This window comes from Diabrotica virgifera, chromosome 9 (assembly GCF_917563875.1).
Source record: "Diabrotica virgifera virgifera chromosome 9, PGI_DIABVI_V3a".
Taxonomy (NCBI): Eukaryota; Metazoa; Arthropoda; class Insecta; order Coleoptera; family Chrysomelidae; genus Diabrotica; species Diabrotica virgifera.
The window spans coordinates 23,697,862-23,842,040 of record NC_065451.1 but is presented as its reverse complement, the minus strand read 5'-3'; the positions used below and the strand labels follow the sequence as shown (position 1 = coordinate 23,842,040).

General features: G+C 32.8%; 1 protein-coding gene across 3 annotated transcripts; it reads left to right on the top strand.

Annotated features, from left to right (window-relative positions):
- The first annotated feature begins 79,315 nt into the window (after positions 1-79,315).
- On the top strand, positions 79,316-131,574 carry LOC114324310 (luciferin sulfotransferase-like). Of its 3 annotated transcripts, none has more exons than XM_050661072.1 (6): positions 79,316-79,351; positions 98,751-98,969; positions 100,597-100,693; positions 108,114-108,300; positions 110,403-110,523; positions 130,991-131,574. In XM_050661072.1, the coding sequence occupies exons 2-6, from the start codon at positions 98,771-98,773 to the stop codon at positions 131,377-131,379; spliced, it is 993 nt and encodes a 330-aa protein (XP_050517029.1). In that variant the 5' UTR covers positions 79,316-79,351; positions 98,751-98,770; the 3' UTR covers positions 131,380-131,574. The 3 variants fall into 3 exon arrangements, with proteins under 3 accessions (XP_050517029.1, XP_050517028.1, XP_050517027.1); XM_050661071.1 differs by lacking the exon at positions 79,316-79,351 and adding an exon at positions 81,906-82,067; XM_050661070.1 differs by lacking the exon at positions 79,316-79,351 and adding an exon at positions 98,004-98,034.
- Positions 131,575-144,179: the final 12,605 nt, after the last annotated feature.

The following is a 144,179-nucleotide window of genomic DNA, read 5'->3' as shown; positions in this document are numbered from 1 at the left end:
GAGTTTATGAAAGAAGAAAATTTACAGTATTAATTTAATTTAAAAAAAATGACAAAAAATAATTATAGATATTGCAAAATAATTTTGCAAAAACATGTGAATTAAAAAAATGGGGTGGCTAACTTTGTCCCTAAATGTCCTAGAACAGTTGTTTTTCTTTCTAAATGTGTATAAAAATTCAGTCTTTCTAAATATGAAAAAATAATTTTTCTACGGGTAACGGTTAAAAAGTTATTCTAATTGTTTATAAGTAAGCAAAAAATGGACATGTTTTTGCAAAATAATTTTACACTGTTTAAAATTATTTTTTGTCATTTATTTTTAATAATGGTAATAGTATAAATGTTCTTCTTTCATAAACTGTCCGAAATATTATTGTAACTTCATAATTTTCTGACTTATAGTGTTGCAAAAAAAATGAATTTGGGAAAAATAAATTAAATAACTTTTAAACTATTTGACCAATTGTTTTGAAATTTAAAACATAATTTAAGTACAAGAAGTCTCGGCATTCCGCGTAATAAGAAGATTCTAAGTTAATTTTTACCTAAGTTACGAATATTTATAAAAACTCAATATTTATGATTTATTTTGCAATTTTCTAAGCAACCAATAAGGTTGGACATATTCAGCGAATGCCATATTGAAGTTTTTTATACGATTTATGAGTTTCTTACTCTCAAATTTGTTTAAAGTGCTTAACTTTTTGGTAATAGACGAAAAAAGCGATAATTTACCGTTTTTCGATCTTCATTTGTTTATAACTATGTATATCATCAAAATCGGCTTTAGAAAACATATAGGTTAATAATATAGATGTCCATACTACTCAAAAAATTTGGTTTCGGCCTGGAGGGTGATGTGTCACGAGAAAAACCTTATTTCTCTGGACTAATTGCTTTTTTGTCGCTTTTAGTGCAAAACAATTCTGTACGTTTTATTTAAAGGTATAAACAGACATAAAAAAATGTATGCAGTTTCCTTGACCTAAAAGACTCTCTTTTTGTTTAAAATAACGTCCAAAATCAATATTGCTTTTGCTTTTGAATAAAATGACACGTAAGAGTTAAAAACATTTGTTTTAAATTTTAAAAAGTAGAGAAGCGTTAAATAATCAATGGCTCTAACGTTCCATGCGAATAAATGCAAATTTTGATGTCAGCATGGCACCGATGCGGAAAATAACTTTTATTGAAAAAGGATGTTTGTCTATAAGTGACACCGTGACATTACCATTTAATCTGATATTACAGAGATGTGAAGCACGAGGACTATTATAATGATCTTCTTGCGTTTTAGTAAGAGAATTAATTCAATTCCTTTACTTTAAAAACTTGATTTTAATTTGACTTTTACTTTTTTTTTAATTTCTGAGTGTATGTATGTGTGTGTGGGGTGTATAAGAGGAAGTGCTTGTGCATATACTGCGTATGGTTATATAGACCTGGATCACGCGTACCAAAAAAGAGTTAATTATTAGCGAGCTGAAAATTTGTTAATATCTTAACGGTGTCTAGTCGGAAAAACTTTGATGTATGGGAACACTGGAACAAGGGAAGTTTTAATTTTGGAACAGGTTAAAAATTAGTCCAGAGAAATAAGATTTTTCTCGTGACACATCCCCCTCCAGGCCGAAATCAAATTTTTTGAGTAGTATGGACATGTATATTAATAGAATAGAAAAAGACTGTTTGACTTGTACACACTTCTATATAAATCTAAACGGTAACTGGTGTATGTTTTCAAAATACTGATAGTGTGTAAATAAATTTATTAAATCAGCTAAGTACTTTCAGCATATTATGCCATCATCAGAGCTATCCTATAAAAAGACTAAGTTGAAAAATCTTATTCATAAAAAATTATAAAGTGAAACTTACGTCTTATAGGTGTAAAAACCTCAAAAGAAGAGAAAACTTCGAACAAACACATTCTTTAGTTTAAAATAAACCCAGGGATATAACCACTGGTTAGGGTAAAAACCCTTAAATGTTTAAAAAATCACATTTAATGTGTTTTTTATAAAATGGCTACCATTCTTACAAACAGCTGTTACTGACAATATTCAAAAACGACAGGCTGCTGACGGAAACAATAGTTCCTAGCGACATCTGTGTTATTAAAATTATTTAAATTTTTTTGAAAATTACTAAGTTGTCATATGTAGGTTACTAATTAATGAAGTTAATATGAAAAACTGAAGTTAAATTTAAATGACAAATTCCCGTTTAGATTTATCTATATTAATAACTTATATGTTCCTGCAGCCGATTTTGATGATATAAGTACATAGTTATTGTTTGCGCCAATATGAATATATATTTCATTTATTTTAATTCGGGAACGTCTTGGCAACACAGTTCTAAGTAAGCATAATCTTCTGTCCTTTATGTTAAATCAGTCAGTCGTTAACATACATACGGTCGGAACGTATAGTACACCTTGACAATTTTAATTTGATTTTGTGTGTGTTTTCCGTGAGACAAATTGACGATACCAGACAACATATTTTCGGTAAGTTCCCTTCTTTTATCCCATCCTTCATTTTCCTTAATGCCACCGAAAATAGTGCTTCAACATTTAACAACACGAAGAAAATCTAAGAAAATCTCGGTAAGTTATTATTATTAAATATTTTCCATTTGGTTTTCCTAAAAGCCAAAACATAATTGGTCCTTCGAGCCGGATATTCAGCGTAGGTTTACAGTTTGCTTTGCTTAGTTTTGTATTATTAAATAATAATATTCTTATTTAGAAACAAATTGTTCGGTAAAATTTAATGTCGGCACGTATCGGAAAAAAAAACTCTGTGATAACTTTTTGCTGATTTTTGTATTTGTATCGTTTTTGTTTCTCGGAACAACTTGGGCTTCGGTCGTGAAAGAAGTTAGGTTTTTAAATATTTGCGGTGTTGTCAAACGTGAATATTTTTCGACTCAATCGGTTACGGAAAAATTCGGATGTATGAATAAAAATTATTTTGTAAACAAATACTAAATTTGATTCACGGTTCTAAACAAAATAAAGAGTTTGCATAATAACTGCCCGGAAGGCTTGTTTTTTAACAAATCTCTATAATTAATTAATTTTATTCAAAATTTGTACTCAGACCTGGTTTGTTATATGCTACAGTTTTCTTAAAGTAGACTTTGTTTTTTTTCTGATTTTGCGGATTGATTTCAGTAACAATGACTACTTACGAAAGGCAATTTAAAATATTAACGGCTAAAAAAGAAACGCTTTATACAATCATTCAGACTTTATATGACTTATCGAAAAACTTAACTACGGATAACACCATTAAAAAATTCACAAACTTGTATCAGTCGATGGATTCGACAAGGACAGAAATTCTCAAAATTTTGGATGAAATCAACGCAGTCGGGTTTGACGTTGATGAAAACTATAAACCAGATTTTCAGGTGATGTCTGTTATTAACGAAATGTGTTGTGAAGCAAGGGCGGCTTATACAAAATTAAAACCAAGCACCAATATTGTAAATCCAACTTTACAGCAAAGTACACAACAACAGTGTAATGTACACAGTCTTTTGCCAAAAATCACTATTCCAGATTTCCACGGGGAAACAAAGGAATGGGAAACTTTTTATTCGATTTACAAACCATTGGTACACGATAATTTCCAGCTGACGGATGCAGATAAGGCTCGGCTTTTGGTTTCACATTTAAAGGGATCGGCCCTTAGTATTTGTGCGGGAATAGCTACTTCTGGGGATAATTATGACACGTTATGGAAAGCACTTTTAGAAAAATATCATAATAAAAGGTTGTTAGCAAACACTTATTTACAACAAATTTTTAATTTTAAATCCTTGCAATCGGAATCTGAAAAAAATCTAAACAGTTTTTTAGAAATCTTTGACGCCTCGGTTAATGCCTTAAAAAAGTTGGATGTCCCGGATTTAACGGATTTTATTTTACTTTATCATGCACTCTCAAAACTGGACAGGGAAACGGTAAAATCTTTTGAAAATCACATGCGCGGAACGGTTATTCCTACTTACACGGATTTAATTAAATTTGTTAAGGATCAAACAAAAATTTTGCATAATAGTGACTCACAAGAGGCTAGCTCCGGTGGCTATCATAAAAATAAAAATTCGAAATCATTTTTTGTAAGCCAGCATGAGAATAAAAACAATAACAGAATGCCTTTTTGTGTTTTATGTAAAAAATCGTCACATTTTTTGGGTAGGTGTGATAAATTTAAGGCTATGAATCCTACACAAAGGTACGATTTGGTAAAAAATAATAATTTATGCTTTCTGTGTTTTTCCCAGTCACATGGTGTAAGACAGTGCTTAAAAAGACCGTGTGCCCAGTGTGCCAAGAATCATCATTTTCTTTTATGCGCAGGAAAACCGGAAATAAGGGGCGCGAAAGAAAATAATCAAAATAATCAACCAAATTCTGGTGTCGGTATTCCAGAAACGGGTTCCAATAACCACAATTCGGGTTCAGTTAATTGTGCGTTTCAAAATTCTAGTTTTTTGAGTAGAAATCAGGAAAAAACGGTTCTATTAGCAACGGTAACGGTATGTGTGTTAAATAGTCCTTTACAAAATGCAACGGCGCGGTTTATTTTGGACAACGGTAGTCAGTGTAATCTTTTGACCACGGAATGTTGTAAAAAACTAGGTCTTAGATATACAAAAATTAATTCTTCGGTACAAGGTTTGGGACAAAACTCTCAGTCGGTAAGGGGAGTAACGGACATTATTATCGCTTCGCGTTTTGATCAGACTAAAAAATACGATGTTCAAGCTTTAGTTATTGATCATATTACAGATAAATTGCCAAAAACGAAATTAAATTTGCAAACTTTATCGGAATTTAAAAATTTACAATTAGCGGACGATAAGTTTTTTGAACCTAAATCAATCGATGGCATAATCGGTGCGCAGTTTTTTCCTATTCTTTTCGACGGTAATCGGATTTTGAGTTCTTCAGGTTTAGGGGCGGCTTTAGAAACAACGTTCGGGTATGTTATTATGGGTCAGGTGGATACGGAATATTCCACTCCCATAAATTTGCTCACTTTAAGGGAAGAAACATCGATTGAACAAATTTTGACAAAATTTTGAGAATTAGAGCAGGTTCCAAAACGGGAAATTCCGGATTTAGACGCTATAGAATGTGAAAATATTTATAAAACCACGGTTTCCAGGGATATATCGGGCCGGTTTACTGTTGCATTACCTTTTAAAAGTTCACCAAAAAATTTGGGAAATTCAAGGGTTTCGGCGGAAAATCGGTTAAAAACCTTGGAAAAACGGTTAACAAAATCGGACAACTTGCGTGCGGATTACAATAAAATTATGCAGGATTTTTTGGATCAAGGATACTTAAATTTATTGGAAAAAGAAGATTGTGACTTATCCTATTATATTAGTCATCACCCTGTAATAAAATTAGAGAGTTTAAGTACACCTATACGTATCGTATTGGATGCATCTTGCCCTTCAGACAGTGATGTCTCTTTGAATGATTTATTGCATAGCGGGCCTAAACTGCAGGCGGACATATGCACTTTATTAATAAATTTTCGGCTTTTTCCAGTAGCATTGAGTTCGGATTTAAAAAAGATGTTTTTACAAATAAAATTAGTACAAGATCACTGGCGGTTTCAAAGAATATTATGGAGATTTGATCCAAACGAGGAAATAAAAACGTATGAATTTACGGTGGTTGCGTTCGGTTTAAGGTCGTCACCTTTTTTAGCGCTACGGACGGTTCAGCAATTGATAAATGAAGATGGTAAAGATTATCCTTTAGCTAAAAAATATATTTCTTCGGGGCTATATATGGATGATTTTTTAACGAGTGTTCCGGACGAAATTGAAGCTAAAGAATTATATAATCAATCGGTAAATCTCTTCAAAGGTGGTTGTTTTGACTTAGTTAAATGGTCGACTAATTTGGACAATTTGTTATCAGAAATTCCGCTGGAAAAACGTTTACAAAATTCGGTTACATTTAAATCGGAGACTAAAGTTTTAGGGATGCAATGGGATCCGCAGAGGGATGTTTTGAACTATAGGTTAACCACCCCCGATAAAAATTGTACAAAACGTAAGATTTTATCTCTTACTGCAAAATGTTATGATTCTATTGGTCTGATTGCTCCATTTATTTTGCATTTAAAGTTAATGATCAGGGAGTTATGGCAACTAAAATTGGGTTGGGATGACTCACCCCCGGATACGATTAAAAAATCATGGGAAAAGGTATGCAATGAATGGCAAGATTTTTCAAAATTTGAGGTCCCTAGACATGTAGGAGCCATGAGGGATGTTCCGATTATGATTTTGGGGTTTGCGGATGCAAGTCAAGACGGTTACGGTGGGGTAGTTTATTTAAGGGTTGTAAATTCTAGCGGTGAAGTGAGTGTGAGACTGGTTGCTGCAAAATCGAGATGTGCACCTTTAAAAAAGACCATGACCATTCCGAAGCTAGAATTATGCGCGGCTTTGTTGTTATCATCTTTGCTGAAATTAATATTTGAAAATTATAGCAAACTTACTCATATTTCACAACTAGTTGCGTATTCTGATTCGACCACGGTGGTGAGTTGGTTAACTTCGGCAAATACCAAAGATATTTTTGTAGCTAATCGAGTGCAGCAAATTAAAGAAAACCTTCCTAATATTTCATGGCAACATATTGAAGGTAAAAATAATCCCGCGGACTGCTTGTCAAGAGGGTTGACACCCTCACAATTAATAAATCATGAACTTTGGTTACAAGGTCCTAGTTGGATAAAATTACGGGAATCGGACTGGCCTTCTTCAATATTAGAATCGGATATTTCGGAGGTTAAGGTTTTGGTTATTGAGGAGGAGAAGCAGGGTGAAAAAATTCATCCCTTACTTGAATTGGTTGAACGTCATTCTAGCTGGCATAAAATTTTACGGATTACGGTTCGGGTTTTAATGTTGTTAAAATTAATTCCTGTGCAAAAATTAATTACGGCTACTGCGCTAAGAACAGCAGAATGTTATTTAATTCAGTTAATTCAGTTAAAACATTTTGAAACTGAAATAAAAATGATAAAAGAAAACAAACAATGTAAAACACAGCTTAAGAAATTACGGCCATTTTTACAAGACGGTTTACTTATGGTGGGGGGACGACTTAATAATTCATCCCTTAGTTTTTCGGGAAAACATCCACTAATTTTACCGGGAAAAGAAACGTTAGTTGAACGGATTGTTGATTTTTATCATATAATTTATATGCATACGGGGGCATATTTGCTTGAAGCTTTATTGCGTCAAAAGTATTGGATTCTTGGGGCAAGAAATCTTATAAGAAATCGGGTTTTTAAATGCAATCGTTGTTTTAGAAATAAACCGAAAATTTTGACACCGCTCATGGCAGATTTACCGGTATCGAGGGTTACTGCTACTAAACCCTTTTTACACGTAGGGGTTGACTATTTTGGGCCAATAAATATTACATTAGGTAAAAAACGTAATGCGGCGGTTCATAAATCGTATTGTTTATTAGCGGTTTGTTTAAGCACACAAGCGGTTCATTTAGAATTGGTGAGTTCTTTAAGCACACCACATTTTATGCAAGCATTTAAAAGACTTTTAGCAAGAAGGGGCCCATGCAAGGTTTTGTATTCTGATCAGGGATCATCTTTTGTTTGTGCGAAAACGGTTTTAAGTGAAATTAATCGGTTTGCTAGTTCGGAAGAATATCAAAATGCACTGTTATGTGAATTAAATTTGAACGGTGTGGAATGGAAATTTATAAGTCCACAAAGTCCGAGTCACGGGGGTCTTTGGGAAAGTAATGTAAAGAGCGCTAAGTCGCATCTCTATAAGGTCATAGGGGATCAGTTGTTAACATATGAAGAGTTAAATACTCTATTAATTCAAATAGAGGCAATCTTAAATTCGAGACCTCTTTGTCGTCGACCAACTGATTCATCTCAAATATCGGTATTAACTCCATCACATTTTTTAAATTTAACACCGTTAGGAAGTTTGCCGGCCGACGATTTAACAGATTTAAATATAAACCGGTTAGATAGGTTCCAGTTAATCGATCGAATGGTGCAAGATTTCTGGAAAAGGTGGCGTTTGGAATATTTGACTACCTTACAAACTAGAGAAAAATGGAATATAGATTTGCCTAATGTTAAAATCGGAACGGTTGTTATTTTAAAGGTAGACAATGTACCTACACTTTGTTGGCCGTTGGCCATTGTTACTGAGGTTCATCCGGGTAAAGACGGAGTTGTTAGAAATGTTACTGTGAAAACTTCGAAAGGGACATTTACACGACCAGTTTTGAAGTTATGCCCTCTTCCGAATCAATAAATTTACAGTAATATCTTTTGTATATAGTTATAGGTATTTTTCATTAGAATTTATTTATTTTTTTTCGATTATTTTTTTTGAGTTACGGTAATTAACTCTGAAAATTTTGGTATATTAATTTATGCCTGGTCCTTTGAGTATTTATTTGGAACTAGTTTTTTTTATTGTGTTTTCGGCACAAATTGCATACAGATTTGGCTGAAAAATGGGTTTTTCAGGGCGGGGGCTATGTTTGCGCCAATATGAATATATATTTCATTTATTTTAATTCGGGAACGTCTTGGCAACACAGTTCTAAGTAAGCATAATCTTCTGTCCTTTATGTTAAATCAGTCAGTCGTTAACATACATACGGTCGGAACGTATAGTACACCTTGACAATTTTAATTTGATTTTGTGTGTGTTTTCCGTGAGACAAATTGACGATACCAGACAACATATTTTCGGTAAGTTCCCTTCTTTTATCCCATCCTTCATTTTCCTTAATGCCACCGAAAATAGTGCTTCAACATTTAACAACACGAAGAAAATCTAAGAAAATCTCGGTAAGTTATTATTATTAAATATTTTCCATTTGGTTTTCCTAAAAGCCAAAACAGTTATAAACAAATGAAGATCAAAAAACGATAAATTTTTGCTTTTTTCGTCTATTACTAAAAATTGGAGCATTCTAAACAAATTTGAGAATGAGAAACTCATAAATCATTTATAAAACTTCAATATGACATGCGCTGAATATGTCTATCCTTATTTGTTACTTAGAAAATTGCAAAATAAGTTTTTAGATTTTATAAATGTTCATAATTTATGTAAAAATTAAGTTAAAACCTTCTTATTACACGGAATGCGGAGACTTCTTGTGCTTAAATTACATTTTAAATTTCAAAGCAATTGGTCAAATAGTTTAAAAGTTATTTAGTTTGTTTATCCCAAATTAATTTTTTTGCAACACTATAAGTAAGAAAATTATGAGGCTACAGTAATACTTCGGACAGTTTAGGAAAGAAGAAAATTTATACTATTTACTTAATTAAAAAAATGACAAAAAGTAATTTTAAGCAGTGTAAAATTATTTTGCAAAAACATGTCGAGTTTTTGTTTACTTCTAAACAATTAGAATAACTTTTTAACCGTTACCCGTAGAAAAATTATTTTTTCATATTTAGATAGAATAAATTTGTATACACATACAATTGTCCTAGGACAATTAGGGACGAAGTTAGCCCCCCTTTTTTTAATTCACATGTTCTTGCAAAATAATTTTGCAATATTTAGAATTATTTTTGTAATTTTTTTTAACTAAGTTAATAGTGTAAATCTTCTTCTTTCATAATTTATCCAAAGTATTACTATAGCTTCATCATTTTCTGACTTATAGTGTTGCAAAAAAAATTAATTTGAGATAAACAAATTAAATAACTTTTAAACTGTTGCCCAATTACTTTTAAATTTAGGGTATGATTTAAGCACCAGAAATCTCAGAATTTCGTGCAATAAGAAAGTTCTAACTTAATTTTATCAAGTTATGAATATTTATAAAAACCTCACAATTTATTATTTATTTTGCAATTTTCTAAGCAACCAATGGTCAGGCCATGGAATTTGGGTGTCTACATTGTAAAAATGGCGTGCACCCATCCTCCATGCTATGGCATGCTGGACGAGCCATACAGTGTGTAGTCAACACCCCGATATATGAGCGGGACCACAAAGTGTATCAATACTCATGACCTTATGGAACGCACCTGGCGGATCATAAGGGCTTTCACATTTTACTCTTCTTTAACTTGTCTTAAGTGAAATGACTTTAATCTTTCCTATCAGCCTCTCTTGGCTAACTCTTGTTTTTTCCGACTTCGAATGGCTATTAGGTTTCCGAGGGCAGAAGGGTCACTATACTTCTTTCTACCATAGTCTTATTCACCGAGTGATTGCCGGTATAAGCAGTCTCCCACTTACTGACCAACGGCTTCGGGCGGATGAGTTAGTAAGTGGTAGGGCACTCTTTTGTCCAGGGGTTGGGAAACTGGCCCTAAAGGCGGATGAACCGAAATTAATAGGTCAACGGCGTAAGGATGCAGAAGGCAACGGGAAACCACTGCATTACAGACTCGTAGAGTACCCCTAGTAAAGTCATGAATGGCAAATGACAAAAACAGTAAACAGACTTACTGATTATGGACCACGGAATCCAAGATCCGGCAGGGGAGGAATAGCTGTAGACCACAGGGCCTCGCAGGTCGTCAACCAGAGAAATCCCTGTGCATTTAAGACATTAAAAGTAGCAACCTGGAATGTCAGAAGTCTATATGCAAGTGGTAAATTAGCGAACGTACCCCTTGAAATGGAAAACCTCCAAATTGATGTTCTAGGTATAAGTGACGTACACTGGCCAGGTTCAGGCAAACAAACGACAAATAATGGAACCATGTATTATTCAGGTAACAACGAGACTAATCATCGCTATGGTGTTGCTATCTTAATTGAAAAAAAGATCAACTACTCTGTAGTAAGTTTTACTCCTTATTCTGATAGAATCGTATCATTGCAACTTCAGTCTAAGAAAGGTATAGTGAATTTTATTCAAGTTTATGCTCCGACGGCAGATAAAGAGGAAGACGAAATTGCACTATTTTACCATGACTTGGAACAAGTCTTAAAGTCAATGAAGAGACATCACACTACAATAGTAATGGGCGACTTCAATGCCAAAGTTGGCCAGGGAAGAGTGGATGGATATGTGGGTGAATATGGTCTAGGAAATAGAAATGAACGTGGTGACCGTTTAATACAATTCTGTCAGATGGAAGAATTTGTAATAGCTAACACACTCTTTAAGCTACCAAAAAGAAGATTGTATACATGGAAATCTCCCGGAGACACAACCAATAGAACAACCCGAAATCAAATTGACTTTGTCCTCATTAGAAAAAAATTTCGTAATTCTATACTTTCTGCCAAAACTTACCCTGGAGCAGATATCGGTTCAGACCATAACCCCATAGTAGTCACACTACGAATCAAATTAAAGTTGATTAAAAAACCCACGCAAAGTAGAATTGATGTTAAAAGATTAAGCGAACCACAAACAAAGGAACAAACTGTAAAAACTCTTACTAAAAATTTACATATTGCCCAAGAACTGAATAAAAGTAGCTATAACATGGATCAGAAATGGGAAAATATAAAACAAACAGTAATTAAAACAGCGAGTGAAAACAAAGAAAAGAAAACATAAAGGCTGCATGACTGAAGAGATAATATTATTAATGATTGAAAGAAAATCATTCAAAACAAAAAATCAAATTAAATTTAATGTAACCGATAGATTAATTAAAAAGAAAATAAAAGAAGCTAAAGAGAGAATGTTACATGAGCAGTGCCAAGAACTGGAATAATTTGAGAAAAAATATGACTTTTTTGAAATGTATAAAAGAATTAGGGAACTAACAGGAATGAAAAAAACACTTCAAACTAGGCAACTAAGAGATGAAAGTGGTGCACTTATGACAGATATAAACCAGAAAATGCAGAGATGGACACAATATATAGCACAGCTTTTTGAAGACAAAGAGAGAACAGAAGCACCAAAAGAATTTAGCAGTAGAGACATTAGAATTATATCTAACCTCTATTGGAATCAAACAGCAAAAGTGAAAGATGAAAATGAACTGACTGAGGATATCCAGATTCGTCGTGGGGTGCGCCAAGGGTGTATTTTATCACCATTGTTATTTAATTTATATAGGGAAGCCATCTCAGAATTAGCGTTGGCCGAAGTCAATGAGGGCCTTATAATAAACGGAGAGCCACTTAATAATATAAGATATGCTGACGATACCGTACTTCTAGCGGGAAGACTGGAAGAATTGCAACACCTTGCTCAACAACTAAATATACATTGCAACGATTAGGGACTAAAAATAAATTTGAAGAAAACCAAGTTCATGGTATTTACAAAAGCACAAAACAGTAGAGTTAGACTAGTACTGGATAATACAGAAATTGAGCAAATATCTTCGTACAAATACCTTGGAGCATGGATCACAGAAGATACTGATCAGACAAAAGAAATAAGATGCCGCATTAAAATTGCACGATCCATTTTTAACAGAATGAGGAAACTTTTCTCTAATCGCAATATCAATATAACGCTCCGGATAAGAATGCTTCGTTGTTATATTTTCTCCACCCTTTTGTATGGGGTTGAGGCATGGATACTAAAACAATCCAACATTAAAAACCTGGAAGCATTCGAAATGTGGTGTTATAGACGTATTCTGAAAATATCATGGACAGATCGTAAAACAAACGCACAAGTGCTCGAACAACTAGGGAAACAATGCGAAGTTTTAAATTCCATAAAAATCAGGAAGTTGGAATACTTGGGGCACATCATGAGAGGTGAAAAATACGAACTATTAAGGAATATAATGCAGGGCAAAATCAAAGGCAGAAGAAGAGTAGGAAGACGTAAAATCTCGTGGCTACGCAATCTCCGTGAATGGTTTGAATGCAGCTCAATTGAACTATTCCGGCGCGTAACCAACAAAATTATAATTGCCAGAATGATTTCCAATCTCCGATAGGAGCGTAACTTTAAGAAGAAGAAGAAGCAACCAATAAAGATAGACATATTCAGCGAACGCCATATTGAAGTTTTTGAAGTTATACTTCTTTACCCGAGATATGAGGGTGAATTTTTATATGTTAAAACCTACGATCCGGGCGCATGCGCATTATAACTTTGTTCTGATTGGATGTTCAAATGACATGTCAAAATTTATCCAATATGGCAGCTGTAGCCTAGCTGTGGTTTGGACGGTTGACGGTTTGGTTATGTATGGTTGTTGCGTTTTAAAATTTGTGGGAAGAGAAACAACAAAGGTTAGTTAATAGTTATACTGCCTTTTTAAATAGTTTTCATATTATATTTTTGAAGTTATACTTCAAAATGTTTTAATTTATGTATGCATCAGTCCAGAAAAGGTGTGGAAAGAATATATTAGTGTTTTTAAATATATTTTTCTACAAACGTGTTAAAAATGCAATTTTTAGGACTCCATAGGAGCGTTAAAAATGCTACTTTAAGGTACTAGTGCTTTAAAATTTTTAAGCCATTGCAGTTAAAAGTGAATTGTCAAATTGTGAAACGTCAAAATATTTATATTTCATTTATTAACATTAATATTAATAATACAACTTGCGCAATTTGAAAAAGGTGGCTTAAAAGGTTTTTTATTATCATTTTGTGTCTTTGGATTTGTCTTCCTTGGGCGTAAAATAATAAAACATCTATTTTTATATTTCACTTGTCACCGTGATGTATAATTATGTATATCTGAAAGGTAAGTAGCATGCGGCTTGATGGCCTTGTTGGTAGAGCATTGGACCAGAGATCAAAAAATCGCGAGATTGCGGGTTCAAATCCTGGACGATTCATACTTTTTTCTTTTTTTTTTAATATTTGGCATTGTTAAGTTTTGGTTTATTTTTGGTAATTTTTGTTAATTTTTTGTATTGTAACTGTTAAGTAGGTATATTTATTTCGTTGAAATTATATTATAATAGAGGTATAACTTCTTACGAGTGTACAAAGTACACACACATTCTTTTTTATACAATTTATGAGTTTCTTACTTTTATTTGTTTAAAATGCTTAAATTTTTAGTAATAGATGAAAAAAGCGAAAATTTACGGTTTTATGATCTTCAGTTGTTTATAAATATTTATATCATCAAAATCGGCTTTGGAAAACATGTAGGTTAGTATTATAGGATATAATATGTCCATACTACTAAAAAAATTTGGTTGGTTTCGGCCTGGAGGGTGCTGTGTCACCAACCGGATATTTTTTTCCTTATTTCTCTGAACTAAATTTGGAACGTTAGTCTACGAAAACGTTCCATGTATTTGGTCGGACAGAACTTCCAATTGATTTGTTACCATTTATGCATTACACTCTCATGCAAAAAATCAGACTGATGTTTATCACCAACTGAGCATTTTAATGAGTGGAACACGACGAACATGTCAAAAGACAGGAATCATGTTGGTTAGTAATAGCAGTCTGATTTTTGCATGAGAGCTTAAAGAAAGGGTAACAAATCAATTGGAAGTTCTGTCCGACAAAATACATGAGACGTTTTGGTAATCTGACGTTCCAAATTGCTAAACTGTTCCACAATTAAAATTTCCCCTGTTCCAGTGTTCCCGTGCATCAAAGTTTGTTCGACTAGATACCGTTAAGCCATTAACAAATTTTCAGCTTGCTATTAATTAACTTGTTTTTGGTACGCTGGATCCAGGCCTAATACTCGTTCAGCTAAAAACTGAGCAATGATTTGAAAACAAAATGTTAATTAACTTGAATTTTTTATTTGACAAATACGGTTTTAAAATACAATACAGTCGCACAATAAAAAACCTTTGCATTTTAAATTCGAGGATATTTCTCCATCATGGCATTGTTAAAAAGTAAAGTGTTTGTTAATGTTAAACATATGTAGCGCAATACAACTACACTTGAGAGCAAAAAAATCAACTCACTCGCTGAATTGTACACGTTAGATGTCTACAATTTTCTAAACCTGTTTTTTTAATATTTTATGGCCTTATTATTTAAGAAAATCGATGTAATAATATTGTTGCTAGACAGGTAAATGTCATTTTTTACCGGGTTTTATAATCATACTGTGTTTTTTCTTAAAATGACATTTACCCGCCTGACAACATAATTATTACAGGAATTTTGTTAAAGAATAAGGCTATAACATACTAAAAAACGCTGGACGGAAGGGCCGCCCGAGAACTTTATCGTACCGATCTATTATAGTTATCGTACTAGATACTGGCATTCTATAAAAATAACAAAGTTACTCGTTATTTGATATTTTAGAAACACCTTGTATACCTGAAAATATTTTATGGTTCTACGCATCATTAATTCCTGCATTTGAGAAAATGTTCGATGCCATATTTCGGGGACACACTATAGATTATTGCATAAATCAATAGAATATTAGTCATACTTTCATTTCAAATTAGTTCATTTTTCTGAGAAATTAATAGTTTACAATATTTGCATTTTACTGCATGGATTTTAATGAAATTTTGGGAGTAGCCCAATCTCCTAATTCAAAGTCTATCCTATATACTATGGCGCTTTTATCATGGGGGCGGCTCTCACCACTTCTCGTGGATAGAACATTTTTATTTTCGAATTGCATGGAGCAGAAGGAAGAATTTTAAGAAAATTTAAAAATGCGCTCTATAATTTGTTCTTATTTTTTTCAAAAACCTTTCATTTTAAACCCGTCCAACTTTTTGAAAGTAGAAATAACACTATATTAAGAGGTATTGCAAAAGAAAAACAATGCATTTAAATTCTGGTGGAGAGGTTAAATGTATGTACTTCTCATTTTTCCTTAAAGTACATTATTCATATATTTTTTTGCACCATATCTCGCTTAATTTGAATGTAACCGACATTTAACGGTGCTCGTTTTAAAGGCCTTTTCAAACACTACAAAAGCATGAGCACTTTGTACATTCACCAAAAAACAAACTCTTTTTACCTACCATATCCCTTTTTGTATCATAGAAAATTTATGAAGGAACGAATCTCTTTGTTAGGTATTTATAATCTGAAAAAAGTTTTATATAGTTTTTTTAGTTTGATGCATAGTTTTTAAGGTATTCACAAAAAACCGTCCGAAAACGTGTCATTTTTAAATGAAAATGGCCAATTTTCAACTACGAATAACTCAAAAAGTATTGAGTTCTCAAAAAAAAGTATAGATCAATTTTTACTTAAAAATAGGTTCTCTAGCCACTTCCATGCTTATTTTGACCAACAAATTTTCCACCCCCTTGAAGGGGTGGGAATTGCCCCAAGATAAAAGCTCCATAGTATATAGGGTAGATTTTGTTTCTTGAGCTATTACCTACTTACTGTGAAAATATCAAGTACGTCGATGTAGTAGGATGGAATTCGGAGCCAAATATTCTCATTGACTGCCCTATAATAATGCTCTGCTATGATCGCGTGAGAGAGGACACACACACAAGATTCTAACAAAATTTCTATTTTCTGTAATTTTCGAGTTTTTGAGTTACAGCAACGAGTTTTATATCATTACAAAGGTAATTTTGCATTCTTTCAAAATATGTAAAAATATATAGGGCGTATCTAAAGGATTAAGATTTTTTTCATTTTCGGTTCAACCGGAAGCCATATTGTGGGTAAAATTTATTGTTATAATAGACAATAAAGTACTATATAAGTTTGCCAAATTTCAAATTTTAGTTTCTATTACAGAGGAAGTTACGGGCACTCGAATATTTTTTTATAAAAAAATTTATAACTCCCCTCCTATGAGGAGTTAAGAAATCTGACTAATGCTATTTAATTTAAAGATAGGATATCAAAAACATTTCAAAATATAAATAAATTCCTTGTAGCCATTTTTAAGAAAATCTAGTTCAAAATTATGTCAAATTTTGACCCCTTAAATATAGGCAACCCATAACTTTTTATGAAAAACGATAATATTCTTGTTATAGCCCCATCTTTAGGCTATATAAATATTTTTTCTAATTAAATTTATCTTAAACAAGTTTTTAGATTGGTAGGGAAATGTGTCGGGTGGGCGGTCAGCCATGCTGGCCGCCATTTTGGATTTGAAAATGTTAAATTCCGTATTTCTATTTACCCATCGATGAACTAACTTTGAGTTAAATTTCATTCGTTTCGGTCAAAATTTGCAAAAATGGGCCCCAAATAACCCCTCTATTTCGGCCCCCCTTTGAGAGATTTTTTTCAAGAGCTTTGTTTCTCGACAAAATTCTCTTAAACTTACTCATACCGAATTTCATCGAAATCGGTCCAGTAGTTTTTGCTGGGCGGTGGCGACATACGTACGTACGTACATACGTACGTACATACTTCCGACATGTTTTTTTTTATTTGCTTTTTAGACTCAGGGGGACTCAAAACGTCGAAAAAAAAGTGAAATCTGAAAATTTTTTTTTGCACGATCCTATAACTTTATCTATTATACTCATACTACGTATGTAGTACGATAAAGTAATATACTCATACTACGTATGTAGTACGATAAAGTAAAAATCACTCATATCAGACAACAGGTTTAGGAAATTCGAGAGATCTAACGTATACAATTCAGCGAGGGAGTCGATTTTTTTGATCTCAAGTTTAATATAGGTAAAAGAATCATTAAAGAAACCATTACTAATATTTTAGCCGGGAAAAAAGAAGTTCGAGCAAATTCTAAGAAAAACGTTAATAATAAAACAGAAAACAGAAAACATTTGAAAATGCTGATTGCAGATGCAAGGCTTAAGTATTTCCCCAAATTTTGCTGAGTAAATTATTAAAAACGTAGCCCATAACAAGAATAAGAGGAAAAAAGAGATGAAATGTTCCCTTTTATTTTGCAATGCTGATTGATACATAGGTATTTCTTCCGCTCAAATTTTGGGAGTAAGTAGATTCCATGTCAATTAGATAATATTGTTCTCAATCTTGCGCGGCGTATAAATATTCAAGTTTTCAGATATAAGTTTTCACAAATGCTCCTTTTGAAATTTCTTTATGAGTTTTAATTTTTTCATCAGGATCTAGTGTCTCGTCTAAACAACATCCTTTTAGAGAATGGTTAACTTTTGTCAACGTCTTGTTTAGTAACTACAAGTATCTTTGTATTTGATATATCTATGTCCGTTATTGGAGAATTCCCTAGTGCCGCGATGTATAAGGAATTCAAGATCTTCAATACTATCAGCCATGATCGATGTGTCATCTGCATATCTGATGTTATTTCTCCCCCAATTCGAACTCCATATTGCCCTTCCTAGGATTCTTTAAGTATTGTTTGCGAGTACCTATACATATTAACCCTGCAGTAGTCGCTATATGAGATTTTCTCTCACGGTTTCCGAATATTGGACACAACTTTTTCCCTGGTAAATTAAACATACTGTAGTTCCTTCTAGTCTCCTAATTGCCCTTCTTCAACAATGGAATATACTCGCCTGCTCAGAAGGTGGTTTAGTTTACTTAGTATGGCCCAATTGTTAAGTCAGTGCGCTTCACGTAAAATATTCTCTCGTCGCGCGACCACTGTGTATAATATTATTTGGCATTATTTAATAGCATTATTGTATATTTTAGCGTTATTTTATTTTGTATTTGCAAATATGAATCGTGCAAAGATAATTTTAGAACTTGCCCTGTTGCAGGACAATAAAATAAAGGTACTAGTAGAAAATTTGAAATTTACTTTTTAAATTTAAATTTATTGAAATATGAAAATTAATATTATTTCTACATTTTTAGGTTAAAATGTACAAGCGCATCATCATTTACATCGTGTAAAGCTAAGAATAACTTTATTAAGTTTAAAATCTCTTTTGAAAATTTTATTTCATAAAAAAGCGCAAAATTTGGATATGTGAGACAAAATCTCACGCGCAACCACTGACGTAAAAGCCAACCTAGCGACCAGTGCCGGGTTAATCAAAGTTAGGGATAACACACAATCTTGTTTGTATGACATCTCTGAATGACAATTTTGTCTGTTTCTTTGTCGTCTACCAAAATAGAAGCTTTTTGATTCCAATATAGATTGTAAAAGATTTTTATCATCTATTCGAATCATTTCTAGATACTCAAACAGCCTATGATGTGGGACCCTATCAAACACCTTTTAAAAATCTATAAAGCAGACCTAAATGGATTCCTGTGATTCCCATTATTATTGAAGTAATGTTAGAATTGAGAACAAAAGTTCCCTTACAATCCTTTTCTGAAACCGAATTGTTTATTTCCTTGTCCAATATATCTCTGATACCGACCTTAATTAAGTTTAAGTTTTTAAGATTCACCTTTTCAAATAAACAATAGCTATTTGTATAACAAGGGAGGAAAGTGTAACTTTTCCTCCCGAGAATGAAGTTTACTGCCCGACGCGTAGCGGAGGGCAGTAATCATTCAAGGGAGGAAAAGGCACTTTACTCCCATGTTATACATATGGTTTTTCCACCTTCCTCAAATAACAAGTCATTTTGTCATTTTTACTTAATTTATTTATGTAACTAACCAACAAAATTTATTAGAACTAAAACAACAAGTAGGTACAATATAACTGTCAGCTGTCAAATATAAGTCAAATTATTAATGTAAACATTGTTAAATAAAAATAACAATTTACTGTTTTTTACCATTCTGCAAAATACAGGATGTTTTATAAATAAACGTTAAAATGTATAGATACTCCGTAATAGAAAATAGATATTATACAGGGCGTCAATAAGTTATATTTCATGAATGAAATATTATGACGTCACTTTTACTTTTCCTCCCTAGGGAGGAAAAATATTTTCCTCCCTAGGGAGGAAAAGTACAACTTTGCTCCCTACAATCAGGTCCGGAAAAGTATACTTTCGGTAGAGGTAGGTGGAAAAATATTTTCCTCTTTTTAAATCCATTTTTTACAATACACCTCGGGACTTAATTGAAAAGAGAACATTATGCAAAATGAAACTGATGTCGCAAAAATAGCTGTAGCATCTACATTATTCTCATACGCTTCAAAGAAAGGGGACAATATCGAGCGAGAGAGCTTTCCTTTATAATAATGTCGTCAACTTGGTAAAAATATCAAAATGAAAGGTAGAAAAGAAGCAGAAACAACGTGATGAAATAGCCGTTATCTTTAAAAGCTGAAACGTCCTATTTTTTAGTGAAATCGGCCAGGTGAAACGGAACAGGGAACTAATTTTGGCTTTTCTCGGTTTTATAGCGCAGTTAAATTAGTTCGTATAAAGCTGAAGGGATAAATTTTTTTTATTTTTTATTTTAACCCCACATTTATTACAATCTATCTATACAATCTAAACCTAAATGTTTAGGTAGATAACAGACAATAAGTAATAGGACTGACAATAATTAGGAATGACATGTAGGGAGGCATCCAGTGATGCACCCCTTTTTTAAAACTTAGCCTACAACACTGACTATTTCTGACATAAACTTATACACATTAATTTAGTACCTATTGTTCACTTAACTCTAACGGAACTTTTCGTTTTAACCTACGAACAGTACGCGGTTTATTCACTAAATTTTTTGCTAACACGTTTGGATGCACTTTAAGTTTTTCTGTATGTTTTTTCGCGCACTTTTTGATGTCATCTTTGACGTATGGTAGTCCGGCGTCCCGATGGATGGCTTCATTGGTTATGAACCATGGAACTCCTAGTATTGATCTCAATATTTTGGACTGAAATCTTTGTATGATTTCAATGTTGGAATGTGCGGCGGTTCCCCATAATTCTATCCCATAAGTCCACACTGGTTTTAGGATGGATTTGTAGATTAATATTTTATTTTCAGTTGATAGTTTTGATTTTTTGCCCAACAGCCAATATATGGTTCTTAACTTATGACCCAGTTGTTTTCGCTTAGTAAATATATGCTTCCTCCAGTTTAATCTTCTGTCCAAGTACATACCTAGATATTTGACTTCATCCCCTTGTGGGATTCCTTTATCGTTTAAGTATACAGCCGGACATGTTTCCCTACGCGTGGTAAATGTTAGGTGTAGCGATTTGTTTTCATTAATTTTGACTCTCCATTTTGTCATCCATTGTTGAATTTTATTTAGATTATTTTGTAAGATTTCTGAGGCTATTTTGGGATTTTTGTTCGATGATAGTATTGCCGTATCATCCGCAAATGTGGCTGTAGTGATATGTGTATCTGTCGGTAAGTCAGCAGTGAATATAAGGTATAATATAGGTCCTAGTACACTTCCTTGGGGCACCCCAGCGAGAATTTGTTGTATGTTTGTGTATTCATTCTCATACTTTACCTGGAAGTTTCTGTTGGTGATATATGACTTTAAGAGTATATAGTAATTTGTAGGTAAATTCTGTTTTAGTTTACATAATAGGCCTTTATGCCAGACTTTATCAAATGCCTGACTTACGTCCAGAAATACCGCCGAGCAGTACCTATTATTTTCAAAGTCCTCGTTGATTCTCTCTACAATTCTATGTACCTGTTGTATTGTTGAATGTTGTTTTATAAACCCAAATTGGTGTGGTGGTATTAGTTTTTTGTTTTCTAGTATAGGCATTAGCTTAGTAAGTGTCAGCTTTTCAAAAACTTTGGATACCACGGGAAGAAGACTAATAGGACGGTAGGACTGTACATTTTCTGGTTCTTTTCCTGGCTTTGGTATCATTGTTATTTGTGCTAGTTTCCACTGTGATGGGAAATGACCTAGTCTCATTATAGAGTTAAATAACTGTGTCAGAAATTGGAAGCCTTTCTCTGGGAGTTGCTGAAGAGTTTTTCCTGTAATCAGGTCGTATCCTGGAGCCTTTTTTGGATCGATGTTGTGTTGTATAATATTTTTTACCTCATTTTTTGTGAATCTTTTTTCAGGAAGTTCTAGTTGATAAGGTTTTGTGAGTATCGAAATAATTTCTTCTTCAGTTTGTAGTGAGTAACTTCCCTCATTTGATGTAAAGACTTTTTTAAGGTGTGTCGCAAATGTTTCGGCCTTTTCTAGAGGACTTCTCGCCCATTGTCCTGTTTGTGTTCTTAGTGGTGGGACTGTATAGTTCTGCCTTCGTAGAGTCCTTGTAGCCTTCCATAACGAGTAGTCAGTAGCTTGAGTTGCATCTAGTTTTTGTAGGTATTCCTGAAAGCTTGCATTTTTTTCTGCTATTATCAATTTTTTTAGGTCTTTTTGTGCTTTATTGAGGTTTGTTTTACTTTGAGGTGATCTTGATAATTGCCATTGTTTTCTGAGTCTTCTTTTCTCAATTATTTTTTCATGTATTGTATTGGAACAGTGTTTGTTCATATGTCGATTTGTAGGTAATGGTGTTGAGTTCCATGCTGCTTCCTGTAAAACTGTGTTAAAATGTTCTACTGCTTGTTCGATTTGTTTATCGGTCTTTAGTGGGATGTCTAAATTGATTTGATTATTTACTTGATATCTAAAATAACTCCAATTTGTTTTGTTGTTGTGTAATATACAGCTCCTTTCTATTTTTGTTATGTTTTTGCTTACAGTTATGATAACAGGTGAATGGTCAGAGGATAAATCGTAACAAGACTTTGGTTTAAAGTATTTTTCATTTATTCCTCTCACTATAACAAAATGACACTTTTATCGTGCAATAATACATATTTTCGAATATAAATTGACAAATTAAGTTTAACAGTACCTAAAGGGCTTAGCCGGATAAGATAATGAAAAATGCCCCCAACTCGATACGAATTCCATATAGGTTACCGTTTAGCACATATAGAGAAAATCACTTTCTGAAATTTTTAGCCCCCTAGGTGGTCACGTGACCCACCTAAAGCCTAATTATGGTTTTTATGTTTTATCAACGAAAACTTTTCGTTTATAAATTCGCAGAGTCTGTATGTTATTGCGTTGCCGCTCCTGCATTACTTAGAGCAGATGTATCGATGGATTCTTATGTAGTTTTGTCTTCTGAATCCAAATCTGCAAACGGCATTTCCACACTTTCTCTAACCGTATTCGAGAAAATCTACCTCAAATTTTAAAATGTGAGGTCACAATCCTTTTATTTTCTGCCGACACACTAAACGTCAGCTGAAATCATTGCTAGTAAGTAGGCTAGTTTTCTAATCTGAATTTGTTAAGCAACGCATAGGTTATTTACATTATTTGAGATTGACACTTCGTGAATGTCAAACTAAATTTTAAATAAAGTATTAATAAAATATCAATGACATTTGATACTGAATTTAATTATTATATAAAATAAATACGATGTTCAAAAATACAATGTGAATATATTTTGAAAGCTATATTTTATTAACAATTTTAAAAAGGTTTATACGAGTATATGGCCTCCCCTTTCATGGGAGTACCTAATGATAAATGTACTGTTCCATTTGTTATGAAATGAAAATTGTTATTATAGTCGGTTCGCTAAACTCAAACACAACTGGCTAGTGATTTTAGTAGGTATTTTTTTTGTTTTTTGCCAATTTTGCCAAAATTGGCAAGACTACTAATTATTTAGTAATTATTAACTATTTAGTAATTATTATTTTTTGCCCAATTGGTAAAATTACTTACTAAAATCACTAGACTCTTGTGTATGAGTTTAGCCAACCGACTATATGAAATGTTGTTTGGAATAAAAAATAATGGTCTGATATGTGCAATTACATCCTTCTTATGGAAAAAATATTTGAAGATTTTTCTCAAATTATGGATACCAACAACATTTTCATTTATAACTCTTTTATTTTTAATTTGACGAAGAAAAGTTATTCTTCATAAAAAGCTCTTCATAGTCTAAGATTTATGATGCAACCATCATATATCAAATTTTATTAATTTTATACGAGGAATATAAAAAATATTAATTTCGATCAAGAGTAAAGTACTTTTATAATTCACAACATTTAAATTAGAATGATAGACCCAATAGAACAATCAGATGGAGAACTAGACTGGCCAGATATAGTTAAAGAAGAACTAATTATATAAATCTACTGCACTTGCCAGCACTTTCCTGTTGTTTACATATGGCAATTTTAGTGGCAAGTACTTTCAGTCAGCAAACTCCCTAAGTGTAAATGAAACTTAAAAGTTTCTTGTATTTACCTTCTTGTGGATTGGTACAATAATACTTCAAATAATAAGACGATAGAACGGGTTCAGAATTATAACTATTTAGGGACGAACATTAATGAAACAATAGTATATTGTACAAGAAGTGAGAAAAAGACATATTTCTCACGAGTGCAGAACTTAAATCAAGCGAGGGAGAATTATGTCACTTTCTCATGTGTTGTACACTCTACTTTTTATATAGATTAAGTTCTGTCAAGATCTCAAATTTTAAAATTAAATAATTTAGGTACTTTTAGGTATATTATATGCATAAATTGAAATAACATAATAAATATACATGTAGGTATTATATATTTTTAAAAGTTATGTACTCACGTTATTTATTTAACATTCTAATTAACAGTTATTTTCAAACACTTTTGAAAGGTAATTCCTGTTTAGTTTTGCTTCAACACATTTTATTTGACAACATTAAAATACAAATGTGCATGTTACCATGGAAACGGCGATCGTATATGGAAAACCGTAGGAGAACCCGTGAGAAAAAATATTTTCAAATTCAAATTCGTTATTTTCTTTCTAACATACATACCTAGTTTGTATAGAATTAGTCATAAATATATTGCTAAATCAAATATATTGCTAAATCAATAATTGCTAAAAACTAAACACTAAACTAGACTAAACAAGACATAAAATGATATGAATTTAAAAGCTAAATGAAATACAGCTAATAGCTAAGATCAAAAAAACTCTTCGGCTGTAAAACATTTTTTCACATAAAAATTGCCTAAGATTCCTCTTAATGGTTATTTATGATATAAGTGTTAAAAGTACACGTTTAAGGCACGCATGTGAAAGTTTGCAGAATGAGCGAAAGCGAGTTCTGCAATTCACATGAGTGCCTTAAAAATGCACTTTTTAACACGCATATCATACAATATTTTTTCTGCAAACGTAATTACAGGACAATACCTACAAAAACTTTTACTTGAACTTGACTGACATTCCATTTTTATATTTTTTTGACATTACATCAAAATTGCCAATACGATATAATACGGTCAATACGAACTGCAGTTAAAAATTTTAAAGCACTCGTGCCTTAAAGTAGCATTTTTAACGCTCGTATGGAGTGCTAAAAATTGCATTTTTAAATTTTTAACACGGTTGTAGAAAAAAGGCTTTAAACACAAACAAATATTTAAATACATTCAAAGTTTTAACAATATTTATAAAAGTTGATCCCTCTTATTGTTCCTTAAATTTGCATATACCTAGACAAAAAAATAATAAAGTAATTCGTGAAATATTTAAGCCAACAACCGTCTTTAGACATTCCAAATTTTCTAGGAAACGTTTTGTAGAGGAAAGGTTATAATTACCTGTTATTATAATAAACCTTGTGATTGGTTATAGCGTTGCGGTATTCAATCAACGGTTATAGTTGTTGATACGAGGGATGGCTTTTAATACTTTAGTACTTGGTTTAAATACTTTTATTATATTCTGAAACACGAAATATGAAATGCTTTAAAAATGTTTATCCTGATGCTGATTCGTTAAATTGATAAACATAATTTCATTTATAATATTGTAATAACGTTTATTTTCCACGTCAACAAAAAAAAACATAGACGTCAATTACAGTCATATAAAAAACAGCTCCTGAAAATTACTATTTAAATAGTAACATAATATATTTTGGGCTTGTAAAACTCGATATATTACATCCTTAATAGTTTTTTATTCCCCGTGACCAAGAAAAACCTAGAAGTTAATTGTATTTGAATTTATTTTACCCCATTTGGGGTTTCCGTTTGGAGACGTCAATAATTGGAAGTGACAAAGTGTTCAGTTATTAAAAACTTTAAAATTTAATATGGACTATGCAGGGAGACCTCCAGATAAACCTCCAGATATTAACAGTATGGATCAAGATGATAATATAGAGAAAAGTAACATCAATATAAATAACACATGGGACGGTAAATCAAAAAATAAAGGAGAAACTGTAAGTAATAAATCTGATATTTCTACAGACAATATAAGAGAACATTTTCTATATCAGAGCAGTGACGTAGGACCTTTCCATATATATATAGAAAATAATACTCCAAACTTTAAAGGTCAGATTAATGCTATCAAAATTGGCGACATTATACTCTCTAATTTTTCGAATTTAGATAACAAAATTACTAGTATTGATTCAATAGGCAAGAATAGAATTAGAATTAAATTTAAAGATTATCAATCAGCCAATTTTTTAATCAATCAAAAAACTTGCTCATTGTTTACAAACAACAATTTAGATGTTTACGTTCCGAAGTTTATACTCCATAGACAGGGTATAATTAGGGACATAGATATAGAATTTTCAGAAGAATATATCAAAAATAAAATTAAACAATACGATATGCACTGTAAGTTCGAAGTAGTTTCGGTTAGAAGAATAAATAGAAAGGTAGAGAAACATATCGAAGATAAAACAATAATAGACAAAGTTCCAACAAAATCATGTATTGTTAATTTTAAAGCACAAACTCTTCCTAAATATATCACAATTAATAAAGTGATCAAAGACGTTGAACCCTATGTTCAAAAAGTTCTATTATGTTTCTCTTGTCTTCGTTTTGGACACCTTGGATTTAATTGTAAAGCACGTCCCAGGTGCAACAAATGTCATGATTTCCATAATACAAAAGATTGTACAATAAATGAATATACTCCAACTTGTTTCAGCTGTCAAGGTAATCATTTGACTACACACCTAAGTTCATGTCCTGAATTTTCTAGACAGAAACAAATTAAGAATACGATGTCATCATTAAATCTAAATTTCTTTGATGCATGTAAACAAATTCCGAAAGTTTCATATGCCAATATTGCTGCCAGAAATAGTAGTTCTTCCTTGCCAACCAATTCTAATCAGAATGAGCAATCTTATCAAGTAATTCCAAATCAATCAGCTTCATCCGCAAAGAAATTCTCCTCACAAATGTTCTTCAGCAGTAATAACCCAGAAAAAATAAATTTTAAGCGACACCGGCCAAGTTCTCCCAATACTTTGGAATCAGCTAGAAAAGAAATACTTTCTCAAGAAAATATTCCTAGACAAAAAGGTGGTATTTATAATACGTCTAAATATACAGAGCATACACATACAACAAACTTGAAAACACAAGGAGTACCATCACAATTAAATAATGTAATTTTAGAATTGGTTCTTAATATAATTAGTTCATTAAAACTCACTGAAAATTTAGACAAATCAAAAACAGAGATTATACAACAAATTAATAGATACTTAAGTACGGCAGCGATCTCACAAGAAGACTTACTATCTCAAACATCATGTCAGACACAACTAACACTTTAAACTTTTTACAATGGAACTGTCGCTCAGCAGTTTCTAATAAACCAAATTTAGAAGCCTTACTTATTCAAAAAAATGTATATGTGGCCATGTTATCAGAAACATGGTTTAAACCAGAAAAATTTTATAACTTCTCAGGATATAATTGCTTTAGGTCTGATCGCCCTGATGGGTACGGAGGCACAGCAATTTTAATTAAAAATAAAATAATTACAGAAGAGATAAATTTATTGGATAATTATAATTTTACTTATACTTGCATGGCTGTTAAAATTTCGTGTATCAAGAAACCAATACATATAATATCCGTATATAAAGAACCAGGTATTAGAGTAACGGTTGAAGAATGGGTCAATTTTTTTCAAAACATTCCTTCTCCATTCATCATTGGAGGGGACTTCAACGCTCACAACATGGCATGGGGTTGCGAAAATAATGATACTCACGGTAAAGTTTTATTAGAGGCGATAGAACAATGTAATCTATTATACTTAAATGATGGTTCTCCAACTCTTGCACTAACTTCCAGCCCATCAGCAATCGATATAACAATATGTACCCAGGACATTTTATCTAAATTAACTTGGTCTGTTATTCAAGATCCACATGGTTCTGATCATCTACCCTTGATCATAGCCTTGGAAAACTCGGAACAAGCAATACAACCTGGTGACAATACACACAAAAGATGGAATTTACATAAAGCAGATTGGAATTTGTATTCATCGAACTTTTATTCGGGAAAACAACCACAAACTTATGAAGAATTAGTTACCGAAATAAACCGATGCGCAACCATTTCAATTCCAAAATCATACAACAATAACAAATATCCTACAAACAAGATATCAAAACCATGGTGGGATAATAACTGCGAATCAGCTGCAGATAACCGCAAAACGGCATATAGACATTATAAAACAAATCCTAATCTTCACAATCTAATTGAATACAAAAAATTAGATGCCTTAGCAAAGAAAACTTTTAAAATTAGAAAAAAACAAACTTGGATAAATTACTGCGAAAGCTTAAACTCCAACACTCCAATCAGCGACGTCTGGAAGAAAGTAAATCGCTACAAAAACCGATAGCAGTCCAATCAACTTCCGATAAACACCGAAGCTGCATGGATAGAAGAGTTCCATTTCAAGATTTCACCTCCTTGGGTTCCAAGTCAGATAAATGAAGCTACAGTTACCGTACCCAGAGAAATCTTCAATCTAGAGAAACCATTTGAATTATGGGAATTAAATCATGGACTCAAGCAAAATAATAGTTCATCTCCAGGGATGGACTGTATATCATATTCTATGCTATATTTTCTACCTACAGAATATAAACTATTATTACTACAAATTTTTAACACTATATGGCAAAACAAAAATTTAATTCCCAAAGCATGGAAGGACTATATTGTATTACCTATAAAAAAGCCAGGAAAGCCAGATAACAAAGTTGAATCTTACAGACCTATATCTTTAAGTTCCTGTATACTAAAAACTCTAGAGAGATTAATCAAAAATCGGCTTGAATACTGGCTTGAGTCCGAAGATATCCTTCCCAAATCTCAGTACGGCTTCCGAAAATCCAGGTCTACACAAGATGCTCTCACTTCCCTAGTCTCTTCTTTACAGGTCAATTTTACAAATCAGGCGTCGACAGCTGCAGCATTTATAGATGTAACTTCAGCGTTTGATAACATAAATTTAGATATTCTTTATAAAAAATTAGTAGATCTTGGAATGCCACTTAAAATTTCAAATTTCATTGTATCCTTGTACAAGAATAGATGGACTTACTTAAAAATAAACGAGAACCTTTTACCACCAAGGTTAACGAGTATAGGGATACCACAGGGTAGTATTTTAAGTCCACTTCTCTTTTCATTCTACAATATAGATTTAGAACATATAGTACCTCCACACTCTAATATTTTACAATTTGCAGATGATGTTGTGTTGTACACCTCCCATTCTTCCCTAGACATTTGTAGACGTCAACTTGAATTTACATTAGATTGTGTAAAAAATGATTACCATTCTCTAGGCTTATCCATATCAACCACAAAGACTGAAATTTGTTTTTTCTCCAAAAAACGCCAAATTCCTCAAGGCACCTTCAAATTAGGTAGAATAGAATTTCCGATAAAAAATTGTGTTAAATATCTTGGGACGTATTTGGATCGTAAATTGTTATGGAAGGATCAAATTCATTCTATTATAAAGAAATCAGAAAATTCTATGAATATCCTTAGAGCTTTTTGAAGAACCGGTTGGGGAGCTGACCCGAATATTGCATTGCTATTCTATCGCTCAATGATTCGACCAATTTTCGACTATAGTTGTCATTTATATGGGTCTGCGTCAACAGGATATCTTAATAAAGTTGAAATCCAAAGGAATAAATGTTTGAGACTCTGTCTCGGTTACTTAAAATCTACTCCTATTACTATTATTGAGATTGAAGCTAAGGAACCACCACTTACTCTACGTAGACAGTTTTGTACAGATAAGTTTGTAGCTAGAGCTATTTCAAAAAACGTCAGCTACTTAAGGACTATTCGTAACTTGAATATATTAGATTTAAGCCATAAATATTGGTGTACTAAAAAAACCCGCATATACGTTGAAAGCTACAGGAAGTTGACAATGAATGAAAACCAAATGTACAAAAATAAAATACCTTTAATTTACACTAAACCTCCTGAAACTCTCTTTTCCAAGGTAATACAAACAAACTACATGGATTCAAACCTTCCAGGCAATATTATCAACAAAATAATTAAAGACAGGTGGCCTATGTTTCAATATATTTTTACTGACGCTCCAAAATTCAAAATAAAACCGGATGTGCAATATATCACTGGAATTCTGAATACAAAGAATCATGTCGATTGCCTAATGAAGCTTCAATATATACTGCCGAATTATCAGCTTTATTACTTGCGTTAAAATATATAGCCTCTGTTGGTATGGACAATTATATCATTTTCACCGATTGCAGAAGTATTGTGGACAAACTCACTTCTATCCAATCGACAAAAAATCTAAACCACATTGAGATAGAAATTAAGAGTCTATATTATGATTTTACTTCCTCGGGCAGTTCAATTATTATTTGTTGGGTGAAAGGACATTCTGGAATATTAGGAAATGAAGAAGTCGACAAATTAGCTAAATCTGCAGCTTTAACCAAACAAAACATAAGCAACATACTTCTACCAGTAACCGATATAGATAATATCAGTAAAAATCATTGCAAACAAAATTGGCAACGTGTATATAACCAAAGTACAACGGGAATAAATTTTAGAAATTGCCAGCCACTAATTCCCAATGAGAGATGGTTTAAACAAGAATCAAATAGGCTATTTATAAAAACAATAAACAGAATGAGGTCAAATCACGCACTAACCCCAGCATACAAACACAGCATAGGTATCAGTGATAACCCATATTGCGCCTGTGGTGGAATGGGAGATCTACAGCACCTCATATTGGAGTGTGGACTGTACAGACAAAATATTAAAGTAATGTATGAAAAGTTAGTTGATCTAAATTGTCCTTTACCTGTCAATTTAAACGAAATTCTTTTTCCAAAAAATAAGCAGACGTTACAATGTCTTTACGAATATGTAACGTCCTGTAAATTTAAATTTTAAATAGGCGTAGATAATAAAATTATAAAATTGTAAAAATATCACACAAAATTGAAAAATGTATCCATTAAGATAGTATAACACTCTGTAAATTTAGATAATAAGTAGGCTTAGATATTAACTTAAAATTGTTATTGTAATACCATACAAAAAAACACAAATAGTCTGGCTAATTGGCTCTGTCAAAGCCATTAATAAAAAAAAAAAAAAAAAAAAAAAAAAAAAACAGAATAATTCAATTTAAACGTCACGAATTGTCCGTTACTAATTTGTATAGTTACGAAATGTCGCCGTTACGAAGTGACGCCGTTACGAACTGTCGCTGCTACGAATAGTCCGTTACCAGTTGTCCGGTTACGAACTGTCGCGTTACGAGATGTCATGGAACCATTATATACATCATCTCAAACATGTCCTAGAGGCCCAAAGCGTCAAGGGTTTTCTTTCATTTCTTCCTATCTAGTGCTAGTTTTTCAGTTTTGTACCCACTAACAATCCCAAGTCTTCTTTTACCGGTTCCAACCATTTTCTTCGTGGTTGTCCTCTTTTTCTTTTTTGCTAGCTTTAGTATTTAACATTTATTTGAGAAGTCTTCCTTCCTGCATTCTAGCTACCTGTCCGAGCCATCTTAGTCGTTGAACTTCTGTCCGATGAATTCGTTTGGTGTCGATCAATTTATGTTTAAAGAAGACTCCAATGGGCAGGGCAGCTCAGAAGACATTCTGACCAAAGAACAGTAAGGCTAGTATGGGGGCAGTCCCAACTGGAAGAAGACCCCGCGGACCCTCTCGATTTCGGTGGCGAGATACTATAGCAGGAGGCCTGAAAGCTATGGGCGTGGAGAATTGGATAGAGGTTGCTCAAGACAGAGAACAGTGGAGGCATTTTAACGGTTCACGTTACTAAATTAGCTCTTTAATTATTTTTATAATTATTGTCTCTTGTTCTCTTAATTAATTTCTCTAATTTTCGCGTAATTAACTATTTTTTATTATTACCTTTTATATTAAAATTTCGTGCAACGATGTCACACCTAATTATGGGTGGTATCACTGGTTGATTTTTAAGATACCCCATACCTCAAAACACTTAAAACTATCTCTTAGTTTCGTGGGTTGGTATCGGTGAATATTCTTTCGTTTTCCGAGAGTTTGACGTCGTACTCGTGGAACAATGGAGACGACACTTGGCTGTTGGCTGCGAATGGGTTAGGTTATACTAATGGCCTGTTGATTTCCAGTGGAAATTATGAAGACTTTTATTAAGTTACTATTCAACGTTTAAGTTTAAATAAAGTGAAAAGTTACCACCCCTTGTTGTCTGAAGAAATAATTGAAGTACCATCGATGGAATCTAATTAAAAATCACCCGTTAAAAAAAACTATTTTTTTTTTTAATTTTTTAGTTAGCCATTGTGATGTTTTTTGTTGTGGAATATTTAAAATATTAGTCCCATTGTTAAATTTTCATAGTCAATCTATTAGGTGAAGTTTGTGTAGATTATTTTTATTTTTAATTAATATTCATTCAAGGGAAATTATAGGTATATTAATGTGCTTTTGGTTTTACATAATCAAACATTTTTGAAGTCCTTAAATTAATATTGAAAATAATTATCATTACTTCGCTGTAGGTTTTAAACTGATTGAACATCCAAAATCTATCAATTGTCGAATAATTATATTTGCCTGATTCCATACCATTTCATTAAGGTACATAATATGTATGGTTTATTATACTATTATTCTATTAATATAATTTTCTCTCAGATAAATTATTCTATATTCATATTTCAAAGTCCTTATAGCTGTTCATATCTTTACACTCACATGTTCAAGGTTAAATGAGATTAGTTTTTGTTTCAGTTAATGGTCACTTTTTCATTATTATATCTTCTTAAAAAAAGTTTCTCATTTATTTCTTCTTTTTCCTTTTTGCGCATGGTTATGTGGGAAATAAATCTGGGAATGTTTTTTTAGCCATTTGGAAGAAATCTACGAATCCATACCCTTTAAACATCTCGAGAAGCCTGGACAGCCAGAGCCAAGTCAACCAAGGAATATGTCTATTTGGGAGCAAGCTATGGGAGCGTTCCAGCTCAATTTTGGTCTTGGCACCTGGGCCTACAGGAGGCATGGAGTCGCACCATCCTGGTGCTCAATTTAGAGGATGCAACCGCTACCTCTTTAGGAGTCGTTTGGGTTTGTTTTGGGAACAATTAGTGTTGTGCTTTGAATAACTATTGGTTTTACATTTCAGACATTTGATTTAATGCACTATGTTATTATTTTTTCTTCAGAGTTAGCTTACCTTTTTTATTATATAATATATTTGAATATTAGTATATCTAGTTCCCAAACTGTTGCATTTACGGTAAGTTCTTGTGCACAGGAATATGCCCAAAAAAATTAGGTTTTATACTTCATTATTGGTTGGATATTTATTGTGTAATATTACTTGCTTTTTTCCCAAATATTTTATTGTCTATTCGCTTTACTTCATTTATTAGGTTCTATTAAGTCGTTGTATATTTATCTAACTTCATTTCGTTAGCTTTCATTCATTAACTTTGATTAATTCATTATCGTATTTTCTCGTAGTCAGGCTTATCCCTATTTATTTACATTATTAGTCATATTTTTCGAGTTTTAATTTAGTTGTACGCAGCGAGCGTACTATAACCATTTGGTAAAGGCACTCATGTGAGTTGTACCCTATGTAAGTAAGAGGTAATTAATTTTGTAGGTACATACATATAACAGGACTGTTGTTATATTGTAAGTATATCATGTTTAGCGTTAACTTAACTTTGTCACTTTAGAGTCACATAATCTGCATTTGGTTTAACTCTGAGATTGTTAAAAATCTAGTAGTTATTTTAATAAATGTTGATTCATTTTGTATATCATTTATTCTTATTTCCTTTATGTTTTCATATACTTATTTTATATTTGACAGCAGTGTAAGACACCTGGGAGAATGGGAGATTTGTTAGTGTTATTTAATTTGTTCTTGTTTAGCAATTATTCTCCTTTATTTATTTTCAAAACCTTATTCTTATCTTAGTGTATACCTTTTCTAGTCATCATCATTATCTAATTTGAGCTACTGTTCTTCGACAGGCATGCAAACGAGCCGTATCCATCCTTGAGTGTCAAGTTGTTCTCTTGCATCTCTTGCTAGCCCACTCCATTTAGTTTGCCCCTGTCTCTTCATACTTCTACTTCTATCCCTTTTAACTACCCTTTACTCAACTTCATCATCATTACCATTATCCCCCCATACAAGTACTACTGCAAAAAGTAGTATTTTCTTTCTATCCTCAATTTTTATTACATTGGCTTCTCAACGTTGAAGCCATTCATTTATGTCCCATTAGACAAAAACTGGTTTCTTTTCTTTTCCTTACTTCTGTTGGAGTTTATCACTCTCTTTGCTTTCACTCCAACAGAAGTTCTTATAGTCTTGTTACAGCATGTTGCCGAGTTAGCTAAAACCCACGAAGGGTTGTAACGCCACGAAGTAAGTACGTAAGTAAGTAATTTATTTTTTTTTATTTTACAAAATAGTCGCATCAACCTCTGAGGTTATTAGCGACATACATACATATACATGAGATGGTTAACTTGCACATGTTAAATTTTGTTAAATATATTGATATCTTTAAAGAGTTTTACCAAATGTTCGATTTTACAATTTTCTCCTAAGAATTTCACTTGTTGATCCGATGATGTGGTTGGTCTGTCTCTACAACTGGTATCTTGGACACTCTACAAGTACATGCTTAACACTTAGTGGAATATTACTTTTGTCACATAAAATGGGATCAGTGTGACCAATTGTATGTCCGTGGTAAGTCCAACTATGTGTCCTAGACGAAGACGAGTAGCAATGACTTGATGAGTTCTGTTGGGAATTTGAGATTTCCACGGTTTTATAAATACTGTTTTCACTTCGCGAAGTTTTGATGTTGAACTGTCTCACTGATTTTGCCACAGATTTTCAACTGTCACTTTAATAAATGATTTTAAATAATTAAGAACTACATTTGTCACTACACTTGCGGTTTCACTGTTCCTTGCTTGTTAGGCTGTACGATCCGCTTCTTCCTTTCCTTGAAGGCCAAGATGTGAAGGAACCTACAGAGATTGTACAGTATGGTTGTTGTTCTGTGTGATAGCTTATTTCTTTTTTAATAAGGAGAGCAATTGGATGTTTTGTGTACAGTTGGTTAATGGTATTGTTTGAACTGAGGGAATCGGTAATTATAAGAGCATTGGATATATTACTGAAGTTAATATAAACGACAGCTTGATAGATAACGTATAGCGCGCTAGTATATATACAGGTTAAGGATAGTAGTTTATACTCAAGTGTAATATTTGGAGTAACGACTGTATAATATAAATATGATAGGATTTAGAAAATTTTAAAAGTTTGTTGATGGAAGTATATTTAGTAATGGGTATAAAACACATTTATATTGCATTGTAACAAATTGAATGTTATATTTATAATTATTGAATGTTCAGCTCCTGGGATAATTCAGTCGATGTATCCGTGTCAGGTTCTTCATCCTCGTAGTTGCCTTTTGTAAGCTGTCTCGTAATTTTTTTGTTTAACTTTGTACATTTCAATTTTAATGAGCGCTCGGATGTATATGAATGAATTTTCGATAAGAATTTTCTAAGTTCTGGAAAATCTACTGTATATTTATTTATAACGCGGAGAACATCTTTTGTTCCATGAGTGTTCTCAAGTAAATCAACTGTTTCCTCGAAAGTTAACATTTGTTTTTCGGAATTGAATAAATCTCTAATTGGTTGCATTAGCGTTTCTAAAGGTATTGTTGATGTTTTTGTTTTTATTCTTTTTGGTTTCTGAGTTGGCTTTGAAAATACATCGTCACTAGCTGATGTCTCAATCGGGGGTGATATTGCTTCAGATACAGTTCGTTTGGAGGACGATTTTGATGTATTTTCCTCGTTGGATACGCTAAATACTTGTGGTGCTGGATTCTCTTTATTTTTATTAACAGAGCAAGAAATACTGTTTAGACTGGAAGATGAAGGATGTTTAGTTATGACTGCATGAGTTAATTGGGTTGGTGAGGTGGGTATATTTGGTTTGGATATCACTGGCATCGTATTATCTGTAGTTGATGTATCAAGAGATGTTAGGTTGGTTGTAGATAATATTTTTGTTAGTGACGTTGAATAATTTGATATGTTTGTAGAGGTGCATGTTGTTGAAGGTGTAATAGTAGTCGTTTCTGTTGAAGTTACCGTAGTAGATTCGTTTCTGCTTGAAAGTATAGCAGTTGGGACAGCTGTGTCTGAGTGATTTGCATTTGCTGAGCAACTACTGGAAATATGGCCATGTTGTTTGCAAAGGAAACATAAGTTGTCTAGTGTCAAAAAAATTCGATTGTTAGTATCTTCATGAGTTATTAAAATGGAATTGGGAATTGGGCCTGTGGGTGGAGATACGTAAATATGTCGACGGAAACTGAGTACATGTTTGTATTCAGGATTGTTGGTTCCTATTTGCAAAAATGACATTGATGAAGTTGGTTTTAGCCCTAAGATCAGTAGTTCGTTTTCTATTACCTTATGCGGGATAGTGGGAAAAACATTGGATATTAGGAGTCTTTCACTTGGAGTAATTAGTCTACGGACTTGAATTTGTGTATTGTTTACAGTGATGAAACCACTACTGTTTGAAAAGAAATCATCTACGACTTGTTTGGTTGAAAAATAACTACAGATACGATTGTTGGTGATTCTTGAAAAAAGAATGTGTTTTGGACTAACTAGAGATCCTACCGCTAACAAATATTCTTCTAATTTAACATTATTTAGAGAATTAAAAACTACTGCTTGTAGCTTGGACGGATAGATCGCTTCTTGTTGTTTGCTGGCTGCAGCTGAGTAAGATAAAGGTTTTTGTGATGTGGATTTCGATAATAATTCATCGCTATGATTAGTGACGTCAAATTCCATTTCTCGACACCATTTGATTTTCCTAAGTACGGACCTGTTCCGCTTCGGGTTTTGGTAATTGTGTTTAGCGACAAAAAACTGGTGTCGATAAATGACTGGTGATGTTTATTAACGGTTTTATAAAATTCTTTGGTTATGAATTACTTATTAATAGAAAAATATGTACTCGCAGAAAGTGTTTTTCTATACATACTGAACTAACACTATTATACATGATGTTAACGTAGTTTAAGAATTCTATGATTGGGTTTTATAAGTTAAATTTACTAGTTTGTCAGGATCGATCAAAAAGCATGTGTGCTTATTTGATATCAGTGCCGGACTCCGTAAGTAATTTATAAATGTATAAACATTTTCAATTTCTCTGCAACACGAAAATGCAGCAGCTGCGTAATACTCTAATTAAATCGGAAAGTGCAGGAAGAGTCTATGCTGGATTTTTTTGGGCCTTTCCAGGGCCTCTTTCTTTGGGTCAGATGAGTTGTGAATTATTTAAAATTCTCTCATCTTAATTTCCTCGGCATCCTGTTTGATTTATAAATTTTGAAAATCTCAGGAGGTGTAACCAAAGAAATTATTCCAACTTTTATCAATCTGGTGGTATGGGAACGATATTTATTGTCGTTTTCTGTGCTACTTCGATTGATAACTTACTTTGTTTTTCGGTAGATAGCTCTAGTTCATCCGTGGCATTTCTTTCTTTGCAATTCGGAAAGACACAAAGTGTGATACCTGGAGAAATCAATACCCAAAATACTTCCAAAACCGGTATAGACTCTTTCTGCACTCTCCGATTTAACCAGAGTAATATGCAGCTGCTGCATTTTCGTATTTAAAAAAATTGAAAATGTTTATATACATTTTTAACTCATTTACTCTTTTGTAGGAGTATTAAGGAATCTTTCTTGTTGGAACTTTTACCACGCTGAGCATATGAGTTGTGAATTATTTAAAATTCCCTCATCTTAATTTCCTCGGCATCCTGTTTGATTTATAAATTTTGAAAATCTCAGGAGGTATAACCAAAAAAAGTATTCCACCTCTGTCAATCTGGTGGTATGGAGACAATATTTATTGTCATATTCTGTGCTACTTCGATTGATAACTTACTTTGTTAAGTAATTTATATTTGGTTATTGTGTCGTATGCTTCTCGGAAATATAAAAAAACATGTTTAGTGACAGATTGAATTCATATGAATACTCTTCCTTGATTTTCGTCGTCTTCCTTGTTTCATATGAGTACATTTTTTGAGCATAATACAGCAGTGCTTTATACAATAAAAAAAAATAACTTTTGTTGGTTTTAAACAACTGCAAAGCACGTAAAAAAGCCCAAGAGTTAAAGACATTTGGGAAATAATGAATAATAATGAATAATGAAATAATGAATGATAATATTGCTTTGAAATCCTAAATATGTAAGAAACAAAACAGCCCTTTATTGTAAAGTACCTTAATGAAAAATGCTAATCGATTTACCCAATTCCGGATACCACGTTTTAAAGGTTCATTACTCCTGAATCGGCTTTGTTTATAATTAGAGGCGATACCACCAAAGAATCCCCAAATGTTCCCTCAAATTTGCTTTGTGTGCGTGAAACCGCACGAATTAAAAAATAAATGCTTTTTTCAATAAACAAGCTACCAGAACCAGAATTGCTGCAAATCAGATGTTCATTGATTAAATTAATGGGTTTTTGATGTCAATATTTGCCATTTATTATTCCTACAATTCGTGGCCTGGAAAAGCGATTACCAGCATTTTATAGGTGCTTTATTAGAGTATTATATTGGAACCGACGGTTTTATTATACATATAACAAAATATACTAGTATGTAATTTTTCGTTTGAATTATTAGATATTCTAAAAATAGCAATATAATGTATGAATAGAGGTAGAATTGGAGATAGCAGGTATATACACTTACCGGCACAAAATTCCGCCACCCAATATTTTTGATTAAATTTGACAATTTATAACTTATTAACAATTTATAATTATTTGTGCCCCGATTTTCAAGATTCTTGCACCAGTTTGTAGGTACATGTATTGGTATCGTTTTATATTACACAGGTAACCCAAAAATTTGGGTTTAGGCTTCAATATAAAATTTATTTGGGTTAAGGCACATATTGGACTCAAAGATAATGAGTATGTAGACTACTTAGCCAAATCCAGTATAACATCAGGCACTTTATTGTCATATTCTTTATGTGTATCAGATGTTATTACTATTTTTAAAAGAAACCAACTATCGATATGGAAAGATCAATGGAATCTTTACTGCTTAACAAACCCCACAAGATACACCACTTTACAACCAGTGATTCCACAAAATACATGGTTTAAGAGTTTTAAAGCTCCACGTAAATATATAACAACTATAAATCGATTACGTTTTGGGCATGCTTGCTATCCAAGTCATTTATATAAAATAAATGTGATTGAAGACAATAATTGCAAACATTGCGGAAAGCAGGGTGATCTTGATCATATCTTTTTTGAATGTACTAAGTTTCAACAGCATTCAAACTCTCTCTATAAAAATTTAATTCAACCTGATATGCATGCACCATTCAATATACAGTCTTTGCTGGCTACAGGCTCACAACAAATATACAATATCATTATAGATTTCTTGTCAGATACACGCACAGTCCTATAAGATTTGTACGCGGGCATGAGATTTTTTATGATTTAAGTTCAGATTTGCATCTTTTTTTTTTGTCATAAATGTTTTATCACTTTATCAGAGTTCCATTATTGTTTTTATTGTATTATTATTGTATTGTATTATTTATTGTGTTACTATATTGTTTCTGTTTATTTTGTATTAGGATTAGGATTGTATTTTGTTTATTGCAATTGGCTGAATGACTAATGTCTATGCCATTAAATAAAAAAAAAAAACCCAAAAATTTGGCTTCCATGGTATTATACAGGGGTGAATGGAAACGTTGTATTTTCTCCTAACTTTAAAAAATTCTGTGAAAAAATGGAAGAGCTGATTTCATTTTATAGTCCTGTCATATTATTCCGGTGGCATCACTAAAACTTTATTTTTTGAGTTATTCGAATATCTCTTTTCTTGTAAGAGCTGTGCCATATTTTTTTTAAATAAAAACACTGATCGACTCATAAAATAGAGGTTGGATTGATAAGATTAGAAAGGCTCCCATGCAGCCCAGATCTTAATCCTATTGAACATTTACGAGATGAGTTAAAAAAACTATTCGCCGTCATCCTAGGCCTCCAGAAAATTTGGTACAGTTATGGCCCTGGTAGAGGAATATCGGGCTATTCCCCAGGCAAGGATAACACACCTTTATTCGATACCAAACAGATTGCGAGCAGTCGTTGCTGCAAGAGGTAGCCATACCCGCTATTGAATTGTTATGTTTTATTGTTACTTTTGTTTTGTTTTATTATTTTTAGTATGTTTGATATTTTTAATTAAAAAAAACTTAACAGCAGTGTTTTTAGTTACAGCTCTTACAAGAAAAGAGATATTCGGATAATTCAAAAAACAAAACCTTAGTGATCCTTCAGGATAATACAAAAAAGTGTGTAATAAAATCAGCCTTCCAATTTTTTCCCAAAATTTTTTAAAGATAGCAGAAAATACAACGCTTCCATTCACCAACGTATAACGCCATCTAAGCAAACATTTTTTGTTACGTGAATAATAATTACAAACAACATGTTAGCACATACGTACACACTGATGCAAGATACTTGAAAATCGAAGTACAAATAGTAAAGTTATAAATTGTCAAACTGAAACAAAAATTTTTGGTGGCGGAATTTTGTGCCGGTGAGTGTTAAAAAATATACGGAATAATTTATAAAAAAAATAAGAGCGTTTTAGCTTTCCGAAACCGATAATTATAATAGCTATTGATCTCTGCCAGCCTACAATATTACCAGTTAACTCTCTCCTCTCCAACTTTTGCTACGTATAGCTCTCCTTCTACTTCCTGTAGGTGACTATTCCAAAATTATTTTGGTAGTCTTTCCTCATTCATGAGACGTACTCAGGTGGCCGTACCAAATGATTTGTTAAGTTTTGATATTGTCTAATAATAAGTATTTTACTTCCACTATCTCTCTAATTCATTCGTTTGTCACCTTTTCTATTCTCGATCTTCCTCCTACTCTTCTTCAGAAATTTATCCCTCTAGCTGTAGTATTTTTTTCTATTTTGTCCTTGAGCTGCCATATTTCACTTTCACGTGCTATTATTCCCTTGATAATAGAGTTATAAATTCTTTTTTATTTTCTTTTGAAATATTCTGATGCCTAAGGATACTTTTAGGCATAAAGATGGATTGTATACCCTGTATATTTTTTGTGTATTACTTGTATAACCTTGTCCAGTGTTTCGGCTTTAATCATTTTTAAGTCTAGGTACATAAATTAACATTATTTATATATTTCAATAACGTAAGCTGAAAAATTATCAGTAGTAATTGCACAAGAGCTCTAAAATTATTGAATTTTTCCCGAGTGACACTTTGACAGTTTTAATTTCATGAGCCAAAGGCGAGTGAAATTATGTCAAAGTGTCACGAGGGCAAAAATTTTATATTAATTTTAGAGATCGAGTGCTATTTGTTGCGATTATTTCATGAATAAAACTGGTCAAAACCAAAATTTTATTGTAATTTATTTATGTAAGTACAAATTAGAACAATTAAACACAAAGTTTTTATAAATATTTGACGATTGAAAGTCATCACTTTTATAATTTTTAAAACATTAATTGTCATTAATGTCACTGAATGTATTTTTTCGTAGAAACGAAGGGCATCTGACGTAATATACTTAACGACGGGCAATTATCAAAAATTATCAATTTAATTCAGATTTCTGTAGCTTTCTTTTGGTCAGAATCTCCTATGAATGAAATAATCGTCAGAATACTGATCAATTTTAGGATATTTTTCTATCTGCGTAACTTGGTGAAGGCTACTTCACAGATAAATACAACATTGCGAAGGGTATTCCTACTATGAATACTTTGAAATGTTCTGTATAAATAGGTTCTAAAGATCGATCTGAGCATTATTGTACAGATAACAACATATGCAGAGGGCCTGGTCATGCTGGTAGGGCACAACGATATCTGGTCAGTCTTGGATAGAGGGAACCGAACTCTCAACAAAGTGAAGATGTGGATGGGTGGCAAGGACCTCATGTTAGTGGCCGAGAGAACTGAAAACCTATTCTCATGGATCCAAGGGCCAAAGACAATATAGTTTTTATCCTAAAGGGAGAATTATAGCTGCCAAAAAAAGTACATGGGGGTTATCATTGGAGTTATCTTAGATACGGGACAACATTTTGGTAAGCAGGTTAAATATGTAGCTCCCAAGGCAAAAGAGAGGAATCTATTGCTGACAGGGATTATGCCCAACCTAGGGGGACCAGGGAGTATTAAAAGGATAATTCTAAAGGACGTGGTCCAGTCTATTATCTCCACCGGTACGGGCTACAAGTGCTTAGCATAAAGAAATACAGAATCATGGTAGAAAAAGCACAAAGAAAAGCACTACTATAGCAGAAACCTAAGGGAAGGATGATCAGGAGAAATATTAGCTAAAATAGCAGTATAATGGAGTAAGTTACAGGAAGAATGATCAAATGTGCATAGAGTGGCCTTTATGAGGTTACTAAATTCAAATATCTGAGAATGGATGAAGTATATTGATTTCATCCAGTTCCTAATAGAGCACGGCTCATTCAGAGCCTACCTGGAAAGGATAGGGAAGTTTGAGGATGGAGACTGCAGGCTGTGGAGTGGATGACACGGTAGAGCACTGTGTACTCGAGTGCAGAATCTTAGGTAGGGAGACAGCGACAGGGAGATGCGCTGGCGTGTCTCCTCTTCAACATAGCTCTGGAAAAAACGGTCAGATATGCCCGAATAGACAACAGAGGAAATATTTTTAATAAATCATCCCAAATTTTGTCATATGCAGATGACGTGGACCTAGTTGCCCGCACAACACGCAAACTAGAAGAAATGTATAGCACCTTCTCAAATGCCTCAAAAAATATGGGCCTGAAAGTAAACCAGGAGAAAACTAAGATGATGGCATCAACACCCAACAATAGAGCCAGAAACATCGGTCACCAATTCGCTGTTGATAACTTTACCTTTGAAGTGGTGAACAAATTCACATACTTAGGCTCCCTGATCACCAAGGAGAACGTCATGACGGAAGAAATCAAGCGAAGGATAATCCTAGCGAACAAATGCTATTTTGGACTAAGTAGACATATGAGAAGCAGAAACTTAAGCCAAAAAAACAAAAATAACCATATAAAAAACCCTTATACAACCAGTGTTGACATATGTATCGGAGACATGGACTATCTCCAAGGCAGATTAAAGCGTTCTGCTTATATTTTAACATAGGATCCTGCGAGGAATATTCGGTGGCATCTGTGAAAATGGTATTTGGAGGAGGCGGTACAACTACTAGCATCAGAGCATAACAACCCTCCTAGAAGAATCCTTATGTCACAACCTGTGGGAAGTAGAAATAGAGGTAGGCCAAATCTTAGATGGAAGGATGGTGTAGATGAGGATGGGAGAAAAATAGGCGCAGCAAACTGGCAACGGTTGGCAATGGATAGGACTGACTGGTGTAATAGAATTGGGAAGGTAGAGGCTCTTTTTATAGTGCTGTAGCACCATTGATGATGATGAGGTAGGATAAGTGCAAATAGCATATTGAAGGTAGCAATGAAGGAAACGCTGAATATCAGGCAATACTAGACAAAGAGAAGACGAACTATGCACCTGTCTGGATAGGACCCACCGCTTGAGTAGTCCGATTGAGGGACTGGACTTTATTGGGTAGATAGAGAGATGAGTGTATATCTATGAATATAGCTTCTCTGGGGGACTGTGTGCGAATGGGTCCACCCACCCTGAATTTAACACATGCCTGGTTATCTGAACGGGCCACAGCTTGGTGTGGTCTTTAGAAAGTTTAGAAACTCCTTTCCATAAGAAAAAATGGGTTGCTGCTACTTTCAATAAACAAAGAGCAACTTCAAAGAACATATTTATTCAGTACATATCCAGTAAAACTGATCTATCTCTGTTTTCTAATAAACAATGCAAAACTCTTTGGCTCCCAGAAATTCTATCAGGGTCAGCTTGTGATGTCATGAGAGCTTTTTAGTTTGTATTTGTTCATCATCATCATAATTCAACCCGGATCTATCCACTGCTGGATATAGGTCTCCCTCCGTCTTCTCCATGCATTTCTGTCCTGTGCTGTCTGCATCCAGTTTCTGTCGATCCGTTTGATGTCATCAGACCATCTGGTTGGCGGACGACCTCTACTTCGATATGCTTCTTGTCTTGGTCTCCAGTGTATTATTCCCTGTGTCCATACGTTATCCGACATTCTAGCTATGTGTCCAGCACAGTTCCACTTTAGGGTCATAATTCTTTCTATGGCATCCGTCACTCCTGTTCTCCGTCTTATCTCCCTGTTCGTAATTCGATCCCGACGAGAAGTATTTGTATTTGCTACTGTATCTGAAATTATACATTCCGAATAAATAAATTTTATGACCATATTCATTTTAATGAAAACCGTTTTCGACAAATATTATTATCATCATATTTATTCTCATTTACCTTTACTTTCAAAGTATAATAAGAACAACCTAATGTTTAAATGAAAAAACGATTTAGAGTAACGATTCTCTTCAAATTGATGTCAATTATTTTTCATTGCTTCAAAATAATGACCAATCAAATAAACAATAAAGACTTTTTTTGCTTATCGATCCAAGCTAAAAATTCCAACTTTTTTCCGATAGAACGTCCGCAGATAGCAACTGAAGGTGTCCAATTGTCCGTGTGATTCCGTTAACATATAACAGAAAAGTTGTGAAAAAAGGTCGGCCCATTACTATAATTGCGGAAAACTTGACGGCTCGACACAATGACAGTGCCTTAACGATTTTCCTATGGTAATGGTCATGACGCGGATTCAGTTTATGTTCCCCGACAATTACTGATAGCACTTAAGAGAACCGCAATATACAAGACGCGAGATTCACGCTATTTAAATGATTCTTTGGATTGTGCTATGGAAATTTTTATTCGTATTTGCGTGGAGTAATCTACCATATCATTGAAAATTTGTTTAAAGGTAATACGTGGCCGTATCTGTAAAAAATATGAAGAATACTTAAGTGATATACGTTTGGTTTCCGTAACGGGTTTGGAATGAAAGGCCATTGTTTGGGATGAACGTACTTATTCAAAGATGTCATGACGTAGGTAATATCTGCAGACATGTAATGTTGTTTTATTGACTTTAAAGAGGCATTTGGTCGTGTCAGTCACTCTATATTGATCGACGTTCATCCAAGAGATATTGGCTTTAATGGCAGAAACGTTTCGCTTAATTGCAAATTTGTATTGGAATTAAACAATATCAGTTTCAGTAGACGGTTTGAAATCACAAGCCTTTAATATTAAAAGAGGAGTACGACAGGGATGCCTCTTGACTACCCTGCTGTTAAACGTTTATTCCGAAAAAATTTACAAAAATGGACTTTCTGAAAAATATGAAAGATAACTGTGAACGGTGAATTCATCAATAATTTGCGATATGCGGACGACACAGTACTCCCAGCTTCTACTCAAGAAGATCTGCAAACATTACTTGATAGTGTCGTTGAGATACGCAGAGAGTGACGATGAAATTAGATCTAGAATCGAGCAGACCAGGACCTCTTTTAAAAGGATATTCAAGATATTATATAACAAAAACCTAAAATTGCCATTGAGGATCCGCCTACTTCGCTGCTACTTGTTCTCGGTCTTACTTTATGGTGTCCAGTCTTGGACTGTAATTAAAATTAATATAAATGGTGAGGCTTTGAGGCTTTCGAAATGTACTGCGATAGAAGAATTTTAAAAATTTTTGGGTGGAGAAGATTCGGAACTTTACAATACTAGAACGCCTCAGCAAGACTACTGAGATTATAAAAGGCATCAAACAGAGAAAGCTTGAGTATTTTGGACATGTCATGAGAGGTCCCACATGTAAGTTAATACAAAATATTATGCAAGGGAAAATAGCAGGTAAACGCAGTCTAGGACGAAGAAGGATTTCTTGGTTGAAGAACTTGCGAAATTGGTATTGTGTTGATACAAACATGCTATTTAGGGTGGCAGTGAATAAAATTAAGATAACTATTATGGTAACCAAGGTTCTGAATGGACATAGTACATGAAGAAGAATTTAGCGCAACGAAACGTTTATAGGGTTGTTGGAATTCCGATAAATTGATTTGATTGTTTTAAATAGTTCGAAATCATATCCCTTTTTTTCCCTTGTCGACGCCTGTGTTGTTCTTTGTTCGCATATTAGCGAAATCCACATGTGACGAGGAAAGGAACTTTCAACCACTTGAGGTGCAAGATTCTACCCCGAGGACATAAGGAACGAGATGCATCAAGACCAGAAAACTGTGTGCACACATCTATGTTCGTTCGTTCCCTAGTGTTTGGCATTCGACAAGTAAGTGGTTTTAATTACCTATATTATTTACCCTTTGTTTCCATTGTTTCGTTTTTAAGCTATTTAACCAACAACCAATTTAAATATGTGTGTCTTATTATTATGTTTATTGCACCTATGAGAGTTTCCATTCATCTCTACCAATAGAAGCTACCGAAGGCATAGTAAATGAGTAGGCATTGGCAGGTGTTGTAATTCGTATTGTTTATTGCTTGTTTTGATTTTATTAAATTGTTTCGTTCAATACCTGCTAGTAAACATACAAGGGTATAAGAATAATATTGTGAATTATTCACAGGAATCGTAATAGGGTAGAGTTGGTAAAAATCATATACAGTATGTCCCTGTAAGTTGTATCCATATGGAAAACTTTTTTATTATTAATTTTACGAAAAAAAGTTATTCTTCATAAAAAGCTCCGCATGGTCCAAAACCTATGATTCAATCATCAAATATCAAATTTTATGAATATTATACGAGGTATCTCAAAAAGTTTGAATTTCACTCAAGAGTAAAGTAGCTTCATTTTTCACAATATTGAAAATTGCTATTATCAAAAGTTGTTTGGAATTAAAAACTATATTCTAATATGCAATTACATCCTGCAAATTGAAAAAAAAGTTGAAAAATTATAGATAACTAACATTATTTTCAGTTATTTCAATTCTGATAACTCTTTTATTATTAATTTACGAAGAAAAGTGATTCGTAATAAAAAGTTCTGTATGGTCTAAAACCTAAAATACAACTATCTTATATCAAATTTTATCAATTTTATACGATGTATGTCAAAAAATATGAATTTCGCTCAAGAGTAAAATATTTATTTTTCACAATACCGAAAATTGTTATTATGAAAAGTAGTTTAAAAACTATGTTTCAATATGTAATTACATCCTTCTAATTGAAATTTTCTGAACTATAAAGGTACTTTACTTTTGATCTAAATTTATTTTTTTGACATACCTCGTATAAAATTGATAAAATTTGATATAAGATGGTTGTATTTTAGGTTTTAGACCATGCAAAAGTTTTTATTAAGAATAACTTTTTTTCGTAAAATTAATAATATACGAGTTATCAGAATTAAAATAACTGAAAATAATGTTAGTTACCCCAAATTTTTCAAAACAATTTTTTTTTCAACTAGTAGGACATAATTACATATTAGAATATAGTTTTCAATTCCAAACAACTTTTCATAATAGCAATTTTCAATATTGTGAAAATTAAAGCTACTTTACTCTTGAGTGAAAATCAAACTTTTGAGATACCTCGTATAATATTCATAAAATTTGATATTTGATGGTTGAATCTTAGGTTTTGGACCATGCAGAGCTTTTTATGAAGAATAACTTTTTTCGTAAAATAAATAATAAAAAAGTTTTCCATATGGATGCAACTTACAGGGATATACTGTATAATAAGTTCAACTAATAGAATCTCTAACACAAATGTAATTAAAGAATTTACTGAACAGCCCTTAATATTTATTATTTTCTCATATTGAATTATTTTTCCTAGTTTAGTACCAAAATGCATTAATACTGACTTTTCCCGAGATTTTGATTTATTTTAGACCTGGATCCCGCGTACCAAAATAAAGTTCATTAATAGCAAGCTGAAAATTTGTTAATAGATTAGTGGTATCTAGTGGGACAAACTTCGATGTATGGGAACACTGGAACAGGGAAGTTTTAATTCTGGAACAGACTTGTGTTTATCAGCAACTGGAACATGTCAAATGACAGGAATCATGTCGGTTAGTAATAGCAGTCTGATTTTTGCATGAGAGTTTAATGAATAGGTAACAAATCAATTGGATCTTCTGTCCGACAAAATACATGGGACGTTTTCGTAATCTGACGTTCCAAATGTTTAAACTTTTCCACAATTAAAACTTCCCCTGTTCCAGTGTTCCCGTACATTAAAGTTTGTCCGACTAGACACCGTTAAACTATTAACAAATTTTTTCAGTTTGCTATTAATCAACTTCTTTTGGTACGCGGGATTCACGTCTATTTATTTCATTTAAAAGTTCTACTGGATTTATTATAGAATTATGCAAGTTATTTATTTTGGCAATAAAAATTGCAGTTTCTACTTTTGTATATGAAAAATATTATTTTACTCTCCACCTTGTAAAAATATATCCGTTTCCGATACAGAATATTACACCGAAAAATTTTGATAAATTTTGATGATACTTACATTCCCAAAAAAGGTCAAGCGTCCTCATCTTCGTGAATCTATTCGCAAACTTAAAAAGGTTTCCCGAGTTTCTAGCGACAATATCGCCAGGAATGTATTTTGACCTCTCGAATCGACCAGCAATCTTTCCTTGAAAACTAATTCAATTTTTCCAAGTGGCTTGAAATTCCTTTGCCATTCACCTGACGGCTAAAATTACTGTGTCTTCGCAGCGAAGCCAAACGCAGCCTAATGTAATTTGCACAGAAAATATCAAATTGAAAACTGTTTTGTTAGGAAAGAGAAATGGAAACGTAATGACGTTTCGACAAATAAATCGTGTTTTATTTAATTGTGTCGGGTTATAAGAAATTGTTAGTAAACAAAAAATACCCGACTATTTAAATTATGATTGATTTATCTGCAAGTCCTTAATAAGATATTTTTATTTTATTTACAGGTCGACAGAAATATCCGAAACCGCCAAGGTCAGACCGATCGAGAACTGATTCAGTGCCCTTCTTCTTCTTCATGTGCCATCTCCGCGACGGAGGTTGGCAATCATCATGGCTATTCTGATCTTAGATGCTGCTGCTCTGAATAGTTCGGTTGATGTGCATCCGTACCATTCCCTCAAGTTACGCAACCACGAGATTCGTCTCCTTCCTACACTTCTCTTGCCCTGGATTTTCCCCTGTATAATCAACTGAAGTATGTTGTATCTCTCATTACGCATAACATGCCCCAGGTACTGCAGCTTTCGTGTCTTGATGGTTTCCAATATTTCCAGTCTTTTGTTGACTCTTCTAATGACTTCGTTGTTTGTTATATGCTCGGTCCATAATATCTTCAGGATTCTTCTATACACCCACAGTTCAAATGCTTCCAACTTTTTAGTAGTCGATGCGTTAAGTGCGTTAAGTTCAGTATTCAGGGCCCAGAGCACGCCAAATAGAATTCTATTTTGCTGACGTCGCAAAATAGAATTTCATAATGGGAGAATCGACGGTTGCTAGGCAACGTGACGTCACTAAAATAGAATTCTATTTGGCGTGCTCTGGGCCCAGACCCAAGAAAGTCACTGGAAAAATTACCAAATACGTCTTCTTTTTTGGTTGATCATATCAGCCTTCGACGATAATCTTTACATACAGTCGAACCCGCTTATTGGAGTAGCCTTCGTGCCAAGCAAAAATATTATTAGTACATACTATGTCAATATGTATATGCATATGGTTTTAGGTCTTTTTATGTCAATAAAAACTTATAATCTATTTACAAAAATAATTACGAAACGATTAGAAAATAAATTGAAACTGGATTTTAGAAAAGAGTTCCGAAGAAACGATCAACTATTGGTAATAAATAATTTTATAGAAAAATGCTATTTCTAAAAACAGCCAAGTGGATGACAATATGTACCTATAGAAATTTGCTGACAAATGAAATTATTTTATGACCTTGTCAACGAACGATTGAATTTGCTGTGGGAAAGGAGCGTTTACTCATAACACACTACTAAAGTGTTTATTAGGTACCTGACACACCGTAATAATATACAAAACAGCAGGCTTTCGAAGCTCTTACTGACAAACCATTATACCAGGCAAAATTTAAATTTTTAAGAAATTGTACTTAAAAATTTATTCGTTGACCTAAAAATATTATTCTATTAAGTGGTATTAGTTTACTAAACCATATTCCAATAAACGGATAAATTTATTAAAGGGTAAATGCAAACGTTTCGGGTCCTCGCATTTATATTCCATAAACCGGGATATTCCTATAACCGGTACTCTAATAAGCGGGTTCGACTGTATTATATGATACTAATACGTCGCTAAAATGTTCTAAAAACAACTGTTTTTTATCGTGACCAGACACCTCCTAATGTTTATTATTATTATCCAGATTTAGCCATACGGCTCACACTCCCTCTAAGGGGAAAATTGACTCATCCCAGATACCTACGGTATCAAAAGGATTGAGCTCTGGTGGGATTCTGTCCATGTTATCGAGCCCTAGGTGACTTGGTATGCTGGAGTTTCTCCCAGAAATTTTCGTACGCATCTGGCCGTCGCGAGTAGTACAGCTTTCTGCATGGTCTTATAAAGGTGTTCATTTAGACTCAGCTTTTTTATGCTTTCGAGGAGGGTCTTCGGAATGACTCCAGTAGTAGACATAATAATCGGTAACGTCTGGGTACTTTGCATTCTCCATTGAATTCGTATTTGAATTTCCAGATCTCTGTAATTGGCGATCTTTTCAGTAAATTTACTACGTAGATTATTGTTGTTAGGTATCGCCACATCAATTAGTGTTGTTTGTCTTGTTAATTTATTAACTAGTACGAGATCTGGTCTATTATGTGCCACTGTTTGGTCTGTGAGCACAGTGCGGTCCCAGTATAGCTTGTAGTTGCCATCCTCAAGCATACTCTCAGGAACGTATTGATAATACGGGAGATGGTCCGTTTGGAGAAGTCCCAGCTTGATAGCTATCTCTTGATGAAGGATTTTTCCCAATGCGTCATGCCGTTCCTTGTATTCAGTTGCAGCAAATGCCTGGCAGCCCCCTGTAAGATGGTGTATGGTATCTTGGGCTTGACATCCATATCGGCATCTGTCGTTTTGAACCTGAGGGTCTTTGATGATATATTTCAGGTAATTTCTGGTTGGTATAACCTGATCCTGAATGGCCAGTAATGAACCCTCCGTTTCAGGGAACATCTTTCCTGATGTCAACCAATAGTTCGACGCTGTATTGTCGACATAGTCTTGGCTGACCTCATTGGGGTGTCGCCCGTGCAGAGGTTTACCTATCCAGGTGCGCATTTTTTCGTCTTTAGTGAGTTGGTTTCTGCGCCTTTCTGGTTCCCTCAGTTTGATCGGTGTTGTGTCATCTACTGCGCAAACAGCTCGATGTAGAGTAGATGTCTCAGCTTGCATCTGAAAATAAGTTCTTAGATTAGCAATTTATTTATCTAATTGCTCACCTATATCCATAAGTCCTCTTCCTCCTAGATTCCGTGGAAATGTTGTTCTTTCTACTGCACTTTTAGGATGGTGTTTTTGTGTCTTTGTGAGGTGTGTTCGTACTTTTCGCTGAAGATTTTCTATATCTGTTTTTGTCCACTTAACAATACCAAATGAATAGCTAAGTGCGGAACAAGCGTAGGTGTTAAGTGCCTTAAACAAATTTTTACTGTTAAGCTGTGAACGAAACAGCTGTTTTATCCTTCGTATAAACTCAGTAGTTATTTCAGTTTTCATTTGCTTATGGTCAATTTTCCGCGCCTGCTTTACTCCAAGATATTCATATATTATCGTTTTCACCCATGGCCTCGATGTTTTGGCCATTTTGCATATCGAATCCACCGGGCTGTACCTTCCCTCTGACTATATTCAAAACACGGCACTTGTCTAGGCCGAACTGCATATTAATATCATTAGAGAATGTTTCTACTGTTTTTAGTATTTGTTCTAGATTGTCTCGAGTAGAAGCCATTAATTTCAAATCATCCATATACAACAGATGATTAAGCTTCGCTACTACAGTATTGTTGTTTTTAATGGTAAAACCTGAGTCAGTGGAGTTTAATAGCTGTGATAGAGGGTTCATAGCCAAACATAACCACAATGGACTCAGCGAGTCTCTTTGAAACAGGCTCCGGTTGATTGCGATATTTTCCGTTTCGATATTGTTTTCACCAGGTATTTGGAGGTGAATTTTAGTCTTCCAACTTGTCATTATATGCCTTAAAAAAGTCACTATGTTATCATCGACTTTGTACATTCTCAATATACAAAGTCTGACTTGCTTCAGTACAGTCATGATGTGAACTTGTCAGATAGAGCTCATTGGTACCTCGGGCGAAAAACATTGGATATCTTAATCATCCATGTTATAATTCACATCTTTGTCATATGTTCCGATGACGGATCAATTGTAAAGGGTTTTTACCCTGTTATTTTTACTTTGGTGGCTTGCATGTAGATTCTAAGATTGCACTGATGGTGATCGGTCAACCGATCGAAAACTAGTTCTGTCTTTGATGTAGCCCTGTATAGGGATTTTAACAAATATACCTTTTATAAAGGATTTTATGTTTTTGTAATGGTATAGAGCCAACTACAGGAAATTTTTCCTCGTGGATTTTTTATATAAGTTGGAGCTGTACCTACGTTATTTTATGTTTTCATGACCCATAAATAAATATGTTTAGAGAGGCAGAGATAATTGTTAGGTACCTTCTTACTTTTTTCGGGTTCTATATTCAAATGTACTCGAAATAAGTACCCGAGAAATTCGAGTAATTGTACATTGAGTATTGTACTCTGAGTACTTTTTTTGAGCAATGTACTCGGTTCTCTTTACTCGTTCCTCAAATATAAAAAGTACCCGGTACTCTGTACCCGAGTACAATTTATCAGTACCCAGTCCAGCTCTGACTGTTATAACAGTTATAATTGAAATAAGTATATCCATTTAACGAATCAGTACGGGGATAAACATGTTTAACACATTTTATATTTCGTGTTTCAGAGTATATTAAAAGTCTTTAAACACAAACAAATATTAAAATACATACAAACGTTTAACAAAATTCTTAAAAGTTTATTCTTCTTACTGTTCCTTAAATTTGCATATGCCTAGACAAAGGTATAATGAAGTACTTAATTCCTGAAATCTTTAATCTGACAACCGTGTTTAGACATTCCAAACTTTTTAAATAAACCTTGTGCAAAGAAAAGATTATAATTACCTGTTATTATAATAAACCTTGTGATTGGTAATAGCTTTGGGGCATTCAATCAACGGTAATAGTTGATAAGAAGAATGGCTTGTAATACTTTAATACTTGGTTTAAATACTTTTATTATATTCTGAAACACGAAATATGAAATGCCTTAAAAATGTTTATCCTGGTACTAATTTGTTAAATTGATAAAAATAATTCCATTTATAACTGTAATAACAGTTAGTTTCCACATTACCAACAATAAGCAGATTAATTCAATTTGGACGTTACGAATTGTCCGTTACGAATTTTTATAGTTACGAACTGTCGCCGTTACGAAGTGTCGCCGTTACGAACTGTCGCTGGTACGAATTATCCGTTACCAACTGTCCGGTTACGAACTGTCGCGTTACGAGATGTCATGGAACCGTTTTTTATATAGGAGTAGACTAAAAATCTAAAAATTAAAGGAATAACGCAGAAAACACAAAAAATCGCCGATATAACTTAATTAACCTATGAAATGCCAGTAATGTCAAAATTGCATAAACGTCATTGGAGTAAACTTGCCAAAAATTAATGTTTATTTAAAAAAATTCCTGACACCGTGATAGTTAACCCATTAGCGCCCAGCGTTACCATATGGTAACGTAAAACACATGATTTTTAAAAATTCTGCGATATGCCCATGGAATTAGTCAGCCACATATTTTGAGAATTATCATTTCTAGGAATACTTCAGGCACCTATAAAATGTAACGGATTCGTTTTTTAGCATTTTCTCAACCGTCGAGAGATAATCATATGACAATGTGGTTTAAATTTATAGAAAAAGATGGACGTCCGTTTTGCGTAAGCAATATTTGATAGTCTTCTAGTAACTATATTTGCATATTTAAAAAAAAACTAAGTTTATTCCCCAACTTATTATAAATTGTTGTATTTTATCAACAATTAAATGTAGCGAATTCGGTTGAAAGTACGCCGTTACCATATGGTTGCGGTGGGCGCTTACGGAGTCATAATCTTATTTTTTTTCAGTCGTGGATTTTTGTTAGCAGAAGAGATAGTGTTACTGGTGCGATGGAAAGATAACTCTGTTGTTACAATATCATCTACGAGTTGTGATTGTTCAGCATTGGGCACGGTAAAAAGATTTTCTCATGAAGAAAAAGGCCACATTCAAGTAAGTCGGCCTCACTATATTGCTGAATACAACAAAATATGGTGGGTACCGACTGGATGGGTCAAGGTGTTTCAACCTACCGTGTAGCAATTTGCAGTAAAAAATGGTACTGGCAAATTGTAACATGGTTGATGGATGTTGCAGTCCATAATTCATGGCATTTATATAAAAAAAATATATCCTTGCTATCACTTAGGAGAGAATTGGCCCAAGTTCTTCTCGCAAGATATGGAAGTCGTCCCTTATATACAGGAAGACCTAGTCTACATAGACAGAACTTGCCAGATCTTCGTTTTGATCACGTCGACCATTTGTTACATCAAGCAGTAGAAGGCGATGTGCTGGTGACTGATGTACAACATCTGGACGAACAATGTGTAAAAAATGCAACGTTGGTTTGTGTGTTAATTGTTTTATAGGATACCACACCAGACGATGAAAATATTCTCAAATAAATATTTAAAAAAAATTAAAAATTTTGGTTTCAACGATCCTAAACATTCCTTAAGCGCCCAGCGTTACCATATGGTAACACCATATAATTTTTTTAAAAAAAGACAGGAAACCGAAAAACTTGTTTTTTTGGATTAAATTATTAACATTTTCATCGAATTGACCCTAAAAGTAAAAATTTTTAAATAAAAAAAAACTTGGGCGTTAATGGGTTAATCTATTTTAATTTTGCAAATTGCAAATGAAAGGTACAGTAATCTTCTATATGTAAAAAAAATCAACTTGCTATCTGCTTTATTTTTAGTTCTGCAACATTTTGAAAAAATGAATTTTTTTGCGAAAGCTGGATTTCAAAATTTATTTTGCAAAATCTGTGAAACCGATCTTGATGAAATTTACAGTATTATTTTACTATATCATAAAGTTTTGCTGGGTAAAATATGAAGGTCTTAAGTGTAGCATAAATGGATGAAAAACGTAAAATGCCAATACTTATTTTTTTTATGGTTTTTTCGCAATTATTGCTATTTTGCAACAAGGGTGACAATTTTTAAATCTTTAAACTAATCTTTTATTATGGGAAATTTAATTATGCAACTTTTATGTAAGTGCAACTTTTCTCTAAAGTAAATACTTTTAAAGTTATAATCAAAAAACGAAGAAAAAAATCAAGAAGAATTTTTCATGATTCATTTTTTGACATTTTGATTATTTATTAAACAATGTTCCTGACCCTTTTGAGTGGGAGGATAACTCAATTATTATTATATAAGTTAATTCCAAGCAATTTCTGCAAAAAAATATGAGTTACCTCTCAACGTCCATCTGAAAACAGATACGCCATCGTGACTATTTGGCCTCGTATATAATTTGTATCCAAATATTATAAGCCAAATGTATTTTAGTCCAACTGAATCATAAAAAATTTTCATTCCATTTGTTGAATAAGTTTTAATGTTCTTTATAACATACATTATAATATATATTATTAAGCTCTTTATTTTCTCTCTGTTATGAGATTGATCAGCATCGCATTAATTCTATTAATTAATTAATTATTTTAATTGCTACTCATAAAAACAAATCCAAAATTGAATAAAACTTTTCAATAAAAATATCCTTAGGGCTAATTGATTTTAATGTATTAACTTTAGTTTGTGGCTTCTAGTATTTCTCCAGGACAAAACAGGGAAAATAAATATACTCAAAATCATATAAATTTTATAACTATTATTTATTTATATACTATACCATAAATTTAAGATCCAAAATGTGTGCTAAACTTTATTCTGTTGTAAAAATTTCTTATCTAATAAAAAAAAATTAATTCTACAATCCCCTTCTTTTTAACCAAAATCCATTCAAATGATTCGGTAGACTGTTCTTATTATTATATAAAAAAAAATTTAATTTTCACCTTTTAAATAGATTACTTATATATTCTATGAATTTGTGAATGAATAAACTATGCTGTAAAACTGTTAAGTTGACAAAAGGCAAATATGGTATGTAATATAAAGAAGAAAAAACGGCAAACAGATTTGTGGCAGAGATAAATAAAAGACTTCGTTACCCCACCGCAGAAGATATTAATGAAGAATGGAAGAATATACAGATAGCGATGACAGAAGCAACGGAACTATGTCTAGGAAAAGTACAAGCAGAGAAACGAAGAGACTGGTTTGACGAGGATTGTAAAATAGCATTGATACGTAGAAATAAAGCAAAAATAGAAACAGACAAAAATAATACACAGGTTACTACAGAAAAAATACAGGGTGTCCAGAAACTCTACTGACAAACGGAGACAGGAGATTCTTCAGATAATTTTAAGATAATTTAACCCAATTCACTTAGTCCGAAAATGCTTCCTAAGGGAGCTAGAGCTCTTGGAAGATGGCGTCTTGTAATTAGTTTTTCTTAAATACCTCCAGAACGCTTCTATTTAGAAAAACAAAAATTGGTAAGCGTATTTATCTTCAAGATATAAATATAATCCATCCATTGCAAATTTCTAGTACCGATCATAGGCGTCCGTTTTGGGTAAGGCAACGGTTATTTTATCGCATAACTTTTTTATCTTTAACTTTTACGCATTTCTGACACTGGATTAATAAATTGTGAAGTATTCTAGTACTAAAAGGTACTCTTGTTTTAAATCGGTAGGACACACCGTTTTCTAGAAAAATCGATTTGAAAAGTTTTAGCTTTTTGAATTAAAAAATAAATTTCAAAATAAAACTGTTTAGAAAGACGAAAACTGGTACATTTATTTATATTCCAGAGATAAATCGATTTCATTAATTGCGAATTGCTAGTACTGGTCATAGGCGTCCGTTTTGGGTAGGTCAACAGTTATTTTATAGCATAACTTTTTTTCTTGAATTTTTGAGCATTTTTGACACTAAATATATTAAAAAACGGTGTGTCCTACTGACTTAAAGCAGGAGTACCTTTTAGTACTAGAATATCTTACAATTTAATAATCCGGTGTCAAAAATTCATAAAAGTTAAGGACAAAAAAGTTATGCGATAAAATACCCGTTGCTCTACCCAAAACGGACGCCTATGACCGGTACTAGAAATTTGAAATGAATGGAATTGATTCATCTCTGAAAAGTAAATATGCATACCAATTTTAGTTTTTTTAAATAGAAGCGTTATGGAGGTATTTAAGAAAAACTAATTTCATGACGCCATCTTCAAAGAGCTCTAGCTCCCTTAAGAAACATTTTCGGACAAGGTGAATTGGGTTAAATTGTCTTAAAATTATCTGAGGAATCTCCTGTCTTCGTTTGTCGGCAGAGTTTCTGGACACCCTGTATAAAATGGCAAAAACAGAAGTAAAACAAATCTGCAGAAAAAAGAAAAGAGAACATCTTGACAAACAGTTGAAAACAATAGAAGAATCATACTTAAACAAGGAAATAAGAAATTTCTACCAAGAAGTAAAAAAATCCCGAAGAACTGCAAAGAGTAAAACAAGTTACTGTAGAGATAAAGACGGTGTGCTTTCAGGAGAAACAACAGAAAAATTGAACAGATGGGCGGAATATTTTGAAGAACTATTAAATGCAAAGAAACAAGCAAAACCCCAGGAAATAAAAAAACATCAACAGGATAACACAGAACAATAACGCGAAGAAGAACCTACACTACAAGAAGTAAAAGAAGCAATATTGAAGCAAAAAAATAACAAAAGCGCAGGAAAAAGCGGAATTCCAGCAGAGATTTTTAAAGCAGGAGAAGAAAAGCTGCAAGAAAAAATTTTCCGACTAATATTAACAGTCTGGCAAAAAAAGGAAATGCCGCAACAATGGAACAATGCACTCATCTGCCCAATCTACAAAAAAGGTGATGAAACAAGTTGCGAAAATTATAGAGGAATATCGCTCTTAGAAGTGGCCTATAAAATACTTGCAAAAATCATCTGAAATAGATTGCAAAAGGAGGCAAATAAGATCATTGGAGAATACCAAGGAGGTTTTAGACCAGGAAGATCAACAACAAATCAAATATGTTTATTAAAACTAATACAGAACAACAGCTACGGACAAAATTTGGGACTACACATGTTGTTCATTGACTTTAAACAGGCTTACGACTCAGTAGACCGAGATATGCTATATGAAGCAATGAGATCCTTGGGTATTTCAGGAAAGCTGGTTAAATTAGTGAGAATGACGCTCAATGATACAAAAAACAGGATAACAATGGAAGGAAATTTTTCAAAACAATTCACAGTGAATAAAGGACTAAAACAGGGTGACCCTCTATCTACAGACTTATTTAACTTGGTACTAGAGCACATAGTAAGAAGGATAAAAATTAGTACAAGCGGTACCATATTTAACAACAGACAGCAGTTTATAGCTTACGCTGATGATCTAGTCATCCTAACAAGAACAAAGGAACATCTCCAAAAAATATTCCAAAAGTTCGAAGCGGAAGCAAAAAGGTATGGATTAAGAATCAACCAAGGAAAAACACAATACATGGTAATGAAAGGAAATTTAAATAAATAGGGTAACTATATCAAAATGAAAGGAGAAGGAGATGAATATAAATTTAAGGAAGTATCAGAATTCGAATACCTGGGAGTGACTGTAACCAGTACTGGAAGGAAAGAAAAAGAAATAGATAAAAGATTATTGAAGGGAAGTCAAGTTGTGGGTGCTTTAAACACGATATTAAAAGCAAAAAATGTATCAATAGACGCGAAAATCAGAACGTATGAAACGATAATACGGCCCACAGTGTTGTATGCGAGCGAAACGTGGGTAATGAATCAACAAGAAGAGAAGAAGATACAGATATGGGAAAGGAAGGTCCTGAGAAAGATTTTTGCAGGTATACAGATAGCGGAGAAAACCTGAAGGAGACGAACAAATGAAGAAGTAATGAGAATGTATGGGAGACCAAAAATAACGACAAAAATACGAGCCCAAAGAGTTAGATGGCTGGGACATATTACTCGAATGCCAGAAAGTAGAAACGTCAAACGAATATTGAATGACAGAGCAATGGCAAAAAGGAGACGAGGTCGCCCAAGGAAGAGATGGTTAGAGGGTGCAGAGAGGGATTTAGAAGAAATCGGGATGAAGGACTGGAGAAAGAGTGCAGAGGACCGAAAAGAATGGAGAAATATTATCCAGAATTTAGAAGCCCTATAAGGCCTGTTAGCGCTGTTGTATATATATATAATATAAAACAACTTTCTCTTTTCACAAATAATCTGACTAACCTTTTCTATCTTCTTTACTTCTTCTCATGGATTGTGTTGTCCTCGGTTCTCCCACAACGTGCACCTCTGATGCTGCGACTGTCCTTCTCTTTCAAACCGTTTCAGAAACAAAAACAGCACTCGCTAGAATTCTCTCCTCAATTAAATCTCTGACTCGATACAAACAATATCAATCTTTATAATTCCAAGATTTCTTCTCTCAGCTCGATATCTCGAGCAAGTTGATATAAACCGGCTACTCGTTCCAGACAGAAACTGAAATCTATTGGGACACAAGGAGTTTGTACTTCTCGACTTGATCACTATTTCGTCTCAAACACGAATCTGCTTTCACGGCCACCAAATTAACCACTTTACACAAAAATACTACTTTCGAACTGGACTGGTTGCTTGTGATCTTCATTACACAGTGAATTCCTTTTCCCTCATCAATTTTAAAATCAACCACTCTATTCTCCCTCCATCGGTCTCCTCGCCAATCACAACCATTCTCCATACATCATATCCCTACTTTTTTCCTTAAGAACAAGTATACAAATTTTTATGTCTTGTCAATTTCCAGGAGATATTATAATTAAATTTTACTTACATTCTAAAAAAACCACTATTCTAAACTAAACAAAATTGTTTACAATCGTGTCGTTCTACGAAACCATTTAGAAACATGGTCTATTGTCTATTCCAAAGCGGCTCATTAACTTTCTAAAACTACCGTTTTCTCGTTCATTGTTTTGAAATGTAATAATCCGTCCGTATAAACTTTACCACTAAACTTTTACACTTCCACCAAACACTGCTTACGGCTACATTATTTTATTTACAAATTTTTGGCTATATACAGGGCGATCAAAAATTTATAATCTCGTGGTCTTTGACACAAAATTAACTCTCTAAAATTTTCCCATAAAAATTATTTAACAGTATGTATTAAACAAAATGAACAGGTACAACAAACGTAGAAAAACATTCATTCCCTTCTCACAAAATATTCCTGACCAAACCGTTTTCTAATTCATATCGTGATCTAACGAACAGGTTAATCGATGCATGTTTAATTGCACGAAACGTACTCTGCAATAGAAGGAACTTACGCGAAGAAATGGCACGATAACACAATCGGTTTGACCATCAACTCTACAACAGTTATCTACTCTGTAGTTTGAAGGTGTTTTCAGTGGCAACACGAAACGGATTGGTAGGAAATTAAACTGGGAGAAAATTCATACAATCGTTTGCGTTTTTGAAAAAGTAATAAAATATGGAGAAAGTTTTTGTATAATAGTTAAGTAGTTTTTTATCTAAAAGCTAATAAATCATTATATACATTGCGTTTTTGATAAAACTATCAGTTCGAATTTATATAAAACTAAATACTTAATCATTTCAAAAAAATTCTAACCAAAAATGATCCCCTATACTCAGTTAGAAATAAATCTAATAGAAATAAAAAATCATTTCGTTTCAAAACGACATAAAAAGCCGTCTTATTCAGTTCGTTCAGAGAGCGTCATAAACACTATAACCAGTTTCAAAGCTTCTTAGGGTATAATCAGAGAATATTATTGTTATATTTCAAAATCAGGTCAAAAATAAAAAAATTTCTGTACGTAAAATGAAAAAGAAAATAAATTTTGTGTCTGTAATAGACCACGACACCAAAGACTTTCAAGACCCTGTATATTATGTTAAAGTTGTAGATATAATAATTTACCATTAAGGAGTGTAAGTAAGTAAGTATTAAAAAAAATACCAAGTTTCTTGTAAAAGGTATATATTAAAATACCCTAAATAAGGGTCACAATACAAAACGTTTTCGGATTAAGGAATCCATCATCAGTGTTTAAAAGCCCTAAAATTAAGTATAATCTAATTAAATGAGATAAAAGTTAAAATTGACAGAGGTTTTCAAGAACAAGAGGCCATACTTACAAAATTTGCATGCCTGAGCCACCAAAATGTATAGGGTAAGAACCCTTTAAATGTAAATAATAAAGTTATTTTACATATTTATATAAAATTCATCGGATGTTATAGATAAACCTGGATGTTACCCAGGGCAACACAGGACTCTCCCCACGTGGTTGGAACTTTTTTTGGAGAAAACCTCACATATTGGATTTCAATGGCCAACTGACAAGTGAATTCAAGAGCAACCCAAAATGACATCAAGAACTGTCAATGTAACCTAGTTGTAATATTACTTCAGCCACAACGTTAAAGATTAATTTAAATGTTTTAAGATAAAAAACAGTATCAAATTTACAAATAATAAAAATAAAAGATGTTCGCAAAATATGAAAAATTTTTTTCCTTTAAAATAATGCATTAATTAAGTATTCAAAATAGGCAAATGAAATGTTTATATTACAGGAAGTTATGCAGTCAACAATACAAATAGGTGTTGTATTAGTGGTATGAAATTGTCAATACGATTAGACAAATAGTGGTAAAGGCCTTATACTAGGAACACAAAATAGTATGTAATGTGTACATATGTGTACGATTTTAAGAGTATTGATTAAATGATAATTGTTTAATGACTGATAACTTTCTTGGTAGTCGACCCAACATAAATTGTATAATGATAGAAAGAGTGATATGATAATTGTAAAAATACTGTTTTGTTTTTATCTGATTGAAAATGAGACTAAAGTAATTTGATGAAACTGAGTCCTCCAGAGACCTGACATCAAATTGGTTAAAAATGAAATGATTGTAAAATATGGGGGGGTGTAGGACGGTATGAGAAGTCTGACAGAGTATGTTGTGATATTGGACCATGGAAGATGTGTAGTGTGTTGTTATGAAATAAGAGTTACCTAATCTATAAGCTATGAGATGAGGCTAAGAAGACAGGTGGCTGGAATGAGACTCAATTCTGATAGATGTGGTTGTATATGTGATGTAGGAGCTAAATTTTGGAAAATTAAAGCTGGTGTCAAATAATGAGGATGTAAGAGGATGAGGTACAAATGAATATTAGAGAGTTAAAGTAAGATGTTGCTTATCGACAATTGGGAGTGAAATAGATGTATGTGGTAGTCATGAATGGTGTAGCAAAGAGGAGGAAATTGTATCTGATGTGGTTTATGAAAAAAGTTGACGGTGTAGGGGTTGAGAATCTCGGTTAAATGACACATGGCGATTGACACAATTAGGACTTATCTGCTTCTCTTTAACTATTTCTAAGTCTTCATACAGGTCCAATTTTAGGAAGTTTTTTTGTGAAATATTATGTAATAACGAGACATCTTCTGGGATATTAAGGGTATGCTTGTTTTGTACAAGATGTTGTGAGAAAGTAGAAGTGTTTTCTCTTTTGGTGTGCTCTAAGGAGCCTGAAGATAGGGATCTACAGGTCCTACCTATATATGTAGCGTCACAACATACTCTGTCAGACTTCTCATACCGTCCTACTCCCCCCATATTTTACAATCATTTCATTTTTAATCAATTTGATGTCAGGTCTCTGGAGGACTCAGTTTCATCAAGTTACTTTAGTCTCATTTTCAATCAGATAAAAACAAAACAGTATTTTTACAATTATCATATCACTTTTTCTATCATTATACAATTTATGTTGGGTCGACTACCAAGAAAGTTATCAGTCATTAAACAATTATCATTTAATCAATACTCTTAAAATCGTACACATATGTACACATTACATACTATTTTGTGTTCCTAGTATAAGGCCTTTACCACTATTTGTCTAATCGTATTGACAATTTCATACCACTAATACAACACCTATTGGTATTGTTGACTGCATAACTTCCTGTAACGTAAACATTTCATTTCCCTATTTTGAATACTTAATTAATGCATTATTTTAAAGGAAAAAAATTGTTCATATTTTGCGAACATCTTTTATTTTTATTATTTGTAAATTTGATACTGTTTTTTATTTTAAAACATTTAAATTAATCTTTAACGTTGTGGCTGAAGTAATATTACAACTAGGTTACATTGACAGTTCTTGATGTCATTTTGGGTTGCTCTTGAATTCACTTGTCAGTTGGCCATTGAAATCCAATATGTGAGGTTTTCTCCAAAAAAAGTTCCAACCACGTGGGGAGAGTCCTGTGTTGCCCTGGGTAACATCCAGGTTTATCTATAACATCCGATGAATTTTATATAAATATGTAAAATAACTTTATTATTTACATTTAAAGGGTTTTTACCCTATACATTTTGGTGGCTTAGGCATGCAAATTTTGTAAGTATGGCCTCTTGTTCTTGAAAACCTCTGTCAATTTTAACTTTTATCTCATTTAATTAGGTTATACTTAATTTTAGGGCTCTTAAACACTGATGGTGGATTCCTTAATCCGAAAACGTTTTGTATTGTGACCCTTATTTAGGGTATTTTAATATATACCTTTTACAAGAAACTTGGTATTTTTGTGATTTATGGTATACAGCCAGCTACAGGAAGTTTATTTTCCTCGTAGATTAAGTAAGTAATAAGTAAAGTAAATTTACAATTTGTGGACAAAGATTATACAAAATAAAAAAGAATGTGTGTGTACTTTGTACACACGTAAGAAGTTATACTTTTATTATATGATTTCAACGAAATTAATATACTTTAAACAGTTTATCAGGGCCGCCGCTACCATGTGTGCAAAGTGTGGCACACGGCGGCCGATTATAGGGGCGGCCAAAAGCAGTCCACTGATGATAATATTTTTTTAAACGAAAATAAATTCAAAAAACAAATAGTAATGATTCAGATATTTCTATAAATTCTAATATTCCAAACAATCTAAACAAAAATGACAGAAAATGTTATTTATTATATGAACTGCCCTTTTGTAGCTGTAGTCATAAAGTAGTTCCGGGAATTCTTTTTAATTGAAAGTGGCTGGCGGTTTTCGGACTTTAAGGATATTTTTATCTACGTGGTCATATGCAAAATTTTTGAAATTCTGTATATTTATGATTTGTTAAGAGAGTACGACAGGACAATAGGATACTTTCCGAGAATTTTTATAAGTGCTTGTTGAGTTGCTCTTATTGAGTAATAAAAAAGTCTTTTTTATTACTCGATGGTTTAAGATCAGTTTAATAGATTTTGCAAAATAAATTCTGCAATCCAGCTATCGAAAAAAAAAATCATTTTTTCCAAACGTTACAGGACTGAAACTAAAGCAGATAGCAAGTTAAATTTTTTTTTACTCATAGAAGTGTACTGTACCTTTTATTTGCAGTTTCCAAAACTAATATCGATTAACTACCACGGCGTCAGGAAATTTTTAAATAAACATTAATTATTTGTGCTACGTGCAGGAAAGCGGATAGTTTGCTCTGATTGGGCTTTCCAATGACCTTTGATAATGATTGATAGATTTTAATTTTTATTACATTTCGCTATAAATAAATAAATTTGTTTATTGCACAATAAAAACACATACTCTATCCTTTGAAATAACACTTTTTTTAGCAAAAACTTTCTTTGTTCATATATTATTTTAACTTAGAGAATAAAAGTTTATCATTTTTAAACATATGCAATTGTCTAAAAAATATTTCACAAACAATAATAAAATTAGTTTGATTTTTGTGGAATTAAAATATTAAAATACAACAAAATATAGAGTAAGAAAATAATATATTAGATAAAGTCTGGAAGAAATTTTGATGGAAATCAACTTGTGTGAATCGAACACCGCTGTCCTGCGCGTAGCACCAAAAATTAATGTTTATTTTAAAAGTTTTCTGACGCCGTGGTAATTAATCGATTTTAATTTTGCAAATTGAAAATGAAAGGTACAGTACACTTCTATAAGCAAAAAAAATCAACTTGCTATCTGCATTATTTTCAGGATTTCTGGATTGCAAAATTTATTTTGAAAAATCTATCCAACCGATATTAATGAAATTTACAGTGTTGTTTTACTTTATCATAAAGTTTTTCTGGGTAAAATATGAAGGTCCTAAGTGTAGCATAAATGTTTGAAAAACGTAAAATGCGAATATTTGTTTTTGTATGTTTTTTTCGCAATTATTGCTATTTTGCAACAAGAGTGATTATTTCTGAAATTTTTAACCAATTCTATATTGTAGGAAATTTAATTACGCAACTTTTATGTCAGTATATTTTGACATTTTAATTATTTAAACAATGTTCCGGATCATTTTGAGTGGGAGGATAACTCAGATATTATTATTTGAGTTATTTTCAAGCAATTTCTGCAAAAAAATTTGAGTCACCTTTCAACGTCCATCTCAAAACAGATGCGCCCTGAACTATATACAAATAAACGAAATACAAACACACAATAAAATTGTGAACGGCACATCTATGATCTATGGAAATTTGGTAACAGGCTACAAAAGGCGCGAGTCAACAAATACATATCAGTTATCAGTCGGTGCTACTGCACCTGAACCTCTGTTTGAATTAGAAAAACAATCCTGGTAGGGAGCTGTGGTGAGATGAACATTTCTTCAATTTCAAAAATCGGCTGTCCTTTAAAATTTGCGCCCCTAAATTTTCCGTCCTGGGCAGCCGCCCAGTTCGCCCACCCCTGAGGCCGGGCCTGCATACAGAAGAAGACAAATTTTACAACACGCTGCCAATTTGCATAAAACAATTAGGTATTTTTTAGAAGCTTCATAATAGATAATATTTTTTGCATTATTATTAATTTATTAATTCAGAGAACATTAATTCAAAGACATTAATTCAAAGGACACAATATGAAATTACTAAGCATAAACTACAATTCATCGAATGAGTCAATTTTTTTGCTCGCAAGCGTAGTTTTACTATGTAAAAATTGTCAATAAATATATCTATCGATCTGTCTATCTATTTTAAACCTGATGTTACATATAAAAAACATCAACATCAATGAATAACCTGATATACATACAGCAAGAACTTTCTATTTTAGTTGCATAATTTTGAATAGATTATCTAACTTATTGGTTTTCAAATTTTTCAATATTATTAAGGAAATTATGTCTAGTTTCCTTATGTTAACATGAGTTGAATAAAATATTCATTAGTTTAATCACCGAAGTTATCGTTAACTTTTTTTTCAAACTAGCAGGTGGAACGAATCATAAAATGAGAGAAAGTCGATAGTATTTATTATAGCGTATATAGTATTTGCTATATACAGAGTGATCCTAAATAGTGTTCTGAGAAAAAACTAAAAGTGGGCTTGTAATGGGAATTTGTTTTAAATTAAAACCTAGATAAATTGTGTTAATTATCATGAAATTTTCTTTATATCAATTTTTTTTATTTTTATTTAATTAAATTTATTATTATTTTTTAATTTATTATATATTATCATTTATTTATTATTAATTATTTATGACTGTTTTGATTAATTTTTGCAATATTTGGATTCGTGCCAGGAAATATGTCTTGGAGAATCGATTGTAGATAAAATCGACAAAAGATTCACCAATATACACACACCGCAAAAGTCTAAGGATATTTTAATAATTTGACAATACCAATGACAGAAACTCCATGACCATATAAATTTGCTTGTACTATAATTGTTGATACAGACACTCACTTCTTATCAAAAAAATTGTAAAACTGATAGCAATACGTGTTTTAGAATGTTTTTATAAGGGACAAAAAAATCGACATTTTTATGTTTTGTTTATTTTTAATTTTAGTCACTTTATTCCATTCTTGCTTAATAGGTGAGTTAAAGATATTGTCTGTTTACCATGCAACGACAACATTTAACATTGGATGAGATGAATAGAGCCGTGGGTCTCCTTCAAGCTGATATGCGACAAACTCAAGTTGCTGACCAGCTGGGTGTCTCAAAAAGCGTCATAAGTCGTTTGTGGCGTCGGTTTAGAGACACTGGGAGTCCAGCCGAGCAACATCCAGGACGTGGTCGCTCTACAACCGTCGCTCAAGACCGATATTTAATTTTAAATGCCAGAAGGCAGCCAACAATCACAGCACCCGAGCTGGTTAATAAATTACAGCTTGCACATAATGTAACAATTAGCCGCAGTACTGTGAGCAAGCGTCTCTATGAAGCCCATCTTCGAAGTCGGCGACCACTGAGATGTCCACCTCTATCTAGAGGCAATCGCGCTGCAAGATTAACCTGGTGTCAAGAGTTTCAGAATTGAGCTGACAATGACTGGGCCACAGTTTTGTTTAGTGACGAGTCTAGATATGGATATCATCCAGATTCTCGTCGGACAAGAGTTTGGAGACGACCCGTAAATGGAGAAGATTACGACATCTTCAAGAAGTGTATGCATACAGAAGTTGTACATTAATGGTATGGGGCGGAGTCATGATTGACGGAAGAACTGACCTCATTTTCCCATGTGGCTTTCTCAGAAGTCAGCAATATTTGAACACTATTCTTGAACCTGTTGTGCGCCCGTTTGCTGCTGCTGTTGAAAAAATTTTTTACTTTATGCATGATAACGCTCAACCACATGCTGCACATATTGTAACAAACTGGTTGGATAACGAGGGTATTGATGTATTGCCGTGACCAGCATAATCACCGGACTTGAATCCCATTGAGTATGTATGGGACATGCTCCAACGAAGAATTACTCCACATATGGGCAATATCTACAATTAGTTTCAATTAAAAGAGCTTCTGAGAGAACAATGGACACAACTACCTCAAGCAGACATTAACAATGTGATTCGGAGCATGAACAGTAGATGTAGAGCTGTGATAAACCAACAAGATGGCCATACTTTATTTTAAGTTTATATTTCGTATCTTTGACATTTTATGGTGGTATGTGAAATATGGGTGATTTGCAATATATTTTTTGCTCCAATTTTGTTTTTTTGCAATTTATGGTTTTTGACATATTAAACAACAATTTAAACTACACATTTTGTATTACTTTTTTTAAGTTGATTACAGATAAACAAAATACGTCTATTTATAAAAATATTCCTAGACTTTTTCGTTGTGTGTATTTCGCAATTAAGACAGATAGAATATAATTATGTAGATTGACACTCATACGTCTACTACATAATATATCTACAGCGTGGAATATCGTTAAGGTAAAGAAGGGTAAGAAGGGTAAAAAAAAAGAGATGGGAAGACGAAGTCGATGAGGATGCCAGGAACTTTCTGGGAACGCGTTCATGGAAAAGAACAGCGGTAAATCGAAATGATTGGAGAAGCTTATTGAAGGAGGCCAAGGCTCGATTTGGGCTGTAGTGCCATTGGATGGATGGAAAGAAGGGTAAGAGTACGCGGTCGGCTAAAAGTACGCAGGGAATTTTTAAACACTTGGCATCACTGCATGAATTTCGTGATATCACGTTTTAGTGTGCTTTCAACTATGGAGAAGAACCCACCATATTGTCATCCACCTGACACTCTATCTTTGGATCTTACAAGGTAAATTGTTCTTTTTCACCTTCGGAATGTAATATTTTTACTCTAAAACGTAAGAGCTTAAGGTTAGAGGAAAGTCGCCAATTATGGAATACCATTTTGTTTTTGGGATATGAAATAATACCTTTATAGAAATGCAAACAATTTAATGTTATGACACATCAGTCATACATTTTTATATAGTAATTAAAAGCCTTCTATTAAACATCTTAATTACCAAAAAAAATCGAACAAAAAAACAAAATCCCAAATACGTAACCAAATATGGAATAGGTACCCATATATGGAATATAGGCGTAAACCAACATATCAATAACAAAAATAGACATAAACATCTGAGATCAAATAAATTTAAATAAGAAAATTGTGAAAAATGGAAGAAGTAGCTTAATTCACTTGCAGACATCACAGATCCATGTATGAAACTCTGGACCAGCACAATCATAATGAGCCCACTTACACTTAATCCGCTATTCCATAATTAGGCACCAACGCCTGTCCATATTTGGACTTGTACATTAGTTCAAACTAGTATCAACATTTTTTCAAGTCGTAATGTTTTAATTACAGAAGGTCATAAAATATCAAAATAAAGGTAATATTGATATACGCAATAGCATAACAAGTCTGTATTCATGCATAATAACCAATAATACTCGTTGAATATAATTTACCTTTGAAATTTTCTGCGAGACGATAACACAAAACGCGACTGTCAGACACGTATCGTTCGCGCATATGACACAGAGGTGTGAATACGATAATAAAGAGAGCGACTGAAATAGAGGATGGTCTTGTAGTGCGCTTCCAACTTATATTTTCGGAGAAATCAAGGGATTCCATATTAGGGCACTATTCCATATTTGGTTACTTTCCTCTACTTAACAGTGGTAGGCATATTTTACATTAATATTAAGGCAAACACCATAAGATTAGCTATCTAATGAGAGAAGTTAAGAGGATGAGTTTGTTTCGTGCAGGCATGTAGCGGCCATTCTTTGAATCATGTCACATGAGTCTAAAAGTACGCAGCCTAAAGATTTCAAGGATGGAAAAGCAGATCAAAAGGAAAAATATGAAGGATAGTGACAAAGAAAACAAAAAGAAAGCTTCAAACGCCAAAACTAAACAAACCATCTACCAGCTCAAACCGAGAATCAGAAGAGACTGTTGAGTGGCCAGGATGTGGACAGTGGACAGTCATTTATTGACAATTGAATTTAATGTGGAATATGTGCAGAATAGTGGCATGAGGCCTGTTCAGCGCATGAAGGAAGCGGGCCTTTCGTTTGCGACCATTAAGACTCTTAGCTAGTGCGTACTTTTACCCTAACTCATTCGTATTTTTAGCCTCCCTCGAGCTCAAGAGTAACCAAATGCCATTTCACTTTTTCAAAATATTTTTTACAGGGATGTTTTTTTGTTTAAACGTAATAAAATATGATTTTATTGTTAGGTACGTAATAAATAAAGATCGATTTTCAACAAATATGGTATTTTTATGTCTTTCTTCCCCCAAGTTACAACCCAAAATAAACAGAGCGCGTACTCTTACCCTCCTTTACCCTACGCGTTTCCTTTATTCGCAATTACAAACAAAATCTGACCTCTGTTGGAATAAATTTAAACTACTAAAAGTGACCAGAAAGCAGTTGATTTGAATGGAATTTGGTCACTATTAAAAATTTTTAATAAATTTCAACATTATGAGTACATTAAAAAATTTTAAATCAAATCGGTATTGTTCTTTTGGGACATCAAATTCGGTTGGGAAGAGATAACTAGACGTGCGAGCTCCCACGTCACATAGGATTAGCGTGGACAGCGTTTGGTAAACTGAACTATGTATTTAAATCGGGCTTACCCATATGCCTCAAAAGGAAATTCTTTGACCAATGTGTGTTACTTCTACGCACTTATGGAGCGGAAATATTAATAGGCTGATTCACATTATAGCTCAGGTCATGGTCCGCTCAAGCTCAGCTCAAGGCTCGGTCAACGATTCTTACACGCATTTTAATCATGCTATCCCCACTAAACACGATAGTCAAGTTCCGTTCCTTTTTTCTTAACCGTGGGGTTTCTCCGAGAGAATAGTTTGATCGTGGCCTGAGCGTGACCTGAGCTATTATGTGAATCAGCCTTATACTCACAAAATAGTTAGTGAACAAGATTAGCGTAACTCAGAGGGCTATGGAGCGCCAGATGTTGGGTGTCTCCCTGAGGGACCGAAACCTAAACGAAGAGATATATCGTAGAACAAAAACAACAGGCGCTGTCGGAAGAATCGCGTCGCTTAAGTGGAATTGGGCAGGCCGCATCGCCAGATTGTCAGACAACCGATGGACAAAACGTGTTGTCGAGTAGAGGCTATGAGAAGAAGCACTACGGAGCATAGGACGACCACCTACCAGATGGGCTGACGATCTGAAGCCTACTGGCGGCAATTGGATGCAAGCCGCACAAAACAGGGACAAATGGAAAGAACTGAGGGAGACCTATGTCCAGCAGTGGACATAGGTCTCCCTAATACAGAAATATTTAATTAGGATTTAAGTCGTTCGTGCTAATCTACAAATTTTCAACAATAGAAATTATATAAAAGGGAGTTATTTTTATCACTTTACTGTAATTTTTAAGATGCTATTAGAATAAAGCAGGCACTTTTGTGAACCTTCTAAACACGATATGCAGTTTAGATGCACTTTATAAACAAAGTACATATAATTATACAAAAAGTTTTTTGCAATGTTAGTGTTTGTTCTGATAATTAACAGTTAAAATAATTGTTATTTTCAAACAACGTAACAGATAAAAACTTTTAATGACCACTGGTATCATCTAAGACGGAAGAGTTCCTTCCCGTGTTCCCTTAATTACTACTAATTACCTCTCGAGTATACTTGTTCCACTTCTATACAATTTTATTTAAGCTGAAGATAGACCAGGGCATTAAGAACAAAAAACAACGGAATAAAATATTGATTTTTGATTTTTAAGTAAAGCAACTATTGACTTTTATAGTGCATAAAATGGTCGAATTTGCAAACCGCCGACTGAAGTTGCGCGAGCTGAGAGAACAGGCATTTCAAAAGATCGCATACAGTCATATTTGTATTATTCTACTCTTGTATTTGTACATTTCGTATATATCGATAACAGTACATATTTGTATTATACTACTTCTATTCTTTATACATTTCTTTCTTTCTATTATAGAATATGGAAAAGGATAGATCTCAAAGACGAAGAAAGTATGGTGCGAAAAAGTTTAACGAGCTAATAGACGCAGAAAAAAGGACAAAATACTATTTTTCCACAATAACCGATGAACAAATCGACGAGATCATGAACTCTACTCTTGATTCAGATGACGAGATAGTTTACGAAGATGATAATGATAGCACAGCCGATCCGGATTATGACTACGTGTCCGTAGCCGAGAACGATGAGATCATTTTTCCTATTTACGTGAAAATCTCATTGATTTGGAACTTTCCATGAACCTTCCGTTGGAGCTAAGTAATATCACTGATGTTAGTGAAGGTTTAGTGGGTGTTTTAGAAACACATGCAATCTACTTTTGAAATGGCAACTCTAACTTTGCCGGAACTTATTATATCAGAAAATACATCACCAGAAGTTCCAACAACTAATCCGGATACTCTAATGGACGTTTCAGTATCACCCGTACCGTTAGTCAACTTCCACACAACTAGCAACAACCACTAAATTCAAACCAAAGAAAAGACCCAGATCCCCGTTACCAACTGTAGAAGCTACGGGACCACAAATAATACCATCAGCGGGGGGCTTTACTGGCACAGGCATCTAATAAAACACGAAAAGTCACAATGCAATACTAATTTTTCTCTTTCTTTGAGTTGACCTCATGGAATCTCATATGGGGCGAAGTGAATTGCGCATTAAACCAATGGATGCAATGAAACGCATCTTTTACCATTTTCTGGATATGGCTGTCACAAATGCGTTCAATTTGTATCAGATCATATAATGAAGATGCTGCGAAAACAGATTTCAAAGAAGAAGGACCGTCACAAGAGAAAAACAGGAGACTATTTCAATTTCGTGTAAAAATTGCTCAAGCTCTGTGCTCTTCTGTTCAGAAAATACCCATTGGTCGACCTTCAAATTCACCGCTCGCTCACTACTAATGGTACTAAAGCTGGTATAAAGGCAGCACATCCTGTTGTAGACGTATGTTACGATGGAGTAGATCATGCTCCTGAATGGATTCCAGGTAGTAAAAAGGCCTGAAAATACTGCAAGAAATCAGAAACACACACTTTCTGCCTGAAATGTCAACTACATGTATGTCATTAAGATGCCAAGAATTGTTGGAAAGACTACCACGTCCGTCCTTAATATATTTCTTTCATTAGTATTTACCTGTTAATTGTTTTATCAAGTTTATATCAATAACAATTTAAATGTTTTTATAATCAACAAAAAAGCACTATTTAATATTTCCCTCTAGAACGATATACCGGCCGTACGGCCGGTATTCTTCTTTTTCACTTTGTGGCTGAGTCAATAACGTATTCAAAAAATTACCTGTCCGTTCGTGTTTCACGTAGCAAAATTGCCTCGAAACCAAAATTTTCAGAAAGTTGAACCCCCTATTTCTATTTTGCTGATTAAAGGGTTAAGCATTGCGGTTTTTAAAGTCCATGTCTCACAATCATACATTAAGATAGATCACACATAACATTTCAGGACCTTGCGAATATTCATCGACAGGTTTCTGTTACATAAAACTGGTTTCCAGGTCATAAAAGCCTTACGTGATATTTTTTGGTTATTATAAATCTCTTCATCAGACTTACAATTTACATTTAACCAACTGCCAAGGTATTTAAAATGGTTTACCCTTTCTATCTCGTTACGTCTCCATCAATAAAAAGCAGGGCGTAACAGAGGCCCCCGCAGCGTGAAGCTTGCGGGGGGGCCCCAATCGAGCAAGGGCCCCATCTTGTCGTTTGATATTATGTAAAAATCTGTTATAGGTACATATATGATTTTACTTTGTGTGTTTAAATTTAAAAACATAAATTTTTAAATAGGCGTATTCGGCAAGTGAATCATCTTATATCTAGAAACTTAATCCTTTCCGGTCTCGCGAAGTTTTATGGGTGACGACAATAAACTATAATGCTTTGTACGTGACTATTGAAAGATTTTAGAATGGCAATTTTCTGAATTTTAGAACAATATTTCTAAATCTAGAAATGGGTTTTCTCTTTAATCTTTACCTACGTTTAGTATTTCGATACAATTATCCAGAGGCCCCCGCAGCATGAAGCTTACGGAGGGCCCCAATATGTCAAGGGCCCCATCTTGTTGTCTAATATGTGTAAAAATGTGTAGCTATATTATTTGCATACATAGCTACGTTTTTTAAGCAGTGAAGTATTGAAAATAAGTTGTCCATCTGAATTAATAAAATTAGATATATTAGCTGATAGTAGATACTGCACGAAGGAAGTTTTTTATCTCATAGAATAATACTAATGTAATCATTTAGTAATTTTTGTTCTATTTTATTCTATAAGATGAAAAATGTTAGTCGTCAAAAACAATGCATGAATACACCAATAGCTCAGTAAATGACAGTTTTGGAGTGAAATTATCAGCGTCACGATGGACGTATTTGCTTGACAATTTCTATTTAGGTTCTAGTTACACTCCACTTCAAAGTTGGATTTATGCCGTTGGTTGCTTTTACTTCGGGGGTGACACCCTTCCTTGGGGTGAAAAACATACGTTTAAAATAAGTCCAGAAATGTATAAATTGACTAATTATAAGCAACTTTTGTTCTATAGAGCTTCTTTATCTATGTTAATACTTTTCAAGTCATTTGCTAGTGAAAATGTTTATTTTTCAACAAAAAAACAAGGTTTTCAGACGGGTTTTTCGCAAATAACTCAAAAATAAGTATTTATCGAATTAAATATTAGATATTGAAAAAATATTTATAGCAAAAATGTAGCTTACAAGATACAAAAAAATGGTGTACTTATTCATGAAGTCTATCGATATAGTAAAAACACAGTTGAAGCCCATGAAAAATTATTCTTATTTGAAAAATTCCATATAGAATGTTTCAACCTGAAATAACCAAAAAATGAAGAAATTTTCGGAAAAGCTCATTAAAACTTTTTGTAAATTTTTAAATGTTTCAAAAAAAAGCTTTATTTTTATTTTTTATAAAAGTTTCTAGTACCAAAACTATACGAGTTACGCTCAAAATAAAGTTGGCCCCTTTTTTGGTAAAAAAAAATCGTGAAAATCTGCCCGTATTTCGCACCTCAAATAAAATTTATCATTAGCGCTTCACCGTTTACTTTAAATATTTATTGTTTATATGATCTGTAAGTTTGACCGGTTCAAAGTTCTTATTTTTGAAAAAATTTGTTTTCATATTAAAAAAAGTTTTATTATTTTGGAAAAATTTCTTTTTTTTCAAAATAACTTAAATAGTATTAGTGATACGAAAAATCTCAAAGAGTAAAGAAATGTAGGTCCTGCTTTTATAAATATTTTGGCTTTATTTTGTTTTCTTTAAGACAAAAATTGGTTAAGATATGACTGTCTAAAATTTGCATATACTCGTGATTAGTGACTTGGTGAAGCCGTTTCAGCTAGAACTCTTTTAAAAATAAGCACTGAACCGGTGAAACTCTAATGAGTTTCCCCGAAAAGTATTTCATTTTTTGGTTATTTCACGTTGAAATATTCGATTTCTAATTTGACGAATAAGAAAAACATTTCATGAGCTACAACTTCTTCTTTTTTACTGAGTTGATATACTTCATTTTTGTTTCATTTTTTTATAAGTTAGATACATTTTTGCTAACAATATTCTTTTCGATCGAATACTTACTCTTTGAACTATTTGAGAAAAATCGCCTAAAAACGTGTTTTTTTATTGAACAATAAACATTTTTACTCATAAATAATTCGAAAAGTCTTGAGTTGACCAATTCGGTGGTGACAGTGAAAATTACACGGTATCGCCATATTTTACGTTGATTTACTGGGCTGTAACACATATACGCATTTAGTAATTTTGTAAAGGGGCCCCATTTCCAATTCTGCGGGGCAGCCCCGACGGAGTTTGTTACGCCACTGAATTAAAAAGCACAATTAAAAAAAAGCACAATTAAAAAGTCGACGAAACCGTCATTAAATTCAGAATATTGCATATAGCAGACTCAACTTATGTGTGCGACTGCGAAGCCGCTTTATCGAGAATGAACTTGATTAAAAATCGGTACAGATCTCAGCTAACAGACGAATATGTCAACTCTCTAATGAGAATCAGTTGCACCAAACTCACTCCAAACTTCAGACAGGTTGTACATAATAAAAAATGTCATTTTTCTCACTGACTATTTTGTAAAGAATGGCAAATTTTCAGATTCGGTTTATTTTTGTGGATTCCTGTTTAAAAACTTAAACAAATCAGAAGGAGCCCGGGATACCGGACAAAACAATATTTTTATACAAATTAAAAATTACCTTTTAGCCCCGAAAATTGTATTTAAAAAAAGGTCACTTGTCATTTTTTTCAAGAGTTGATGGTTTTCGAGTTATAAGCGATTTAAAATCTGAAAAATGTGAAAATACCTACACATTTGCGAGGTTTGAAAACTCATATGTAAATTATTAGTTTTTTTTCAGGTTGCGAAGTGCCTAAATTGAAGTTTATAAATTCAATTTCAAGATTCTAACGAGTAATCGGATATTACTTCAATATAGACCGATGTTTTTAATTGTTAATTATGCGAGTCCACTCGACTTTTAAGTCGCATCACATCGCAATTCAGGGTGCGTCTCTGTCGCACTTTTTATATATTTATAAATACTTATGCAAAAAATTCATTTATTAGAATTTTATAATTTATTAATAACATATTTTTTTCTTAATGATTTATTTATTTATTCAATTAATTATTGCCAATGTGCTAATTAAATACGCCAAAAAACACAAACGGTCGAAATTGAAATAAACCCCGATAACTAATCAGAATCTTGAAATTGAATGTTTAAACTTCAATTTAGGCACTTGACAACCGCAAAATAGTTATTTTCCTAACAGGTGCAGAAAGTCGTACTTTTTCGGACGCGACTGCAGTTTGCCGAACGACGCGAAGCGGGAGTTCGACAAGCAGTCGAGTGCGGAAAAGAGACTTTCTGCAAGAGTTAGGAACAATATTTTTCTACCAATCTTTGAAAAATGACCAAATCTTAATCAATTAATTTAATTAATATGAAAATATATACACAAATTAATTCTTTGACAAGGTGGTCAAAACCAAACTTTCAATATAATTAGTTAGCATGACGACGATCTTGGTTTCCATGACGATGATTCAAAACGACTGTTATTGTTTACCGATGTGACTTTCGAATATTATGTCAAAATAATTTTATTTCATCGAATTGTCGCGTTAATTTAATTAAAACAGGAACAGAATAAGATATATTTGAAATAAAATAGTAAATAATATATAAAAAAAAGTTTATTGCATGTATTATAATTATTTTAAGGCCATATTAAAATATCTACATGCGTGCGGAAAAGTAAAACGCGTGCGGAAAAGTGTAACTTTCTAAACTAAAACGCGTGCGCGAAAGTAAACATTTTTGCACGCTCGTAGAAAAATAATAATGTACACATAAATTTTCAAGCTTCGAAAATGCTCATTTTCGCATTTTTCAGTTTATAAATCGCTTAAAACTTGAAATCTATCAAGTTTTGGGAAAAATGACAGAAAATCTTTTTTGTTTAAGATGACTAGTCCATTCTTTCACGGTTTTTGCTCTAAATTTTAAAGAACCGCTTGGATTGACATGAAATTTGGCATACGTATAGCTTACATGTCAAAGAAAAAAGTGATATTGTGCCGATGTGTGCTTTTGCCCTGGGGGTGACCTTCACCCCCTCTTGGGGGTGAAAAAATATATGTGCAAAATAAGTCCGGAAATGGGTAAACTGACTAATTTTAAGTAACTTTTGTTCTATAGAGCTTTTCGCCAAGTCAACACTTTTCGAGTTATTTGCGAGTGAAGGTGTTCATTTTTCAACAAAATTACCATATTTTTAGACGGTTTTTCGCAAATAACTCAAAACCTAAGCATTTTGTCGAAAACACGTTCTTAGCAAAAATATAGCCTATAAAAAAGTAGAAAAAATGGTGTACGCGTTAAGTCTCTGGATCTCGTAGAACCAGAGTTATAACCAATGAAAAATAGATTCATATTCACCAAATTTCAAATAGAATATTTCGACGTGAAATATCCAAAAAATTAAGCACTTTTTGGGGAAAATCTATTATAACTTTTTTAAAGTGTTTAAAAAAAGATTTATTTCTGTTTTTACAAAAAGTTTCTAGCATTAAATTTAAGCAAGTTACGCTCAAAATAAAGTTGGTCCCTTTTGTTTTTGCAAAAAAAAAATCGGGAAGACCACCGTCTAATTAGCAACTTAAATGAAATTAATCGTTACCGCTCCACAAATTATTTTACTTATGTTGTGTTTATATGATCTGTAAGTTTTATCGATTCAAAGTGCTTATTTTTGAAAAAATTTGGTTTCAAAGTAAAATTTTTAAAAATTTAAATTATGAAAAATATGCTTTTTTTCAAAATAACTTAAAAATTGTTAGAGATACCTACCAAAAATCTCGAAAAACAAAAAAAAATGTCAGATTTGCTTTTCTGAATATCATATATTTCTTTGTTTTTCTGTTAGACAAAAATTGATTAAGATTTGGTGTTTCTAAATTTGCATACATTCGTAATCAGTGACTCGTTCAACCCCCTTTAACTACAGCCTGTTTGAATTTACTCAACCATTTTATCTGGCAACAACGCCCATACCCCTGTCCCCCCGTAACGCCAACACCTGACTTGTTTTGGTGAACTTTTGAACTTACGATAGACCTGCACGCTAAAAATACGACCTCTTATACCTTCAATCGTCGGCCGAGGCGGTCGGCCTTTCAGAGCACACACGACGTCAAACTGTAAGTTGTACGTTTCCATCACCACAGAGCAAATAAATGGTTCAAACATTGTTTAACATTGACATGTACCATTCGAATAATGTTTTGATAATAATAATACATTCATATTAAAACACTAGAAGTGTCTGACTCATTAAACAATAAATTTTAACCAGTACCCATAGAAATACAACCACTTTCGAAGGAATCACACATCATCTGAGAAAACATACAGTCGTTTTCTGTACCCTGGCGCAAGAAATACGCCACACTGTGGACGACTAGAAGCCCTAGCGTACAACAGCCTTTTCAGGACTTTGAACCGATGAAACTTACGGATCATATAAATAATATATACACGAGTCAAGAAACTTGTGAAGTCGTAACGATTAAGTTTATTTAAGATACTAATTAGGGGTGATTTTCTCGATTTTTTTACCAAAACCAAAAGGGACTAACTTTATTTTGAGCGTAACTTGTTTAATTTTGATGCTAGAAATTTTTTTTATAAAACAAAAATGAAGCTTTTTTTAAACACTTTAAATAAGTTGTAATGAGTCTTCCCCGAAATGTGTTTCAATTTTGGTTATTTCACGTTAAAATATTCCATTTGAAATTTGACGAGTATGAACCTATTTTTCATTAGCTATAACTCTGCTTCGACTAGGTGTAGAGACGTGATATATACACCATTTTTTTTTTTAATTTTTACAGGCTATATTATTGCTAAGAATGTTTTTTCGACAAAATACTTACTATTTGAGTTATTTGCGAAAAACCGTCTAAAAGCGTGATTATTTTGTTGAAAAATGAACATATTCACTCGCAAATATCTCGAAAAGTGTTGACTTGGTGAAAAACTCTATAGAACAAAAGTTACTTAAAATTAGTCAGTTTACCCATTTCCGGACTTATTTTGCACATATATTTTTTCACCCACAAGAGGGGGTGAAGGTCACCCCCAGGGCAAAAGCACACATCGGCACAATATCACTTTTTTTCTTTGACATGTAAGCTATAGGTATGCCAAATTTCATGTCAATCCAAGCGGTTCTTTAAAATTTAGAGCAAAAACCGTGAAGGAATGGACTAGTCATCTTAAACAAAAAATATTTTCTGTCATTTTTCCCAAAACTTGATAGATTTCAAGTTTTAAGCGATTTATAAACTGAAAAATGCGAAAATGAGCATTTTCGAAGCATGAAAATTCATGTGTACATTATTATTTTTCTACGAGCGTGCAAAAATGTTTACTTTCGCGCACGCGTTATAGTTTAGAAAGTTTCACTTTCCCGCAAGCGTTTTACTTTTCCGCACGCGTGTAGATATTTTAATATGGCCTTATAGTTATTTTCCTAACAAGTGCAGAAAGTCATTCTTTTCCGCACGCGACTGCAGTTTGCCGAACGACGCGAAGCGGGAGTTCGGCAAGCAGTCGAGTGCGGAAAAGAGACTTTCTGCAAGAGTTAGGAACAATATTTTTTCTTTAAAAGTCTTACCAAAGAGTCTTTAAAAAATTACCAAATCTTAATCAATTAATTTAATTAATATGAATATACATACACAAATTAATTCTTTGACAAGGTTGTCAAAACCAAACTTTCAATATAATTAGTTAGCATGACGACGATCTTGGTTTCCATGACGATGATCCAAAACGACTGTTATTGTCTACCGATTTGACTTTCGAATATTATGTCAACATAATTTTATTTCATCGAATTGTCGCGTTAATTTCATTAAACAGGTACACAATAAGATATATTTGAAACAAATTAGTAAATAATATCTAAATATTAGTTTATTGCATGTATTATAATTACTTTAAGGCCATATTAACATATCTAAATTAACACGCGTGCGGAAAAGTAACACGCGTGCGGAAAAGTGAACTTTCTAAACTAAAATGCGTGCGCGAAAGTAGACATTTTTGCACGCTCGTAGAAAAAAATAATTATAATACATGCAATAAACTTTTTTTTATATATTATTTACTATTTTATTAGCCAGTTTATCCATTTCCTGACTTTCTTTGGACGAATATTTTTTTCACCCCCAAAAGGGGGTGAAAAGCACCCCCAGGGCAAAAGCACATATCGGCACAATATCACTTTTTTTCTTTGACTTGTTAGCTATATGTATGCCAAATTTCATGTCAATCCAAGCGGTTCTTTAAAATTTAGAGATTTTGCAATATTTTACCGAAAGAACGGACTAGGCCCAAAAATGCTAAAAACGTATTTTCGGAAGTAAAAAAGGTGATGTATTGGATTTATTAAAAAACTATTGAAAACAATTTCTGCCTAAAAATTTCGCACTGCACCCTTCTGATTTGTTTACCGAATTGTAACAACCAGACAGGTAGTGTTAACTTCGGACCCCGGAAGTGTCATAGGTTTTCGAAACGGACCCCCAGGAAATATATTTGGTGACCCCCTGCTCTAGGTGTTGTATTTAAAACTCGATTTATTTTTTCCTCAATACCCTGGTCTAAGATCTCAGGATTGCGATTTAGTCGTGAAAGTAAATTTATTGTTCTGAAATAGATCCGCAGTCACTTAATTTTTTATTCAGAGATACGTTTTCTCTTCTCCTCGAGAAGTGGCGTTAGAATGTAATCAAATTATTATTGTAGAAGGTACTCGACTAAATGAACTGTGTTGTTGCGCTTTAGGTGATTGTGAAGTAAAAGTGCCACCAAGAAAGTATTTTAAATAGTTACCTACAAATTAACGAGGTATTTAAATTATTTTTAATTACTTTTAGTCCGTTCTTTAACGGTAAAATATTGCAAAACGTCTAAATTTTAAAGAACCACTTGGATTGACATGAAATTTGGCATACACATAGCTAACAAGTCAAAGAAAAAAAGTGATATTGTGCCGATATGTGCTTTTGCTCCGGGGGTGCTTTTCACCCCCTCTTGGGAGTGAAAAAGTATTCGTCCAAAGTAAGTCCGGAAATTGATAAACTGATTAATTTTAAGTAACTTTTGTTCTATAGAGTTTTTTCACTAAGTCAACACTTTTCGAGTTATTTGCAAGTGAATATGTTCATTTTTTCAACAAAATAACCACACTTTTAGACGGTTTTTTGCAAATAACTCAAATAGTACGTATTTTGTCGAAAAAACATTTATAGCAAAAATATAGCCTGTAAAAAATTTTAAAAAATGGTGTAATATCACGTTTCTGTACCTAGCAGAAGCAGAGTTATAGCTAATTAAAAATAAATCCATATTCGTCAAATTCCAAATGCAATATTTTAACGTGATATAACCAAAAATGAAGCACATTTCGGGGAAAACTCATTACAACTTATTTAAAGTGTTTAAAAATAGCTTCATTTTTGTTTTATAAAAAAAATGTCTAGCATCAAAAGTAAACAAGTTACGCTTAAAATAAAGTTAGTCCCTTTTTTTTGGTAAAAAAATCGGGAAAATCACCCCCTAATTAGTATCTCAAATGAACTTAATCGTTACGACTTCATAAGTTTCTTTACCCGTGTATGTATTGTTTATAATATGTGCTATGTATTAAGAGTATAAGTCAAAAATGCAAATTTTTTATTAGGACTTTTCAAAGTCTTTTTTACCACTGATGAAATAACTACTACAACTAAATATCAAAATGGTGACGAAATATGATTAATAAATTAGTAATTAACTATTTTACTTTCTACTTTGGTAATACCTTATTAATTATATAATTCAAAATATAGAAGAATCCCGAAAAATCCTTTTTATGACTTATACTCTTTTTATTGACTATAAGAAGGCCTTTGATCGAGTAAAACATCACAAATTAATTAAAATACTAAAGGATAAAGGAGTTGATAGTCAAGATGTACGAATCATAGAAAAATTATACTGGCGTCAAACAGCGACAGCTTGCATAAATGGAAAATCAACAGAAATATGCAAAATACAAAGAGGCGTCAGACAGGATTGTATACTGTCCCCACTGTTGTTCAATTTGTATTCAGATAGAATATTTAAGGAAGCGCTGCATAATTTGGAATGGGGTGTGAAGGTTAATGGAATTCTGATAAATACAATCAGATATGCAGACGATACAGTTATTTTAAGTGATGATATGAATGGATTACAACACCTTTTAAATGCCATTGACAGAGTGGGAAGAGAGTTTGGCCTAAATATAAACTGTTCAAAAACAAAGTACATGGTATTTAGCCGTTTGGCCCATCAAGATTCACGGTTATATGTTGATGGTCATATGATTCAAAGAGTACCCAGTTTTAAATATCTTGGTTGCCATATTACTGAACAACTAGATCCAGATAAAGAGATAAAATGTAGAATCGAGATAGCCCGCACGACATTTTTAAAAATGAGGTCATTCTTCTGTAATGATACCTTGCAACTTCAACTTCGAAAGCGCATGATTAAATGCTACATTTGGTCAGTCCTCTTGTATGGTGTCGAAGCATGGACATTAAAAATATCCACCATTAACCGTTTGGAGGCCTTTGAAATGTGGCTGCACAGACGTATTCTAAAAATACCATGGACGGCTATGCTGACAAATGTGGCAGTCCTTAAGAGAGCAAATGTTACCCGCGAGCTGCTTGATAACATCAAATATAGAAAGATGGCCTATTTTGGACACGTGGTAAGGGGAGACCGGTATAATATTCTCCAACTTATTATGATGGGTAAAATCGAAGGACGCAGAGGAATTGGTAGAAAGCAGGCCTCTTGGTTGAAGAATATCCGGGAGTGGACAAGAATAAAGAAAGCAGAACACCTATTTAGAATAGCTCGAGACAGAGACAGTTTCGCCATATTAATCGCCAACGTCAAGCGGACTTGATAGGGCACGTTAAGAAGAAGACTTATACTCTTAGTACATAGCACGTTAGAATATGATCTGTAAGTTTTATCAGTTCAAAGTCCTTATTTTTAAAAGGGTTGTAGTTAAAGGAGTTGAACGCGTCACTCATCACGAATGTATGCAAATTTAGAAACACCAAATCTCAATAAATTTTTGTCTAACAGAAAAACAAAAAAATACATGATATTCAGAAAATCAATGCTGATTTTTTTTGTTTTTCGAGTTTTTTTGGTGTCTCTAACAATTTTCAAGTTATTTTGAAAAAAACCATATTTTTCAAAATTAAAATTTTAAAAAATTTTATTTTAAAACCAAATTCTTTCCAAAATAAGCACTTTGAATCGATGAAACTTACAGATCATAAAAACACAGCATAAGTAATAGTATATTGTGCAACAAGTGCAGAAAGGTATTAATTTCTCACGAGTTTGAAAAGTTGCGGTACGAGCGCAAGCGAGTGCCGCAATTCAAACGAGTGAGAAATTACCTTTCTGCACGTGTTTCACACTATACTTTTTCTACAAGCACAGTTTTTCCTAAAAATAAAAATCACAATTTCCAAACGACGATTAATTATAATAGGTACCTATGTGATAAATTTTAAACTGTATTTAATTAATACCTACTAATCAATTTAAATTCCTTATACCCAAATAAATTGCACAGAAATCAGTTAAAAAATTAATGCACTGCCTTAATTTGTTTAAATTTAAACAATTATTACACATTATTGACATTATATTTATGCAGTCACGGATTTACACAAAACCTACTTCATTCGACGTCTCTTGCACAGGTTTGCTAAATCCTTATTGGTTATTTGATAATTATAAAATGTTTAATAAGAATAAAATTGTAAAATAAAACAGTTGTAACATCCATAATTTAGTTTCTATGCTATAGTTAAATATAATAATTGTCTTATAGGTTATATATTTGTCTAAAGTTTAACCACGGATGTAAACAGAATATAACGTTACTCAGAATGCGGTAGTCCACGGATGTAAACAGAATATAACGTTACTCAGAATGAGGTAGTCAACTGTGCAGAAAAGAACTTTGCGGCACAGAAACGTCACTTTGCGGCACAGAAACGTCACTTTTCTGCACACTAATGTCAAATATCTTATACTGTGAGAAAATATCAAGTTTGCTAACATAAAACCGTGCAGAAAAGTGCACTTTGAATAGTGGTTGTAGAAAAAATAATTTGTGGAGCGGTAACGATTAATTTCATTTAAGTTGCTAATTAGGGGGTGGTCTTCCCAATTCTTTTTTGCCAAAACAAAAGCGACCAACTTTATTTTGAGCGTAACTTGCTTAAATTTAATGCTAAAAACTTTTTAAAAAAACAAAAATAAAGCTTTTTTTAACCACTTTAAAAAAGTTATAATGGGTTTTTCCCAAAAAGTGCTTAATTTTTTGGATATTTCACTTCGAAATATTCTATTAGAAATTTGGTGATTATGAATCTATTTTTCATTGACTATAACTCTGGTTTTCCGAGGTCCAGAGACCTAACGCGTACACCATTTTTTTTACTTTTTTACAGGCTATATTTTTCCTAAGAACGTTTTTTTCGACAAAATACTTACTTTTTGAGTAATTTGCGAAAAACCGGCTAAAAATGTAGTTATTTTGTTGAACAATGAACATATTCACTCGCAAATAACTCGAAAAGTGTTGACTTGGCGAAAAAGCTCTATAGAACAAAAATTACTTAAAATTAGTCAGTTTATCCATTTCCGGACTTATTTTGGACATATATTTTTTCACCTCCAAGAGAGGGTGAAAGTCACCCCCAGGGCAAAAGCACACATCGGCACAATATCACTTTTTTTCTTTGACATGTAAGCTATGCGTATGCCAAATTTCATGTCAATCCAAGCGGTTCTTTAAAATTTAGAGCAAAAACCGTGAAAGAATGGACTATTTTTGTAATAATTCTGATTTTACATTTTCTGCCCTAATAATTCGATATGTAGATTACTTAGGCGAAAGAGATAAAGTTTGAAAATAAAATTAGCTAAGTTCCCAAATAAGAGCAATATTTTAATTACTTTCATAAAAAAGTAAAAATTGAACATTTATATGCTAAATTAATCTATGAAAAAATATTCCTATTTCGAAAGACTTAAAGCAAGAGTAAATCTAAGAACAAGTCCAGCTGCAGAAAAAGCTCAAATTTTAAAATAATTCACATTGTTCAATTAGTGCAGTCACTGAAGGTTTTCATCTCCGATTTCGTTAAACCTCCATTGATTTTCATGAAAATTGGTGAGTAATTAGCGGATACCTCAAGGAACAAAAGTGACATAATGCCAACTTGCGCTTTCACCTTGGGAGTAGATGTCACCCCTTCTCGGGGGTGAAAATTATTTTAATAAAAATAATACCATAAGTCCATTGAGGGAAAAATTATAGGCAAAATTTGTTATATAAAGTTATTAAAATAAATCAACACTTTTTGAGTTATTAAAGACCAAAGATTTTATTTTTTCGTAAAAAATGCATGTTTTAAATCGGGTTTTCACGTATAAACCAAAAATTATAAGCTTTAAAAAAAAAGTTATTCTTACTGAAATTGAAGATAATAAAAATTTGAATACACTCCTCATATAAAGAACTAAACTAATGTTAGTTCAAAGTAAGTCATTGGCAATTGAATGTGTATTTTTTTCGACGAGTACTCAAATCTAAGTATTCAAACTTAAATAACGGGAAAACTATGCAATGTATAAAATATTCCTGCTATAGATTTGTCAAAGTACTTTGGAATACCTATCAAATGAGCTTCAGAACAAGGTAATAGCGTCAAAATTAAGCAAGTTTTAAGGAAAATAAAAAACCGTTTCGATTTTTTTAGGAAAAAGTGAAAAATAAAACATACGCCATTTCCACAAAAATTAAAATTTATAGTAATCCTTACAAGAACATCTTTATATTAGCATAAGCAATGTTTTCAATAATTTTGACCGGTTTAGAATGCATATTTTTGAAAAAAAAAAGATATAATTAATAAAAATCATAATTTTTAAAATTATTGTAATTCTCATATTCTTTTGATAATAGGTACCTCCAAAAATACTCAATATACGTAAAAAATTATATAAATCCAAATTTTAGCTTTTTCTGTGCCAAATATTTTACCTGTTTTACTATTTCTATATGATAGAAAATAACCGAGATAGAAACGTTTAAATCTTAAATTTTGCTGTGGGAACCATGCAACCGGGGTCATTTAACCTTTTATTTTTTAAAAAAGTAAGGGGTTTAGATGATTAGGTTTAACGTACTAAAATAGCACTTGACATTAACTTTTAAACGTTTTTTAGATGATCCTGATATCGTAAACACGAACGGAGTTATTAAAAAAAACAAAAACTTTTTTTGGAAAAATTTTTAAAAGATAAATTTTGAAAAAATTTTCGAGCATAAATTTTAACGCTATCAACATGTTAGGGGGCTCATTTGATAGATATTTTTAAGACCCGTGTTGAGCTGCCCCCCCCCCCACTTGCAAAAATTAAAAAACAAATAGCCCTGATTTATGAGCTATTTATGAGCTCTCATTCCGCAAACTAAAAATTTTGAGCTCGTTTCACTGAGCAGGAATTTAATACCCTAGTGGGGGGGGGGCTGAGTCAGCCCCCCCCACTACTTAAAAATAGGAATATTGAATCGGTTTTTGCGGCAGAATTACGAGCTATTTATGAGCTCTTGAAATTATATAGTTTCGATTTTTGAGCTCATCCCCTTCACCTCCAAACAACCCTTTAATTGATTTAACTTAAGAGAAAGATGCTGAGAAAACTTAAAATATATCGTATTGCGAATATAATTCCTATAGCTTATATACTCTAAGAATAAACTATTAAATCAAGAGCATTTCGATTATTGAGCTACAACCCCTTCGCAAGAAAACCATCCCATATTCCCGGCTTAAAAGAGGGTTGTACTTAAAATAATTTAAATTAATTATTTGTCGACTATATATTGTTTAATAATTTATGAGCTCGCAAAATATACGCATCTCAATTATTGAATTGCCATTTTCTTTCTATAGTGCAGTCACTGAAGGTAAAAATCAACTATGACCTTCGATTTCGGTAAATCTCCATTCATTTTCACGAAAATTGGTGAGCGGATTTTGATACTATCAACTTTTTCTGGATCTTATTTTTCATAGGTATTTCTAAGTACTTTGACAAGTGTTTAGTAACTAAGTGTTATAAAATGCATCTCTTTCCCGTTATTTAAGCATGAACCATTAGATTTGAACAGTCGCGGAAAAAATATACATTTAATTACCAATAACTCACTTTAAATTAACATTAAAGGGTTTTTCAAGTAAGCAATTTATTATATTTTTTATTAGCTTCAATTTTAGTGATGAAAACTTTTTTGTAAGAACTTACAGTTTTATAGTCATTTATGAAAAATCGCTCTAAAGCATGCATTTTCTTTCCAAAAATTAAAATATTTGATCTTTAATAACTCAAAAGGTATTGATTTATTTTAATCACATTATATAACAAATTTTGCTTACAATTTGTCCCTCTCTCGATTTGTGGGGTTATTTTTAATTAAGCAATTTTCACTCCCGAGAAGGGGTGACATATACCCCAGGCTAAAACCCCAAGTTCTTATTGTCAATTCGTGAAAATAAATGGCGATTTACCGAAATCGAAGGTAATAGTTGATTTTTACCTTCAGTGACTACACTATAGAAAGAAAATGGCAATTCAATAATTGAGATGCGTATATTTTGCAAGCTCATAAATTATTAAACGATATGTAGTCGCCAAATAATTAATTTAAATTATTTTAAGAACAACTCTCTCTTAAGCCGGGAATATGGGGTCGTTTTCTTGCGAAGGGGTTGTAGCTCTATAATCGAAAGACGCGTGATTTAAGAGTTTATTCTTAGAATATAAGCTATACGATTTAAACTACTATTAACTTTTTTGTAAAAACTTAAAGTTTTTCAGTGATTTACAAAAAACCTCTTCAAAACATGCATTTTTTTCACAAATAATTAAAATCTTTGATCTTTAATAACTTAAAAAGTATTGACTTATTTTATTAACTTTATATAATAAATTTTGCTTTTAATTTGTTCTTTTATTGATTTGTGCATTTATTTTTTATAAAATAATTTTCACCCCCGAGAAGGGGCGGTATCCACCCTCAGGGTAAAGGCGCAAGGTGGTACCATGTCACCTTTGTTTCTTGACGTATCCTCTAACTACTGACCAATTTTCGTGAAAATCGATGAAGGTTCACCGAAATTGAAGGTAATCGTTGATTTTTACCTTCAGTGACTGCACTATACAAAATAAATTGCAATTTACTGATCTAAATGCGCGTAATTTGGAAGGTTATAAATTATTAAATGGTATGTAGTCGTCAAATAATTAGTTTAATGCATTTTAAGTACAACTTTCTCTTAAGCCGGGAAGATAGGGTGGTTTTCTTGCGAAGGGGTTGTAGCTCAATAATCGAAATGCTCTTGATTTAATAGTTTATTCTTAGAGTATATAAGATATATGAATTATATCCGCAATACGATATATTTTAAGTTTTCTCAGCATCTTTCTCTTAAGTTAAATCAATTAAAGGGTTGTTTGGGGGTGAAGGGGATGAGCTCAAAAATCGAAAGTATATAATTTCAAGAGCTGATAAATAGCTCGTAATTCTGCCGCAAAAACCGATTCAATATTCCTATTTTTAAGTAGTGGGGGGCTGACTCAGCCCCCCCCCCCACTAGGGTATTAAATTCCTGCTCAGTGGAACGAGCTCAAAATTTTTAGTTTGCGGAATATGAGAGCTCATAAATAGCTCATAAATCAGGGCTATTTGTTTTTTAATTTTTGCAAGTGGGGGGGGGCCAGCTCAACACGGGTATTTTTAAGTACTTTGACAAACGTTTAATAAGTTTTTGTTATAAAATGCATCAATTTCCCGTTATTTCAGTTTGAATACTTACAGTTTTTTACTCGCTGAAAAAAATATATATTAAATTACCTATAACTAACTTTTAGTTAACATTAAAAGGTTTTTCTAGTAGGGGATTTATTTCATTTTTTATTAACTTCAATTTTGATAATAATAACTTTTCTGTAAAAACCTACACTTTATAAGTTATTGATGAAAAATTGGTTAAAAACATGCATTTTTCTCAAGAAAAATTAAAATCTTTGATCTCTAATAACTCAAAAAGTTTTGATGTATTTTAATAACTTTATATAACAAATTTTGCTTGAAATTTGTCCCTCTATCGAATTATGGGGTTATTTTTAATAAAATAATTTTCACCCCCGAGAAAGGGTTGCATCCACCCCCAGGTTAAAAGCGCAAGTTGGCGTCACCTTTGTTCCTTGAGATATCCTCTAACAACTCACCAATTTTCATGCAAATCGATGGAGGTTCAACGAAATAGGAGGTAATAGCTTATATCCACCTTCAGTGACTCCACTAAATATACTTTTACCTAATTACCTTGTGACCTCTATTTGGCGCCTAAACTATCATTATCTTGGGTTTTTAATAACTTTATACTTATAAATTTGGCTTTCTTCGTTTTTATTGATACCTATCTATCAACTATCTTATTTATTGGTTTCTGGATGTCATTGAGGTTCTCCACAATTATGACAGTATCGTCCACATACCTATTATTTCTAACAATTGGTGCTCCATTAACCTTAATTTCTCCTCTAGGGCTCTCTTAATAATTTCTTCAGAGTATGTGTTGAACAACAGTAGTGGCGACAATGCATATTAATATTTATTTTTACAAATAATAACAATAAATACAATATTATTCATTGTTATATAAAATTTCTTTTAATAAGACAATTCAATATTTTCCAGACGTTTCACAAAAGGAAAAAAGACTTTTCCTTTTGTGTAACTTTTATCAATGATTTTGCCAGAGTTTCATTTCCAAAATTACATTAAGCCTTCACTAAATTGTTTTCACAAAACGGCATTACATCACGTCTAGTATGTGCCATATATCTGCTATTTGTAAATAAGTCTAAAGCCATCTCGATATGCTTGTTTGTACTCCTAGTAGCAGTTTATTACTGTACCTATTAACTAGTGTAAACTATATCAGCAATTTGTATGTGTATGTTGGATTATTAGCCCTCCAAATCACTCAAGTATATACTTAAGTTAAAGCCTTCGATAACTGATAGACACTCTAACAAATAGTCCAGTCAAAATAAACAATAGTCTCGAATTGGGTCCTTTTTAACTATAAATATCTTGAGGTACAAAATCATACTGAAGATGAGATAATTTTTAAAAAAGCGATATAAAAAACCGATCCTATTTCCAGCTTGATAATAATATTGAAAGTCTTGCATTACTCCCTTATGCTATTCTTCTTGTTTCACCCTGTTCGATTTTAAAAGTTGGCGATCATATTAGCAATAATAACTTTGTTTACGGCAGCTCTAAACAGATTAGCGGTGGTCTCTTAATACCACTCCCGGAAATTTCGGAGCCATGATGTTCGTTTTCGGCCTGAGCCACTTCTTCCGGCGATAGGTATTATAATAGACGAACAAAAATTATTTACAAAACACATGAGTTGTGTCTGTGAAAAGTCAACAAAGATCATGCATAGCATTGCTAGTCTAGCACAGAAGTAATATAGAATTTCGTTCCGACAGATGAGAATATACCTAAGTACAATACTTGCATCAATTGTAGGGTACAGTTCAAGTGTATGGGCACATAGATTAATAAATAAAAAAAATGCAGAAAAATTAAATAGAGCTCAGAGAAGATTTCTTGTAAGAATGACGGGAGCATTTGGAAAAACTGCAACACAGGCACTCACAGTTTTAACTGGAGTAATGCCAATGCATTTAGAAACACAAAAAAGAGCATGTAGTTATTGGGTAAAAAAAGGAAAATGTGAAAAAGTAATACAAATAATAGGATTAGATATAAGAAATAAAAGAGAATTAAAAGAAATAATAAATAGAAAAAGACAAAATGAATGGGAAAATTCGACAAAATCTAGACGTTTATACAATTTTATACCAATATTAGAAAACATTCCAAATTATTTTAATCCAAAACAAGGTTTAGTACACTTTTTAACAGGACATGGACCGTACCCAACATATTTGGAAAGATTTAACTTAAAAGATGATGCATATTGTGAATGTGGAGAACTAGGTAGACCAGAACATATAGTGTTACATTGTGAAAATACTATAGAAAATGAAGAACATAGAGAAATGAGAAGAAGATTAGAAAGAATTGAAATAAGAGATATATTACAAAATGAAGAATATTTTGGAATATTAAACAATCTAACAGAAATAATATCTAAAAAACAACAAGAAATCTATAATAATAGAAGAAGACAACAAATAATCCAACCCTGATGAAGGTAAGTAAGATAAACTTAAAATAAATAAAATAAAATATAAATTCAAAAAAAGATATTTACAATTATAATAATAATAATTCAAAATAAAGTAAATAAATAAAAATAATAATACAATAAATAATTCATTAAATTTAAAAAAAGACTACCAACTCTCTTCTGAAAATAGAGGGACTGTCTTTATAACTTAGAAAAGAGTTGATGGTAGGTACCAAAAATGTTTTATGTTTACTTAAATTTGTTTTGTTTGTAAATGTAATGTAATTAATAGATTATGGCAAATTAGTTAATAAATTGTAAAAATAGATTTAGTAGTTTAGTAAAAAATGTAAAAATATAAAAAAGTATCTGTAATCCCATCAGGAAAAAACGACCTGGATTAGTCACTAGAGGCCAGGTCATATGTAAAAACAATAAATAAATAAATAAAAAAAAATCTGCCGGCGATCTTGTCCTTTATTATGAGGTATAGATGGTCATACCTCTCTAGATGTCTCATTACATAGCCGAAATATTGTAAATTTCGAATTGTTATTGTTTTTGTTATTTCTGTGCTCTTATTCATTCGATGTAAAACTATTTAATTTTCTTATTTGATAACCCAACTGATCCGTAATATTCGTAGACAGATCCACATCCACATCTCAAAGGCCTCCAATTTTTTCATTAGTGTCTTTGTAAGGGTCCAGCTCTCCATGCCATAGAGCAATGTGGAGAATGTGTAGCAGCGTATTAATTTGATTTTAAGATTTAACGTGATATCTTTATTAATAAGAATTTTCTTTAGTTTATAGAAGGCAGCTCTAGCTTTTTCAATGCGTATTCTCATTTCTTTATTTATATCCCAGTTATCGTTAACGTTGGCGCCCAAATATGTAATATTGTGTACTCTTTCTAATGTGATTCCATACGCTCTGGTGTTCACTGGTTGTAACTCACTTGTGCTGACAACTATATAGCCCAGTAAATGAACGCGAAATTCGGCGATACCGTGTAATTTTCAGGGGCAACTCCGAATTGCATGAAAATTTGGATTTAGTTTCTACTTACCCTCCACTTCAAAGTTGAAATTGTGCCGTTGGTTGCTTTTACTTGGGGGGTGACAGTCACCCCTTCTCGGGGGTGAAAAAACATACGTTCAAGATAAGACCGGAAATGGATAAATTGACTGATTTTAAGCAACTTCTTTTTTTACTATAAAACTAAATGTTTTCAAAAATAAGCACTTCAAACCAATCAAACTTACATATCATATAAACAATACACATACAGTTAAATAGATGGTAAAGCCAAACGATTAATTTCATTTAGGGAGCTAAATAGAGGGAGGTTTTCACGATTTTTTTTACCAAAAAAAGGGGCCATTTTTTTTTCAGTATAACTCGTTTATTTTTGATGCTGTAAACTTTTGTAAAAACAAGTAATAAGATTTTTTTCGGTACTTTGAAAATGTTAATAAGGTTTTCCCGAAAAACGCTTCTTTCTTCGGTGATTTCGCGTTGAATTATTCGATTTGGAATTAGACGAATAAGAACGTATTTTTCATGAGCTACAACTTTGCTTCTACTTAATTTGTAGACTTTACTTGTACACCATTTTTTTCGTTTTTTTATAAGCTACACTTTTACTAAATATATTTTTTTCGATAAAATATTTAATTTTTGAGTTATTTGGGAAAAACGGTCTGAAAACGTAGTTTTTTTGTCGAAAAATCAACATTTTAAATCGCGAATAACTCGAAAAGTATTGACTTACGTAAAAAACTTTATAGAACAAAAGGTGCTTAAAATAAGTCAATTTATCCATTTCCGGCCTTATTTTAAACACGCGTTTTCACCCCCCGAGAAGGGGTAAATGTCACCCCCCAAGTAAAAGCAACCAACGGCACAAATTCAACTTTGAAGTGGAGGGTAAGTACAACCTAAATCCAAATTTTCATGCAATTCGGAGTTGCCCCTGGAAATTACACTCCAAAACGGTCATTTATTGGGCTAATAAGGTTTGTCTTAGAAGTATTAAGTTTTAGCCCATTCATCACATGCTTCAGTCACATTCATTATTAGTCGCTGTAAGTATTCATCATTGGAAGCAATCAGTACCGTGTCAGCTGCGTATCTGAGATTGTTATATACTGATAGTATGTACTTTTGACTGACAATTTCAAATTGGCTGAAAATTGAGCTTTTTTGCTTTAGCAATAAGCCAACATACGCTGTTGTTGATGAATTCTCTCATTTGTTTGATTATTGTACAATATTTAAATTCAACGGATTATTACAATAGAAAATAAAACCTAGATTTAAGCATTTAAGCAAGCCGATAGGTCGAGAACCAAATTTATGGCAATTTCGCACGTATTTGATACGTCAGATTAAAATTTTAAAAAATACCATAACTTTGGTTCTCGTTCATCTAAAGACTTGCTTAAACTCTTAAAATTTAGGTTTTGTTATCTATTTTAATAGTTCGTTGAGTAATGAGTTGGCTCACTTATGAAGCAACAAGTTCAATTTTTAGGTGACCACAAAAAATAGATAAAGACTCGTGTCAATAAATCGAATACGTAGGTATTGTATTATACATCGATGCCTCAGAAGCCAATCGGTGTAAGTCAATAAGTGTTTAAAATGAGATACTAAGATGTTTCTGAATGTAGTTGCAGAAATATAAGTAATCATTAAAAACAAATAAACCGTCTTTATTTATCATAATATGGGTAACATATTCATAAATATAAACAAGGAAATAATAATATTATTATATATAATAATGTATGTTAAAATTCAATAAGTCATATATGTCATATAGAATTATCTTCACCTAAATTTTTAGGCATAGTGCAGTCACTGAAGGTGGATATGAGCTATTACCTCCGATTTAGTTGAACCTCCATCAATTTCCATGAAAATTGGTGAGTGGTTAGAGGATATCTCAAGGAACAAAGGTGACATGGTGCCAACTTGCGCTTTTACCCTGGAGGTGGATGCCACCCCTCCTCGGGGGTGAAAATTATTTTATTAAAAATAACCCCACAATTCGATAGAGGGACAAATTATAAGCAAAATTTGTTATATAAAGTTATTAAAATAAATCAAAACTTTTTGAGTTAGTAAAGATTAAAAATTTTAAATTTTCGTGAGAAAAATGCATGTTTTTAACCAATTTTTCATAAATAACTCAAAAGCTATAAGTTTTTACAAAAAAGTTATTGTTATCAAAATTGAGGCTAATAAAAAATTAAATAAACTCCTTAGTATAAAAACGTTTCAATGTTAAATAAAAGTGAGTTATAGGTAATTAAATATATATTTCTTTCGTCGAGTACCCAAATCTAAGTATTCAAGCCTAAATACCGGGTAAATTATGCATTTTATAACATAAACTTATTAAAAATTTGTCAAAGGTCATAGAAATATCTATCAAATAAGCACTCGAACAAGTTGAAAGCATTAAAATTTATGCACCAAAAATGTTTCAAAATGTATCTTTTAAAAATTTTTCCAAAAAATGTTATTGTATTTTTGTAAATAACTCCGTTAGTTTTTAAGATACAACCTTTACCTAAAATCTGATTAAAAGCTGATTCCAAGAGCTATTAAAAAACGTCAAAATTAATCTTTTAGATCTCTTACTTTTTTTAAAATAAAAGGTTAAATGGCCCTGGTTACATGGTTCTCGCAGCAAAATTGAAATTTTAAACGTTTTTATCTCGGTTATTTTTTATTCTATAGAAATAGTAAAATGGGTAGAGTATTTGGTACTGAAAAAACTAAAATTTAGTCATTTATGATTTTTTACGTATATTGAGTATTTTTGGAGTTATTATCAAAAGAAATGAAAAGTACGATAATTTTAAAAATTCTGATTTTTTTAAATTATATCTTTTTTTTCAAAAATATGCATTCTAAACCGGTCAAAATTGTTGAAATCATTAACTATGTTAACCTAAAGAAATTCTTGTGAGGAATACTACAAATTTTAATTTTTGTGGAAATGGCGTATGTTTTATTTTTCACTTTTTCCTAAAACAATCGAAAGGGTTCTATTATTTTCATCATAACTTGCTTAATTCTGATGCTATTAACTTCTTATGGAGCTCATTTGTTAGGTATTCCGAAGTTCTTTGGCAAGTGTTTAACAAATATATTCTATATAATGCATGGTTTTCCCGTTATGTAAGCTTGAATACTTAGATTTGAGTAGTCGTCGAAAAAAATGTATGTACATTCAATTACCCATAACTCACTTTGAAATAACATTAGTTTAGTTCTTTTAGTAGGGAGTGTATTAAATTTTTTATTATCTTTAATTTTGGTAATAATAGCTTTCTTACAAAAGCTTATAGTTTTTGATTAACACGCGAAAAACAGCTTTAAAACATGCATTTTTTTAAGAAAAATAAAATCTTTGATATTTAATAACTCAAAAAGTATTGATTTATGTTAATAACTTTATATAACAAATTTTGCTTAGAAGTTGCCCCTCTATCGATTTCTGGTATTACTTTTAATAAAACAATTTCACCCCCGAGAAGGGGTGGCATCCACCCCCAGGGTAAAAGCGCAAGTTGGCATCATGTCACCTTTGTTCCTTGAAGTATTTTCTCACTACTCACCAATTTTCATGAAAATCGATGAAGGTTCAACGAAATCGAAGGTGAAAACCTTCAGTGACTCCACTAAAAAGTACTATCAGTTTACAAATAATAAAAATTGCGATTTTAGAAAACTGGCTCTATTTTTAGCTTTTAAAAGCCCCTTTATTTACTATTTCTACATTTTTTTCCTCGTTTAGTTGACTTTTGATAATTAGTTGAAAATCATAAAATTTTGTAAGTTTTCTTTTCGTTCTTCTTAACCTATAAAATAAAACATATTATCTTTTGCGTTTTGTTGTATTTCAACAACAATTTGACAGTATATCAGGAATAATGAGACCTTGGGCGCTAAAAAGGGTGCACTGTGTTAAGAGATGGAGCACTTCAAATATAGGGTAAAAAGGGCTGATTTTGATCTTTCGAGGGGCATATATCAGGCCCAGGGGCACTTAGAGGGTTAAAAAAATAGCTATAGGCTACTTTTTAAGCTACAATATAAATTTTGTTAAAAATTCAGAGACAAAACTGGTCGAAAAGTGGCAATATGATTCATATATAAATTTAATTATAATTTATTTGTTTTCGTGTAAACATCTGCGACTCTGGTTTTTAGAATTACCACAGATACAATGCAGATAAACCTTTTGGGTATTTTACTTTGGTTATTGCTTCTACGCATGTAGTATGTATCTACTGTAATAGATTTCAATAAAAAATAGACTTCCCGATGAATGGGTTTTCCGCGTTATATTTCCCAATATGTACGAATATTTAATTTTCCGTTATTCAAACTTTCAATTTCAAGTTTTAAATGATTTTTGGTGTATGTGTTTTATTATAGGTGAGGTAATAACTATGAATATATGTTTGATTTTGATATACTTTATTACTCAAATGTTATGGTCATATTTTATTGTGAGCATAAATCAGTGTTTATTTTGGCTAGATATTTTGTGCCAATCCAAAAAGGAACTTAAATACAAAATACACAACCTACAAGGGTACAGTATTTTTTGTATCTGATTTGTCTATCTAATCTATTTATTTATCTATGTCTATCTATTTTGTATCTAACAGGATTTGTCAATAGTATTGTGTAACAAAACACAATAATTCTATTCAATTAAGTGTTTTTAACTTTGGTCACCAATATTACAAAAAAATGCGTGGGGCACAGGACTCGATGCAATTTATTTTTCATTCAATTTGGGCTGGCGTTTCAAGTGTTAACCACAATTTGAGGTTTTAAGGACACAAAGACACATAAAAAAAATATTTCTTGGTACAAAATCAACATTTAAAGAATGATATGCACCAATGCAGACATGGTTGTTTTCTTTACGCTACATTTGTCACCAAGGTAAAGTTCATAAACAATAGCTTTCCAAAAAAATGTATTTCCTTATGTACTGCGTACACCTACTATGATGTAATCAAAGAAGTGAGTTTGTGTTTCTGCAAAACCTTCAATTTTGTAGCAAAACTTTAAGATGATGGGGATTATATAAGCGGAGGCATGAAAGGTTTTGTAATAGTAACTCTTGGATTTTCTTTTAGTGTTCAATAAAATTGAAAAAATGCCAACGGTTAAGCGTGACTACAGTAACGAAGAACTTGAGAAGTGGTTGGACAGGGATTTTACCAGTGTGTTTAGATCGGGGTATGTAAATGTGAAAGGGGTAACAATGCCGAGGAGGTTTGAGGAATTGCAAAGTGATATTTTTAATTGGAATGTGAGTGAGAGGGACGTTTGGATATGCAGCTTTCCAAAAACAGGTAAAATGTTTTTTTAATTATTAGATAATGACTGTGTTTTCGTATCGTTTTATTCAAATTATGTAATTGTTTTGTAATAATGACTATTCCATAAATGAAAATAGAAATTTCAAGCATTTTAGGAATTTGATTTTTAGTTTTAAGTTCATGTGAGAATTTTACAGTAGGTATAGATCTAGATTTCATAAATGCTCCTCTTGCAATTTCTATACGAGTTCTAATTTCTTCATCAGGATTTATAGTGTCTCGTTTATTCAACATCCCAGGAATTTAAAATGGTTAACTTTTGTAATAGGCTCATTGTTGACAATTAGTTACATAGAGCCAACGCATTGTTTACTAACCACAAGTAACTTTTTTTTTATATATTTATGCCAAGTCCGTTATTGGAGAATTATCTAGTGACTTCATCTATAAAAAATTAAAGATATTCGATACCTTCAGCCATGGTCGCTGTGGAATCTGATGTTGATAATAGTTTCTCACTCAATTTAAACTCCTCATTGACCATCTAAGACTTCATTGAATAAGTATTATTTCCGAGTACAAGTTAAACAAAGTTCGGGATAACACCTTGTCAAACACCTCTTCGAATAAAGATTTTGTCTCTTTCTTTGCCGTCTACCACAATAGAAGCTTCTTGATTTCAAAATAGATATTGCAAAGTTTCAGATTGTTATCATATACTCCAATCATTTCTAGATATTCATTTCAAAATCTATAAATCAGACGTAAATTGTTTTCTGTACATCCCATGATCTTTGAATTAATGTTATCATTGAGAATAAGGCTTTCCTTGTTCCGAATCCTTCTCTGAAACCGAATTCACACCACAATATAGGATATTTAACGAATTATGACCATTTTTATTTCGAAATTGCTATGAAAAATATAAAGAATAAATACATAAATAATTATCTACTCATTTTACATAATAAGTTATACAATATGTTCTAGTTTTTAAATTAAGTCTAACAGAAATCATTGACGAATATTCGTACCTATATAGGGTGAAAAATAAAAAAATCCCATTTTATCATATGTTGTATAACTGTACTAAGGAGAATACAGAACAGCAGGGAGATACTGGATTCCATCAAAATAAGAAAACTTCAATACTTGGGTCATATAACACGTGGTGACAGATATGAACTCCTAAAATTAATTATGCAGGGAAAGATTCAAGGAAAGCGCAGCATAGGTAGGAGAAAAATGTCCTGGCTGAGAAATCTCAGTGAATGGTTTGGATACAGCTCAACAGAACTCTTTCAGGCTGTAGTGTCGAAAGTGAGAATAGCAATGATGATTGCCAACTTCGTCGCGAAGGTGGCACGTAAAGAAGAAGAAGTATAACTGTACAACTCTATAATTTATTTTTTAAATTATTTCATTTATGATACTCTTTTATTTTTATGAAGCATTCCTTCTACCTAAACTCATTATTTTCCGAGCAAAAGCACCTTATGGTGCAGAGACATGGATAGTAATGAAGGACAACAAGAGAAAGCTTAAAAATATAAATATGTGTGTTTGTATATTTATGTGGAATAATCAAATTTCTTTTTTGTTGTATTTTATCATAATTTTATATTCAAATCGATTTTTATTGATAGAATATGTATCACAGGAACCACTTGGACGCAAGAAATGGTCTGGATGATCATGAATAACTTGGACATCATAAAAGGTCAGGAAAATTTGGGCATTCGATCGCCATTTTTGGAGTAAGTACTTAGAATATGATAAATAAAAAAGTTTAAATACAGTAAATCGTCTCTTAACAGAAATCTTTTTAACCGAAACATCGTTTAACCGAAACGGTTGAGAGTTTTAATCATTTCGTCAATAAAAAGTAACTTTTTTCTACGAGCGTGCAAAAATGTCTACTTTCGCGCACGCATTTTAGTTTAGAAAGTTTCACTTTTCCGCACGCGTGTTATTTTTCCGCACGCGTGTTACTTTTCCGCACGCGGTTTTTACTTTTCCGCACGCGTGTTAATTTAGATATGTTAATGTGGCCTTAACGTAAATATAATACATGCAATAAACTAATATTTAGAGATTATTTACTAATTTATTTCAAATATATCTTATTGTGTTCCTGTTTTAATGAAATTAACGCGACAATTCGATGAAATAGAATTATTTTGACATAATATTCGAAAGTCAAATCGGTAGACAATAACAGTCGTTTTGAATCATCGTCATGGAAACCAAGATCGTCGTCTTGCAAACTAATTATATTGAAAGTTTGGTTTTGACAACTTTGTCAAAGAATTAATTTGTACATGTATGTTCATATTAATTAAATTAATTGATTAAGATTTCGTAATTTTTTAAAGTCTCTTAGAAAAAATATTGTTCCTTACTCTTGCAGAAAGTCTCTTTTCCGCACTCGACTGCTTGCCGAACTCCCACTTCGCGTCGTTCGGCAAACTGTAGTCGCGTGCGGAAAAGAATGACTTTCTGCACTTGTTAGGAAAATAACTATTTATCACAAAACGGAAACAATTCGATGTTAATTTGTCAACATCATTAACTTTACTTTTATACAACTAAATAACGCAATTAAATACAACACATTACGAAATGAACTCATAGTATTTTTAAATACCAACTTTGACCAAGAATACTATATAATTTGATACAAGAAGAATACAAAAAACCAAAATTCTTGTTTTCCGAAACGGTCTCCGAAACGGAAAAGGTGTAAAATTTAGTAGGACAAAAACAGAGTATTTGGAATGTTCATTTAAAGATGGAGTTACTACAAATATAATGGTATCTTTGGATGGTGAAATAATTGTGAAGAGCAATAGTTTTAAGTACCTAGGATCGGTATTACAGAGTAATGGAGAAATAGATGGAGATGCATGCAGTAGAATTAGGGCTGAATGGATGAAGTGGAAAGAAGCGAGTGGTGTGTTGTGTGACAGAAAAATTCCAATGAAGCTGAAGGGAAAATTCTATAAAACAGCCATAAGACCGGCTATGATGCACGGAACTGAATGTTGGGCAGTGAAAAAGAAAGAGGAACAACGAATGCATGTGGCGGAAATGAGAATGTTTAGATGTATGAGTGGAGTGACAAAGAAAGATAAAATTAGAAATTAGTACATTAGAGGAAGTCTAGGTGTGGCACCAATTGATGCCAAAATGAGAGAGCATAGGTTAAGATGGTTTGGTCATGTTCAACGTCGAGACGTTAATCACCCAATACGAAGAATAGCTGAAGTGCAGATTCCTGGAATGAGTAGGAGAGGAAGACCAAAGAAGACCTGGGGGGAGACGATAAGGCAGGACATGTTGGTAAAGGGGATTAACATTGATATGACCCACGATAGAATTGTGTGGAGAAATGCAATTAGGGAAGCCGACCCCGCATAGGGATAAGGCAAAGAGAATGATGATGTATGTGCATATTTCATCAAAATTGATCGCATATAAATCGGCTTCCCACTCTATAAAAGCAACGTAAAGATCTGCCTGTTGGTCTCCTCATTTTTGAAGAAGAGTTTTACAATTGTATTGGGCTGCAACGGCCCAACGTAGAAATACGAGTTAATGGAAAAGCCTTAAAGAGGACTATGTCTAACTGTGGATGTAAACAGAGACTGCATGATATTTATTTTTCGGAAAAATAAAGGCCTATCCCTATTAGAATCATCTTCTATGGAAATTAATAAAATTTAAATATACAGATATAATTTTGAATGACCAAATTGAGACCAAGAGCTCCCCACTCCTCAAACTATTTAGTTAAAGATTAAAGTGCAAACGCACAGTAAAGTACATCACTTTAGAAAGGCGCTCTGCTGAAACAGTTGTAGTGACATTAACGTATAATAAATTTTTTGTGGAAGAATTCAAAACAAATTTTTCAGTGTTATATTGTTAAATAACCGTAATCCAATATTGTTATCTAGACATATAAAAATAGAGAGTATTTTTCTTTTTAATAAAAAGCATAATCCAGCTCATCTAAACTGAACAAAACAAAGCCACAAAAAGAAAGTTTCCAAACTGAGAGATTACTGATATAAATAAGGATAAAGGATAATACCCTTACGAGAGGTTGAACTGGGATAACCAGGCTGCCCCAAAAAGGCCGAAAAAGTTACAAGACTATTATTACCCGCTAGGTCCTTAATTGGTGTGAAACCATTAACACGTAATTAAATCTTAAAGAAAATGTACAGAAAGTAAAAAAAACACAACGTATTCTTATTTTTATAGATATAAATCGACAATAGATATTTAAAGTTTTTAGAACTTTTTTTTTGTAAAATTTCATGTAGACCAAGAACCGAAGCTTTTCACCTCGCAATTTTTTCAGAATAGATCAATTTGCTTGAAAATTTGAGAATAAGTAGTGGATAGTCTAACGATCAAAATATATATGATGCCGAAGGGCGCTTTTATTATATTTTGACCGCAAAAGTTGATAAAATCATTAATTCTAAGCAAAAAATGTTCCATACATTTTTTTGATAAAATTAATAGTTTTCGATTTATTCGCTATTGAAAGTGTTAGTTTTATATAGAAAAAATCAATGTTTTTCAATATACTTACTCATTTACGATTCACTTAATTTTTGCCGTAGAAACAATGTTTTCAAACCAATTTCTTGGGAATTAAATAAACTACAATTTTATATTGAACTATTTTTTCCTATTTCTGATGCTAATCTTTCTATTCTGAAGAAAAAGGCATTTTTTACCAAGCTACAAAAATTCGTTATTCGCTTTTAACTCCAGTTTTTTAAAAACTAATCACTCTAAGCCAATCAAACTTCTAGAATCTATTAATAATACATAAATAAATAAGAATAAATAAGTCCAATGACTAAAAATATCGCTAACTTACATTATTATGCTTCCAATTGGATTTCTCCTTTTTTTTTTCAAAAAAATATATTGATTTTTTAACCGTAACTTTTGTATTCTTTATCTTAGAAAGTTTGGTAAAAATAATTTGATAGGTTTTTACAAGATCTATGAGACTATTAATATTAAATCTTTTTATAATCCTCAGTCGCAAAAAGAGGTGACTTTGAAAGGGTTGGTAAAGGTGGTTTTTGCATGTTATTACAAGTTTTTATTGTTAATAGTTCACTCAATTTTTAACGTAAAAAAAATTTTTGCAAACCTTCTTCTTGGGAATTAAATAAGCTACAATTTCACATTTAAACATTTTTTCGTATCTCAGATGCTAATCTTGCTATTCTGAAGAAAAGGCCATTTTTTCCAGACTACAAAAATTCGTCATTTAATTTTAACTTCAGTTTTTTAAAAGCTAATCATTCTAAGCCAGTCAAACTTCTAGAACCTATTATTAATACATAAATGAAAAAGACCAAATAAGGTCAATGACTGATTTTAATTAGGGTGGTGATTAGGGGGTGCCTTGCGATCACTTTTTCGCTGAAAAAAAAAATAGGGACTGACATTATTTTCATTTTAAATCACTTAATTTTTAAGCTAGAGACTTTTTTTTATTTCTGGAGATAGATATTTTTAAGTGCTTTAAATTAGTTAAAATAAGTTGTTCTCGAAAATTGCATAGTTTTCCCGTCTTTTGACTTTGAAACTACAATATTCATCATTTGACGAAGAAGCGCCATCATATAATAAAGTATAGCTCGATTACTATTCGTCTTAAAGAAGATTTAAAAAAATGGTTTTGTTTATTTTGTCAAAAGGTACATTTTTATTAAGTAAAGTTGTTTTGATAAAACGAAAACTTTTGGAGTTATTAGCAGAAACTTATTAAAAATATTGATTTTTTCAATATAAAACTAATACTTTCGATAGCGAATAAATCAAAAACTATCAATTTTATCAAAAAAATGTATAGAACGTTTTCTACTTAGAATGAACGTTTTTACAAACTTTTGTGATTAAAATATAAGAACAAATTTCCAACCCCGAGATGGGGTGGCAACCACCCTCATGGTAAAAGCGCCTTTTGGTATGATATAGATTTTGATCCTTGGACTATTCACTACTTATTCTCAAATTTTCAAGCAAATCGATCCATTCTGTAAAAATTGCGAGGTTTTGTCCTATTTTAAGCTTCATTACTTGGACTAATGGTATAAATTTTATTATTACAGATCCGAAGCTTCTATTGAATTTAATATATTTGTAGACTTTATTGATTATAAAAAAGCGTTCGATAGAGTACTACATCATAAACTCGCACATATACTAAAACAACTCTACATAGACTAAAAAGACATTCGTTGCATAGAAGCCATTTACTGGAATCAAACAGCTGTCAAGGTGAAATAACGAAACAACGCGATGTATTCTCCCCCCCTCCCACTACTGTTCAATTTATATTTAGATAGTATTTTCCAGAAAGCGCTTGAAGAATGCCAGAGCGGCATCAAAGTAAATGGTACCTGGCTCAATATTATACGATATGCGGATGACTCGGTCTTAATAGCGGACAATATAGAAGACCTCCAAAACCCTCTTAATAAAATTGAAGAACATAGCAAGAACATGGAACTTAGCATCAAGATAAAAAAGACGACGTTCCTTATAATGAGCCGTCAATTATGTCAAAATCAAAATGCAAAACTAACATATAACAATCAAGATGTAGATTAGGTACCTGGGGACCTGCTATGTGAAGACTGGATGTCGCGGATATGGAAATTAAATGTCGGATAGACAGGGCCAGAAGCGCATTCATAAAATTCAGAAACGTCTTTACAAGCTCTGACTTTGACCAGGACTAAGACTAGGATTCACGAAATGCTAGATACCTATGATCGGTGCTCCTATATGGCATGAAAGGATGGACTTTAAAAATAAACGCAATAAATAAGCTAGAGTCATTTGAGATGTGGATTTATCGACGAATTCTTTAAAAGTTCCCTGGACCGCACAAATAACAAATGAAGAGATCCTGAGAAGAATTGGTACAGTACTGGACTAAGAACAACTGCTGTGAACAATTAGACAGGGAAAAACGGCATACTTGGGGCAAGTAATTAGAAACGAAAGATACCAGTTTCTGCAAATCTTAATTGAAGAAAACATCGAAGAAAGAAGAGGAGTGGGCAGTCCTAATACACACTGCAAAGGATAGAGAAAAATGGTCGAACGTGATCGCGAACATCCATTAGTAGATTGCATTATTGTCCATAACTAAATGCAAAACTATTTTGTATTTACAATTCATCTCTATTCTCTCTCTCTCTCTCTCTCTCTCTCTCTCTCTCTCTCTCTCTCTGTCTCTCTGTGTGTGTTCGACAAGAATTATCTATCCACTTCTGCATGTAGTTATCTCATAATTGATTCTATCTTTATCTATGCTGTAGGTACCTATTTTATGGCATGTACTTATCACTTTTAATGCCTTCTTGTGCCTTTCTTAGTATGTAGCATGGACGGTCTCTAAAGACGCATATTTTCTTCTTGTAATTCATTCACCTTCAGAGCCTATTTTACTTCAAATCAGTCCCGAGGCACTACATAATTTTCGGGCCCCTAACAAATATTTAATAGTAGGTAATAATAATAATAATAACTTTTTTAAATGTATTAATTATTTAATAGAAATATAGTTGCACCAGAAATTTAAGCTTTTATTAACAATAAATAAAATTTATATTTAAATAATTAAACATTGTTTAAAGTTCAAAAACTACCGTGGAATTTCTCTACTATGTACAGCATATTATAAAGTCCTCACGTAAGTATATTATAAACCAGTGGCTTGAACCGCTAGCAGAATAAATTATTGGAGAGTATCAGACGGGGAAGATCGACAATGGAACAAATATTTACAGTCAAACAGGTCTTGAGCAAATCATGGGAACACGACATTGATGTTGGCAGACCATGGCAGTGAAGTATGGGTCCTGAAAAAAACATCCAAAAACAAACTCGACACATTCGAAAGGAAAGTACTGAGGAGAAAACTAAGACCTGTGAATTTGATACAACAACGAGCTTTATCAACTTGATAAGGAAACACCCCTGTCAGACTTCATTAGAATACAAAGATTGCAATGGGCCGGACATGTGATAAGAATGGGAGATGATAGGCTACCACAAGAGCACTGAACGCTAGGATGCAGGGAAGGAGACCGGTTGGAAAGACAAAAAAGCGCTGGGAAGACACAGTAAGCAGCGATGCACAAGCATTTTTAGGAGTCCATGTATGGAGAAGAGCAGCGATAGATAAACAAGGCTGGAGGCAAAAAATAAAGGAGGCGAAGACTCAATTTGGGCTGTAGTGCCGTAAAAGAAGAAGAACGGGATGTGAGGACGAACTTCCTTGTTGCGCACTGTTGTGGGGTGTAAAATATGATAATATTGCATCTTTTTGTGCCTGCCGTTTCTGTTCTCTTAATTTTTGTTTTTTTTTTTTTTCGTTTTTCACTGCCACTTAAATGTTTGTAACTCATGATAATAACGAAACGATTACTTAGTTAAGAAGAATAAGTGTTTAAAGAAATTTAATAAAACGACTAATGATTAATGAATAGATTAGTTGAGCTAACTTAAAAAGAACAGGACTGAAAACTAACACAAGCAAGCAATACTTTATCTTTGCAAAAAACAGCATCAAACATTAAACTATAGATTAAATTTAAAAGTGCATTTTGAATAAATATGACAAATACGTGACAATACCTCTTGTAAATCGTACCACTTGTTAATCCTTCGGAGTGGTGTTTAAATTTTGCTTAGTTTTATTAATGCCGGCAAGGCAATCTGGCAATCTACCTACTCTTATTGCAGTTTTATGATAAGAACGGTTAGGGTTTATGAATATAACTCTAACCTAATTTGTTATCATTTATAATTTCCTGTTCGTAAAATAAAATAATTCTTAAAATTTATTTTGTTTTTTCAATAATAATATTCTTTTAGTGATCTTTTCGGGCCCCATTAAAATGCGGGCCCGAGGCAGGGGCCTCATGGGCCTAGTGGTAAAATAGGCTCTGTTCACCTTCTTCTACATTTTCCCCTCTCATTTCCAATTATTTGGTTTTTTCTTGATCTATAATCAGGTCATAGTTTTTAGCTTCTTCAAATTCAGTCAACATTTTGTACTCTTTTACTATTTCTTTGACTCTTTTTGTATACTTATAGTAAAATTACTTGTTCTTTATTTTTCAGAGTCACTGCTCTATTCGACTACAGGAAATTTCAAAAGGAGAATACGGATTTCCAACCTCCCCCATTTATTGAAGACTCTTTGAAATTTGTAAGAGAGAAAAGCCAGAAAGGTTCTTTATGCCTGAAAACTCACTTGCCCTGGGTGCTGCTACCCCAAGAAATACAAAACAATACAAAACAACCAAAGGTAGGAAATTTTTATACACCGTTCTTAGGCGTCAAGGCCCTTCGGTAGGGATCTATGGAGGAGTATCACCAAGCTGCAAGCCCTTATCCCTTGGCGTACCGCTCCTCCATAGCCCGATCAGACGCCAGTATATTCCAGACCAAGCCGTAGACTCTATTGAGTTTTGTACTACTAGACAAGGCGAAAACGGCGGGTTCATTGGAAAAAATATTTCCATGAGATTTTTTTTCATAATCACATTCGTGAGACACCCCAGAATAAGGTTCAAGAAGTCGCCCACGCGAAAAGTGGTCCAAATTTTATTTAACAATTTTTTTTAGTTAAATGGCAACAATCAATATTTTTGGCCAGGACAATTTTTTTTAGGTTTTCTGGACCATTCTGGACAAAAAAGGTCTGTTATATTTTTTTCTCTAAAGTTGATCGTTTTCGAGTTATAAGCAATTTAAAATTTAAAAAACTCAAAAATGGCCATTTTCAAGGCTTAATAACTCGGTTAAGAGTTATTATTATAAAAGTCAGAAAGTGACTAAATCAAAGTATAAAGCCCCCCTACAGGATCCTGAAGAAATTTTTGTCATTATTTTATTACTAAGCTGTTATTTTTAAGTAATAATAATGAGCGCCATGCACGTGTTAGGCGACCGTAAATGCTGAGTGCGAGAGAGATGGCATTCTGGCAGTCCACTTATGCTTCTTACTCGCACTCTCATTTACAGCCGCGTCAATACGATCTAACCGCTCATTGTTATTAATTAAAAATAACAATGATATAACAAAAATATAAAAAAAAATAACAAAGCGAAAACGCGGTGGTCTAACTTGCTTAGACTATAGTGGAACACTTTAGCTCCAACACAAAGACGTCTTCAATAAAATTGCACAATAACTTCACCTTACACAAACTTAAAATGGAAATTCAACCTTTCAGGTACTGCAACCCTGCAGACCTCCGAGGCTAACTCAAACTTGACTTCTTTACAGCTCCAACGTAACTCAATTTTTTGATCTCCCAAATCTCCCCTGATTTCCCCATCAATAATTCTCACAACCAATTACAAGCTTAAGGCACTCACTTAATCAAAATCTTAACCAATAGGAGAATGCAAAATACGCTCTGGGTTAAACCCTCTGGCGTAAACCAAAACAGCTCGTCCAATCACCAAAAGAACAAACAACACGGATCCCAGCAGATTCAACTACCCACTCTTCCCATGAAAAGCACTGATTAGCTGTCTTCACAACTAAGGCCCATTCTCAGACGAATCAGCAAAAAAGACACTTGTTTTTGATTAAACTTTGGAGCTCTTATCGCTACAACGGTATGCGCTACGTAAACAAACCAGCTCAATAACATCATAGAAGAATTATAGAAGAATTTACGACTGTAATTTCTTTGACGGTACAGATTCAAACTTAGATAAAAGAGATATGATATCCACGTCAAAACCCTGTAGAGAAGGCTATATAATTTCGAAATATCTAGACTTTTTGTTAATGCAGACCACGTGTCAAATATCGAAATAAACCGCCTAAGATAGGGGGCCATGTTATGCGAATAAATGAAAGTAGTCCTGCTAAAGTAACGATTCCAAATAGGCTGTTAGGAAGAAGAAAAAGCAGGAGAACTAAAGAAGAGGATGAAGAAGACAGACGCTTGACAGAGAAGAATGAGAGAACGTTTTGAGGTAAGCCACGGCTAACGAAGTGCTGTGGCGATAACTGATGATAAAGATGATGTAATGGGCTCAATTTAAACAATTAGTTACATAGGACCAACCATTTAATAAACACAGGTTGCTTTGTCTTTTATGTATATATGCAAAGTCCACATTTTTGGATAATTCTCTAGTGACTCGTTCTATAAGTAATTGAAGTTTTTCAAAAATTTCAATCATGTTCACTGTGTCATCCGCATATCCGATATTATTAACAGTTTCTCTTCTAACTCGATCTTCACATTGTCCTAAATAAAAGTTAAACAAAGTTCTGAATAACACAGATCCTTGCCAGACTTCCCTATGAATGAACATTTATGGTGCCTCTCAAAAATCTGAAAACTATATAGGTATATAATAACATAATATTATTTCATATTTTAGATTATATACGTTACTAGAAATCCAAAAGACACATGTATTTCATATTATAACCATTCAAGATTAATGGAAGGATACAGAGGGAGTTTTGAAGAATTTTGTCAGCTATTTTTGTCCGGAAAACGTAAGTACAGGTTTGAAAAATTAAAAACAAAATATTTTATTATTTTATAATTAAATGGCTTTGGTTTAGCGAACCAGCCAGAATATTTTTGTTGTTTTATGGTATTACAATTACAATTTTTAATTTATTTATCTAAGCCTACATATAATTTAAATTTACAGGGCGATATAATTAAATTCGTAGATACATTTTTTCAGTTTTGTATGACATATGTCAGCGGTTCTCAAACTTTTTTAGTCGCGGCACCCTTATAGGGCTAAAAATATTTCGAGGCACACCAACCCTTGAAGCGATTTGGGAAACGACAAAAAATGAAAAAAAAATACAATTCTGAGGCTCATTTGATTTCAATATAAACTTTATTTCAGATCAATAAAATACAGTACATTTGACACTCAAATATTCTTACTGAATGTGATGAATGAAACTATTTCGATGATGTTTTCATTATATCCTTTATAATTATGGGAATCTTTGTAAGTTTGACCCTCAAATCCCTTGATGCTTGTAGTTTGCTTTTGTATTTGTTTTTAATGTAAGCATATGCAGAGAAAGAAGACTCACAGGGATAAGTCGATGTGAAGCACACAAGTTTTTTCACTGCAAACTTACCAACAACATTATTTTCCACTGGTGGGACCGCAGACGTTCGGATACAATTAGCGTCTCTTTGCAAAGACAATGACGACGACTTTGCAAACTAACGAGCCGCTTACTCAACACACACTACACATGACACTAGGTACCTAACTGCAAAAATTCACTGTACCTACCATGCCAATGACCATTAGTTGTCGAGGCATTAGCTAAATAAAAAAAAACATTATTTTCTGAATATACTTGCATCCAGAACTCTTCTTGGCTTCCTTCACGGTAATTGAGTACACAGCTATATAAGTCATCTGGGTCAATGTCAGGAAAATAGTTTACAATACTTTCTTCCAAACCTTGCAAATGAGCAATAACAATTTCAAAGAAGTTCGTTTGAAGATTGATTTCATTTGTTATAACAAATTCCTGTAATCGAGAGAAATTTTTGAGGTTCCTCTTTTCAACACATGCTTTGAAAAATGTAACTTTTTTAGACAAGGCTTTGATTTTATCTAATTGTGCTCCTCCTTGGCCTTGAAGCGAAGTGGTGGTTTTATTTATTATTTCGAAGATATATGAATGATATCCAAATTTTAGCAGCCAATTGACAGCAGCAATAGATTGAAGTGATCCATACCCATGTCTTCAGCGGTGAGCTTTAAATGGCGGTGTAAGATACAATGACTGCTGGAGGCATTTTCTGCCACTACGTTTATTCTAGACACCGCCCCTCTAATTTTACCAACCATTGCAGCCGCTCCATTACTGCAAATATCCACACATTTACTCCGCTCTATACCATTTTTTTTCTTATATACTCGTGGATAGGCTTGAAAATTTTTCACCAGTGGCATAACTTTTAAGTTCTTTACACATTAGAAGTTCTTCTTCTATTTTCATCCCGAATGAAAACCGCACAAACACAAGCAGGACAGCAAGTCCAGCAACGTCGGTACTTTCATCAAGCTGTAAACTGAAGAAGTCACAAGTTTTTAATCTATTTATAAGCTCTCTCTCTACAAAGTCTGAAATAGTGTGAATTCTCTTGCTTATAGTGCTGTTTGACATCTGCACATTATCAGTCTTCTTGGTCATATCTGGATCTAACATGCATTGTACGTCGTCACTTTTCTTCTGTAGTTATATCTAAAACTTCAACTTTTAAATCTAACTGTACTCACTTACCGGCTGCAAGAATTAAACTGTGGAATAGTAATAGCGTTGATTGAGGTATTGGACGGTATATTAATATTAATATTAATATTTCAATCAACGGTAATAGTGTGGAATGAATGCAGTTGGCAGTCGCGTCGGTCGAATTCGGATGTTTGTTTCTCGGTCGCCATCGAGAATAGGGCTTTTTATTCAGTCATTTGTTTCAAGCTTATGTCATATGTCGTATAATCTGTATATATTAAAATTATACACAGATTATACAACATATGACAGAAGCTCGAAACAAATGACAATCGATGAAAAGCCCTATACACAAGTACACAAAGTAGTCAACATGTTTCGATTGGACAGTGGCGCAGCGGCCGGTTGATCGACTTTTCTCAAATGTTCCACGTCACCCTTGGCAAATGCTTGAGGCACCCCAGGGTGCCACGTCACCCACTTTGAGAACCTCTGACATATGTAATACACTGACCGACACGAAAAACGGGCACCCCAAAAACGGTTCATTTTTTATGTCTCGAATTTCCTGAACCTGTTGTCCGATTTGTTATTTTTTTAAACTGTTATATCCTCATTCTTTAACAATATCTCTATAATAATATTGTTGCTAAATAGGTAAATTGTCATTGTATACCGGGTGTACCAATCAAACTGTATTTTTTTTTTCAAAGTTCACCACACCCTGTGGAATATTCTAGCATTTATAAAATACTGAAATAAAAACCCAACTATATCATCAGGTTTTCTTAACATTTTTCTGTTTAACTCATTCGCTTATGATAGACAATGAAAAAGTTAGGTACCTACTTTAACAACTAACCATGTTCTTCATCAATACAGGGTGTTTCTAAATAAGTGTGCCAAACTTTAAGGGATAATTCTACATGAAAAATAATGACGTTTGCTTTACAAACATATGTCCGCAAATAGTTTGTTTCCGAGATACGGGATGTTGAATTTTTTCTTACAAACTGACGATTTATTTATTGCTCTAAAACCGGTTGAGATATGCAAATGAAATTTAGTACATTTTAAGAGGTAGTTTTTGCGAATTTTTTGACATACAATTAAGAATTTTATACTTACCATTGGCGTGCATACAGGTAATATTACCCGTCATATTACCCGTATGCACGCGAGCGGTGAATATAAAATTCTTAATTGTATGTCAAAAAATTCGCATTAACTACCTCTTAAAACCAACCAAATTTCATTTGCATATCTCAACCGGTTTTAGAGCAATAAATAAATCGTCAGTTTGTAAGAAAAAATTCAACATTCCGTATCTCGGAACGAAGGATTGGCGGACATATATATTTATAAGGCAAACGGTCATTATTTTTTCATGCAAAATGACCTCTTAAAGTTTGTCGCACTTATTTAGAAACACCGTGCATTGATGAAGAACATGGCTAGTTGTTAAAGTACCTAACTTTTTTCTTATTCAACACGAGCGAATGATTTAAAAAAGAGAATGTTAAGAAAGCGTGAGCCTATAGTTGAGTTTTAATTTCAGTATTTTATAAATGCTATAATATATTTTACAGGGTGTGGTAACATTTGAGAAAAAAACACAGTTGGATTGATACACCCGGTATACAATGAGAATGTACCTGTCTAGCAACAATATTATTATAGTGATATTGTTAAAGAATAAGGCTATAACATGTTAAAAAAATTACTTAAAACGGACAACAGGTTTAGGAAATTCGATACATCAAACATGACCCTTTTTTGAAGTGCCCATTTTTCGTGCCGGTCAGTGTATTTACAATTTTTAATTTTATTACCTAAGCCTATTGAGATCTAAATTTACAGGACGTTACAAATTTGTAAAGACATTTTAACATCTGTTTATTTTTTTGGAAAAATAATTTCATTTAAATTGACTAGTAAATGACAATAATTTAGATCCTTTTACTTTTCATACATTATTTTAATATTTTAAAAACAAAGTATTATTGTGTTTTCAATTTATCAATCAAAAGCAAAATGAAAATTAAATTAATTTTTTTTTTAAATAACGCGGGCACATAAATTTGATACACCCTGTATATTGAGCTGTAAATATTTATTAGAATTTAGTTTGGATGTAAGTGGATTTCTCTTTTTAATGAGCTTTCCGATGAACCATTCAAGACTTTTGTGAATAATAAAGTGAAAAGGACGATGTATTTAGGTTTAAAATGGAGAAAGTTTGTTTACTACGGAAACTATAGAATCCACAGCTGGATGTAAGTATCATTTTCGAGAAAAGTGTTTTTAAAAGAAAGTTTGGAATTTTATAATCTTTGTGTCAACCCGAGTAAATATTGTAGAGTTTCCCCGAAAGTAATTAAGGATGGTCGGGATAATTTTCAAAATGACGTTTTGTTTGTCGAATGGAAAAGATTGTTTCTGATTCTTGGCAATGTGGAAGGGGAAAAGTGGATTGGATGATTGAGAGAGTTTGAAAAAGAAGTCATTGTGTTTTTGGCATCGCTGAAGAGCAGTTCGACGTTTTCGTGGATAGATAGTTAGCAAGTACCAGTGGCTGTTTGATAGTGGAGAATAGTGTTTAAAAGTGGAACGAGAGACAGATCAAATTGAGACGAAATACCTCTTTGATTCTGTATTATTGTGAGAAGGAGAGCAGAGAATTTTTGGAGTTTTGTTTGAATCGAGTACGTGTCAAAAGAGGCCCGGCTTGTTGGAGAATTGGTGCTGGTATGCTGATATTTTTGAAGCTGGAGAACGGAGAGGGCTTAGATGAGTAGCCTTTAACATAGTCAACGAAGGAGAGCTGTTTTGGGTCACGAGAAGACATCAGAGTGAGTGAAGCAAAAGGTCAGTCAATTTATGTGAAAGAGATTTTTATGTTCGGAAACTAAATTTTTGAGTAAAAAGGCATATGAATTAAAATTCCAATATTTCTAAAAGTAAATAGGAAGTATAGCTAACCTTGCGAATACATAAATTTGTTTGTTTTAGTTTGTTTTACCAAAGTCATCGGGAACAAACCGATAATTTGTTTTTTTTAACTATAATGAATTTAAGTGGTAAAGATTTCATTCGGACATCTGTGTCCACAGGTTTTAGATTTAATAGATTTTAGAGTATTGATTTTGACAAATAAAAGACAATTATGTATGTTTATTTTAATATTTTGCTTTATTTCTTTTCCCTATTTTATCCCGATTAGGATCAACTAAGAGATACTGAACCCACGAGAGAAGATAAGTATAACGTGAGATAATTTAGATTTTTTTTAATAGTATAAAAAGGCACCCTGAGATTTTTTATTCATTTTTATATATGATTTGCGACAATTAAATAATTAATCAGATAAATAATAATTAATATAAAATTAATAAAAAGCAGATCATAAAAGTATATAGGTAATTATAAACAATAAATAAATATATATAATCATCTTTGGGCAAAATCACTCCTGATTTTCAATTTTCTGGAAGTTTTTATTTGAAATTTGATCTACCCCTCACCCTGAGAACGCTTTTTTAGATCTACAAATTCCAAAGAGAATCAGTCGCAATGATGTAATGATTGACCTATACTTCTACATATTTATTAATTTTTTAAGAATTAAAACATTTTTGAAGTTATAAAACTTTAGGCGCGATTGAGAGTAAAATTTCATAATACTGCGCGCATGCGCACACAGACAGTATGACGTTTAGTTGCTAATTCTTTCAAGTTATGTATAAATATATCAATGCAAGAAAAGGTGTGAAAAGAATAGATTAGTGTTTTTAGTAAATATATTTATTATAATTTTTGCGTCTTTGGATTTGTCTTCCTCGGGAGTAAGATGAGTATTATAAAATAGCTATTTGTATAACAAGGGAGGAAAGTGCTACTTTTCCTCCCGAGAATGAAGTTTACTGCCCGACGCGTAGCGGAGGGCAGTAATCATTCAAGGGAGGAAAAGGCTCTTTACTCCCATGTTATACATATGGTTTTTCCACCTTCCTCAAATAACAAGTCATTTTGTCATTTTTACTTAATTTATTTATGTAACTAACCAACAAAATTTATTAGAACTAAAACTAACAAGTAGTTACAATATAACTGTCAACTGTCAAATATAAGTCATAGCTATTTGTATAACAAGGGAGGAAAGTGCTACTTTTCCTCCCGAGAATGAAGTTTACTGCCCGACGCGTAGCGGAGGGCAGTAATCATTCAAGGGAGGAAAAGGCTCTTTACTCCCATGTTATACATATGGTTTTTCCACCTTCCTCAAATAACAAGTCATTTTGTCATTTTTACTTAATTTATTTATGTAACTAACCAACAAAATTTATTAGAACTAAAACTAACAAGTAGTTACAATATAACTGTCAACTGTCAAATATAAGTCATAGCTATTTGTATAACAAGGGAGGAAAGTGCTACTTTTCCTCCCGAGAATGAAGTTTACTGCCCGACGCGTAGCGGAGGGCAGTAATCATTCAAGGGAGGAAAAGGCACTTTACTCCCATGTTATACATATGGTTTTTCCACCTTCCTCAAATAACAAGTATTTTTTTCATTTTTACTTAATTTATTTATGTAACTAACCAACAAAATTTATTAGAACTAAAAGTAACAAGTAGGTACAATATAACTGTCAACTGTCAAATATAAGTCAAATTATTAATGTAAACATTGTTAAATCAGAATAACAATTTACTGTTTTTTACCATTCTGCAAAATACAGAGTGTTTTTAAATAAACGTTAAAATATATAGATACTTACGTAATAGAAAATATATATTGTACAGGGCGTCAATAAGTTATATTTCATGAATTAAATACAATGACGTCACTTTTACTTTTCCTCCCTAGGGAGGAAAAATATTTTCCTCCCTAGGGAGGAAAAGTACAATTTTGCTCCCTACAATCAGGTCCGGAAAAGTATACTTTCGGTAGAGGTAGGTGGAAAAATTATTAATGTAAACATTGTGAAATCAGAATAACAATTTACTGTTTTTTACCATTCTGCAAAACACAGAGTGTTTTTAAATAAACGTTAAAATGTATAGATACTTACGTAATAGAAAATAGGTATTGTACAGGGCGTCAATAAGTTATATTTCATGAATGGAATACCATGACGTCACTTTTACTTTTCCTCCCTAGGGAGGAAAAATATTTTCCTCCCTAGGGAGGAAAAGTACAACTTTGCTCCCTACAATCAGGTCTGAAAAAATATACTTTCGGTAGAGGTAGGTGGAAAACATTTTATTGTATATTTATTATACTTCACCTTGTCTGTTTGCTACCGTGAATTGTCATTATGTACGTCCGAACCGATACAGACAGAGTCCTCGTATACTCTGGGCTAATTAGCAAAATTCATGGAAAAGTTATTTACCAGCAATTTTATTGCTGGAATCGAATCTTATTATTGTATGTGTTAATAATATAGATATGCAAAGTCCGCAGATAGTGTGCTACTTTTTTTATAAACAAAATGGCGCCGACAAATCGTATTTTTTTCAATTATTGCTCTATAACTCCGAAGATTTTAACTTTACAACAAAAACACCCAAATAAAAATTCACCACAATTAAATTCTGCATAGAGATATGTTTTTCACGATTTGATCCGACGAAAATTTTCCTCGGAAAATGCGGGTTTTCCTAACAAAAACTATAATTTTCAAATAAAATTTTAGGTAAGTAATTATTAATCAATAATTAAATATCTTAGTGACATCAAAGATTTCTTGGTATAGATTGTAATTCCAGAAGCTGGTGAAAATTAAACGAATATTTTAGCAACAATTCAATTGTTAATCAACAATTTACGATCGCAATAATAACCAAAATAATCATGATACATTGATCAAACTTATAAAGATTATAAAGATGAGATGCTTGTTTAGTATTTTATCGACAAAATATAATTTTTTCTTTTTTTGCATAATCTTTAAATTTTGAAAAAAAAAAAGGTATAATACGTTGGTCTAATTAGTAAAGTACAAAGAAAGGTTATTTACCAGCAATTTTATTGCTTTAATCGAATTATAAGATCCTATATATATATTATTAATATAGGTATGCAAAGTCCACAGATAGTGTGCTACTTTTTTTATAAACAAAATGGCGCCGACAAATCGTATTTTTTTCAATTATTGCTCTATAACTCCGAAGATTTTAACTTTATACCAAAAATACTCAAATAAAATTCACCTCAATTTAATTCTACATAGAGGCATGTTTTTCCGTTTTGCTCCGACGAAAACTTTCCTCGGAAAATGTGGGTTTTCCCAACAAAATCTAGAATTTTCAAGTAAATTTTTTGGGCCAGTAATTATTTATCAATAATTATATAGCTTGGTCAAATAAAAGCTTTCTTGGTATAGATTATAAATTCAGAAGCCGGTTGAAATGAAACGAATATTTTAGCAACAATTTAATTGTTAATTAACAATTTACGGTCGCAATAACAACCAAAATAATCATGAGACATTGATCAAATTTAGAAAGATTATAAAGGTGTGATGCCTATTTAATATTTTGTCGACAAAATATAAATTTTTCATTTTTTTGCATAATCTTTAAATGTTAAAAAAAATTGTTATAAACAAATTAACATTTCTTAGAAATTGTTTATTATATTCTAATTTTAAAAAATACTTAAAATGCGTATTTCATAGGTCTTGAAAATGAATGCTTTAAAAAAAATTTCCAACCATTTGCAAACAAGTTAGGAAACAGCAAAATAAATATACGATATCTCCATTGTTTATAATTTGTTTTAATTGTTTCAAAGCTTAAAAGTGAGTCTATGGTACAATCTAATTACTCACAAAGAATGTCAAAAATTAGTGCAATGGTTATATTTTAATCAAAGATTAAAAATACTTTTTTTTGTAATTTTTAGCGCGAAAGTAGGCTTAATACAGAGCCGGAGATAAAATGTTCACTCGAAGCGACTGACACGCTTAAACTCGCGCGAGTTGTGTATGTGGGCGGGTAGCTACGGTACTGTATTATTCTACTTTCGTGCGTGTAAATTACAAAAAAATATATTTATAATCTTTAATTAAAATATAACCATTAAGCTGATAATCGATATTGTTCTATAAATAATTAGCTTGTACTTTAAACTCACTTCTACGCTTTGAAAGAATTAAAAAAAATTATTAACACCGTAGTAATCGTATGTTTACTTTGCTGTTTCATAACTTTTTTGCAAATGGTTGCAAAAAAGTTTTAAAGCATTCATTTTCAAGACATTTGAAATGCGCATTTTAGCTATTTTTTAAAATTATAATATAATAAAAACTTTCTGAGAAACGTTAATTTGTTTATAACCATTTTTTTTAACATTTAAAGATTATGCAAAAAAATAAACAATTTATATTTTGTCAACAAAATGTTAAATAGGCATCTCATCTTTATAAGATTTCAAAGTGTGATCAGTGTATAATAATTATTTTGGTTATTATTGCGACCGTAAATTATTAATTAACAATTGAATTGTTGCTAAAATATTCGTTTAATTTTCACCAGCTTCTGGAACTATAATCTAAACCAAGAAGGCTTTTAAGTCACCAAATTATTTAATTATTGGTAAATAATTACTTATCTAAAACTTTATTTGAAAATTAATTATTTTGTTGGGAAAACCCGCATTTTCCGAGGAAAATTTTCGTCGGAGCAGATCGGGAAAAACACTTCTCTATGCAGAATTTAATCACGGTGAATTTTTATTTGAGTGTTTTTGTTGTAAAGTTAAAATCTTCGGAGTTCTAGAGCAATAATTGAAAAAAAACACGATTTTCAAGCGCCATTTTGTTTATAAAAAAAGTAGCACACCATCTGAGGACTTTGCATACCTATATTATTAATATATAGGATCTTATAATTCGATTCCAGCAATAAAATTGCTGGTAAATAACTTTTCCCAAAAATGGCCTATTCTCCGATAATCAGCCCAGACTAGTAGCGTATTTGGTATAGCATTCGGCTGGAGATCGAGAGGTCTTGAGTTCGAATCCGGTGCAATCCTATACTTTTTTTATTTTTTTGAAAGCGGTAAGCACAAAATTAGTTTGGTGTTTAAAAAAATTAAAACAAACTGTTTAAAGTGTATTTATTTTTAAGAAATCATATAATAGAAGTATAACTTCTTACGTGCGTACAAAGTACACATACACACATTCGTTTTTTTTTATTTATTCTCTTGTAATTGTTTATAAAACGGGAACAAAGAATAAAAGAGGCCAGGAAAGTTATCTTAAGTGTATGTACCTGATGAAATAAGGTGTTGACTGAAATGATTTCCGACAGCAGGCTCTTAAGTCCATAACGAAGCCACAAAAACGAGAAAGAGTTGAACCGAAAGGCAACGTATGATCTTTATTAAACAATGAAGTAAGACTTTGAAACCGACGGAACAATTACTGGCGAAAATAAGTCATTGTCCTGAAGAAAGATAGATATATTAAAAAATCATACAGAAGTAAAAAACTTCGTTTGTATAATGGTATAAAAAGTTTTTTAAAAAACTAATAAAAGTCATCCAAATGACTTGCAAAACGTTTTCGATCTAGATCAGATCATCTTCAGTGCCTAGAAGGAAGTATTTCCACGTTAGAATGAATGCAAAAGGTTAAAATTGTGACCAGTTAAAGAGAAAATGTGGCAAATACTTACGTCCTGCTTGGTAGATGAACCTAGCACACTTTTAAAATTGATAGCATCGAGATATATGATTTACATGTTAAAATTACGATTAATGTAGCGACTCCAAGTCGATGTTAAAAGATTATATTATATTAAAAGTGCTCCAAGGGCAACACGGTTCTTGCCAGTTAAATGGACACAGACCAACAAAAGTGTAGGAGATGAAAATCTTCTTCTTCTTCTTCAGTTTATTGGCCTCCACCTGCTTAGGTATTTGGCCAGCTCATCGTCGCGGAATACGAGCTGGCCAGATACCCAAGTAGGTGGAGGCCAATAAACTGAAGAATAAGAAAAAGAAGAAGATTTTCATCTCCTACTATCATCTATTTGTCAGAAAAAAGTGACATGACAAGACAGGTAGTCAATTTTTGGTTCTTCTTCTTCTTCTTATGCAATCCACTAATGGATGTTCGCGATCACGTTTGACCATTTTTCTCTATCCCTTGCAGTATGTATCAGGTCTCCTATGTTTTTTAGTCCTGTCCATTGTTTGACATTACGGAGCCATGACATTTTCTTCCTGCCCACTCCCCTTCTTCCTTCGATCTTTCCTTCAATTAAGGTTTGCAGAAACTGATATCTTTCATTTCTAATTATGTGTCCCAGGTATGCCGTTTTTCTCTGTTTAATTGTGCACATCAGTTGTCGTTCTGTACCAATTCTTCTCAGGATTTCTTCATTTGTTATTCTTGCGGTCCAGGGAACTTTAAGGATTCGTCGATAGATCCACATCTCAAATGCCTCTAGCTTATTCATTGTGTTTATTTTTAAAGTCCATCCTTCCATGCCATATAGGAGCACCGACCATATATAGCATTTTGTGAATCTTAATCTTAGGTTTAGGTCAAAGTCAGAGTTCGTAAAGACGTTTCTGAATTTCATGAATGCACTTCTGGCTCTTTCTATCCGATTTCTATCCGAATTTTTGGTTATGAACTTAAAATATAGATATATATTACTGTTAAAGTATTGATGTGGTCTATACAGGATGGTCTATGCAGGAGAGAACAGTTCATTTTACACAAAAAAGTGCTAATAAACATTTTTGTTCAAAATTATCTCGGCTACTTTACTTGTTTAAAACATATTTTTCTACAGGTTACAGATTCCTGGTAATTCAATGTTTCCCTCCCCCACATAGAGGAGGTTTTGCGGCGAAGCCCTGGGGCTAGAAGTGATAAATTTCTTGCATCTTTTTTGGTGTCATAAAATTAATATTCTCAGCAAAATTCAGCCTGTTCGAATGATTTTTAGAGATTAAATGTCTAACGACTGGACTAACATTTAACCTTTTAGGTGATTAAAAGGAGAAATAAATTCAAATATATATGTACTGATGTGATCTTGATTATTGATATGAGATAATATTCTTATATGTCACTTAATTTAATCAATGTATTAATACTAATCTAATTAATTAACCAGATCACATATCAATATGTTTTCAATCTCAGGGCGAATTATAAATTAATTACTTACTTTCGTGGCTTCTAAATATTTCTTAATGGTTCCTAATCGGGATAGAAAAGAAAAGAGTAAAAAAAATACACATATGGGTTACAATTATAATCAAAATATTTTTTATTTTATTTAAAAGGCAATCAATGCTTAATATTTGCTATTTCTTATTATTCTTAAACATAACATTTACAAATGGGAATCTTATTTCCTTTTGGTTTTCAATTGAAAGTTTTTATTAACATTTAACTATTAGGAGTTATTAGGAACAACTCTATTTAAGTTTGATGAAGCTTTTCTGATATTATTGATTATGTTATTCAATTTTTTATGTGGAATTTAATACGAAAAACCCATACATTCATGTCCAAACAAATGAGACTGACCTTTTCCTGGTGAACTGAAAATGTCCTCACACAAGACCCGTTTCCTGCTATCCTTGGCTGCGATCAAACCTCGTCCTGGCTTCCAGTAATGTTCTCCTTTGAAAAACTAGCTCGTATAGCTCTCGTTCCTGCGTCTGTCGTGATGCTGTGTTCTACCTTTCTCGAAACTGCTATCAGCTACCGGGACACTCTTGGCTCAAGGAGGTTCTTTTACTCTCGACCTGGCCTACTTCTCGTTCCACGATAGATACTCCACACTCACGGAACTACATCGGCTTTCTCACTCTCCGTACACTACCGTCTACTACTCGACTTCACTTCTCGACAGCTCAAAACATTCTGATCTCACTTTCTCATCCATTCCCCTACTTTCTAAATATCCCTTCCAGATTCACAAATCAATCTTCCACCACCAACTCTCATTCGTAATATTCCTCAAAACCAATTTTTAATCTTTCTAAATATGCTTAATGGATTTCAAAAGAAAATATTTAATTCCCATTCTAAAATACTTTCTAACTATTTACAAATTTTAATGACCTATTCTCTCTTTCAAATGAGTCTTATTTAGCATAGGCTAATGATCGAAACCTTCCGCGAAAAACGATAATGAACTATCATCTATTTCACTGAGTTTTATTTAGCATAGGCTAATGATCGACCTTCCGAGAAGAACGATAATGGTACGCGTCATTCACTTTGTTTATCTAAGCACATTGTTCCGAGTTTCGTACGATTATTCTAATCACTTCTTAAAATTAAATATAACAATTTGTTGTATACAGGTTGTTCTAAATTTATATGCCCGAGGTTGAGAAAATTAAAAATATTTTATATTAAAGTGAATTTTGTTTATAATTATCAAAATTTAATTTTCATATCAAATAGAAATATAACAGTACATGTCATATGATCATTGCAATCCACAGAAGTATATTTTTGAAAAGCGCTTTCCATTTTCCATTAATTAAATAAAATATTTTACAAAATTTATATACTCGTAAATTTGTATTAATAACAAATACGCATCAACAACACGTGAAACCGCTAACCGCAAACGTCATGCGGCATACGCGTAGGTAAAATATTTGTGGAAGTTATATTAATTTAGCACCAGATTCATTGGGAAATTCGAAGTTTAAATTAAATAAACGAGAAAATGTCATAAATATAACAGTAAAATTGAGTAGATACCTACCACAGAACGAATAAAACAATATTTGATTTTATGAAATCACGTGTATCAAATAAAAATGGTTTGGTTTTGGCGTTATTCGTTATTTTTAATAAAACGTTTATACAGGCTGATCAACATTTATGACAAAGTTCGTTATATCTGTTATTTTCTTTTTCTTTCTTATACCACTCCTATCGGAGATTGGAAATCATTAAGGCTATAATGACCTTGTTTACAGCTGACCTAAAAAGTTCATTAGTGGTGCAGCCAAACCACTCTCTCAAATTCCGCAACCATGACATTCTTGCGTATTTATGTCCTCTCATCAGGTGACCCAGATATTCGAGTTTTCTTCGTTGTATCGTTAAAATTTCTGGGTTTTTTCCTATCCTTCGTAATTCTTCAAGGTTTGTGACTCTTTCAACCCAACTTATCTTCAGCATTCGAAGGTAGCACCACATCTCGAAACTTTCAATATTTTTTATGTTGTTCTGTTTGAGTATCCAGGCCTCTACACCATATAATAGCGTGTTAAATACGTAGCCTCTTAGCATTCTTCATCGTAGAGGGATGCTTATATCTCTGTTGCGGAAGAATTTTCTCATTTTTATGAATGTGGCCCTGGCAATTTCGATACGTCTTTTAATTTTATTGTTTTGGTCTCCAGTTTCGTTTATTAAAGTTCCCAAGTATTTGTAACTTGATACTTTTTAAATTTGAATGCCGTTTAATATATGTGCTGGTTGTGTCATGTTTTTACTGAAGACCATATATTTGGTTTTTTTGATATTGATGTTTATGTCATAATTGTTGCAAGCAATATTTATGTTTGTAAGTAATCGTTGTAATTCTTCTATTGTTATTGCAACTAGTACAGTGTCGTCCGCGTATCGAATATTATTTACAACCTCTCCATTGATTACGATTCCTTCGTTTGCTTGCAAAAGGGCTTCCTGGCAGATGCTTTCACTATATGTATATGTTACAGTTCAAGTTGATTATCCAGTTGGAGTTGACTTTTCTTAGTTCGCTAAAAGTTGATTATAAATATAAAATGAAGATTTTTATTCAACATTTACTAGTAAAAGTAGACTCCAACTAGTTAAAGTATACTCTTCCCAATGCCATTTAGTAAAAGTTGATTCACACAAACAACCGATTCTAGAAATGAAATGTTACTGTATATTATGTTCAAATCGTGATATTTATAGTCCAGGCTGTATCGTCGCCCCGTTAAGTAAATTATTCCAGTTCGATTTTTTTGCACAAACTTACTCAAAAAGAGGTCCTTATAACGAATCCACAGGGTGTCAGGTGGTACCGTAATCGAAAAATTGTTTAAACATTTTTTTAAACAAATTCACAAAAAAAATTCACTTCGGACATTTTTTTACATCATTAATTTGTGTCATTCGTAGCAAAAGAGGTCTTTTGAGATTTTTCTGTAAAATTTATTGTTCTCGAGTTATATGCGATTTAAAATTTGAAAAATGCGAAAATGACCATTTTCAAGGCTTAATAACTCAGTTAAAAATTATTATTATGAAAGTCAGAAAGTCACCAAATCAAATTTTAACGACCCCCCTACAAGGTACTGAAGAAATATTTGTCATTATTGTATTACTAAGCTGTTATTTTTAATTATTAATAATAAGCAATAGGAGCGTATTGAGGCGGCTGTCAATGTGAGTGCGACTGAGATGCACCATTGGACGGTCGGAATGGAGGATCTTACTCGCACTCACATTGACGGCCGCCTCAATACGCTTTTAGCGCTCATTTTTGATAATTAAAAATAACAGCTTAGTAATAAAATAATGACAAAAATTTCTTCAGGATCTTGTAGGGGGGGGCCTAAAACTTTGATTAGGTGACTTTCTGACTTCCATAATAATAGTTTTTAATCGAGTTATTAAGCCTTAAAAATGGTCATTTCGCATTTTTCAAATTTTAAATCGCGTATAACTCGAAAACTATCAATTTTAGAGAAAAATCACAAGAGACCTTTTTTTGCTCCGAATGACCAAAATAATCTAAAAAATTTGTCCGGTTTGTACTTAGTTATTTATAAAACAGTTCGTGAAGTATGCTTTTTGCGCACGCACGCAGAGCAAGAGGGGGCCGAGTGCTATACATCGCCTAAGTGCGCACAAAGTACTTCACGCACAGTTTCATACAATATTTTATCTACCAAAAAACAAATAAAAAAACTGCAACTCTTCGTCACTGGAATACATTCCTATTTTACAATTTTTTAGAACTTTGACCTTTAAAAATTCAAACTTCTGTTAAACTACAAAACTGTCAAAACTTTTTTTGTAATTAATTGCTCACATGTCATCACCATGACAAGGCGAAAGTTAAGGATATTTGATTATATGAAAGTGTGCTAAAAAACAGTGCGAAAAAGTAAATCCCATTTAAAATACATTATTACTTCAGGCACACTTTAAACCCTTCATGTACTGCTATCTATATTTACGATTTTCACACAATAAAAACTTATACATAATATGAGGTAGAGTAGATAAGAATTATTTTTGTGAATTTGGTTAACAAAAATTGGTTAAACAATTTTTCGACCGCGGTACCGCCTGACACTGTGTATTTGTTATAAGGATGTATTTGTTTGAGTAGGTTTGTGCAAAAAAATCGAATCAGAATAATTTACCTAACGGGGGCGACGTTACAGCCTGGACTAATAAGTAGTTTAAACGGTCAAAACAAAGAGACGCACACTCATCAAAAATGCACGTGAGATTATACTCGTATAAATTGTATAATCTACTTTTACTAACAAGAGTTAGGAAGAGTCAACTTCAACTAGTAAAAGTTGATTTAAATTTTTCAAATCAACTTTTACTGCTCGTTTCAGTTGGAGTTGACTCGAACCAGGAAAAGTCAACTCTAACTGAGAATCAACTTGAGCTGTAACATATACATTAAATAGCAGTGGTGACAAAATGCATCCCTGTCGTACTTCTCTACGTATTTCTATTGCTTGTGATGTCTCATTTTCTATTTTGATGTTAGCTTTCTGATTCCAATATAAATTGAGAATTATTCTCAGATCTTTATTATCTATGTCTTTTCTTTCAAGAATGTCTCTTAGCTTATCGTGGCGTACTCTGTCAAACGCTTTTTCAAAATCGATAAAACATGCATGTACTTCTTGATTAACGTCTGTTATTTTACAAGACACTCCTTCTCCAAGTCTCATCCTTCTTCTTCCTTAACTTTTTGTTTTCATGGGTCGCTGACATTTTCATTTCAGCATCTTCTTATCCTGAACCTTATTTATAAGCCACACTTAACCACCCCGCCGTACACCAACGCAGGTCTCGTCAGACTCTCGTACATTTTTCCTTTATTCTGGTAAAATTTGTGAAGACATGATTTATTCTTCTTCTTTTAGTTTTATCTATCGAAGGTTGGAAATCATCATGGCAATGCGGACCCCGTTGACTGCCGCTCCAAATAGCTCTGCACTACTGCATTCGAACCATGCCCGTAAGTTCGTAAGTCAGGATGTTCTTATGATTTTGCCTTGCATATTAAGTTGTAATAATGAGTATTTTTGCCCTCTCATCACATGTCCCAAGTACCCATGTTTTCGTCTTTTGATAGTTAGTATTATTTCCGGTTGATTTCCTATCCTTCTAGTTACTTCCACGTTTGACATTCTTTGAATCCATGATATTCGTAGGATTCTTCTGTAACACCAAAATTCAAAGGCGACCAACTTATTAAAATGGACTTGTTTCAATGTCCATGCTTCCAAGCCATAAAGAAGAGTAGAGAACACGTAACATCGAAGCATCCTTAGGCGTAGTTCTAACCTTATATCCCGACAACAAAGAAACTTTTTAAATTTAATTAATGATGCACGTGCTATTTCAATACGTGTCTTAATTCCTTTGGTTTGGTCTATATTTGATGTTATCCATAATTTCTGAGTTGAGCCATGTACGATATATCGCTTTAGTTAAAGAAGGCTACTCATAGCAGTTCGTGGCAGAAAACGTGGGTGATTTACAAAGTTATTAACAGAGAATTTATATTGAATAGGTTTCTGGAGACAAATTTGATTCAGATAGAGCTCGCTGTGGCAGATCCCGTTACCAATGTGCAACAGAATAGATATCTCAGAAGATCCATTCGAAAAATTCTTCTGTCTGTACATCCAAAGAAATTTAAGACATGTTAAAAGAATCAGAATATCGTTGGCTACAATAAGAAAAAGAATTTAGAGTCAAGTTTGTGAAGTAGTTCACCAATAAAATTACCTCAGCTACAACCTAGACATGTTTTGCACAGCTTCCAGTGTGTTCAAGAAAACATACAGATCCCTTAACAGTTTTGGAATTTTGTGCTTTTTTCAGACGAGACCACAATCTGTTTAAATAGTTATAGCCGGCGAATTCAACAAGAGCTGCAAAACTCACAAATGCGCGTCCGTTACTTTCTTTCGCTGGTGGCAGTGTTATGTTTTGGGCAGGTGCAGGTATTCAAAGTTAGTTAAGTTATAATCCTCGAATTGGTGTGATGTATCACATTTTACTTAACTACTTGTGTTATTTCTTGACAGTTCTTGAGTTATCTGATATATCAAATGTCACTTTATAACGCGACTTTAAACCTCAAGTTATGAGATAACTCTGTAGTTATGTTAAGGATTGTAAGTTTAGGCTTATATTCAATAGCCTAACCTAAGAAATCAAGTGAATATTTAACGTAGAACGCTGCTTCAGGTTTAGTTGTCCTAGGATCTTGTACGGCATTTTATTAATTTAATATCAAAATAAAGCCGCACAAAATTGTCAAAAACATAGATCTCAGATAACAATTAAAAACACGTAGGTAATAAAATTAAAACAATAATAAAAATGAAAGAGAATGCTAATAATTTAAAAATAGAAGGGTTATGCAATTTTAAAAATGATACAAAGATCACATTAGTCCTGTCGCCAGGGGGGATACAACGGCCTCCTTAATTCAGATAAACTTACCCAAGTTTTTTTTATGTATTTTCACCCGTAGAACACGAATTTTTTGGGTAACAGTTGATCCGGATGTCGATAAGATTGTTATAAACAAAGAACTTGAGGAATTACATAACAGCGATTTTTCGCAAAACTAAACATTTTTTTGTATTTTTTGGGTGATTCTCAGCAAAAAATGGTCTTACAAGTTTTTTTTGTAGGATGCACAGTTTTCAAGATAAACGCGGTTGAACTTTCAAAAAATCGAAAAAGTGCAATTTTTGAACCCGAATAACTTTTGATTAAAGAATAAAATAGCAATTCTGCTTACTGCATTTGAAAGTTCAAGTCAAATATTCTATCGGTTCTGATTATTTTCATTGCTAAAAATTAAGTTTTTATTTGTCAAACAAAGCTATAGACACATAGTGTTTCCCGTGTATGTATGCGCGCCTACTCGTTCGATTTCAAATGAGAAATGCATTGAAAACATCATTCAATCACTATGTGTTTATAGCTTTGTTTAACAATAAAAAATTCATTTTTAGCTATGAAAATAATCAAAACCGATAGAATTTGACTTGAACTTTCAAATGCGGTAAGCAGAATTGCTATTTTATTTTTCAGTCAAAAGTTATTCGGGTTCAAAAATTGCAATTTTTCGATTTTTTGAAAGTTGAACCGCGTTTATGTCGAAAACTATGCATCCTACGAAAAAACTTGTAAAAACATTTTTTGCTCAGAATGACCCAAAAAATACAAAAAAATGTTTTGTTTTGCGAAAAATCGCTGTTATATGATTTCTCAAGTTCTTTGTTTATAACAATCTTATCGACATCCGGATCGACTGTTACCCAAAAAATTCGTGTTCTACGGGTCAAAATACATAAAAAAAACTTGGGTAAGTCCATCTGAATTAAGGAGGTCGTTGTACCCCCACTGGCGACAGGACTAAATCGAAAGATACAAATTGAAATTTTTATTTATAAACATCCAAGGGTTTTAAGTACTGACCTTGTTCTTTCTATCTACTTTTACGATTCACCACCGAACAGCAAATAGCTGTTCGGTCATCGGTAGCCGGTAGGTAGGTATACCAACTTCCCGTGATTCTCCTTCTCGCTCAAACTAGTACTGATTCTACATAAGTTTCTCTTTATAGACAACTTAATATTTTCTTCCTTGTATAACGTCTAAGAAATAACTCATCCCAAATTGGGGGATGATCCATCATACAGAATTTACGTTTTAAAGTTATGGACATAGTTATATGTCATACTTATCATAACTTTAACGCAAACGTTAAAAATAACTTCTTTAATTCATCACAGGATTGATTACGGCAGGTAGATGCACGAAATTTGTGGTTATTGACGGGACTCTGACAGAACAAAGGTACATCAACTGAATTTTAGAAGCTCATGTGAGATTATGGCGAGGAGCTGTGGGTAAAAATTTTATATTCAGGGATAATCACGTCCGCCCAACGCCCAAATAGGACTAAAGCGGTTACTGCCTATCTTGAGATAGAAGGTATTTGGAATTTGGGGTGGCCTACGAAGTCTCCAGACATGAACCTCATTGATCATGCATGGTATGTGTTCTCCAGGGATGCGCATCTTCGAAAGAATTCTCCTAAAACCCATCATGAACTTGAATGGGGGAATCTGTCACAGGATATGATTCATCGACTTGTTAGGGCAGTACTAGAGCACGAATCCTGTCTTGCATCAATTGTTGTCGTGGACATACACGATATTAAAATTGTTAATAAAATACATTTTGATTAGAAATATTTTTTTTTAGTTTTTAATTTTTTATTTATTAAAAAAAATAGTATCTCTTTTAACACAAAAAATATATGTTAACTATATTCTTTTATAAATTAATTATCTATAACAGTAGCTTCTGAAAATAGTTAATAATAGCGAAATTTTGGGTGATGCATAACTTTTGAAACTATGTGTATCAATAAAGGATTTATGGCCCTATATTAATAAAATATTTAATTTTCAGTAACCTTCGCACCATATTGGAATCACGTCCTGCCATTTTGGGAGAAGCGAAACCAGCCAAATATTTTATTCTTAAAATACGAAAAGATGATCCAGGACCTGCCTTCCATAATAAAAGAAGTCGCCGACTTTCTGGAAACACCCCTCACCCCCGAACAAATCACCACCTTATCTGATCACCTGAGTTTCGAAAGTATGAAGAAAAATCCAGCGGTTAACTACGAAATGATTGTGAGCTTGAATAGAAAGTTTAAACTTATAGAATGTGATGGTACGTTTATGAGGTCGGGAAAAGTAGGGGATTATAAGGCGAAGATGTCTCCTGAGATTATACAGGCCTTTGACGAATGGACGGCAGAAAATGTACAAGGCACAGATTTTTCGTTCTAGTTTGTTTTGATGTTAAAATATGTTATAAGTGAAATTATAAAATATGTTTTATAATAAAATATAAAAGAAAATAATAGGTTTTGATATTATATCTGAGAATTAAAAAAAATTATATAGAAGTGATCTTGAAATCTTCATATTAAACTATTCTAATAAGTTCCAAATGTATATATCAATAAAGATAAGGGATACATTTTTATTGTTTTATTTTTTTGTTATAGCCAGACTATAGTATGTGATTGAGTCTCTTCTTAATCTGTTCGAAATCATCTGTCTCTTCTACTGCTATGTTCTGAAGCACGTATAAAGTGTCGGTGATAGGACGCAGCCCTGTCGAACTCCAGTGTGTATTTTTATATTTTGCGTATTTATTTTTCCATTATGTTGTATTTGTGCCGAGTAATTTCGATAAAATAGTTTGATAAGATTTATGGATTTGTCTGGTATGACATACCTATCCAATATTAACCACATTTGTTTTCGGTTTACCAGTAGCGACTGGTCAGGGTCGGCAGGGTCGGCAGTGCCGACTCACACATTTATGGACACATTATAGATTTTTTTAAATGTATAAGTTAATCAGAGTTGATGATATTCGTTTCTGTGAAATAAAAAAAATATCTGTGAGATAATACAGACTAAATTTTATTCATTGTTTTTAAGAGAATTCGATCGATCCAATACGTTAAGTGATCCCTGTGCGCTGTGGGTAAGAGACTTTTCAAATTAATGATCCTATCCTAGCCAGCCATACACCCGACTGCGATTGTGTGAATTCAAGGCCCGCTTCGGCAAGCCGTACCCTAATTGACCATTTGCTTGTAATAAGACGCTATGGAATATTAGCCGATAGGCAACCAATTATACATTCCCCGTATTTATTTGAATGACAAGTACGGCAAAAAAACAATCTGCCGAGCACAGCGGTGATCTGCAAACGGCAACAAGACACGTACTTATGACCAGGGCGCATCTGTAAAAATATTAGTAACATTAATTTGGACGTTGAGAGGTGACTCATATTTGTTTGCAGAAATTGCTTGAAAATAACTCATATAATAATATTAATTTGAGTTATCCTCCCACTCAAAAAGGTCCGGAACATTGTTTAAATAACCAAAATGTCAAAAAATGAAGGAAAAATTCGATTTTTTTCTTCATTTTTTGATTATCACTTTAAAAGTATTCATTTTCGAGAAAAGTTGCACTGACGTAAAAGTTGCGTAATTAAATTTCCTACAATCTAGGATTAGCTATGAATTTTAAAAATTGTCACCCTTGTTGCAAAATAGTAATAAATGCGAAAAAATCATAAAAAACAAGTATTCGCATTTTACGTTTTTTTATGCTACACTTAGGACCTTCATAATTTTACCCAGAAAAACTATATTATATAATAAAACAATACTATGAATTTCATTAAGATCGGTTCAACAGATTTTGCAAGATAAATTTTGCAATCCAGCTTTCGCAAAAAAATTCATTTTTTCAAAATATTGCAGAACTGAAAATAAAGCAGACAGCAAGTTGAATTTATTTTTACATATAGAAGAATACTGTACCTTTCTTCTATATGTAAAAAAATTCAACTTGCTATCTGCTTTATTGTCAGTACTGCAACATTTTGAAAAAATTAATTTTTGTTACAAAAGCTGGATTGCAAAATTTATTTTGCAAAATGTATTGAATCGATCTCATTATAGTATCGTATTGTTTTATTATTGTTTTATTATATCATAAAGGTTTTCTGGTTAAAATATAAAGGTCGTGAGTGAATCATAAATGGTTGAAAAACGTAAAATGCGAATACTTATGTTTTATGTTTTTTTCGCAATTATTGCTGTTTTTGCAAATTAATATAATATATTGCATTTATTGCTGCAAAAAAGCTAAAAGCTTGACACATTAAAGGAGGAAAAATTAGCATGGTTCTGTAATATAGCACGAATGGATAATACCAGGCAAGTGAAAAAAGTGTAGGAAGCTAAACCAATAGCAAGAAACAGAAGAGGCAGTCCAATAAAAGATTGGAACAGCGACATAGCAGAGATTTTAAAAAATAAGGATAAATATTGGCAAGAAGCAACACAAATGGCGAAGAACAGAAAAAGTATAGAAAATTCATCAACAGGTAGACGTACTTTCATAGCAGAAAAATTAATACGAACGATTATGTTAGCATGTATGTAAAAAATAGAGTGGTTTATATATTGTTAAAAACTATTTTGAAAACAATTTCCAAGCTGGCAGTTAAAACGTTATATACAAATTAAAATACACATTTATTGGCAGTTACCCTTTCAACACGATCATATTATTAATGTTGACCTAGTTCGCTACCAAATTTCGTGCTTGTATTACACCGTTAGCTGTTAAACTAAATATTTTACTCCGAGTCATACTCATACATTTAGAGTACAATTATCCTCGTAACTAACATTGCAGTGAGCTACTTTCCCCGAAATATCCCCATTGCCAGTTTCTCCAGTTTTAGCACGTAATGTGCCGCTGAATAATAATAATAAAGTTCAGGAAGTTTTACTACTATGAAACATAAACCGTACATGGAATAATTTTGACATATTTTGTATCATTTCTGAATATAAAGCCACAATAAAAAGTATATTGTTTGGATACAGTTTACGAAATCAATACTCACCATACTCACGATACTTAACAGAGAAGTATAATGGATGAATATATCTCTCACAGAAAAAAGATTACATAAATTACATAAATAGTTCAAAACGTAAAGGAAACCCACCTAAAGACATTTAAATTAATCGAGATAACATCATGGGTGACAGACAAGATCTTGAAGCTGACGAACGAAAGAAGAAAAAACAAAAAAGGGAGTCCTTACAGTTAATAAAGTGTGATGGTCACAATGTACATAAAAAAGTCAAAGGATTATTTTGGTTATCCTGGCAGGATCGCCATATAAAGAAGTAAGGGTTGTATCCCTTATTGCAAGGGTCGGTTTACCTTGGCATGGGATTAGTTAAGTAGGAACACCGTATTTTCCATCAATGTTTTATTGTTTTTCCAAATACATTTAATAATATGGATAGTATTCAGTTGATGACGGTAACCATTTTATTCTACCTAAGGTGTCTCTCCCAGGCAACCCCCAAATCTAACCGACTTCTCTCCAATCTATTTGCGTTCTCTCATTTATCAACACATTGTTACATATTGTTGTAGAATTATTGTTTTTTTTTTTTGGGAAAATTCAGAAAATAAATTTATATTGGGACCACGAGATCATAGATTTTCTTCACCCTGTATATGATCAAAAATTGTATAGAGTCTAATTTAGTTAATAAACAGTGCTTTTTCGGGGAAGGTGAAATCGTTAATGTGGTTTTCGTTAATGGGTTTTTTGAAAGGATTTACAAACAATGGTTCGAAAATATTGGAAATTTATCACCTGTCATAATTCCTGTCATTTAACATGTTCTAAGTGTTCCACTCATTATAATGCCCATTTGGTGATAAATAGCAGCCTAATTTTTGCATGAGAGGTTAATGAAAGGGTAACAAATCAATTGGAAGTTCTGTCGGACAAAATACATGTGACGTTTTCGTGGTCTGACCGTTCCAAATTTTTAACCTGTTCCACAATTAAAACTTCCCTGTTCCAGTGTTCCCATATATCAAAGTTTGTCCGACTAGACACCCTTAAGCTATTAACAAATTTTCAGCTTGCTATTAATGGATCCAGACCTACCTATTTGTTAATGTTGAAATTAATTGTTCATCACATGTTGGAAGCTGTGACTCCTCACTAATCGTCTCTATGTTCTTTTTATATGCTAATGTACAACTTGAAATATTGTTTGATGATTTTATATCTTCCACCTCTTCTCTGCTGCGTCTTCTTTTTGTGATTCTCAGTGTTCTTTCCTCAGATTTTTGCTTTAGGTCAGTATTTGATGAGCATATGCTCATCAGCCTTTAAATGACGAGCATTCTTTGGAGAGTAATTCAAAAGGCTTTGTTTTAGAGGAATTTCAAAATGTTTTTCTTCAAAATGTATTGAGCAAATCGTTGCAAATAAAAAAAGTTAAAGTTACTTATACATAAAATATATTATTATAGATATAAATATTTATTTAATACAGCTCTTTTTTGGTATCTTGTTATTGCTTATAAATATGCATTTTAGAATTAATTCCAAACTTACCATTTTTTAAATTAATTTTATCTTCTCTGCGACAAGCGATTATCCATTGTTTCAACAAATTATCTGTCTTTGGAAAGCTGAAGTATTTTATTTTCATGAAGAGAAGTATCCATATTACTCAAATGTGGTCTCGAGGTAACCAGTTACAAAAAACTCGAAAAGGTACCACAAGGATATTTATTATCGTTAAAAATCATAAAAGGACGCGTTTGGGCTTTACACAAGCCATCATCAGCTTAAATACAGGACATAGAAAACAACGGACTGACCTACAATGTAAAAATATCCAACATTACACATGAGAATAAAGCAAGTGGCGACAACGCCCACCTCAGTTAAGGAACTTACCAGAAAACAGGAAGGAGGAAGAATCAGCTAGTTTACATGTCAGCATGTAAACTAGCTGATTCTTCCTCCTTCCTGTTTTCTGGTAAGTTCCTTAACTGAGGTGGGCGTTGTCGCCACTTGCTTTATTCTCATGTGTAATATTGGATATTTTTACATTGTAGGTCAGTCCGTTGTTTTCTATGTCCTGTATTTAAGCTGATGATGGCTTGTGTAAAGCCGAAACGCGTCCTTTTATGATTTTTAACAATAATAAATAACCTTGTGGTACCTCTTCGAGTTGTTTGTAACTGGTTATTTTATTTTCGTACCTTTTGTACTTACTCGATTACAGTTTTTGCAATTATATACGGCACAATTGGGCATTGTAAATTTATGCCAGACCAGACCCACACGATACCAAAAACAATACAAACACAAATAATAAATTGAATATTAACACGTTCAATAATGTCAAATAATTAAAAGTAACAAAATATATTCTCCGCTCCGTAAAACTTTCATGTGTAAAGAATTTCAGAAATGCATGTAAAAATTTGTATCTGCAAGTCAAGTGGCAAGTGTGTGAGTTCCTCGGTTTCTCGAAGCTGACGTCATTGAGACATGTATTATTTTAAATAAATAGAAAGTTTTTTGGTTAAGTTCTCTCACTAATAATTAACCATTCCAGGTCACGTGACTTTCGACACCGTTGCTGAGGGGCAAAAATTGTGTTTTTGGTGTTATTTTTGCTATTTTCTCGTTTTATTATAAAAACTCTGTGGTTTTAACTACAAAAATTTCAAATATTGGATTTAGGACACCCTCGTAGGGGATGGAAAAACCCAGTATAATCAGAAAATAAGTTTTCTTGGCCCATATCGTCGTTCTGTTTACAGTGTATTGTGATTATAGTGATTTAAAACATTTCGGTCTTTAAATGCGGCTGGTATTATAAAAAAACTTACTTTATCTCTTTTACCTTTACTGGAACACTTTCAAACTGAACAAAACGCTGGTATTTTAATCATATTCTTAAATTAAACAATGGTTTTCTACACTTAACCTAGTTTGTTTACAATATTTGGCCCATCAGTCGCTGTCAAATGACGTCACCCTGGAATGGTCTGTAACTTGCACAAAACCAACAATAACCCCAAAATACGGAGAAAATCGGTTCATTTTCGTTACCCGCTTAACAAAAATCAATTGAATTTCACTTGAATATAGAAACAAATGACTATACTCAAAAGATAATAAAAATTTATTGAGCGTGCCAGCGCTTTAACAAGTTTAATGCTTCATATAAAAATGATGTACGCAGGTATTTCATAACCGAATTAGGGAACGTATCGAGATAATAAAAAAATTCTGAGACAAATTACCTCACGTTCCATTAAATTGATTGATGCACGTAACTATTGGCCTTTTGATATACTGCTAATAATGCTCTTAATACTTTCGGTAAGTTCTTTTATTTCTAAAGCTTAATGTTTTATAGTTTATTAAAGTGTACTATAGTTAATGATAGATCGTTTAATATCTTATATTTATATTTTTAAGCATCAAATTAAAAAATAACTGACAAAAATCTCTTAAATTTTCATGTTTCTACCATACATTGTAATGACTAGTTCCTTCTAGAATTTGTTCTTCTAAATCGCCTATTATAAAGGAGGTTAAACATTTTCCCTTATTAGTCCAGAAAGCCACTGCGCATCCGCTAGGAAAAATATTCCGATTCGGAGTTTTTGCACAATCTTACTCAAAAAGGACCCCTTTTAACAAATTTGTATGGTGCCAGGAAAAAAAGTGGGTCAAAAATTTTTTAAACGTTTTTTTTTTTGTTTTTTTCCTAAAATTATTTTTTTTTTGTATGGAACAAAGTTATTTTAGGTTTTTTGGATCATTCCAAACAGAAAAGGTCTTTAGTGGCATTTCTCTAAAGTTGATAGTTTTTGACATATAAGCGATTAAAAATTAAAAAATTGCGAAATTGGCCATTTTTAACCCTCAAAAACTATGTGAAAAACTGAAAATTTGAATGTTACCAAGGTAGGTGGATATTCTTTAAACATCGATTGATGAAATCCAGAAGAGTTTTTTGCAATACAATATTCAAAACTCCTTTGTTTTTTAATTGCTACTCAAGCGTGCGCGACTCTATTTTCCACCGACAGTATGGTGCAAATGAAAGAATTCGTTATTTCGTAAACCGCCGACTTTAAGAAAAGTCCCAAAACGGGACGATTTTTATTTTTAAGTTATGATATTGTGGCATATATGGTATACTAATGACGTCATCCATCTGGGCGTGATGACGTAATCGATGATTTTTTTAATTGAGAATAGGGGTCGTGTGTTAGCTCATTTGAAAGGTGCTTTAATTCTCTATTCAGTAATATAAACATTTATATAATTATTTATACAAGGTCTCCTACTTCTTTTTTTGTCAAATAATTTAATTTATTAAAAAGTTTTTGGACACCCTGTATAAATAATTATGTAAGTGTTTACATTACTGAATAGAGAATTGAAAAACCTTTCAAATGAGCTACCACACGACCCCTATTCTCATTTAAAAAAATCATCGATTACGTCATCACGCCCAGATGGATGACGTCACCAGTATACCATATATGCCACAATATCATAACTTAAAAATAAAAATCGTTGAACACTGTATTGCAAAAAACTCTTAGGGATTTCATCAATCGATGTTTAAAGAATATCTACCTACCTTGGCAACATTCAAATTTTAAGTTTTTCACATAGTTTTTGAAGGTTAAAAATGGCCGATTTCTTTTAATCGCTTATATGTCAAAAACTATCAACTTTAGAGAAAAGTCACTAAAGACCTTTTCTGTTTGGAATGATCCAAAAAAACCTAAAAAAAAAACTTTGTTTCATGCAAAAAAAAAATTTGGGAAAAAACAAAAAAAAAACATTTAAAAAATGTTTGACCCACTTTTGGTCCTGGCAACATGCAAATTTGTTAAAAGGGGTCCTTTTTGAGTAAGATTGTGCAAAAAATCCCAATCGAAATATTTTTCCTAGCGGATGCGCAGTGGCTTTCTGGACTATATAGGTAATTTATTAAAAATTTTTTGTTAAATTCCAATCTATTAAATAATTATTGTTAGAATATTTAGGTAATCATAAAGATAATATTGTATGTACCTACTCCCTCTCACTCTCTCTTTCTCTCTATCTATTTCGTTTCCTCACTATACTGAGTCTCATCATTTCCTACCATACGAGTAACTCTTTCCATCGGCTACTATTATGAGCTGTTTTCATGGGCTGAACAGAAATTCTTTATATTGGCCACTTTGATCGAGTGGGTGAGCGACTTATGTTTCAGCGTCCTTCACCATTTTTCCAAATTATAAAAGTCTTTCAAAATTATCATTATTTCTTGCAATATTCCCGAAAAACTTTGACACCTATGAGAAAAAAGAAGAGAGGGGAATATAAATGTAACGTTAAAACAATGTAAAAAGAAGGAAAATATGGAACTCGAAGGGTCTAAAGTGGCTATTTCTGAGAAGAAGTTTTCTGTAGAGAAGAAGAGAGAGTAGCAGTTTTCTGTACGGCTTACAGGAATCTTCACTCAGGTGCAGCTGTTTTATGTGTTGTAGCCGGTTCTTCAGCATAACCATCTGCCTTTTTATAATCATCGTGACACACACATATTTACTTGTTAACAGCAGCTGACTCCATATTTGCACAAGATTAGGTACCCATAAATGTTGCTATATTTTGTACCATTATACACACTCGCAAACCTATCCTGCCAGTAGTTTCTGAAATATCCGCACAAATCTCCAGGACACTGCATCCTCTAAAGTCTTTCAAAGAGAGCAGACAACATTTACAGACAAAGCCATTAGAACATTTTTATTCTAAAAAACCCTCTTTACGACGCTTTCTGTCAATTTATCTTATCAGGGCGACACTCTCTCACCTAAATTATTTATAGCGGTCCTCGAATATGCCTTTAAAATGCTAAAGTGGGAAAATAGGGAAATAAAAATAGATGGAGAAATGCTCAATTATCTGCGTTTTGCCGACGATATAGTAGGTACTTATTACCGAAGAACTGGGTGAAGCATACAAAGGGTGAAGCTCTAGTAACAAATGCTACTAGAATTAGAAAACGTATCTTTAACAATAGGTCTAAAAATGAACATCAGTAAGACCAAATTTATGACAAATTTAGTTCCCAGCGAACACCTAACCATCCAAAATCAAGTGGTAGAATTGACAGAAAAGTACATATATCTCGGTCATGAAATCAGAATAGGCAAGGACAATCAGACTTGCGAATTTCAACGACGAATAACACTTGCTTGGGCTGCGTATGGTTCACTGTCTAAGAGACAGCTTTAAGAGCAACATCCCGACAGCAATGAAACGGAAAACATTTGACCAATGCGTTCATCCTATTATGACATACGGAGCAGAAACTGTCACGCTCACAAAAACAACAGCACTAAAAATGCGAGTGGCGCAAAAGCGCATGGAAAGATCGATTCTCGGCGTGACAAAAAAAGACAAAATAAGGAACCAAGACTTAAGGAAAATAACAGGTATCACTGATGTCGTTGAACGTATAGCCAAGCTGAAATGGAATTGGGCAGGTCACATAGCGCAACTGAAAGACTCAAGATGGACCAGAAAACTAATTGACTGGCGCCCAACAGAAGACAAACGCAGCAGAGGACGACCACCAACACGCTGGATGGACGACATTAACCGAATATCCAAGAAATGGCAACAAGAAGCACAGAACCGTGAAGAGTGGCGAATAATGGGAGAGACCTATGTCCAGCAGTGGACAGAAGAGGTTGCATGATGATGTCCGTACTGGTCTGGATGTAGATCAGTCTTCTACAAAGCACTTTTTCTAGTAACTTCCCTATGGTCTGATTTTGGCTGCGTTGAATCTTTGTATTGACATTTGTCTGTCATTGATATATCGGCTTGTTTAAAATTACTAATTGATTTTGGATCAAGCAATCCAATAACACCGTGTAAGTTGAACAGTCCTTGGTATATTTTAAACTTGCAACTGTTATTGCATGGATTGCAAGTTCTGGCTGACCCAATTTTTTGCACTGCTTTTTATCACGCCCTTTTCCGCGAGGGTTATAGGTACTTTACGTCTTTGTACAATATTAGATAACGTCTTCCACATCCTGATACTTCCGCACTATAATCTAATTTGTAATATTTACACTGGTGAAACCAACTTCGAAGAGGCTAAGACAAGAGGTAGAAAAAGAACTGGGAGAGGAACAAGCAGCGTTTAGACCAGAAAGACAGACAAACGATAACATTTACATCATTAGAAATATAATAGCAAGAAGTATTGACTCGGGAGGAAAGCTCATTCTAGCGTTCATAGATCTAAGGGCAGCATTCGACTCTATAGAAAGAAAAATTATATGGAAATGCCAGACGAAGCAAGTTTTTAATCCTAATAGTAAATTAATAATATTGAAAAATATTAAAAATCACTATTAAAGATTTTTAAATTGAAAACTTATTGGTACATTTTCATGGTAACACCTCCAAGACTTCTATAATTTGCAAGTCATATGGATGCTGCAGTGAAGACGAAAGGGAAGGAATTCTACACCTTGCAATTCACATCCCCCGTCTGCAGCCGGCAAAGTTCCAACTGAAAAATGTACCTGGTTACTCTACGGAGTAATACGAAAAATAAAAAAAACATTTTTGGAACTTTGCCGGCTGCAGACGGGGGATGTGAATTGCAAGGTGTAGAATTCCTTCCCTTTCGTCTTCACTGCAGCATCCATATGACTTGCAAATTATAGAAGTCTTGGAGGTGTTACCATGAAAATGTACCAATAAGTTTTCAATTTAAAAATCTTTTAGTGATTTTTAATATTTTTCAATATTATTAATTTACTATTAGGATTGAAAACTTGCTTCGTCTTTCAATTGCCAGATGGCGCTTGCCACCTATTATCATCACTTTGGTTGCGATGTGTGGGAAAACCTCTCGATGCAATTTAGTTGGAGTATGGAGAACAGTGCCTACGTTCCTTCTGATGAAGCTCCAATAAGAGCAGAAAATCGCGGTTAAAGGAACTGGACTGCACTCCGTATTCTAATTAAAAAGTAAGATTGGTTTGCCTTCACATTGCAACCGAATAAAAATGGTACACATTTTTATTTTATTTTTCGTATTACTCCGTAGAGTAACCAGGTGCATTTTTCAGTTGGAACTTTGCCGGCTGCAGACGGGGGATGTGAATTGCAAGGTGTAGAATTCCTTCCCTTTCGTCTTCACTGCAGCATCCATATGACTTGCAAATTATAGAACTCTTGGAGGTGTTACCATGAAAATGTACCAATAAGTTTTCAATTTAAAAATCTTTTAGTGATTTTTAATATTTTTCAATATTATTAATTTACTATTAGGATTGAAAACTTGCTTCGTCTTTCAATTGCCAGATGGCGCTTGCCACCTATTATCATCACTTTGGTTGCGATGTGTGGGAAAACCTCTCGATGCAATTTAGTTGGAGTATGGAGAACAGTGCCTACGTTCCTTCTGATGAAGCTCCAATAAGAGCAGAAAATCGCGGTTAAAGGAACTGGACTGCACTCCGTATTCTAATTAAAAAGTAAGATTGGTTTGCCTTCGCATTGCAACCGAATAAAAATTGTACACATTTTTATTTTATTTTTCGTATTACTCCGTAGAGTAACCAGGTGCATTTTTCAGTTGGAACTTTGCCGGCTGCAGACGGGGGATGTGAATTGCAAGGTGTAGAATTCCTTCCCTTTCGTCTTCACTGCAGCATCCATATGACTTGCAAATTATAGAACTCTTGGAGGTGTTACCATGAAAATGTACCAATAAGTTTTCAATTTAAAAATCTTTTAGTGATTTTTAATATTTTTCAATATTATTAATTTACTATTAGGATTGAAAACTTGCTTCGTCTTTCAATTGCCAGATGGCGCTTGCCACCTATTATCATCACTTTGGTTGCGATGTGTGGGAAAACCTCTCGATGCAATTTAGTTAGAGTATGGAGAACAGTGCCTACGTTCCTTTTGATGAAGCTCCAATAAGAGCAGAAAATCGCGGTTAAAGGAACTGGACTGCACTCCGTATTCTAATTAAAAAGTAAGATTGGTTTGCCTTCGCATTGCAACCGAATAAAAATGGTACACATTTTTATTTTATATGGAAATGCTTGCAGAACATGAAAGTACCAATTGCACTGATAAAAATAATTGAAACTATATACAGACAGTCTTAGTCCGCTACTATTCATAATAGTCATGAATGAATTGACTAGAAATACTGGAGAAAGAACGAACCAAATACAGACAACAATAGGATACCAAAGACTACAGCCAATAAAAATAGAAGCCTTATTGTATGCGGATGATATAGTCCTTATAGCAGATTCCGTGACAAAAATGCAAAAGCTTATAAACATATGGACAGAAGAAATAGAGAAATTAAAAATGGAAATAAACATCGAGAAAAGTAAAATAATGCTCATCGGCGAAAAGGAAGAAAATGAAGTAAATATAAAATGCAAAAATACTCAACTGGAAATAGTTACCGCATATGATTATCTTGGAAGTATAATTACCAATGATGGGAAAATAGACCTCGAAATAACAGACAGAACCAAAAAATCAAACAAACTGTAGTACGCACTAGCGCCACTTCTAAGGAAAAAAGAATTGTTCCAGGAAACAAAAATTAAAATATACAGTGCTAGTCAAAAGTCCGTACCCCCTCGTATCTTTTGAACGGTTATACCTATAATAGTAAAATTTGGAGGGAGGAAATAAACGGACGTAAGCTTCTTAACTAGTCATGACAGGTGACGTAATAGTGGCAGATGACGTTACAGAGCCACTGTGACCGATAATTTTAAATGGGACCTTATGGCAAGTGATACCTCGTTTGAAAGGTATTCAAAATACTTATTCAGTCCTACTGATTTTTTGGGTTTTAGTTGATTTTGATTTTGGTGAATAAATTAAATAATTATAGGATTGTAGTTTCGCATTTAATTAATAAAAATTCAAATGTCCGCCTATGGTTTGTTTATCAAAAAATATGACTTTTTCAATTCTCTGGTAGTTTTTACGTCAACGTCTACCTTTTTTACAAGTAATAATATGCGGACTTTTGAATTTTTATTAATTAAATGCGAAACTACAATTTTATATTTATTTCATTTATTCATCAAAATTAGCTTAAACTCAAACAAAATTAGTATAACTG

Bases quoted from the DNA above. Each gene is read 5' to 3' on its own strand.
- LOC114324310 (XM_050661070.1), top strand. The intron at 98,970-100,596 runs GTAAAATGTTTT...TATGTATCACAG, and splicing joins ATGCAGCTTTCCAAAAACAG to GAACCACTTGGACGCAAGAA. The intron at 108,301-110,402 runs GTAGGAAATTTT...TTCATATTTTAG, and splicing joins ACAATACAAAACAACCAAAG to ATTATATACGTTACTAGAAA.